We start from the raw sequence: 102161 nt of genomic DNA on the forward strand, positions 1-102161 counted from the left end.
TCAGGCTATACAGACAATTAAATTGATTGGCTTATAATTGCGCATCCCCACAGTGACATCATAAAATTATAAACTTGTTTTTTAAGATGATTCTTAAAGTGACAGTAACCCTTTAGGTGACAGGCCCCCTTTAAGTAAATGTACTTACCGGTAGTTAATTTCCAACAATGTGGATAGGAGTGGATTTATGATTGACTTGATGTTATTGCTGTGCTGATTTCAGCCGACCTTGATCATCTGTTCATGGACATGATGCAGTATTTCCGTGGGAGAGCCAGGGAAGATCTGAAGTCACAGATTGGAGGTATTATATCTTCATCTTTTGGAAACTTGTTCTATTATTTTATTGTTATTATAAGTAGTAGATACGACCAATTAAAGGAGTATTCTATTGATTACTCATGCCATGGAGACGTTCAATAATATTTTTTTGTATTGGTCCCATTCGACAAAACAATTAGAATAGTAAATTGGTCCCCATTGATTCCGGATGGGGACCCAAATGATTATTGTCTTAGGAATGTGACAAATACAAAAAAAAAAAAAAAAAAAAAACCCTAACCCAAAAAACATTATTGAACTAAAGTCTCCATGGCATGAGTAATCAATAGAGAAAAAAAAAGCCATTTTGGGGGTGAACTACTCCTTTAAGTGAATGAATACACAACTGTATACAGTGGGCGAAATGTGACATATATAGGCCTAAAGTAGCTAAGCTATAGCAATAGCTGCAAAGTACAGTACTTAAGTCTATCTGTAGAAACTGACTTGTTTGGGCACGTTGGCCTTCCTCAGTGTTTCAAACTAGTATATTATATCAAAATGAAGTGAAATAATGTAGAGCTAAACCATAGTAAACTCTCAGCTGTATCTCACTAGTGAATACAATTCACTCACAATCCATTACTCTGTCATTATTTACAACCAATGCATCATATAGTATTTGTATTTGAATTAAACATTCTACACATAATCTAATTTTCAAGTGTCCATGGGGTGAGAGAAAAAAAAAGTCCTTTTTGGGTGAAATATCCCTTGTTGGGTCATTTTATCATCTACTCAGGCTTTTGCGAACACCCCTGTTTTTAAGTTGCTTTATTCAGTGTTTAGATATCTGATATTCATTTTATCAGACACACCCCCTCCTATACAAACCAATCTTGACTTCGAACTGTAAACTGAAATGTTTTTAATATAATAAAATGTTTGTAAAATGAAGCTACTATTGTAATTAATTTAGATCTCAGTATTGGACTGCAATGGCCGTCAGTCTGTGGAGTCTGTGACAAAGTCGTCGAGGTCATCTACAGCTTCGTGGAAAAAGGGGTATGTTGTGTGTCATGATTTGAACACAGCATGCAATCATTAACTGATGTCATCTTTCTCTTCATATTAGATAATTTCTGAACCAACACCACAAATAAGTGATGTGTGTAGCTGTCATATATATATATATATATATATATATATATATATATATATATATATATATATATATGAATACCAGTAGAATCGCCAGAATGAAGCTCGACGGGAAACGGGGGGTGCGTTCGGAAATGCACACCGGGTGGGGCAACGGTGCGCTTTTTCAGTCTGAACTTTGAAGGTAAACTTTCTGAAAAGCAGAAGTTGCTAACGTAAGATTGCTATTGATGTGTATACACTAGGGTAAATTATAATAGAATATTAATTAATGTTGATACTGAAGAAGACATACTGTGATTGTTTGTACATGTTTGTTTCTAGCATTAACATCTGTGATACTGTGAGATTAAGACTATCGCCATAATTTACCCTAGTGTATAAACATCAATAGCAACGTTACTTTAGCAACTGCTGCTTTTCATAAAGTTTACCTTCAGAGTTCAGACTGAAAAAGCGCACCGCTGCCCCACCCGGTGCGCATTTCCGAACGCACCCGCCGTTTCCCGGCGGGCTTCATTCCGGCGACTCTACCGGTTACTATATATATATATATATGTTACAGTCATTTTGGGTAACTCAGGGAGACTGTGGTAAGAGCGCTCGTTTTGTAGTTCACCACACACTAATCACCACCAGATGGCGACGCAGCCATTCAATAGTGAAGGCGCTGACGTCACTCGTTTGCGACTCTCTTTCTTTATTTACTAGCCTAGCCTAGCCTAGCCTAGCTTAGCCATTAGCTCCATTGTAGTCACTTGGACAGGGCGTTTATCGTGGGCTTGCCCAGGCCTTACGGCCTGGGCATAAATATAACGATTGCATTCACCACGGCTTCGTAACTCGCGCCTGCGGCGCTCGGGGGCGAAGAGCAGGACCAAGGTCCGCTGGCCTTCGCGCCGCTTGCAATGTCGTGGACAATCGAGTGGCTCCGCCTGGAGGACGTTGTTGTGGCGACCGCTTGTTCCGCCCTGTGCGGCACGGCAAGTGCTCCGTTTCTCTAATTCTCTGAGACGCAAAAAAAACGTGACATATATATATATATATATATATATCAATCAAAATATCGACACTGTTGTAACTATTGGATTGTTTTATTTTCCAACTGTCTTGCAGCAAACAATAGAGGTTGCAGAGGGATTGGTGTGCAACCTGTTCCCCTTCCCTGTGAACGCAATGTGTCAAGGGGTCGTTAAGCAGTATGCGCCACAGATCATTGAACTAGTGGAACAGAAACTTCCTCCTACCACTGTCTGTACCAAGTTGATACTCTGCAGCAAACTCTCCTGTAAGCACTCAAACTGATTTCATGGCACCTTAAATTGATTAAAATGTAAAAGTATCAATACTGTGCTGTAGAAATACTATTACAAGTAAATTTCCAGAATTCAAAATGTAAAAGTACAAAGGAATTGGCATCAGAATGTACATAAAGTACTAAAAATAAGTACTCATTAGGCAGAATGTCCCATTTCAACTTTTAAATGTCAGCAAATCTTTTGAAAAATATCAGATCTACAAGCTCAGTATGAGTCACATTGTGATGAAATGTGAGCTTGTAGATTAGCTATTTACAAATGGCAATTTCTTTGTAATAATAATCAAAATCCAAGTATCAAAATAACTAGTTACTAAAGTTCTAGTGGAGTAAAAGTATTGGAAATTGGAAATACTCATGTAAATAGGCCTATAATTACTTCAAAATTGTACTAAAGTACAGTACTTAAGTAAATGTACTACCTTTCCAACAGTGTGTATAGGAGAGGTTGACCACTCAGAAGCATGTATGATTGACTTGATGTTATTGCTGTGCTGATTTCAGCTGACCTTGATCATCTGTTCATGGACATGATGCAGGCTTACCATGGGAAAGTTGGGGAGTGGAAGCCACCGATTGGAGGTATTATACTGTATCTTCATGTTTTGGAAACTTGTTCTATCTAACAACTAGGCTAGAGATGCAAGTGGTGTCATCCGTCACCAGTGCCACTAGAATTAATGTTAACGGGCTGACGAGACGCATTAGCCGCTTACATGAGGATCGATGCCTGCCCCACTAGTGAGGGAGCCCAAAAGCTCAAGGGTTGAACCTGTGATGTCATGCCGTACTTTTTATTTGTTTTATCTATTAGTTTGGTCATTAAGGTCCACAGAATGAGAGGCCTGCTCTGCTGGAAACATTGCGAAAAAAAAAGTTAGGGCCATTTGTATATTCACTGTCCCATTGACTCAACTATACAGGAAAAGAAAAATATTTTAAAAAGAAAATAAATGTGCTTTAAGTAGCATGTGAGGGGTCAAACTAGGGGTTCTTCGTGATTCTGAATCCATTGCAAGCATTTGTTTTGCATGAAAAACATTCCTTGGACATCATTTTGGCCCCCTAAAAGTAAAAAGTGATGAATCATCAAAAAATCATCACTTTTCACAGTTTTGGGGGGCTACAACACCCTACCCTACCCTAGCTAGGCTCACACTTTGAAGGGTGCAGCCTCTGAATTGGGAAGGGTCTAATCAATCATACTTTCATAGAGTTCAGTTCCATTTAATAACCTTATGTTTCTTAACCTGTTGTCCATCCACAGCCAAGGGGGGCAAGCCTTTGCCCAAGCCCTGATCAAGATGTTTGACCAGGCTTCACCAGCAGATGGATATGATCTGATGGCTCCAGAGTGACATACACCTGGTGGGATGATGGAGAGCCATCAAATGGTGGTGGTGAAGACTGTGCAGTTACAAACTGGCATGGAACTAAATGGAATGACATGTTATGTTCTCACTCTTCTCCCTAATCTTCTCCCTAACTCTTCTCCCTAATCGGTGGATTGTCTGATTCAACCCACTGACTTGTACTCTTATTATTCTCCATAATAAAAGCACATTAAATATATTCATGTGTTTACTGGTGCAGTCATTTCAGCGTGTCTCCAGTGTGAAGAAAATTCATAACTCTGTTAGCAACACTAAACAAATTGACCCTTGTAACTGTTATTATAATACAATATAATTGTATTACAACTATCCTAAATTATAATACACTATAATGGATTATAACTATGATTATAATACACTATAAAGTATTAATGTATTACTATGATAATTATAATACACTAGATTATAATAATGGTTATAACACAATAGAATATATTACCATGTATGTAAACTATATTCTAGTGGTCTAAATGAAAAGTCAGTGAGTGATCAGTCATTATGAAGTGTTTGGCCCTGTTTGGCCTAGCTCAGACCTACTCTAAATTGGATACCTTTTAGTACCACGTTTAGTACCACTTTCACACCACTCTAACCAGGTCCTTGTAGTGGAAAACCTGGCACAAGTGGGCGGTGTGGTGTGGAGTGGTGTGGTGTGGTGTGGTGTTGGGCCTGTGGAAAAGGGGCTTAAGTCACATACTTGAGTCAAAGTAATTGATATTCCTGGTCAAATATTACTCCATTAAAAGGTGAAGGTTCCTCAGTCAAATGTGCACTTGAGTTTGTCTTAAATAATACCAAAAGAAATGTAATTATGATATATACAATAAATACATATAATACTGATATATATTAAAGACGTGTTGGTGTGTTGGCGGATCTGAGTGAGCGAGTGGTAGGGTTGGGACAGATAATTTCTGAGATGTAGATAGGGGCTGGGCCATGAATTGCTCTGTAGGTAAACATGAGGACTTTGAAGTGGATCCTGTAGTGTACCAGGAGCCAGTGCAGAGAGGCTAGAATGGGAGTGATGTGACATGACTTTCTTGACCTAGTGAGTAACCTGGCAGCAGCATTATGAACGAGCTGCAATTTGTCAATGGATGTTTTATTGAGACAAAAAAAAAGTGAGTTACAGTAATCTAGCCTGGATGAGATGAATGCATGTACGGCCATTTCAAGTTCAGAGTGGGATATGATGGTCTGGAGTTTTAATATTTCTGAGGTGAAAGAAACAGGTGCGTGTGAGGGATTTGACATGATTGTCCAAGTGCATGGATTGGTCAAAACCACGCCCACATTTCTCAAATGGGGGCTGTGCGTACGTTACCTTTGAGGGCCCCCAGGTGTGTGGCTATTCTGGTGGCATTATTCTCAGCCGCTACGATCAGCACCTCGGCCAGATGGCCAAGACATGTCCCATATCCAGTGTTGGGTGTAACGGCGTTACGTTAGGTTTGGTGGTAACGGAGTAACCTAACAAGTTACTCTTAGCAATATAGCAGGATCGTTACCAGTTACATTTCCCAAAGAATAACGGCGTTAATTAGGTATTTAAGACCTATAATTGTCTCCACCAGCCGAAGGCAGGGGGAGAGTATGTTTTCGCCCCTGTCCGTGCGTCCGTCCGTCCATGCGTGCGTCCGTCCGTCCTCCAAGTTTGTTACCGGAGAGTATGTTTACCGATCACGCGAATCGGTAGACAGTATCTCTACAGTCATGTGATCGACATGGATCTGTCTGATTGTCCATATTCCATCCTGATTGGCTGAGATTGGCTTTCAAAGTTTGTAAGATTGGTCCGTTTTGGACAAAATGCCTCAAATCACAAACGCAGAGTGCACATGAAATCGCGCACACACGTTTCCACTAGGCTGAGGAAGAAATGCCACTTCAACTTTTTTAAATCAGCCTCATGGTGGCGCTATAACAGGCCGATTCGTGGTTTTACCTATAACTCCACCGATCAGTTTCAAACTTTGTAAGCGCACTCCCTGGATGCCAATTCAGAACCTCTGCCCCACATTTTTCACATGGGCCTGTTCTAGCGCCACCAGGAGGCTAATTTGTGCAAAACTACCTTTTGGCCAGTACTCCTACAGATTTTGTCCAAAAATCACGCAAATCGGTAGACAGTATGTATCTCTACAGTCATGTGATCGACATGGATCGGTCTGATTGTCCATATTCCATCCTGATTGGCTGAGATTGGCTTTCAAACTTTGTAAGATTGGTCCGTTTTGGACAAAATGCCTCAAATCACAAACGCAGAGTGCAATTAACATGAAATCGCGCACACACGTTTCCACTAGGCTGAGGAAGAAATGCCACTTCAACTTTTTGAAATCAGCCTCATGGTGGCGCTATAACAGGCCGATTCGTGGTTTTACCTATAACTCCACCGATCAGTTTCAAACTTTGTAAGCGCACTCCCTGGATGCCAATTCAGAACCTCTGCCCCACATTTTTTACATGGGCCTGTTCTAGCGCCACCAGGAGGCTAATTTGTGCAAAACTACCTTTTGGCCAGTACTCCTACAGATTTTGTCCAAAAATCACGCAAATCGGTAGACAGTATCTCTACAGTCATGTGATCGACATGGATCTGTCTGATTGTCCATATTCCATCCTGATTGGCTGAGATTGGCTTTCAAACTTTGTAAGATTGGTCCGTTTTGGACAAAATGCCTCAAATCACAAACGCAGAATGCAATTAACATGAAATCGCGCACACACGCTCCCACTAGGCTGAGGAAGAAATGCCACTTCAACTTTTTTAAATCAGCCTCATGGTGGCGCTATAACAGGCCGATTCGTGGTTTTACCTATAACTCCACCGATCAGTTTCAAACTTTGTAAGCGCACTCCCTGGATGCCAATTCAGAACCTCTGCCCCACATTTTTCACATGGGCCTGTTCTAGCGCCACCAGGAGGCTAATTTGTGCAAAACTACCTTTTGGCCAGTACTCCTACAGATTTTGTCCAAAAATCACGCGAATCGGTAGACAGTATCTCTACAGTCATTTGATCGACATGGATCTGTCTGATTGTCCCTATTCCATCCTGATTGGCTGAGATTGGCTTTTAAAGTTTGTAAGATTGGTCAGTTTTGGACAAAATGCCTCAAATCACAAACTGGTCTACTGCCTGTTCATCACCGCTACAGACCTACAGTACTTCATCATGTTCTGGACGGTAAGCAGGCTCTGATATTTTTCTCAGTAATTTCATGAATAGACTAGAAAGAAGAAGTGTGGTTGCCGTGATGCGAGTCACACTTGAATTCCGCCCTTGTCGTTTTATGCCCAAAAATGTCTTATTTTTTATTATTCCCAGTGTATTTTTCCACCCCAAAAAATACAATTCATTAACTTTAAGCCTTGGTTTTCATTTCTGTGATTTTCTGAGTGAGTGTGTCAGAACAGTTCTCTCCTGAAAAGGGGACTGGTGTGATGTCACACCAGGGCCATTTTCCTACTGGACCCCCTTGAGAAGGGGGCGGTACTTTTTGGGAGGCTATATTTTATTGAGACTAGGCCTATATGAGGTGGAGTAGAAAGGAGGAGGCTCGCACACCGTCTTAAGCTCCCAAAATTTCGACCCGCAGTGGGTCTCACTGCGGGTCGAAACGTTGCAATAAAATTACGATTTTGGGAGCTTAAGACGGTGTGCGAGCCTCCTCCTTTCTACTCGGTATGTTTTTTTAGCTCTGCACCCGGAAAGTTTTTTATAAGATGTGCGTGCTCATTTGACTTCCTATATGAGGTGGAACCATGAGGTAAAGTGGTACTAAAATTGGAACGATACAGAGAAGATAAGTATGGTGCCATGCTAAAATTGGAACGATACAGAAAAGATTAGCATGGCGCCATAGTATCATAGACAAATGTGGTCTAGAACCGCAAACCGTGAGCTTACAAACCACTGACATAGGTCTGATGCCACAGAAGCTTGGAAATGCTTTGTCATTAACCATCACCATAGTAGTTAGTCAGTACCATGGAAGAGCACACGGGTCTTGATAATATAACTGTTGATATGCCTTCTGTATAGCTTAATGTTAGGGTGCAATCTGTTAGAGAAATTTAACATTTGGCTAGTGTCGTTAAAAATCCTTGTGTTTTATTTTGTAGCATTATTTCAGTGTGTTCTAATGTTTTTTAGGTTTTACTTTATTCTTGTGTTCCTTTCATTCTGTAGGTATTATTGTTCCTATTTTTCCTGTTCTACTCTGTTACTGTCTTATCTCACCTCCCTCTGCTTGCTAGTTTTCTCCACCTGTGTCCTGTTAGTCTCTTAGCCAATCCCTGTGTTGATTGTCAGTTGTGTACACCTGTGTCTGGTTAACCCTGTGAGTATTTAAACCCTCAGTTTCTTGAGCTCTCTGCCAGTAGTTAAATGCTTACACAGTGTTCAGTAGCAGTAGCTATGATTTAGTGGTCTCAATATATGCCTATGTTTATTCTTGTGATCCTGTGTTTGGTGGAAAAAAACATTGTCTATTAGATCTGCTCTGCCTCTTGACTAACAGTAGTAGTAGTAGTAACAGTATTTTTCTTAAGGCTGAAATCCTTCTGAGAATAATGTTTGAATCCAATTCAATTTTATTAAGTACTTTTTATAGAGCTGAGTAGTTGACTCCACCCCTTTCCCTTGATTGGTCAAATAAGTTGGTTACCTGCTATACAAAGCATGCTGGGAAAAGCATGCTTCTATGTTTCCAGGGGCATTTTCTAAGCGTTCGTGAGATATAAATGCTAAATGTGTCATTTCCATTTGTATGCCTTGGCAAGCTGACTGACACACGTCGGAATTTGATTTGTCAGTATTTGAGCCTAAACCCTAACCCTAGCTGCTACGGTGCTAGGTTAGGGTTGAGCTCCCTCATGCAGGTTTTACTGAGAAGAGGAAAGTCTTGTCACTGTAATAAATTGATTATATTACATGTGTCAGAATTATCTCTAAGGATATGAACAGCTCCATTAAATATATTAAATTTGATTTTATCAATAAAGCTAAAATTGGAAGATTGCATATACTTTGGTCCACAAGTTGAAATGTGGACTTATGTTGATGAAACACAATATTAGAATATAAATTACTCACATTAAACGTGTTACATTAAATGAATTAACACGAGTTATAATTACAAGCCAATACTATTTCTCAATAATACTGATTGTAAATACTGGCCATAATTTTATTAAATAGCTTACGTGTAATGTTTTTAACTGTGTAATATTTAACTAAAAGTGCCAAATTTAACAGAACGTGATAAATTCAGTCCTTGCACATAGAGGGTTCTGAGTTCATATCCAGTGTCAACAGCTTCGACTGCTCTCTTCGCATTCAATCGGACTTTTTCACCATTTATCAGACGTTTGAATCCACGGGGTATCCTGTTTCCGTGCACTTTGATGTACGCATGCGCCGATATCTGTCGCCTCGAATATTATATTCCCCTCACGGGAATCGAACCCAAGCCGTGGGTTTGTTGCATCCGTGCTCTATTGACTGAGCAAATGAACGGATGATGTGACTCCTTTTTTGTGCATTTATCTTTGACGTGGATAGTGCTGGAGACGTGCAGTGGGGTAGACGTGGATAGTGAGGGACTGAATATTTACTATTCTGTCCATAACGGCACATATCTCGGTAACGCGGCTGAGTGGGATTGAGCGCCGTTCCCACCGCTCGTCGCGGCAACTCGGCTCGCTAGCGCTCGCCTCGGTGGCGACTCACGGGGGTCATCGGCGCTCAATACCGCGCAGCTCCGTCGCGGTCTGTGGCGTGGAGCGTTACACCAGGGAACAGAGAATCCATGGCACCTAGTTCGATGCTGGAATTCAGCTCAGTTTTTGTTATTGTGTACCTCTGTGGTTGACCACTAGATGTCGACATTTCACTACTAATCAAGCCACTGTTTCATTGTTTTGATCAACCGTCCACTGTGAGATACCGGGATACCCAGAATTGCGTATCCGAGATACCAGACCATTCAAACACTTGAAAACACTTGATAATTTCTCATTCAATGCACTGAAATCATTCGAAACAGGTGCCAGTGTCAACTCTTTAACATTTACCTGGCTTTTTTACCCTTATCTAATCTTACACTGAAGAGCACGCAAGAGAACACATGAAATACAAACTACAGGTGGTGCAGTGGTAAAGACATAGAATTAGCAAACCAGCGAGTTTTACCTGGCTCTTGTAAACCAATTTTTTGCTAAAATTACAAAGTAAAGTCATAACTTCAATGGTAGAGTGGTTAAAAACCAGTCCTTGAGTAAAGTAGGTTCTGAGTTCAAAAACGGTATTGAATTGTCTCTAATTTTTACCTGGAACTTTTACCATTATCTAATCTTATATTGCAGAACACGCAACAGAACCATGAGTACAAATCATGAGTATGAACTAGGCCTACAGTTGGTGCAGTGGTAAAGATCTAGAGCTTGCAATTCTGAAGACCTTGCATAGATAAAAACCATTCATTAACTCTAAGCCTTGCCTTTCATTTCTGTGATTTTCTAAATGGGTGTGTCTGAACAGTACTACTGAGACTATATGTGTGTGTGTGTGTGTGTGTGTGTGTGTGTGTGTGTGTGTGTGTGTGTGTGTGTGTGTGTGTGTGTGTGTGTGTGTGTGTGTGTGTGTGTGTGTGAGAGAGAGAGACGGAACCATGAGGTAAAGTGGTACTAAAATTGGCTTGAATGGATTGACTCTGTGTGATTCCCTTTGATGTACATTGCCAATCTCCTCTGTATTGTTCCAATTTTAGCCTAAAGACAGCACCCTGTTGCATCTGAAATGTCTTAGAATTAGAGACAGTTAGAACATGATGTTAAAATATCCGAGTGGTTGCTAAGGCTAAAACCTGTATGCTATTGTATTATGGACTAAAATTTATATAAGATATTTTGAAAAGCATGGTGGTGCCTGTTAAACATGTACAAGAGTAGTTTCAGTGATTTAACCTTGATGTAGTAGTGGTTATGATATCAGCCTTATTGCCAGGAGGTCCCCAGTTCTATCCCAGCAAGAGTGGTTCTAATAATTTTACAATAGTTTTATTTAACTCTTTTACCTTCATCTAATATCTGATATTTTAGTGAATATCATGCAAGAGACTAGAATTATCAGGAACCATGGTGGAGTAGTGGTTAAGAAGCAAGCCCTATATTTTGGTGATTCTGGGTTCAAATTCACAGAGCATGACCAGAATTATCAGGAACCATGGTGGAGTAGTTAAGAAGCAAGCCCTATATTTTGGTGATTCTGGGTTCAAATCCACAGAGCATGTTTTTCCAAGTTCAAACTGGAACTACTGTACCACAAGCAGAACTATTTGTTGATAACTTTTTTCTTTTCTTTTCTTCTAAAGCAGGGGTTAAGATACAGGGCTTGCGATCAGTATGTTGTTGGTTTGAAACCAGCAAGAACATTGTCCTGAGTTTTAGGTCACATGATAGAACAGAACGCTTTAAGACCACAGTGGAACAGTGGTAAAGATACAAGTCTTGTGCACTGAAGGTTCTAGGTTCAATACAGTCAGGGAAATCTTTCTCACTTTTTAGGGGCCCCACCATGAATCTTCCAGGTCTTCCCAGTGTCTCTTCCAGCCCCAAAAACCCCATTCATTAACTCTAAGGGCTCTATTATGATCCAGGTCTTATGCCTTATGCCTTAACTTCTTTGCCTTTTTTTTTATCATTTTGAAAAACATTTTTAAATACTTCAAATGCTGATCTACATCTGCACATTGTGAGCTTGCAGATCAGCTATTTGAAATATTTAAAAAGATGTGTATATATAGTAAAAAAAAAAAGGCAAAGAAGTTAAGGCATAAGGCATAAGACCTGGATCATAATAGAGCCCTAAGCCTTGCCTTTCATTTCAGTGATTTTCTGAATGGGCAGGTCTGAACGGTACTCTTTTGAAATCAAGCTCATTTCCTATTGGGCCCGCTCGAGAAGGGGCGGTACTTTTTGGGAGGCTATATTCTATTGACACGATATATATATAGGAGTTGGAACCATGAGGTAAAGTGGTACTAAAATTGAATTGAATTGGATTGACTCTACATGGTTCTCATTGTGGTACAATGCTAATCTTCTCTTTATCGTTCCAATTTTAGACTAAAGGCAGCACCCCGTTGCCAACAAAGGACATTTTGGTGCAGCATCTGAAATTGCTTGGAAATAGAGACAGCCAGAACATGACGTTTAAATATCTGAGTGGTTGTTTAGGCTAAAACCTGTATAAAATAAAATATAAATTCTGTAAAGCAAGGTGGGGCCCCTTTGACTAATCTTTCACTGGAAAGTATGCAAGATAACTGTTTAAATATAAGACATGGTGGTGCAGTGGTGAAGAAACGTGGCTGAGAAGCAGAAGGTTCCAGACATTTTCCCAAGTTTTAACTGGCGCTTGTAACCCAATCATTTACTAAAAGTAATAATAATAATAAATAAATAAAAATGTCATGTATTACAGCAAGTTAATGGTATAGTGGTTTAAATACAAATCTTCAATATAAAAGGTCCTGAGTTCAAAACTGGTATTGACTGTTTTCCAACTTTTACCTAGATATTTTACATTTATCTAATCGTACATTGAAGAACACACAAGAGACCAAATGAGACAAATAAAGTCCTTGGTTAAAACCCAGCATAGATATTCTCCACCTTTTACATTACTCATGCACCTTTTTCTGATCTTTTAGTAAAGATGTGCAAGAGACACAATTAGTAGTTAACCATCGTTGGAGGAGTGGTTATGATATGGGCTTTGCTGCCACAAGGTTGTTAGTTCACTCCTGGTAAAGATTCTTCTGTCACTTTTATCTGGCTCTGTTACCTTTATCTAATCTTTTAATGAACAACATGCGAGAAAGTTTACCAGGATGAGCCATGGTGGAGCTGTGGTTAAGGTACAGGTCTTACAATCTGAAGGTTCTGTGTTCAAAACCACTAGGTGTGCTTTTCAAGTTTGAACCGGCATTACCACAAGCAGAACCATTTGTTGTTTATATAATCTATCTTTCTTTATTTCTTCTTTTTATTTGGCTTTTTGATGCAGTGAATAATCAGGATGTTCTTGATTTGAAACTAGCAAGAACATTTCTCATGTTTTGCCTGGCTCGTGTGACTTATTAAAAACTGCAAAATTGGATAGACCAGATATTAAATTCAATAGTGTAGAGGTTAAGATGCAGCCCTTGCAAACAGGAGGTTTTGGGTTCAAAACCAGCATATAATTTTCCCTGTATTTCATCTAGTTCTTTTAGCTTTATGTAACCTTGAAATTAGTTATTTTATGGTTCCAGTGGTGCAGTGGTAAGATCCCTGACTGGCAATCCATAGGGTCCTAGTTCAAATCCAGCAATGAATCATTCAAATTTGTATCTCACTCTTGCACCTTTACCTAACCTTTTACTGAAAATGTGCAATAGAACCAGATTCAGGTAAACATTCATGGAGTAGTGGTTAAGGTGAAGGCCTTGTGACCAGAAAGTTGTCAGTTCAAACCTGGCAAGGAAAGTTTTTTCCTATACTTTTAACTAATCTTCACTTGAAATTGTGCAAGAGAAACTCAATAGTGGTTTTGGGTTCAAAACCAGCATAGAACTTTCTTTGTATTTCATCTAGTTCTTTTAGCTTTATGTAACCTTGAAATTAGATATATTCTATGGTTCCAGTGGTGCAGTGGTAAGATCCCTGATTGGCAATCCATAGGGTCCTAGTTCAAATCCAGCAATGAGTTGTTCAAGTTTTTATCTCACTCTTGCACCTTTACCTAACCTTTTAGTGAAAATGTGCAAGAGAGAACCAGAATTATGCAAACATGGAGTAGTGGTTAAGGTGAAGGCCTATTGACCAGAAGGTTATCAGTTCAAACCTGGTAAGGATGTTGCTCAAAGTTTTTTCCTGTACTTTTAACTAATCTTCACTTAATATTGTGCAAGAGAAACTCAATAGTGTAGAGGTTAATATGCAGCCCTTGTGATCAGGAGGTTTTGGGTTCAAAACCAGCATAGAATTTTCTCTGTATTTCATCTAGTTCTTTTAGCTTTATGTAACCTTGAAATTAGATATGTTATGGTTCCAGTGGTGCAGTGGTAAGATCCCTGCCTGGCAATCCATAGGGTCCTAGTTCAAATCCAGCAATGAGTTGTTCCAGTTTTTATCTCACTCTTGCACCTTTACCTAACCTTTTAGTGAAAATGTGCAAGAGAACCATAATTATGCAAACATTCATGGAGTAGTGGTTAAGGTGAAGGCCTATTGACCAGAAGGTTATCAGTTCAAACCTGGTAAGGATGTCGCTCAAAGTTTTTTCCTATTAACTAATCTTCACTTGAAATTGTGCAAGAGAAACTCAATAGTGTAGAGATTAATATGCAGCCCTTGTGGACAGGAGGTTTTGGGTTCAAAACCAGCATAGAATTTTCTCTGTATTTCATCTAGTTCTTTTAGCTTTATGTAACCTTGAAATTAGATATTTTATGGTTCCAGTGGTGCAGTGGTAAGATCCCTGCCTGGCAATCCATAGGGTCCTAGTTCAAATCCAGCAATGAGTTGTTCTAGTTTTTATCTCACTCTTGCACCTTTACCTAACCTTTTAGTGAAAATGTGCAAGAGAACTAGAATTATGCAAACATTCATAGAGTAGTGGTTAAGGTGAAGGCCTAATGACCAGAAGGTTATCAGTTCAAACCTAGTAAGGATGTTGCTCAAACTTTTTTCCTATACTTTTAACTAATCTTCACTTGAAATTGTGCAAGAGAACCTTTGCTTTAAGAGCCATGGTGGTGAAGTGGAGTAGATACAGTGCCAACAAGCAGCAGGTTCCTGGTTCAAACCTAGTATAGGGATTTTTCAAAGTTGTACCTGGCTTTTGTACCTTTACCTCTAATGTTTCACTGTTTCACAAGAGCATGCAAGAGAAGTGATTTAGTAAGAACTACAGTGGTGAAGTGGTTAAGAAAACTGCCTCAGAGTTCAAAGACTGTGAGTTCAAACCTCACCAATGGTGAAGGAAAAGTGCGAAAGATGGCACAAGGGAAAATCCTGAAAAAATGAAAATGCCCAAAATGCAAAACCGAAAGATGGAAAAAGACAGTAAACATCAACATGTAAGGTGTACTAAACTAACGAGATTCCGAAAGCAACGGCTTGAGATGGGCAGAAACGGCAACGGCTTGAGATGGGCGGCGACGACAACGCGTTGAGATGGGCAGGGACGGCAACGGCTCGAGATGCGCGGCGACGGCAACGCCTGGAGATGCGCGGCAACGGCAACGGCTTGAGAAGCGCGGAGACGACAACGGCTCAAGATGGGTGGCAACGGTCGAGGTGGCGGTGACGGCAACGCCTTGAGATGGGTGGTGACAGCAACGGCTTGAGGTGGGCGGAGAGCAAAGGGGAAAAGCAAACAAAACTTTTTTTTTAATTTTATTTACATTTTAAGCCCCTCCCCACCTGAGGGAGTCTTCTTATGGACAAAAGATGAAACTGCTATCGCCTGGATTCAAACCCCCAACCTTCTGCTTACAAGTCCTGTGCTTTACCTTTGCACCACCAGGTCATTCACACTTGAGAAAGGTTTTAGGTCATATTTAAAGTCGAAGCAACAGATGGCAGGTCAAAACATACAAATATTTAAATATTCGCATATTTAATGTATTTTTCAGTTTTTTCCATCATAAAGCATACATTTACATTTTGGTATTTACAGTAAAATAATTAATGGCTATAAAGTTTAAGGCGGTGTCGTACTACACCCAGTCATGGCATGCAGCATATCACATTAATAAACAATTATAAGCTGAGACACATAGTTATCAACTGCATTCAGTTTTTTTAACAGATTTTAGACAGCATCCTGTTTTTTAACTGATTCTAGACAGCATTCTGCCTGTTTGACTTGAAACCTACATAAAATAGATTCCAACCACTTGAATTCCATGTTTTTGTTACAACATAAAAACCTCGCCTCAACCATTAATAACCTCGCCTCAAACATTAATAAAGGCTATGCGCATGCATAAAGTGAATGGCAAATTGAGCGGCAAATCGAGTGTCAATGTGATTGTCTGGTTATTAAACCAGACCGAACACAACAACACCCCCTGGCGGTAGTGGTGTTGGCAAGTGAGTTTAACATTGTTTAACGTCATTTAATGCAATCAGATAGGACCTTTCTGTTTGGATGTATGGGCTGTCAAGGCCAGAAAGTAGTTTTTGCCACTCAATAGGTGTTCCCACATAACATCCGGGTATGATGATGTCACGCACATACCCTCTACAGTATATATAGTAAAGAAACTCATATCATAAGACACAACATATAGGCTATATCATAAGACAACATATAGGCTACTGTAATAATTCTATCAAAAACATGAACCTAACTAACCCTACTGTATGTCGTCAAAAAACACGACAAGGTGGGTTTTGATTTAATTTCTATTTACAAATGTATATTAATAAACACCTGTCAAAAGGATTTCCATTGAGTAGTGTGTGTGTGTGTGTGTGTGTGTGTGTGTGTGTGTGTATCTGTTGGGAGGAGAGCAGATATAATTATTACAGGAAAACAAAATCAACAATACATTAATTAATAACATTTCCAATTGACCATTTAATTAAAACTAGCCCTTACCCGTTCAAAGATATGAGCTCCAAAATGATGTGCAGTGTGTGGGTTATGGGATGTGCACTGTGCACACAGTATATGAGGGATGGAAAGTAACTTTAACTGGTGCTTGCATGATGTAGGAGCATCAATGTAAGAAACCCGTTTCGTTTAATGGCTACAGAGATACTGTAGCCAATGTGGCTAATGTGGCCCCCTTTGAAAAAGGAATGTGGCCCCCTTTGAAAAAGTTTTAGACACCCCTGATTTAGGAGGTCTAAATCTGCCTCAAATCTTAATGGGAGGAGAACGGCCCTGTGTAAGTGATTAAGATTGTAACTCTAATGTACGCCTGTGCTCAAAGAAGTTATAACTCACATTCACTTATAATCAGTGACCTACTGCCATTTGCTATACAGCATATACCCTAGAACACTCACAGCCATGTTTTTCCTTTGTTTTAGTAAAATAGTCTGATAACAACAAAATGATGCTCAATTTGGGGCAGAGGGTCTTCCTTGACCTACCGGGAGTGTGTGTGCAAAGTTTGAGCTGCACTCGTACATGCGCACACGTGCACACAGTGTGAAGTGCGCTGTGCTATTTATGAGCTAATTTTCATTAAGTGTCCCGCAAAGCTTGGCCAATGTGACCCTGGGCGTACAACACACATTGAGCGCTTTGAGCCAAGATGTAGGCCAGATGTAGGACACGCTTCAGAGCCTGGACAAAGCTAGATGTTGGAGCTTAGCTCATTCCAGGAGCACGCTTATAAACAACATCTGTCCCATCTGCACTGGGGCTGTAATGCTACACCACTGATAAATAACATCCCAATCAAACAATAGATTAAAACCTACATCAGTGACATTACAATAAAGGCTTTTAGCAGACGAGTGCATCTCTCCATTCTGACATGTCTCCTTTCCGACATGTCTCCATTCCAACACTAACCCTATCTCTTACCCTAACCCTAACCTCTATGGAAGTGTTGCCACACCGACAATAAGAAGTCACTGTCGGAGTGGCGACAATGGAGAGCGCCCCCCTTAGCAGACAATCCTCCATTCAGAGCGACTTACATTAAGCAAGGTAAACACATAGGCCTACAGTACATAGAATGCAGAGAGATAGTGAAGAGCCTCAGTAAACTATAGGATCACATAGAGACAGCGTTAGTACTTCAGTATATGATCACATACTGCTGAGGGGAGTCAAACAATATAGGAACCCGTTTTGTTTATTTTCTTTTTTACATTAACCACTTAATAACTTAACCAGCATCCCTATTCTAGTGCGAACATTTGCCAAAAATAGCCGATTTACATGCTCACAACACGTCGCAGTGATTTTGTGAAGAGGGGAAAACCAATGTCATAACCAATACAAGTAGCCAAAGGTCATGTTAAATGTCTGAAAATACACATGAACATGAATACAACACAACAATGATGATGACAGTGCTGTCAAACAAGTCTATGAAATCCATCAGAATGTTTGATCTGCACACTGAAACTATGGGATAGCAGGTAAACAACGAACCTAGCATCAGTCTGAATAACATGCTTTCTAAATGACAATTCTAATATTGTGGTCAAGAAAAACAAGCCTAAGTAACAAAAACACAAGAATGACCAGCATACAGTACATCTGCATGGTCGTGATATCTAGGTCAGTCACTAACATCAATCCAGCACAATGTGGAAGGGACACGCTCTCTTCTCCTCCAGGCTAGTTTGTTATTCTGGGGCGGAACATTTGCCAAACAATAGCCATCTACAAGCTCACAACGTGTCGCATTGTTGATAGAGTGAAAAAAAGACTGTATCAAGTACGTATATTATAAGTACCTTTTACCAATTATAGAGGGTTTAAGTGGTAGGCTACCGGATAAGCAGCTCTGCAAATAAAAGGTGAATTGATCCCAGTGCATGATGGAGGACGATATCACGATAAATTAAATCTCCACCATACGATTATCCTGAGTGTTTTTTATCACGATAAACGATAATATCGCTTATCGTCCCATCCCTACTCAACAGTAAACAAACCAACATACAAAGTGTATACAGTGGTATCAGCACATTACATAAGTTAACATGTAATGATTTTTAAGGCCTTTTAAATACCAAATTGGCCAAATATTACACATGAAAGAGGCAACCATCCACCACCACGGATGTTGTGGGGTTTGAATCCACAGCGGTGCATCCGGCTTTGCCGAGCGTCTGCATGAACACACCTGTCAGCGTGGAGTATTACACGGGAGGAGTAGGACGAAAGCTCTGCCTCTAGTTAGCTGGCATAATACAAGTGAGCTTGTAGATCGGCTATTTTCACAACATTTATCTGTGGAACCGAGTCAAACTAAATGTAATGCTTGCAATTCCAAGTGCTTGTCAGGGTGGTGGGGGCCCCAGTTGATTATTTGAGGTTTGCAGCCTGAAAAGTTAGGGAACCCTTGATATATAGAATCTGCGATGTGTGCCTTGAACGTTGTTGGAACCAAAGTCACCAATGATGGAAACAGAGAGATCCTGCATGGGGCAGGACTTACCTGGGAAGAAGAGAAGCTCAGTCTTGTCTGGGTTCAGCATGAGGTGGCGAGAAGAAAACGTCCACTGAGATGTCAGCCAGACATGCAGCGATGCCCTCTTCAACCTGAGTGACAGAGGAGTGGAGAGAGAAATTGCGACCATAGGTCACATTTAATTGTGACCGAAGGTCGCAGTTTACCATAAGAAATCTCGCAGCTTGTCTCTGTCTGTCAGTCAGTCAGTACACATTTTTACAGTCTATGGGTTGGTTCCCTTGTCACTGTGACATCACAGGTGATATCACAGGTGACATCACCTATGTAAAAGTCCTTATATGGGTATTCCCCAGAACCCTTGTATGCCCATATATGGAGATCCCTGATGTCATCGATATATATCACTGGCCAGAGGCCCATATCTGTGTAGCTGGTTCAGATACAATATATTGTATGTGTATGATACATATTTTTATTATTAACCAGTAAGACTCCCTAATTGGGAGATAAGCGACCGTAGGTCACATGTATACACAAAGATTTGTATTATTAATAAAGGATACAATTAAATAAAAAGTCCAAATATGGGCATTCCCAGAAACAAAATCCCTTTTATGCCCATATATGGATATTGCTGATGTCATCAATCCCAGGCTATAACTGGCCCAAGAGCCTGCTTTACTCTGATTTACACCCTACCTTCCCCGAAAACGTTAATATTAAGTCCATATATGTTTATGTATATATATTAACTAGACCTTACCCGTTCGAATATATGTGCTGCAAAATATGTGCAGAGTGTGGGTTATGGGGAAAGTAACTGTAACTGCATGGTGCGTGCGTGAGAATATGTGGGAGCATCATAATGTAAGGAGCAGCCCATGGAGGAGTGTATATTTATGATTGATACAAATAATTTAACAGCAACATTAGGTGAATAGAAGTATGAGGATGTATTTGCTCCACATAATTTTTCTATACCCGTTGGAAGATGAGACACACATCACCCGTTGCATGCGTGACCCATGCAGAGAGAGAGAGAGAGAGAGAGAGAGAGAGAGAGAGAGAGAGAGAGAGAGAGAGAGAGAGAGAGAGAGAGACTGCAACATTCCTAACTGTGAGAGAGGTGTGTGTGGGCCCGGGGCTACAGATCCCATGGCCTGGAGGAACGGACCGTAACCCTGACAACAGGCTGTAGAGTGAAGAAACGCTAACCAGTAAGACTCCCTAATCGGGAGATAAGCGACCGTTGGTCGCTTATCTCCACAAATATCACAACCTCCACCTCTCACGTCATACGGGTAGCCATAGTTACACCTGGAATGTTCAATCTCCATATATGGAGATAACCTACGCATCACACAAAGTCTGACCTCACCACGACTTATATCTCCATATACGGAGATGGCCATATATGGAGATACGATGACATCACAGAGTCCACAGCTGATGATGTGGCGTGATGTCATACAATACACAAACAAGCCCTATATAAAGGGGCAATTCTCACCAGGGAAGAGAGCATTGCCTGGAATGTTGAATCTCCATATATGGAGATAACCTACGCATCACACAAAGTCTGACCTCACCAGCCCATACTTGGGCATGGACGACTTATATGTCCATACGGAGATGGCCATATATGGAGATACGATGACATCACAGAGTCCACAGCTGATGATGTGGCGTGATGTCATACAATAAACAAACAAGCCCTATATACTGATGCGATACGATGACATCACAGAGTCCACAGCTGATGATGTGGCGTGATGTCATTGCGACCGTAAGGTCGCAGTTTAGTGATTAGGGAGTCTTACTGGTATGAAAACCTCCACCGGCCGTCCGTCGGTCACACGTGCGGTCGACCGCACGTCACACGTGCGGTCGACGTGTGATGAGGTCACGATGAGTCATCTATGCCCAAATATAGATTTCTAGGTCAGATGGCCCATAGAGTTTGTGATGTCAAACCTAGCAACCCAATATAAACAAACCTGATGTCAGACCTGAAGTATCCTTTTATACCCATATATGGAGATACAGAGATCTCCATATATGGGCATATTAGAAAGCCCATATATGGGCATATACGGATGACATCAGGGATATCCATATATGGGCATAAAAGGGACAAGGGCTTACAGTTAAGAGATCTCCATATATGGGCATATCAGAAAGCCCATATATGTTCATATACTGATGACATCAGGAATATCCATATATGGGCATAAAAGGGACAAGGACTTACAGTTAAGAGATCTCCATATATGGGCATAAAGGGACAAGGACTGTTACAGTAGATATAGAGATGTCCATATATGGGCATAAATGAACAAGGACTGACAAACACTGAGATCTCCATATAACCTATGGGAATATAAGGGATGAGGACAATGCGTAGCATTGTGAGCTTGTAGACCTATTTTCTAAATATTGTTGTACATTAAAAACTTGAAATGGGTCGTTCTGCATAGTACTTGGGATTTGTTGATGTAAATGTTCACATAGAGTGTAATAATTGGTAAAACATACTGGTACCAGTAAGACTCCCTAATCGGGAGATAAGCGACCGTTGGTCGCTTATCTCCTGTCACACTGCTGACATCAGTATGACATCACACCGTACACAAATGACCCTTATATAAGACCGGCATTATCTACCGACAGATTAGTAACAAGATGTCAAAATCATTGAAGGTTTACCCTACTAACCAACTGTTTACCATAGCAACCATGTTTTTTACCTTAGCAACCAACTGTTTACCCTAGCAACCAACTTTTTACCACAGCAACCATGTTTTTTTTACCCTAGCAACCAACTGTTTACCCTAGCAACCAATTGTTTACCATAGCAACCATGTTTTCTTACCCTAGCAACCAACTGTTTACCCTAGCAACCAACTGTTTACCATAGCAACCATGTTTTTTACAGGGCCTGGGATTGATGACATCAGAAATCTCCATATATGGGCATGAAAGGGATTTTGTTTCTGGAAATATGTCTGTGGGGTGCCACATTTGGAATAAAACACTTACATCACACATCTGGATATCCATACAGCCCATCTAGTTTGCCTGTGTCCATTTATGCCCATATATCTGATGACATTGGGACAATGATCTCCATATATGGGCATAAAACTTATGTTAATTAGTAAAGCCTGGGGATCTCCATATATGGGCATGAGGGGTATACCCTAAAAGGGCATCATCTGGGAATAGCAAATATAGTTATCCTAGAAAGTGAAAATCTTACATCAAAGGCCATAACTACCTACCTACCACCATACTGCATTCCTCATTAAACTACCTACCAGTAAGATGCCTAAGGGAGAAAAGCAAAGGGCGAGGTTGCACCATTTCTTGGTCTTCTGGCCAGTGATGTATATCGGACCATTTAACCATATATGGAGACATCTGGTACCCAAAGATATTCACAGATATGGGCTTAATATTGATGACATAAGGGATCTCCATATATGGGCGTAAAAGGGATTTGGTTCCCCTGGCATCACAGGGATCTCCATATATGGGCATAAAATGGATTTGGTTACCCTGGCAACACGGGGATCTCCATATCTCCATATATGGGCATAAAAGGGATTTGGTTCCCCTGGCATCACAGGGATCTCCATATATGGGCATAAAAGGGATTTGGTTCCCCTGACATTACAGTGATGTCAGTGGCTGGTTCTACAGAGGGGATCTCCATTTATGGGCATAAAAGGGAATGTATGTATGATGATGTCAGATATCATAGACGTCATAGGACTTTCACATAACGAATAACTGAGTAAGCATGTAAACCCGTAAAATCTATATTTGGGCATGGCTGATTTATGACCTCATCATGATGACACGAGCAAACACAGCTGAATTGTATAAATGATCAGTGCAGAAACCAACAGAAGTATTTGACCAAGACTCTTCGATTTAAACATCAACAAAGGTGTGACGTTTGTTGATGGTCACGTGTGACGTGTGACGGACGGACGGACGGACGGACGGACGGACGGCCGGTGGAGGTTTTCATAGTAAACTGCTCCCTGACGGTCGCAACAATAAACAAACAAGCCCTATATACTGATGCGGAGATATGAGCAGGGCAAAGGTGTGACGTGTGACGTGTGACCGACCGACGGACGGACGGCCGGTGGAGGTTTTCAGGGAGTCTTACTGGTAGTAAACTGCTCCCTGACGGTCGCAATAAATAGCTAGAATTTGGGACAAATGAAATTCAGGCTCCGTCACCGTGTGTATAATGCTAATGGCCAATGCCATGTTAAATTTGAGATCAGTCGCTGAAGCGAGTGAATAGATAATGCATTTTCTGACTGAACTCCTACTGACTGACTGCTCTCCCTAATTATAGTATGGATGGATGGATAAAGGGTAAAATAAATAAAATGTCCATATACAGTATGGGCATTCCCAGATGATGCCCTGTTAGGGTACCCCCTTATGCCCATATATGGAGATCTCCAGGCATCAAACCCAGACCCTGCTTGGCTTTACTAATTAACATACGTTTTATGCCCATATATGGAGATCCCTGTCCCAATGTCATCAATATTAAGGACATATCTGGGAATGCCCATATTTGGTAATGCCCATATATGGGCATGTTTTGACATAACATTGTTGACTATCATGCAGGGGTCTCCATATATGGGTAACTGGTCTGATATACATCACTGGCCAGATGGCCAAGAATTGGTGCGACCTTGAGGTCGCATGTCGCCCTGAGGCTTCTTAGTTGCGACCGTCAGGGAGCAGTTTACTATGAAAACCTCCACCGGCCGTCCGTCCGTCCGTCCGTCACACGTCACACGTCACAGCTTTGCCCTGCTCATATCTCCGCATCAGTATGACATCACACCACATGTGTACACAAACCTTTGTGTACGTTGCTGTGGCAACAGTCTGTTGTTGCTGGTTTGTTAGTGTACGTTAGCAACCACCTTAGCAACCATGGTTTTACCCTAGCAACCAACTGTTTACCCTAGCAACCAACTGTTTACCATAGCAACCAGATACGCAGAGCAGGGATCTCCATATATGGGCATAAACAGGTGACATCACACTGATGTCAGATACTCAGAGCAGGGATTTCTCCATAATATATGGGCATAAAAGGGATTCTGTTAGGGATCTCCATATATGGGCATAAAAGGGATTCTGTTAGGGATCTCCATATATGGGCATACAAGGGATTCTGTTAGGGATCTCCATATATGGGCATAAAAGGGATTCTGTTAGGGATCTCCATATATGGGCATAAAAGGGATTCTGTTAGGGATCTCCATATATGGGCATAAAAGGGATTCTGTTAGGGATCTCCATATATGGGCATAAAAGGGATTCTGTTAGGGATCTCCATATATGGGCATAAAAGGGATTCTGTTAGGGATCTCCATATATGGGCATAAAAGGGATTCTGTTAGCTGTTAGTGATCTCCATATATGGGCATAAAAGGGATGCTGTTAGGGATCTCCATATATGGGCATAAAAGGGATTCTGTTAGGGATCTCCATATATGGGCATGAAAGGGATTCTGTTAGGGATCTCCATATATGGGCATAAAAGGGATTGTATCCCAGATGATGCCCTGTTAGGAGATCCACACTAACAGAATCTATATATGGTCCTACCGACAGCTGCTATAAGCCAACCCTGGCGATAAGGTCTGAGTCGAAGAAATGCTTCTTTCCTGGCAAGAATTGCCCCTTTATACTGTAGGGCTCGTTTGTGTATTGTATGACATCACGCCACATCATCGGCTGAGGACTGTGTGATGTCATCATATCTCCATATATGGAGACATAAGTTGCTCATGCCCAAATATGGGCTGGTGAGGTCAGACTTAGTGTGATGCGTAGGTTATCTCCATATATGGAGATTCAACTTCAATGAGTAACCATGGCAAACTGTCAACTGCCCGTATGTCTTGATAATTGGTAAAACAAATTTTTTTTGGCCTATTTGTGGAGATAAGCGAACGGTCGCTTATCTCCCGATTAGGGAGTCTTACTGGTAGTATGAAAACCTGCAGATCATGTGAGTGCGTGCATGCGTCAGTCACGCTCCATATGTGGCCAAGACAGCCCCTTTTATGACCATAAATGGAGGTCCCTGATGCCATCAATATTAAGCCCATATCTGGGAATGCCGATGTATGGACATATTGTGTCAATCTCTGTTGTTTCAGCACAACCTCACTTCTCGCCCTTAGGGTGTCTCACTGGTAATAAGGAGTAAAATAAATATCAGATCCTAGATCAGTGTCACCATCATGACATTTCACTTGATGATTGATTGTCATACAAATAATTGCACAACAATTTAATTTAATTTGTCCTTTGAACATTGGAAGGAATACATCAATTATAGGCCATATTTAATAATGTTATAGTCAAAATTAAAAGTTGTGGAAATAGACGATCTACAAGCTCACAACGTGTCGCATTGCGATGCAGATATACATAGCTATATATATCTTTTGCAACATGGAGACGATTATAATGGCGATTATCATATCGTATTTGTGACATGCCTATCAGTGACATTTCAACCAACAAATAGTAACAAAACAATAACATCAAACTGACTGATTTACCTATCATTAAAGCAGCATCATACATGTAAGAGAAAGAAGTAGTGAATCACTTTGAGCACAGTGGTGCTCAAACTTTTTCATGTAAAGGACCTCCAAAATTATATGTATTTGGCCACAGACCCTAATCTCAAAATATTTAGTTCCAGGGACCCCCGAGAATCAACATTTCAGTTACACACATATATTCAAAGATTTGCGTCTTTGAATATTTTCACGACTTTTTGCAGAAAATTTGCAGATCTACAAGCTTGTAGATCTGCTATTTTTCAATAGCTAAAGCATAAAATAATTAAGGCCCCTCCACCTTGGGCCCTAGTAACTCAGTCCCACTCCCCCCTGTGACGCCCCTGCCTGGATCCCAGTCCTGATCACCTCTACTGCACAGCTTTGGTAGCAGGTCCTGAAGCACACTATCCAAATCACCACAACACTGTTAAAGGTCCCACTGATTCCTTTCATTTATGCATTTCATATACAGTATAAAGCCATAGATCACTCCTATGCCCTCCTGAAATGTAAGTGAAATCATCACAGCCATTCTAGAGCTAAAGTTGTCAGATAGCGTTCATACTCACTCAGAAACCTGTTGAAATGTCTCACACACTCTTCTCCTCCATGCTAGTGTGTTGACCAGCCACAGTCCATCTGGTAGTTATTAATGTCAGCTGGTTGTGGTAGAAATACTGAGTGACAACCCAGCTCCAAACACACAGACATGCTGATATATCCACACTGATATATATTATCCCTGGTTCTTCATTTGGTGACAACATTTAACAGATTATTAAAAACAACTCTGTTTTCACCTGTTTCTCTCACTCACAGACTGTTTCTCTTCCTGCTTCTTTCAGCCCCACCCCCTCTTATACCTGCTAGGACTAGGTTGTCTAGAGTTGATTGACACCTGGATACCAAATGACATTGCTTCCATGATCTTCGTATAAACACATATCTGACCAAGTAGCTGCATATCTGCCCCCTAGTGGACCTGGTGCTTTAGACAACTGGTTAGTGCAGCTGTCAGTGAAATGACAAACCTCTTGTCTTTGATGTTTGATGATCTCAAGGTTAAGAGATCAAACACTCTGACTACATTTAAAGTGTAATTAATATGAAAATAATAATACTAGTAGATTGGAATGTAACAGATAGGCTAAAATATCCTGTGCTCCATTTATGTTAAGTTAGTAAATCAATATGCTCATTTCCAATGCTAGCACTTTTGACTCACTGATGAAGCATATTAAAGTATAGTGTAAGTAGTGTATCAACATGACAGATATGCCACTTTAAAAAGGCCAAATTAAACACATGGGACACTTTATTAGAACACGCTACGGCCTCAGTACGGTGCCGATCACATGACTGTTGCGATACAGGCAATTTCATTACAAATTGCACGCTGTGTACATGATTTGAGGCATTTTGTTCGAAACAGATCAATCCGTTTTGGCCTCCAAAGTTTGGAGGCCAATCTTAGCCAATCAGGATGGAATATTTAATATGGGACAAATCCGTCTTGATCATATGACTGTAGAGATACTGTCTACTGAATTTGGTTAATTTTGGGTAAAATCTGAAGGAGTAATATCCAAAAATGTCTTACATAAGTCTGCCTCCTGGTGGCGCTATAAAAGGCTGATGTGAAAAATGCAAGGATTGAGGCGTTTTGAACAAAATGCCTCAAATCACAAATGCAAATTGCATTTTTCATGAAATCGCACATGTAAGGGTGGCCCAACTCACATTAACTGCCAGTATTTAAACTGGTACCCTTTTGTCATTACCTTGTTACTGAATTTGCCAATAAATAATTGTAAATACACCTTTTTGGTTTGATGTATATCATTAAGTATTACCATTAGCAGATTATATAATTATAAGTTTCCGACAACGCCACCTCGTTTAAAGAGGAAAGTAAGTGCACAAAAGGCACTACCTTTAAGGACACACAAGTTCGTTTACGGGATATCAGAGCAATATGAACATTGAGGAGAGACTGACCAGGACAACAGTTTAGAAAAAGTATAACAAATCTTTATTTCTAGTGACAGCGGCCTCTATAATGCCAAAAACACAATAATAAAATAAAAGGGAATCCTATAATCCTATGGCGCCACTAAGCTAAAACCTAAAACAATAAGAACACTTCCAACAATAAAACAATACTTCACCCCCCCCTTCTTATCGTATCGTTTCTTGGGACAGTTAAAGTGCACTTAGCGTGTAGTTCCAGGCCCGTTACGGCCCTCAAATCGTAATAATATAGTATTACGATAAATGGATATTATACAAGGAGCGCAAATTAGTGACTAATAATTATTACTATAAACTAAGCAGATATCAAATAATAAGCAGCGTATCGTTCAAACAGGTGGGAATAGTGACTTCTACAGCAGGTGGAATGGCACACACAGCGACACACAGCTCATCTCTGGTCGTCTACTTCTTTAGTCCACTCATCTGTGAATACAAAGAATACGCCAGTATCCTTGTCGCGACGACTATACAGCTCAATTCTAGGCCAGTGACTTTAGCGACAGTGGTGTACAGGATTGGATACTCACACGCAGGCAGCCTTGTGGGCTGCCGCTGCGAATAGTTCGCACGACACCACAGTAGTCACAACGACCCCTCTCGTTAGCCGGTTCGGCTCGTCGGGACCCTCTCGCTCGTCTCTGGATGGCCCGGACACTGCCTGGTAACGCTGGCACCCGGATCACCGTCTGGAATCCGCTGGGTTTGTAAGGTAAAGTGCTACTCGGTCCTAGCACTTTAGTTCAGTAAGGTTCAATAAGGTTCAGTTCAGTTACTGCCTGGCTCGGCCTGTGCCTGTCTCTCTGTTCATCACAGCCGGCCACCTGAGTCACTTCCCTCAGCCCGCTCCACACACACACGTCTGCACCCCTTGCTCGTCCCCTAGACTGAGCCTGGCGTTCCTCTTAAAGGGCCGCCTCCCACTCTGCCAGCCGCCCATTGGCTGGTCATGACGTTAGTCCCCCATACATTGGCCAGCACCGGCGTCTAGTTATCCTATCAGTTCGCATTCAGACTCACACATGGAAAGAGAGGAGGTTTTAAAGGGGGACAGCAATACAACATTATAACCAACGAAACATATTATACAAATTATACAAAACATGTTCAACAGAAGGAAATAATTGTAAAAACAACAATTATTAAAGGAAAGAAAAATAAAAAGAATAACGCTGCTTTCCACCCCCTCACACTCCCCCCTACTTGATCGTTAGCAGTCCCTGCGACTAACTCAACCGGGCTGTACCGCACAGACGGCTGCCCAAATTAACTCCAGCAGAACGTCGGGGCCCTGATACCTCCCTGAAAGCTTCTTCCAGTTAGGCTGTCGTCTTGGTTGAATGCATCCTCCCTTTCTCCGCCTCAATGGGACGGCCTGAGCCTCGTTCCCCCAGGTGACCTGCAACTGGGGTTCGTCCTGGAGCTTCTGAAGGGCCATCTCCTGTTCCTCAGACAGCTGCTGGTGTTCTCTCATCGGGGACACGCTCCGTCTGTTGGCTTCTTGCAACTCTGCGCTGAGGCCCGTTATGGTGATCTCCAGCTGGGCTTTCTCCTGGCTCAGCCTCTGACGCAGAGCACCACCTCCCTCCAGCTCCACCGCCTGTTGCCTTACCTGCAGCTCCAGAACACGCACCTTCTGGTCAGCTGCTTGTGCCTGGCTGTTATACTCACTCTCCATCTTGGCCCATCTGAGGTTGGTGTCCTCCAGCAGAGCCTGGGTGCTCTCTGTGTGTCTCCTTTGCAGCTCAAACTTCTCCTGCTCCTCCTTCAACGAGTTGGCGCTCTGAACCGCCACCTTCCTCAGCTCACCGATCTGCTTATTTTTGCACTCACGAATGACCTGGGTTTCCCGCCGTAGGCCTCGAACTGTCTCCTCTAGCTTGCGGACGCGCTCCTCAGAGTCCCGCTGCTTAGCTCTATACGCCTCAATTTCGCTGTTCTTTCTGTCCAAAAGGGCCCGCATATCCCGATCGTGTCTCTGCTGCATTAACCTAACTTGTAATCCTGCATCCGGTAAGCCACATAATGGAACTCTCTCCCTCGGTACCCCCATAACCTGACACTCCCCAACAAACGCCTCATTAGCCCTCCTTCCCATAGGTGGGGAAATAACCCCTGTCGCACGGGCTCCGGCAACAGGGCCCTTTAGTTTAACGACGGCTGATTATTAGTGCACCATCTAGCTATGTGTCCCGGTCGTTTGCATTGTCTGCATATTGGCCTCCCCTCCCCATCCCATTCATGTCTCTGAGGTGGCGCGTACCGGCGTGCAGGTGGCACATAAGGCGCCTCAGGCGGCGGTGGTTGGGGACGCACAGCAGGAGCGGCAGCTTGGATGAGCGGTCGGAGTTCACTCATCAACTCTTTCGTCATACCGTGCAACTGCGTCTTGACATCCTCCATTATTTCTCGCTTCAGTTCATCTCTCCACGCAGAGGTCTGTGGTGGCATAGGGACAGTTACAGGGTTAATAGCATGACAAGCGATTTCAGTAGCTGGCGTACCTCCATGTTCCATGTCCAACGTCAAGGCCTCCTGTCGCAGCGCGGCGAAGTCTTCGTCAGGGTGGCGTCGAGCATATATTCTCAGTGCTTGACCAAGTGGGCCCTCAGTTAACCCCATAAGAAACTGGTCTTTCAAGACGGCCTCGGAGGGGGCTGTAGTCGCATCATAACGCCGCAACCCACAAAATAATTCTCTAAGTCTCAGAACAAAGGCACTGACACTCTCTCCAGGGCGCTGTGCGCAACTATAAAATTGTGAGCGTACTTTTGCAACAGGGATTGTTTCCTTGTACACGTTATCTAGATGAGCAAAGATTTTTGCCACAGTATCTCGATCCCCCTCATCCAACACATTAACTTGCCGTCTAGCTTCATCAGTCAAGGTTTGTAATAGAATGGCAACCTTTTTAGCCTCATTAACATCTTGCGTCCCCAATAGCCCTTTAATCTGTACTTTCCATTCCCTGTACTTAAGTTCACCCTCTGTACCTCCAAACGTGGGCAGCCACGGGGCGCCCGGATACACCGGCATCATCATCATATTACAAGTTCACAATTACACACTTATTCAATCTCTCCTCTATATTGCTCTGTGTCCGATCCTGCCGCTACAAACGTCAATTATGTAAGGGTGGCCCAACTCACATTAACTGCCAGTATTTAAACTGGTACCCTTTTGTCATTACCTTGTTACTGAATTTGCCAATAAATAATTGTAAATACACCTTTTTGGTTTGATGTATATCATTAAGTATTACCATTAGCAGATTATATAATTATAAGTTTCCGACAACGCCACCTCGTTTAAAGAGGAAAGTAAGTGCACAAAAGGCACTACCTTTAAGGACACACAAGTTCGTTTACGGGATATCAGAGCAATATGAACATTGAGGAGAGACTGACCAGGACAACAGTTTAGAAAAAGTATAACAAATCTTTATTTCTAGTGACAGCGGCCTCTATAATGCCAAAAACACAATAATAAAATAAAAGGGAATCCTATAATCCTATGGCGCCACTAAGCTAAAACCTAAAACAATAAGAACACTTCCAACAATAAAACAATACTTCACCCCCCCCTTCTTATCGTATCGTTTCTTGGGACAGTTAAAGTGCACTTAGCGTGTAGTTCCAGGCCCGTTACGGCCCTCAAATCGTAATAATATAGTATTACGATAAATGGATATTATACAAGGAGCGCAAATTAGTGACTAATAATTATTACTATAAACTAAGCAGATATCAAATAATAAGCAGCGTATCGTTCAAACAGGTGGGAATAGTGACTTCTACAGCAGGTGGAATGGCACACACAGCGACACACAGCTCATCTCTGGTCGTCTACTTCTTTAGTCCACTCATCTGTGAATACAAAGAATACGCCAGTATCCTTGTCGCGACGACTATACAGCTCAATTCTAGGCCAGTGACTTTAGCGACAGTGGTGTACAGGATTGGATACTCACACGCAGGCAGCCTTGTGGGCTGCCGCTGCGAATAGTTCGCACGACACCACAGTAGTCACAACGACCCCTCTCGTTAGCCGGTTCGGCTCGTCGGGACCCTCTCGCTCGTCTCTGGATGGCCCGGACACTGCCTGGTAACGCTGGCACCCGGATCACCGTCTGGAATCCGCTGGGTTTGTAAGGTAAAGTGCTACTCGGTCCTAGCACTTTAGTTCAGTAAGGTTCAATAAGGTTCAGTTCAGTTACTGCCTGGCTCGGCCTGTGCCTGTCTCTCTGTTCATCACAGCCGGCCACCTGAGTCACTTCCCTCAGCCCGCTCCACACACACACGTCTGCACCCCTTGCTCGTCCCCTAGACTGAGCCTGGCGTTCCTCTTAAAGGGCCGCCTCCCACTCTGCCAGCCGCCCATTGGCTGGTCATGACGTTAGTCCCCCATACATTGGCCAGCACCGGCGTCTAGTTATCCTATCAGTTCGCATTCAGACTCACACATGGAAAGAGAGGAGGTTTTAAAGGGGGACAGCAATACAACATTATAACCAACGAAACATATTATACAAATTATACAAAACATGTTCAACAGAAGGAAATAATTGTAAAAACAACAATTATTAAAGGAAAGAAAAATAAAAAGAATAACGCTGCTTTCCACCCCCTCACACACACACACATTCCCACTAGGCTGAGGAAGAAATGCCACTTAATTATTTTTAAATCAGCCTCATGCTGGCGCTATAACAGGCCGATTTGTCATTTTACCTATAACTCCATCGATCAGTTTCAAACTTTGTAAGGGCACTCCCTAGAGGCCAAGGAAAAACCCTTTCCCTGCATTTTCAACCCATTCTCACCCCCTCTGCTTCACCCTCCCGACGCGTTCCCAAATCGCTTTCTGCTTCACCCATGCGACGCTTTGGGAGCGCCTCCTGCGTCTATGGTCAGACGCGAACAGAGATTTTTCAAACGAGAACGGAGTCTTAGTACGCATGCGCCAACATTTGTTAACTGGAATATTTTACGATGACGGCCGCCATGGGGAATCGAACCCCGGTCTCTGGATTTGCATAACCATGCTCTACCGACTGAGCTATCCAGATGACAGGAAAATACCCTTTTTTTTGTGCTTTTATCTTTGACAAGGTGGATGATAACGTAGTCCCTTCTTTGAGCCGTATTCGGACGCGGAAGCAGTCCCCTGGTCAAAATTTACTATTCTGTCCATAACGGCACATAATTCGGTAACACCGTTCGCCGCGGCGACTCGGTCACTACCGCTCCCTCGGCGGCGTCTCACGGAGTTCATTGGCGCCTGAGACGGTCCAGCTCCATCGTTTATAGTGGCGTGAGTGGTAGTGACGGGTGGCTGGTAAACCAGTAAGCCCATCAAAGCGGTATGGAATCCCGCTTCGGGAATTACTTTTTTTTTCTTTCTTCTTAGACCACCCAATGCGTCCAACCCGTGAAACAGTAGGCAATCCCAAAGCGTCTATCGTCCGACGCAGTACAGTACTTCACAACGCGTCGGTTGTATGACGCTTTAGGGGTGAGAATGTGTTGGCATTTTTCACATCAGCCTTTTATAGCGCCACCATGAGGCTGTTTTTTGACAAACACATTTTTGACACTTCACTGTCTCTGAAGCTAACTTGTCCACTCACCTTGGATTGCGTTTGACCCCGCTCATTCATAACCACCTAATTCAATACCACCCAATGCACCCCAATGCACACCCACAACCAACATACCACACCTGGTGGAGACCTGTGCTCGGAAGAGCACTGCTTCTTCTAGTTCCTTTTCTTTCTGTTGCCACAAAGGAAAAATAATCCATCTGACACTGCGCTGTTTCCTGAATGAGCTCCGTCCTTTCCTCTGTCAGAGGAGGAGCCTGAGGAGGCATGCATGCACGCAGCATGGCCTGCATTTTTACACGGAAAAATGTGACCGACCAGAAATGTGTTGCCAGCCTGTGGTGGTTGCGTAGTCATTCTACAGTTTACGACAGGTTATGAAATTTGGTGTAACTTGGGGTTACCCGCGGTCATCTGACTATTAGCAGCGACATAAGGAGAACTTTGTGCGCGTCTTGTTTACTTTAATTTACAGTCGTGCACGACATGGCAGGGCTTGAGTATAAGGCTGTCGAAGGATTCACACTATTTTTGGTTTTACTTGATGAAAGGAATAAAGGATAGATCAACGTCATTACATTATCCACGTTGAAGCTGCACGCAGACAGCCACGAACACAGCTGACAGCCACAACAATCGGCAGGCTGCACTCTTTTTTGTTTACCAAACTTCCTCGCAGTGGGTTTTAATGTCGGTAATGGGAAAAGTAGCTCGTTAAGTTACTTTTCTCATTGGGTAGCGGAGTAACGTAACAGATTATTTTTTCAAGTCAGTAACTAAAGTAACCTAACAAGTTACTTCAAAATGTAACGATACCAAACACTGCCCATATCTGTGTGGCTGGTTCAGATTAGCCTGATAAATCAGTCCGCACATTACCACCCCCTGTTGGTGGGTGGTGTGCAGTGTGGACTGACCCCGGAGATTAAATAATTTATTTCTTCTCGCCCGAAGAGCGGGCGAATTGAATGGGACAATCAGGGCTGTAGACTTGGGGCACGTGGTAGGCTGGTCCGGTCCCAGACCCCCCCCCCCCCCCCCCCAGCTCCCTCCCTTCAGAGCTCTTCTGCCCACGTGAGAGTCCCTAGTGGACTCTGATTGGTGCTCTTCTGCCCACGTGAGTCGCTAGTGGACTCTGATTGGTCCGTGAAAACTGTCATGGCGGAGTCAGACGGACGCCCGCTCGACTCAAATTATTTTAACAAACTATACAATAGTGCCGTTTCATTACGTTTTAATACCATTTTGCACTAACGTAAACATGCAATCATATAATATGTTATGAGAAATAACATATTTTTGCAATGTCACGCCACGTCGCCGTCGGGGGCTCTAAGCGTGTGTGTGTGTGTGTGTGTGTGTGTGTGTGTGTGTGTGTGTGTACGTGTGTGTGTGTGTGTGTGTGTGTGTGTGTGTGTGTGTGTGTGTGTGTGTGTGTGTGTGTGTGTGTGTGACGTCAATGGCTTTAGCCGGCCCCCCCAGAAGTAGAATGTCTCCTCGAAGGATCAGACTCTTTCCCAAAACGAAGTGAAACGTAGTGTGTGAAGAGTCTGACGCTTGCAGTCAGGCAAGGTTCAGATAGGGATAGGTATGGGCATAAAAGGAACTGTAGGTTGTGATGTCATGGGAACCACTCTAACAGAATAACATTTATGCCCAAATATGGAGATCCCTGATGTTATCAATATTAAGCCCATATCTAACAGGTCTTCATATGGGAATGCCCATATATGGAGGAAGACAGCCCATATCTGTGTGGCTGGTTCAGACAGGGATCTCCATGTATGGACATAAAAGGGATGTACCATATACAGTTCATGGATCTCCATATATGGGTACCAGGGGTCTCCAGAACTAGTAAGACGCCTCAGGATGACATGCGACCTCACCCTAAAGGGGCCAATTCTTGGCCATCTGGCCTGGTGGGGCATCATGCTGATGGGTTAGGATAGGGATAGGGTTAGGGTTAGGCCAGGTATGTGTACAGATTCGCTCTGGTGGGGCATCATGCTGATGGGTTAGGATAGGGATAGGGTTAGGGTTAGGCCAGGTATGTGTACAGATCAGCGCTGGTGGGGCAGCATGCTGATGGGTTAGGGTTAGGCCAGGTATGTGTACAGATCATTGCTGGTGGGGCAGCGCTCCATGTACTCCTTCTCCACCAGCGTCTCGATGCTCCTCTTGATGCTGCTGACGCTGGGTTTGAACCTGGCCTCTGATTGGACGAGGACCTCTTGGAGAAGGTGGTTGAAGGTCAGCTTCTTGCGGGCCTTCATGATTCTGACGACGACCGCCTGGAGGAAGTGTTTACGCTCCTCCTCCACGGCGCTCCTCGCCTGCTCCGCCTCCTCCCGCGCCGCCGCGTCTTTCTGCACCGCCGACGACGCCACCTTGAACTTGGTCCTCTTGCTGGAGAAGTGCATGTTCAGAGAGAAGGAGGAGGAGGACTCCGTCTCCATCTCCCTCTTCTCCTCGTGGACGAGGATCCCAGCGTCCAGCAGAGACTTCACGGTGCTCCGCAGCTTCTCAGGCTCCATGCGGGTCGCGTCCAGGAGCTCCTGGTCGGACAGCAGGGGGCGCTGGTTAAAGGCTAGCAGGACGGCCATGTGGTCCATGGAGGCCACGGCCACGCAGGGCTTGGCCAGGTGGGTCATCTGGAGCTCGGCCGTGCACGCGGGCAGCAGCCAGGTCAGCCTGCGACCGCTGTGGCGCCGGCCGTAGAACAACTCGAACATCTCCACGCTCCTCTCCAGCTCCGGAGGGAAGAAGGCCGATACCGATCTGGCGGCGGCGGCACCGTGCGCGCGGGGCCACGCCGCCGCGTGCAGCACGTGCACGTGGAACCTGAGGCCTAGCTCCACCGGCGGCGTCATCGCCCCGGGCGTCTTGAGGAAGTCGGCGAACTGGTGGTTGAGGTCGGCGCTGACGCAGAGGTCCGTGTTCATCTGGTGGAGCTTGCCGGTCAGCTCGTAGCCACACGCCTGCTTCAAGAGGTTGATGGTGACTTCCTCCGAGTCCAGCGCCAGGCCGTCGGCCAGCCGCCTCAGCAGCATCCTGGAGTAGAGCGTCACAAAGACGTCCTTGTCCTCCACGTACCTAAACACCGTGAGCAGGCCGCTCAGCTTGTCCTGCAGCTCCTCCCCCGTCTTCCCCTTGGTGGACCTCAGCACTCGGTCCCAGTGCCTGGCCAGGAGCTCGGGGGCCAGGCAGTAGGACCCGGGCTCCTTGTGGTTCATGGCAGACGTCAGAGCTTTGTTGAGTGCACTGTAGAAGCGCGCCTCCCTTTTCAGCACCGTGTCCACGAGCTGGGAGAACTTACCGTGCACCTCCAGGAGAGACTCCACAAACTGGGTGGAGGCTTTGGCCTGGCGGAGGTTGCTGGTGGCTCGAAGGCCCTCGTCATAGATGTGAGCCTGCAGCTTCTGGGCCATGTGGTCCACGGCGCGTTCCTCGCCCCGCAGCAGGGTGTACATGTTGGCCAGGTCGCCCGTCTTCTCCTGCCGGATCATGTTCTCACACTCCTCCAGGAGGAGGTCTGTGAGATCCGTTCCCATCTTCTGCTTGGCCAGACGAGAGACTTTGTCGTAGAGGCCGGCCGTGAGGTCCCTGGGGAACCGCGCCTCCTCGCCCCTAAGCCGCGCAGCGACCGTTTCCATGTATTGCAAAGGGTTCAACTCTTGCAGCAGAGCGGAGGCGTCCCGTTCATAAAGGGTTCTCATTTTTACCAGAAACTGCTGCTCGAAGGATTCCAGAAAACACCTGGTGAGCGGCTCTGCGTCACCGTCTACCGAAACCACTTCCTTTCCGGTCACTCTTAGGATCACCTTGTCGACGAGGGTATGCGTCATCACTTCTATCCATCTGTCCTTCGCCAGATCTCCAATCTTTGGGAGATCTTCTTCCAGACTCTTTCCTTCTCTGGTCAGAAAGCAGTGGCTGTTGTTGTTGAAATAGTGGAACAGGTTGTCCATGTAGCCACAGCTCTGGCAGAAGCTCTCCCAGTAGCTCTGGTACTTCACATAAGCATTCTCTGACTTATTTAGCTCCTCGCTCACAATCTTCTGGTGCAGCTGCTGGACATGTGTTTCCAGAAGCTCCCTGATCGCTCTGTATAAGCGATCAGGGAGAGCGTTAAACAGGTGATGAACGTCACCTTGGCCTTCGCACCACGCCGCCCTGCCAACAGACTGGTCCAGTCTCAGAGTGGCTTCCATCGTCGACGCAATCTTTTTCCACGTCTCAGCAAAATCCATCACCTTGTCCATCAACATCGTGGCTTCTTTCGTCGGAGACTCTGGGGGAAACAACTGATTATAGATTGGCTAGGAGACTCTGGGGGAAATAACTGATTATAGATTGGCTAGGAGACTCTGGGGGAAATAACTGATTATAGATTGGCCAGATCCACGTGCAGTCGCGGTGTCAGATCAGAACTTGAAGCAGCTGCCCTGGCTTGGTGGTGTCTACAGATATACTGAGTGGAGTTCCAGGCTTGGTGGTGTCTACAGATATACTGAGTGGAGTTCCAGAAGGACGCGTTTGGAGTCCATTATGATGTTTAACAGGAATGTGAAGATTTTATGAAGATTGGCTGCTTGGCCCTGTCACTGTGACATCATCACCATGAGGTGACTCATCGTGACATCATCACGATGAATCGCCCAAATATGGAGTTCCATGTCAGCCATGCCCACTGGAGAGTCTCAGAAACCGTCTGACCTCTTGACCTCTTGACACAACATCCCTTTTCTGAGCGTCTTTATTCTCCTTTTGCACAAAGTAGAATGCAAGTTAGAGGGCACCAGATCCCTTTGAGTCACACCCTACCATTACTTCCTGTTCATCCACAGAGCATTGATTCTAGCCGTTTTCTCCATTAGATTAAAGTGCTTTCTTTTCACTTTTATTACTTGTCATAATACATTTTATTTGTCTGCTTCAAGTGTGCCTGCAGCTCGCAGTGTGTGCAACCTTGTGTATCGTTCAGTATTAGAATTAGCTTTAACATTTTTAGCATTAGCATTAGCGGAAGTAACGGTTAGCATTAGCAGAAGTAGCTGTTAGCAACGAACGGTAAAAAGATGAAGCAGACAAATAAAATGTATTTTGACAAGTACTAAATGTGGGGAAAAAAATGAAAAGAAGACTAGAATCAATGCTCTGTGGATGAACAGGAAGTAATGGTAGGGTGTGACTCAAAGGGATCTGGCACCCTCTAACTTGCATTCTACTTTGTGCAAAAGGTCTATTGCGACCGTGGGTCGCAGTTAGTATGTGAACCGTAACAGCTTGACCGTAACAGCTTGACCGTATCTCTGTCTGTCTGTCTGTCTATAACGCCTGACACTGTGGTTCCCCTGACACATCACTGTGACGTCACAGGTGACATCACAGTGATGTCAGATACTCAGAGCAGGGATCTCCATATATGAGCATAAAAGGGATCAGCATATATGGCATGAAAGGGTTTGTACACAACATGTGGCAGCTCTGTTTACACAAAGCTGAACCTCCTCCAACTGTATATACTGTATGTTCCCCATTTTCAGCTGTTTTTTTATTATATTTTGACACTTGTAAACGTATGTTTTCCCATGCCATTAAAGCTCCTTTCAATTGAATTGAATTGAATTGAATTTGTCCAGAAACACTGATCCAACTAATATGCCCATATATGGAGATATATGGAGTTCTGGTAGTTCAGACCTTCAGATTTGACATCAGCATTGCCCATATATGGGCATACCCATGGAGGCCTGTCACTATGCCTCAGGAATAGGGGTGCAACAATACATGTATCAATATTGAACCATGATACGAGGGTGTAACTGAACCCAATGACCCTGTACCCAACAATACAATACAATACCAGTCCAAATCCACATTCCCCTGGAACCCCCTCAAGGAAACTTAGGGGTCCACAGAGCCCACTTAGAGAACCATTACCCTAGAGGTTGGGTACCGTATTGTTCAAAGTTAAAACATAAAAATATGTAGTTATAAAAATACATTTATAAATCATGGACATTTCTGTTTATTTTTTGTAGGCCTATCGAAAAAGTAGCAAAATGTGACACCAAAATATCGAACCGAACCAAACCGTGAATTTTGTAAACCGTTGCACCCTTACTCAGGACATGTGTCATACAGTATGGTCACATACTGATGGCATCATACAGTATGGTCACATACTGATGACATCATACAGTATGGTCATATACATACGGAGTTCTCCAAATGTGGACACAAAAGGAGACATGCTCATATGGGGATGGGGATCTCATTATCCATAAAAGGGCATATAAAGGGACAATACCAGACATATACAGAGATCTCAGTCCATATATGGGCATACACAGATGACAACAGGGAAGTACATGAACTTCAACTACAATTGACCGAATTCACGCTACGCAACTTCCTGGTGCTGAGCGTTGTAATTTACTTTACCATTCGAAATAATGATTTGTTGGCTTTAAGTCCAGCAATTTCTATGTTATTTTACCCTCCAAAGCTGACATCAGCACCAGGAAGTTGCTGAGAAATTCACTGAGTGCGCGTGCGTGGGCGGGCCGTGAATAGGGTCTGTTCCCAGAAGCCTGAAGCAGTGTTATCATTAGTGTGGTTCAGGGGTGTCAATTGGGTATGGCAGGGGTATGCAGCTGCCATACCCTGGGTCCAGGGGGGAACATAAAAGTTACTTTTAAATATAAATCCATGAATGTCTCTTTGTCTATCTGTGCTGGTTATTATGTTGTTAAATTACAGTAAAATAACTGCAAATGCAAAATTTAACAAAATGGTCTAACTAACATGCCAAGTTTAGCTGCACTTGAACAACCGTTCCAGGCTGCCATATCCAGCCCAAGAAACCATAGAAACGGGGGAAAAAATAGAATGTACTTCTTTAACTAAATGTATCATGCCTGTTGCTAAGGTATGACTGGAACATACTGGTGTCTTGCGCGTGCAAGACACCAGTCATGTTGCCAATGCCATACCTTAGCTTATGCTGTATGCAGTTGCCATACCCTGGGTCCAGAAGGGGAAAACAAAAGTTATGTTTAAATATAAATCCATGAATGTCTCTTTGTCTATCTGTTTTGGTTATTATGTTGTTAAATTACAGTAAAATAACTACAAATGCAAAGTTTTACAAAATGGTCACTTTAACAAGGTATTATAATTAGATTCTCCACACTTGTATTCTCCCCATCTTGACAAAATGGTATATTCCCAGGTTCTGCAGGTCAGCCGCACAGGTGCAATGCATTATTGAGCGTGCGTGTGTGCGCATGCGTGTATATATATATATATATATATATATATATATATATATATATATATATATATATATATATACTGTATATATACTGTATATATACTGTACATACATACAATAAAACAAATTAGGAAACAAAATATTAAGGGACCCATACAAATGGGTCCAGAGCCAGTGTTTGGGAAACAGTAATCTAAGGGCAAGTTCTAAAACACAGCACTGAGCATTGATTGATTGATTGATTGATTGATTGATTGATTGATTGATTGATTGATTGATTGAAGTATTTATTAGAAGGTTGCATAAGAAAAAGTACAGTTTCATGACAGTACAGTTCACTGGTACAAGGTCAACTAAAAGGTAGTAAGCTTTTCGGCTTATTTACACAGGAACCACTTCATGTATCTCATATAACATTGAAAGACAGACGGATAGAACACAGTGCTTTGCATAGGATAGTGTCAATAGCAAAAGGGGGGAAAAAAAGAGAAAAAAAAGAAAGAAAAATGTATAAAAGGTATTTACCGTGGAATAGGCGAGGTCAAGTATGGGCTTAGTCCAGGGGTCTTCAACGTTTTCAGGTCAAGGACCCCTTAGTTGAGAGAGAGATGAAGCAGGGAAGCACAACCTGTTCATAGATTCCATATACAGAAGTTTCATTGTTTGACAGCACAATCATCAGTGTAGGATTTTGGATTGATGCCAATTTGTGTTTTCAGATAGCATATTTAACCACTTGAACTGCCATTAACTAATAAACTTGACCTTTCACTCTGTACTTAGTCTGCTCTTTTACCCCCTCTACACCGAACCTCTTTGCCGAAAATAGACGATCTACAAGCTCACAGTGCCTCACAGAGCGAGGCGCCTTGTAGATCTGCTATTTTCGGCCAACGCTCTCAAAATACGACGCTAGGGTTCAAGTAGTTAATATAAAAAAAAAGGCGAAAAAAGGTTTCTACTACACAAAGATTTGGAGGACCTCCTGACCCTGTATTAACTCTGAGGACCCCCTAGGGGTGCCAGACCACCTGTTGAAGACCCTTGGCTTAGTCTATTTACAGCACACACTGGACATTAAAGGACTACTTCACCTCTGCGACAACCAGATCTTATTTTATTGTTGTTTGAGTTATTTTTTGTGTTCAATCTGTGCTTTTAGATATTTTAGTATTTCAGCATGCAACAACTGGTCATATGATGCATTTTGCATCATATGATGCATTAGATGATGCAATATCATGCTACAAAGCATCATATGATGCTTTGTAGCATGCTGAAATACTAAAATATCTAAAAACACAGATTGAACACAAAAGATAACTCAGGATTGTGTTGATCGTGTCCCAAACAACAATAAAATAAGATCTGGTTGTCACAGAGGTGAAGTGGCCACAGGCTGACCAAAACAGCGATTTAAACTCTGTATTTCAACACAACGCTTACGATTTTCTTCCACGCTTAAGAAGTAAACACCTGAGAGACCGGTATGGGACCATTCGTTTTTGGATAGGATGTTCACAAAAGGTAAGAATGTTCACAAAAGGTTCCCCGCAACTTTCAGATTGTGGATGACATCTCAGAGGAACATCATCTCTGAGCTGTATAGTGGAGGAGGTTCCGAAAGGAGCAAGTCAGTGTCGTAGAATGACAAAGTTACGGCACCTAACTTAGCCTACACCTGTTGTTGTTGTTGTTGTTGTTAGGTGGTCCGGAGGGAACAACTGAAGTAATAAATAGTTCCAAAAGAAGGTGATAATAATAACATCAAAGTGAATCTTTGGCAATATAGTATAATAGCTTTCTGAGTTCTCTCACTCCTCTCTCTGTCTCTGTTTCTCTCTCTCTCTCTCTCTCTCTCTCTGTTAATCATGGCTTCTGTCACCATGTAGCCATGGTGTGTGAGGGAGGGCGACACCTACTGGAGAGGGCAGGCTACTGATCTGGACAGCCTGCAATTCTTCTGCTAGTGCAGGCCAGGAGCCCTTAGGGTCGATTCATACTCCACTTTTAGAGCCTAATTTATTATCCTCTGAATGACGCCATATCATAGGGGACAGAGCCGAACCGAAATAAATTAGGCTCTAAAAGTGGAGTATGAATCGAGAGAGATGAAGCAGCGACCACAAGTATGAAGGTCTCTGTGTTAAACAAACTTTACACTTGAAGAAAACTCAAGGAAGGAACGTCCTGTTTGTTCAAAACAAAGCACTCTGTAGTTGGTGCCTTTAGAAACAACCAGACTCTCCTGTGAGCCAGTCTGCCAGACACCACTGGGGCCCGACCCACATCACTACCTATGTCTGCCCACGGGCATTGATCTTGGGCATAGGAGGAGCCAGCAGATCCGCATGGACGTCCACTTGGGATAAGCGGGACTATCCAGTGATCCAGACTGACATAGGGACCCCCCTGTCGGCCTTATGCATAGCCATGCGCCATATGGAGTTCCTTGAACCCCCTATTACCTCCGCACAGCATGATGTACGTACAGCAAATATGTCATAAAGTCATGGGATAAATTGGTTGGAAAACCGATTCACCAATAAATTAGAATTTACCCAATAGAAGCAATTTGATCTCAAATCAGAATGTATGTATTCCCCATACATTCAAAACATCAATATTTGAACTCCAGTTGATTCCACACACAGTATTGACTTGATATAGTAATACAAAAGTATACTACACAGCAATTTTGAGAAAATTAAGACAAGACACAAGATCATAATTCCGATTTTGACCATTTTGAAAATAGGACAAAAACAATATATTTTTTTCTATCTGATTTCTTGACACTCGAACATTTTTTTAGACCTTTATCTACAAATCGAAAGTAAAAAAAAAAAAAAGAAAAAAAAAAAAAGAAATTGGGGGGCCAACTAAAATAATCTTGCATAGGGCCACCTGAGTCCTAGAACCGGCACTGCAGATCCAACAACTGAACAGTCAGCCCAGCTCTGCTGTGACCACAGCCTACCCAACAATCTCCACAACTACTGCTGCAGGTAGATGTGTATAATAGAACAATAATGGGGGTTCCAGGAGGACCAGCTAGTTAGTGCACTAACCACATTCTCCTCGAGTTGCTAAGACCAGAGTTTGAATCCGACCCGTCTTTTATGCCCACCCTCTCTCTACACTCTTATCAAAATAAAGCATACAATGTATGCGTGAAAACCTTTAGGCCCCATACTGCCAGCCAAATCCAGCCTGAATCAGATCTGTCACATCCAGATTGGAATCTGATTTGTTCCATGTGAACATGTGACCATTTAAACCAATCGGATTCCATTCTGGATGTGGCACAGATCTGATTCAGGCTGGATTTGACTGCCAGTGTAAATGGGGCCTTAGACTGCGATATTAACTGATCACCCCAATTTGTATTCCAAAATGGATGTATGGCCTTACAGAGTATCATTTTCCTCATTTGCCTCCAGACCTACCAGAGCATGGAATCAGAGGAGGAGAGGGGGCTTTTGGCAGACCTCTTGTTGAAAGGTGGAGGAAAGGAGAGGCGGATCGGACCTGACATCTCAGCCAGAGTCTACCGCTGCCTCACAGCCCAGAACCCCCAGCTGGTTCTACCGTGGATTAACTTGTCCTGGGACCAAACCGGATGACCCCTGGAAGAACCTTGGCTAATAACGTGAAAATGCAGATGTTTATACGCCAATTATATCCCTGTAATTTGCTTGGCTATTACGTTCAGTCATCTTGATAATGAAACACTATATGCCCTTTGGAGACATTATATATTATGGTTTGTAAATAAATAAATACATTTTGTATTTGTACTTTTGACCACTACAGTTGAAATACATTACTGCATATGATGCATAAATGCAACTGGCTTGATTACATTTTTTGTCAATAATTTCTCATTAAAGTTATTATTTATGACTACAGTAAGGGTCGTTTCATACCGTTATAAGGAGCCTAACTAATTTCGGTTCGGGAGGACGCCCCGACCCGAAATTATTTAGGTTCGGGGGGAGTTCATCCATACTTTCTTAACGGCTAGTGCCCAAGTCGCTTGTAAATATTGGAGGTCCGTGGCATGACGACGTTTGTGGCCGATGAATGAGCGTTGCAGGGCGGATATACATATCTGACTTGCCCTCGCGCTGCACACTGAATGACTGGAGGTCCAGTGAGTAGCAGCTCGGCTGCTCTGTCAAAAACATTTAATCTACAAGCTCACATTATAGACGTGCCGCCTCCCTTGCTGCATGCATGTCATCACGCAGTCACACAACTCGTCGTGGAAAAAAAAACATATCAACACGGAACACTAGCAATTAGCAAAGTTGTGTTTAAGCTCTTCTTTTCTCTTTAAAACGGTCGGCGACGCGTTAGCAGCGATACACGCAGCAAAGGCGTGTGTGTGTGTGTGTGTGTGTGTGTGTGTGTGTGTGTGTCGCGCGCGCGCCTCCCAGTCCACCACTCTTCGTCTCCAGTATCCGCTCTCTGATGCCCAATACACGGCCACACAAGCATTTGGAAGTCGGCGTGTCTCCCACACAAACGACGGCTGTTTCCTTGGATTCACAGCCGAGAATATGAACGTGAAGCCGGGATGAATGAATGAGAAGACACCGCTGAGTACCGAAATTAAGTCGGGAGGTCACAACATTTCGTCAGCACCGTAGAGCCGAATTTAGTCGGTTGACGCCCCCCCCCGAACCGGGGGATGCGAACCATATTTGGGTTCGCCTACTGCCGAACCGAAATTAGTTAGGCTCCTTATAACGGTATGGATCGACCCTAAGTCATTGAGAGTCCAATTTCTGGGATACTAGTGTAAATTATTTTGAAATAAGTCAATTTGAAAGCCAGCAGGCTGGCTCTATTAGCTCAGAGGTAAAAATGTCAGTACTTATGTGAGGTACCCAAGTTCAAATCTAGGATAGAACAAGTTACATAGTGTAGCTTTAAGTTACAGGTCTTTCTATTACATTGGTCTTAGTGACAAGTGGCATTGAACATGTTGTATTTTACAGAATTGCTTCTGTAAGAAAGTAACAAGTGGCATTGAACATGTTGTATTTTACAGAATTGCTTCTGTAAGAAAGTAACAAGTGGCATTGAATATGTTGTATTTTACAGAATTGCTTCTGTAAGAAAGTTTACAAAATATGAAAGTATAACTACATTTAAATATGTACATCATGAGCAATTAACTCAAAATCATCCAAATTTAAATGTCTTCCTTATTAACAAACAGCATTTCCACAATATCAATAAGACAATATTTTTGTATAGTGTATAATATGTTTACACATCAACAAGATTTACAATCATGTGGTCGCCAGATTCTAATACATCACACTTGAATCGCACAATGTGTGCTGAGCCATTTTGTACTCTTTGGATAATGTCCTTCATATTACACAAGACAGTGAAAGTATAATCTCAAATTGTGTCAAAGAATCTTGCGTTAAGCACATTCTCTCCAACATACTCAGTAGAAGTAGGGCTGTCACGATTATGACATTTTACATGACGATACATTTTCACTCAAATAATTGCGACTAACGATTTAATTGTGTTTTTGTTGACAATTACATTTCTGTTTGGCTTGTAGGCTTTGACGTTGCGCATGGCAGATATGACACATAACCTAAATATACAAAGAAATGAAGGACATATTTGACAACTTTACACTTTAAAAAGAACATTGATAGTGGAAATAGCCGATCTACAAGCTCACAACGCGTCGCGATGCGAAGCGTTGTGAGCTTGTAGATCTGCTATTTCCACTATTTTTTTAATGTTTGAACATATATAAACATTTTTCAACATGTAAACGATGATGACGATTATCCCAAAATAATTGTGATGATGTCAAATAATTTGCGATTAGAAGATTATGTAATAATTGTGACAGCCCTGAGTAGAAGGTGATGGCAATGGTAGAAAAAACATAAATAAAGTGCCAAACACTGAATCGCACTCCGTTCTCCTCTTGGCCAGAAATGTTCAGGTCCAGCGACACTTTTTGTGCTGGTAATCCTCTGGCTCAGAACAGCAGCTCTCATAGTCACTACTGGAGGGAGAGGGAGTGCGGCGGCAGACGCAGGCCTGAGCCTCGGGTGAGAGCGCGCAGGGGCACTGAAATGGGACCGGGTTGGGGACTGGGCTGGTACAGGGGCTCGGGGAGGCCCAGGCACTGCGAGGGGATACAGGCCTGGAGATGGGACCCGGACTCATCTCCTCGTGCATAAGCTCCTCAGACGAGTCTCTGGGCTGCTCCGAGTGTTCCGAGTCGTCGCGGAGGGTGAACACCCAGCCGAGCCGCGCGCGCAGGACGTTGCTCAGGCCGGGCGGCACGTTCAGGGCGCCCAGGATGTCGGGGCAGTCGGGCAGCTGGCGCCGCAGCCGAGCACAGCAGAGGTACTGCAGGGAGGTGGGCGCGTGGCGAGCGCGGATGACCTTCATGCTGCTCTTGGCCGCCGTCGAGCAAACCATGGGGTAGAACTTCTTGTTCTGGAGTCTGGTGGCGACCACGCCTGGGGAGGTGGAGGGGATGAGGGGAGTCATGTTGGGATACTGGTTCAGGTTCAGGTTCAGTTTTATTGTCACACGTATCCATACAGGTACAGATACAATGAAATGCTTGTGCCAGGAGCACTCTCAGCCTTATTACACAAAGACATGGTCACAGTGACCGACAAGAGTGTGGACCCACATATCACACAAGACAAGTCCCAACAACGACAATACCATACAGTGTAACAGTGTACAGTTTAAAAATGCGTACAGTGCCCATGTTTACCTACGTTTCACTTTCATCCCTTCGTTGAGCAACCTGACTGCCTGGGCAAAAAAACGATTACTGAAACAAGTGGTGTGCGATTTGATGCTCTGGTAAAAAAATTTGGATGGGAGGAGTGAGAACAGGGAATGGGCAGGATGGCTGCTATCTTCCATGGTATGCTGAGTCTTTTTCTTGCAGCGTGTGGTACTGGAGGTAGGGGTGGGTCATATGATGATAAATATCGTTGAGACGATGTCTCCACGATATGCCCTTTCAGAGATATCGCATAGATCGTGATACAACGAGGAAGCCTTGTTGAATTGTTAATGCAGAGATTCATTGCCGAATTCATTTAAACCTGCATTTTGGTCTAAATCAGTAGTTCTCAAACTTTAAAATGTCAAGGTCTCGCCTTAACTCTGACAGTATACAAATAAAACCAAATGGAACCGTAAGGGTAAATTTGGTTTCATTAGTATACTGTCAGAGTTACATACTTGTAAGGGTCCATTTAGACCTCCCAAAAGGAACCCAGAGAGTCCCTGGACCCCACTTTGAGGACCACTGGTCTAAATGGTCTGTTACTCCTTTTTCATTTAGTTTGTGTTACCTTGTAGGTGGTTGTACTGTTAAGTAACTTGAAACATAAGCATAAAAACCAACATGAAAAATAATCGCGATAAGATCATGTATCGTGACACCACTTGGAAAAATATCATGATATTGTATTTTTCCATATCGCCCACCCCTAACTGGAGGTATTCAATGGAAACAGCCAGATGGCTAAATGTAGCTTTTACAATAATGACAAAAATTTAGTGTTGCTAATCAGGCCTCATGAAACGGCAGAGACACCTCATGAAACGGCAGGGACACTCACCTAGGCGGCAGCGATTCTTATAGAAGGTCAGGGTGTTGTTCCACGTGTCCAGGTGCAGCCCTATGATAGAGCCCTGTCCAAATCTTGACGAGAATTTCACCGTTTCCCCTTTGTGGTGGAGCAGACCTTAAAATGAGTGACATACAAGTAAGTTAAAGGGATATTCCACTTTCAAAAAAAACGTTTGGTCATTTTATCATCTAATCAGGCTTTTATGAACACCCTGGACAGTTTTTAATTTGCTTGATTCAATATTTAGATATTTGATGTAAATGCTATCAATCCTCCTCCTCCAGGGCTTCTCCCCATACACACCCATTGTAACTTCAAACTCCATTTTAACCATGATAGATTCATTAAAAACACCCATTAACTTTTCTGGTGACTCATACTACCCTCCTAATACGTGAGCGAGTTGGCTGTAGATGGAAAAAGAACTCATCAAGTACAGTGCAAATCAGGTCTGTTTTACTACTCTTGTTTTATTGAACTGAACTGTAAGAAACATCAAAATTCATACTGTTATGCTATGATGTTTTCTAATAAAACTTGAACTTGAACTAAGCATAGTGAAGTGATATTAATGTAGTGATATTGATGAATTCCAAATATTATCAGATTAGGCACCCCTTTTGGGAAACCCTGTCATAGAGTGTTTCTGAAACTCTGACCCTGCTCACCTGAGTAGGAGAGTCCCCAGCTAGCCTCGTCGTGGCCCAGCATGCTGCAGAAGCTATGCATGAACTTCTCCAGGTTCACCTCTGAGGTTCCAATGCCAACCATCTACAAAGTTAGATCAGAACCCACAGTGAAAACATTATACAACACTAGAGAGGTGGGCAAATCTGTACCGGGAGGCACACTCCAATAATAATACTTCAACATCAAACTGCCGGTAGCTTGCTCTCTCTCGGTCTCCCTCTCCCTCTGTGTCTGGTGTGCGTGCACACGCATCATGTGGAACAGACAGATGTAGCGATCTTTATCAACTTGACCAATGAGACCAATACTGCTTCGCAACAACAATGTTTTTACATGCACAGATGATCAGCTACAACCAATTTGTTAAATGGCTGCAGCCAAAGCGAAGAGCAAATCGGCATAGAGTAGATATACCTTGTGCCCAATTGGCTAGTAACCTGGAGTCTTTGAGTATTTTGACCCGATTCTATGAGTGTCTTCTAAATCCTAAGGTTTTTCTTTTTTTCTTTTTTGGGTTCTCAAACTTTTTCATGTGAAGGACCCCTAGAATTATATATTATATATATTTGGCCACCGACCCCTGTCTCCAAATATCAGGGACCCCCCAGAAGCAAATATTTGAGTTACAAATGTTCACTTTAAAAAAAGATATATTCAAAGGTTTGCTCACAGTGTGGCACTCGGTGCCGCACTGTGAGCTTGTATATCTGCTATTTTTCAATGGCTAAAGTATTAAATAATTCTAGGGTTAAGTGTTAAATGTGAACACTAGGGGGTGCCAATTGCCATCCCCTGATGACCCAAATGATTATAAATTCCCTAAAATAACAGTGGTTGATTTGAAAAATATTATGGAATTGACCTACTGGCAGAGTGCATATTCAATCTGCTGATTGGTGTAGTGGTTTGCGAGATAGATTAGTCCGCAGACAGGCACACACACACAATTTGATCAATAGTTTTGATCAATCCATAATTCCTTTCAATCATAATTCAAGTTGTAGGCATTAGTACACAGTAGCATTTAAAAGAGTAGGTCACCCCCAAAATGGCCATGCATTTGGGTCCCCATCCAGAATAAATGGGGGTAAATTTACTATAATACATATACATGTTTTGTCTTAGGAATGCAACGAATACAAACAAATATTATTGAACTCAAGTCTCTATGGCATGACTAATCAATAGAAAAAAAAATGTCATTTTGGGGGTGAACTACTCTTTTAAGCCCAATTTAGTTTAAGCACAGAGTATTCTAGTTAATACAGCACTCTGCTATAGACAGGCTCTGTTACATGTACAGTACTTAGTACTTACCATATCAGTTCCATAGACAGGAGAGGTCATCTTGATTTCCCAGAAGTGGTGACCATCACCCAATTCTTTGATGCCACGTATGGCTGCCGTGCCACAGCTGTAGTCTGAGTGAAAGCTCACCTTCCTGTTGTCCGAGCTCAGAGAGAGCCCAGGGAACAAGCAGCAATCTTCCCACACCCAGTCAAAATCTGAGGAAGCAGTGGACAACACTTTCTTACACTTAACTGTATGGGTATGAGGGTATCTACGTTTTAGCCGCTAACCCATTTAGAACGGGTACACATTATAGTGTATTATTATTTTATGCTTTAACTATTGAAAAATAGCAGATCTACAAGCTCACAGCGCAGCACTGAGTGCCGCGCTGCGAGCTTGTAGATTTGCTATTTTTGAAAAATCATGAAAATTAGAATTTTGAGTGTCTTTTGAATCCTTCTAAGGTTTTTTTGAAAAACCTATGTTTCTATGTCAGCAATCTGGCAAGCCATCGTCAAAGAAAAGGTCCTTTTCACTTAACTGGAGCTCAGTTAGTCTGTTCTTGAGAGACTACTATGTCAGTGGTGCTCAAACCTTTTCATGTGAAGGACCCCTAAAATGATATGTATTTGGCCACGGACCCCCATCTCAAAATATTTAGTTCCAGGGACCACCCAGAAGCAAAATTGTAGTTACAAATGTTCGCTTTAAAAATACATACTTCAAAGATTTGCACATATTTTCACAACTTTTTCAAAAATAGCAGATCTACAAGCTCGCAGTGCGGCACTCGGTGCCGCGCTGTGAGCTTGTATATCTGCTATTTTTCAATAGTTAAAGCACTCAATAATTCTAGGCCTTAACTTCATCTAAATTGTTAATTAAGCAGCAGTGGTCCATTTCACTGGGGCTATAGTCACCACCAATTCGGACAGTTGTATTGATGTTGCATTGATATTAGGGATGGGACGATATGAACATTTCATATCGCGATTATTGTGACAAAATAAATCGCGATTTACGATATTATTGCGATAATCAAAATCCATTATCCTGGGGCGGAACATTTGCCAAAAAATAGCAGATGTAGATCAGATTGTAGATCGGCAATTTTTTGGGCAGATTCATTTGATAGAAAGTGAAAAAAAGGTACTTATATCGTATATATAAGTACCTTTTAACAATTATAGAGGGTTTAAGTGGTACCAGATATGCAGCTCAGCGAATTAAAGGTGAATTGATTCCAGTGCATGACAGAGGATGATAAATTAAATCTCCACGATAAACGATAATATTGCTTATCGTCCCATCCCTAATTGATATTGATCAATATTTAGTTTACTGTCAATATTCCAGGATGACCTCCCACTTGGGTAATGACGCCCCCTGGCGATCATTCAGAGAAACTACTTCAGCTCCCGTACTAACGTAGGTAGGAAGGGCCTGTCACTCAAACCGGAGTGACCCGCCTCCAGGCTATATAAGCCCCCGGAGGCGGAAGTAACATCCTCTTTTCACTCTCTGCGATATCACATTCAGATAAGTTGAAACTCAGCCTTTGTATTATTATTCTTCGCGCATTAGCCTAAAGCGGTGGCATTAGGAGTCGCCCACTGGCGAGTGTTGAATTAACCCGTACTTAAGAATACTTATTCTTGTTCCGTCCTAAATCGACGGTTATTTCCTTTTATAACAAAGGATTATTACTGCTTGTTCAGGCCTCCGCCGAAGCAAGCGTGGCATAGCATTAGCCGTTAGCTTGTTAGCTCGTCTGCTATTGTTAACGTTAGCTACACTGCTCACCGCTTGTTCAGGCCCTGCCCGAATCAAGCGTGGCCTAGCCTTAGCCGTTAGCTTGTTAGCTCGTCTGCTTCTGGTTAACTCTATCTACAGTGCTTCGCCATGGATCCTCTGGCCTTCCTGCCGAGGCAATGTCCAGGCTGTCCAGGACTCATCGACGGACAGGATCTTCACCATCTCTGTGTCGGCTGCATGGGCGTTGCACACGCCTTCTCTGCACTGAGTCCTCAGGGGAGAGCAGGACCTTTCTGTGACTGCTGCGTGGCCTACGACCACGATGTACTGATACACCGGTTCTTCCTAGCCAGGGCAGGCCTCGGGGCCTGCGCTCCACCAGGTGGGTCCACTGCTCTCAACCCCACAGCCCAGTCTTTCCTTCCCCAGGCGGCCCGCACCGTTGGTCAAGGTGCGGCGCTGCCTTCCGGAGATCCGCTTGACAACCAGCGCGCCATTCCAAGTCAAGATGGCGCCGTGCTACATGAGACACCGCCTGCCGCGCAACCGACCGCAGCTAGCTCCACTGTCACTGGAGCTGGCGGGTCTGGTGAAGTCGCCGCTAAGAAGGCGACCAAGAAGGCTAACACCCAGACGAAATCTCCGGTAGCCTTTTCCCCTTCGGGCGCGGTGCCCAAAAAGAAACGCTTGGATGTGACCGTCGGGGACGTCCCCCTCGACGTGAGCATCACCAAAACAGTCCAGACCTTCAGGCGAGAGTCGGACCTGAGCTCCGGTCAGAGAGAGGGTTCTGGTTCTGAATACTCTGGATACACGGCCGAGGAGGAGGAGGACTCCGTCGAGGACGAGGGTTCTCGACTCACGGTCACTGTGAAAGGTAATGCCCCTGCGGCTCCAGCACGTCAACTGGACGCCGCAGGGAGCTCCCAGGCCTCCTCAGGCACCACTGCCCCTCCACCCGCCAGTCAAGCGAGTGAAGCGGGAGCAGAGGACGTCGATTCTGCAGCAGAAATGCTGGATCATCTCACAGTCTACATGAGAGCTCTGGCCAGAGTTGGAGAGGAGTTGCCACCTCCTCTCCCCTCTGAAGAGGCAGAGGATGATGATGAAATGCCCGGGCAGGAGCCTTCGGTTCCCGCCCCGTATGTCCTCTCCAGGCTGCCGCTGGTGAAAGGTTTCACCAAGGCCCTCCATTCCTCATGGAAGACACATAAAGACCCCAGGAAGCTGCCTTTCTCTGTGCTGGATTTGGTGGGCGGTGCGGAGGCAGGCATGTCCACCTGCCCTAACCTGGACCACCTGTTGGCACAATCTTTTCTGAGTTCCGTCAGACCCCAGTACAAAGATGTAGGCACGGCTAAAAACGGGCCGTTTGTTGGCCCCGTCGGCACCAACCCGCCGGGGTTCACTGTCCTGGAGGACAAGCTGCAGTCGGACAGGGCTCGTAACGCCTACCGGTCCGCTGCTCTGGCCGCTAAGGACCTAAATCTGATCCAGCTCTTGCTCGCTTCCACCAAGGACCTGGTCAAAGGTCTGCCCACGGGGGAGCACACAGCTGAACTGAACACTCTATTTGACATCATGCTGAAGGTCAATTGGCATGCGGTTAAGTGGATGGGCAGGTCCATGGACTACAACCTCCAGTCTGAGAGAGCCCGCTGGCTCGACTATGTCGACCTCGAGCCTAAGAGGGACGTGGGCGAGAAGCCTCTAGGTCCTCGCGGGGAGATGTACAAGTCTCTCATAAATATGGAGAACAGTCCCACCACCCTCATGGGTGGGGGCTTGGAGCTGCTGCAGGGTAGAGTTACCTTCTTCAAGGCGGCTAAGGACATCGTCGAGTCCACCACAGTGCCACAGGATGAACCGCAGCAAGCTAGGAGGACGTCCCGCTCCTCCCGCGCCAAGGAAAGGGGCCGCTCTGCTTCTTTTAAGAAGCACTCGTCTTCCTCCAGGGGAGCCTCTGCAGCCAGGGCGCCTGACAGGCCCCGCACCAAGGCTGTGGTTCCCGAGCGCGCTCAGCCGCGCCGCCCGTCCAAGGATGGCAGGCAGCAGTCTTCATACCGCGGTGGCCGCGGTAGGGGACAGCGCAAATGACACTCTGAAGAGGGGAATTGTGCTGGGGCGGGGGTCCGAGGTTTCTCTCGGTCCCCCTCCCCCCAAACGAGGGCGTTTTTCGGTACCCCGTGTCGGGGAAATGAAAATGTTAATTTTGATGCCTCCTGTGTCGGCAATAAACATGTTGAAAGAACAAAGTCTGTCTCTGTCCAACTCTCTCGCACTAGCACAGACGACCCCATCGTGCATGCCTCCTGTAGTAATGATGAAGTCCTGTCAGGACTCGATAATCAATCACAGGTTTTATCAGAAACCAGTAATGTTAATGTCAAACAATTATGTGGTTCCTCAAGCGCGCGAGTGGGATATCCCTCGCGTCGACAATATGAATCCTTTATGCATGCCTCCTGTAAGAATGATGGAGTCCCGTCAGGACTCTTTAATCAGTCAGAGGTTTTATCAACAACCAGTAATGTTAACGTCAAACAATTATATGGTTCCTCATGCGCGCGAGTGGATTTTCCCTCGCGTGAGCGATGCTATGAATTTAACCTTGAGTCAGAAATTCTGTCGGCCTACTATGAGCCCGGGTCAAGGGACAAGCATAAAGGCCTTAGAGCAGGTATTAAACGTAAAAGTTCCTCTCCTGTCAGGGGAGAATGCTTTAGTTGTGGGCGAGTCTGTTTATCAGTCGAATCGCTTTGCTCTTCCTGTCGCTCTATCGAGCCAAAACCGAACGCTTCCGGTTTCACCGGATACGGATTCGCTAGCTCCCCGCTTCCGGTCCGGCCGCAAAAGAGCTCCGCTAGTCAAGCGGTACAATCGGAAGGTGTTCCCACCTTGCGGCCTATTGAACCCCTGCGCTCCGCATCCGGGTGTTCCGGATACGGATACGCAGGTTCCCCACTTCCGGTCCCGCCGCAAAATAGCTCCGCTAGTCAAGCGGTACAACCAGAAGGTGTTTCCGCCATGCGGCCTATTGAACCCTTGCGCTCCGCATCCGGTCGTTCCGGATACGGATACGCAGGTTCCCCACTTCCGGTCCGGCCGCCAAAAAGCTCCGCCGTCACGGAAGCACAGTGGTGGGGTTTCTCTCGCTCAAAACACGCTAGCACGCTGTGCGCGCCAGTGGAAGTTATGCAACCCGAGCCATTGGGTATTTCGAACGATAACCAGGGGTTACAGGTTACAGTTCGCAGACATACCCCCGCTTTCGAGCAGGGTTATTCATACCAGAGCACGTGGTTTAAAAGCAAGTCTTTTGAGAGAAGAGATCAGCTCATTGCTAAGCAAGGGTGCTATAGTGGAGCTGGACAGGACCCAATCCCGCATGGGATTTTGGAGCCGTTATTTCCTGGTGCCCAAAAAGGGGGGGGGGCTACGTCCCATCCTGGACCTAAAGGCACTAAACGTGTACCTGAAGAAGTACGTTTTCAGGATGCTAACAGTACCCACCATGTTACGGTCGGTCAGGCAAGGGGATTTCCACTGTTCAGTGGATCTGAAGGATGCTTATCAGCACGTCCAGATTTATCCCCCACACAGGAAATTCCTTCGGTTCGCCTTCGAGGGTCGCCTGTACGAGTATACAGTACTCCCTTTCGGTCTGTCACTGAGCCCGAGGGTTTTCGTGAAAGTGACCGAAGCAGCCATCGCCCCGCTGAGACGGCAGGGCGTCAGGTTGGCGACGTACATCGACGATTGGATGATTTCAGCGAGCTCCGCCCACGAAGTGGCGCGTCACACACAAGTGGTTTTGGCTCACCTGAAGGCCTTAGGTTTCATAGTCAACCACGGCAAGAGCATGCTGACTCCAGCAAGTCGTCTTACATTCATTGGGGTCCTTCTGGACTCATCCGACATGTCGGCCCGTCTCTCAGAGGAGAGGGTGGACAGGTTTCGGGAATGTCTCGACTCCTTTCAAGTGGGCCAGGAGGTCACTTACAGGAGTTGCATGGTACTGACGGGAATGATGGCTTCCGCAGTACATCTGTTGCGTTTGGGCAGGTTTCATATGAGACCTTTTCAAAGATGGATGTTATCCCTCGGGATCCCGCCCTCCTTGAAGTACAAGAAGGTTACGGTTTCCCCTTCCTGCGCGATCGCCCTGTCTCCGTGGCTGGTGGAGGGGTTCCTCACCAGCGGAGTCTCGATTGGCGAGGTGGTTTCCCACAAGTCGATCACGACAGACGCCAGTCTCAGTGGATGGGGAGCCACTTTCGAGGGGCGCACAGCGCAGGGGCTTTGGCCTCTGGAGATGAGGGGTCGTCACATCAACTATTTGGAGTTGATGGCTATACTCCTGGCGCTCAAGCATTTCGAGCCTTGGATTTTGCATTGTCACGTCCTGGTCAGGACAGACAATACGACGGCCATGTTTTATGTCAACAAACAGGGGGGCCTGTCGTCGTTGCCACTGGACCGTCTGGCTCGAGAATTGACGGTTTGGTGCTTGTCGCGCCTCAAGTCGATCAGGGCCTCACACGTCCCAGGTCTCCTCAACAGCGGAGCAGATCTCCTGTCCAGGGGAGGTCCTCGCTACGAGGATTGGTCTCTCCACCCCAGGGTGGTGAGCCAGATTTTCGCAAGTTTGGTCAGCCAGTGGCGGACCTGTTTGCGTCAGCGGAGAATACGAAGTGTCCGTTGTTCTTCGCGGTGAAGGGCAGTCCTCCCTTGGGGTTGGACGCCTTAGCGCACACGTGGCCGAGAGGTCTACTGTACGCGTTTCCCCCCTTCGACTTAATCCGACCCACTCTGGAGAGAGTCAGGAGGTTCGGTCTGGAGATGCTCCTGGTGGCTCCCTACAAGGGCACGTGGAGATCGGCGATCGCCCCTCTCCTTTGCGAACCGGGTTGGCAGCTGCCTCAGTGCAGGGACCTGTTGAGTCAGGCCAGGGGGGAGATCTTCCACCAAGGCCTGCAGGTCCTAGACCTGTGGGTTTGGCACGTGAAAGGTTAAACCTGCTGGCAGCCGGTTTTTCTTCTGAAGTGGTTGATACCATTCAGAGTGCTAAGGCGCCCTCTACGAGGGCGTCTTATGATGGAAGGTGGAATGCCTTTGAGGACTGGTGCGAGTCGCGTGTTCCACCTGTGGTGGCTCATGTGGCGTCAGCCCAGGAAATTCTGGAATTTATGCAGAACCGCTTGAGAAGTGGTCTAGCATTTTCTACCCTTAGGGGGTATTTGGCGGCTATTAATGCCTGTCACCTGGGGGTGGCGGGCAAGGCACCTTCTAAAGTCCCGGAGGTCATCAAGTTCATGCAAGGAGTTGAACGTTTGAGGCCGGTGACTAGGTCTTTGTTCCCAGTTTGGGATCTGCAGGTGGTTCTAGGGGGCCTATGTCGGGCTCCCTTTGAGCCGCTTGTAGGGATGCCTTTGAAACTTTTGAGTTTCAAGACGGCTCTTTTGCTGGCTTTGGCCACGGCTAAAAGAGTTGGTGACCTGCAAGCTCTCTCGGTGTCTGCGGAGTGCATGCAGTTTATGAACAATGATCTCAAGGTGTTGCTCAAGCCTCATCTTAAGTTTGTTCCTAAGAACATGGTGGTCCCTAAGGAGCCTGTTGTTCTTCTGGCTTTTCATCCTCCTCCGTTTGTCTCGGCGGAGGATGAGCGGCTGAATTGCCTTTGTCCTGTCAGGGCATTGAAGGCCTACTGTGACAGGACTGCTGGTTCTAGAGCTTCTTCTCAGCTCTTTGTAGAAATGGGCAATGTTCTTGTCAGAAAGCCGGTGTCTAGACCCACTCTTTCGAGGTGGATTGTGGATGCTATTAGGCTGGCTTACTCTAGTGCGGGTGTGGAAGTGCCGGCGGCACTTAAAGCCCATAGCACTAGAGGTGTGGCTACTTCGTGGGCACTGGCAAAGGGAGTCTCCGTTCAGGAGATTTGTGTTTCGGCGAATTGGTCTTCGCCTTCTACCTTTGCAGCCTACTATCACCTGGATATCGAATCCTCTTCGCTAGCGCATTCGGTTCTGGGTGCAGTTGCCTCCTCTACGTCATAGAGGAGTCGGATCTTCCCCTCCCACAGGTGGGCATGTAGCCACCTGGGGTATTTTGGGGGGGACCCTGTGTTTTCCTTATATAGTGTGTCTTACTTATAAGGCGGACTTGTCCTTTTCATTTAGTTGAATGAGGCGGACTTCGGTCTGTCAGGGTCTCTCCTTATTTTCTCATGCCTTCACACCCAGGTCCGGTGGGCCTGGGACCTTCTGGGTGATGGGTCACGCCCGTTTGGGCTGTGCTCACCCGTATGAGGGGTGTGTGGGGGTATGAGAGTAGGTTGTGGCTTAGAGGGGAGTTTAAGAATCCCAAGTGGGAGGTCATCCTGGAATATTGACAGTAAACGGTAGGTTCCGTACGGAACCATTGTTTACTTAGATATGGAAGGATGACCTCCCACGTAATGCCCCTCTGTTTCACTGAATGTGGCAGAGAGTGGTATTAAGAGGATGTTACTTCCGCCTCCGGGGGCTTATATAGCCTGGAGGCGGGTCACTCCGGTTTGAGTGACAGGCCCTTCCTACCTACGTTAGTACGGGAGCTGAAGTAGTTTCTCTGAATGATCGCCAGGGGGCGTCATTACCCAAGTGGGAGGTCATCCTTCCATATCTAAGTAAACAATGGTTCCGTACGGAACCTACCGTTACCCTTCTATCATTATATTCTATCATTATATATGTTAATCGATACATAGGAATGGATATATTGATATTACAAAGGCATTTAATAGTCAAATGCCAAGATCCGTAAGTTAAGTATGAATAAGGAAAGCACTTGCAGTATAAAATGTATTGTGCCAATAAGTTGTGCCAAGCTATAGTTGCACCGTCAGGTCGCAAGTTACTATGAAAAGCTCCACTGGCTGGCCCCTGATTTCTCACATCCTCTTCTAGAGCCACCATCAGGCCGATAACACATTTTTGGACACGGTTCCTACAGATTTTGGCCTAAAATCACGCAAAGCGGTACACAGTATCGCTAAAGTCATGTCATCAACATGGATCTGACCCATTTCCCATATTCCTTCTTGATTGGCTACGACCGCCTTCTCAAGTTTGTGTATGCGACATGGTGGTCGCTTATCTCCCGATTAGGGAGTCTTACTGGTGTTACAATTTTTCAGCTGTGCTCACCAGTGTTGATTTCGTCGACTAAAACTATGACTAAAAATGTTTGTCGACTGTGTTTTTTTCACCGACGAAAACGAAATAAAAACGGAAATAAAAACTAAGCTGTGATGACTAAAACTAAGACTAATTATATTGACAATTTCGTCAACAAAATAAAAACTAGACTAAAACGTTAGGGAGGGACTAGTGTTACGCGTTGTGAGCTTGTAGATCGGCTATTTTCAGCACGCAACCAAGTGTAAAATCAGTCATTACGATGCCATCAAGGCCTGCCAAAATACATTTCAGTCCACTAAATCAACTGTAGATTCAGTCGCTTAAAAACTCATGATATTTAGTCGACTAAAACTAGACTAAAACTAAAACTTTTCAGGTGACTAAATTATGACTAACACTAAAAGACATTTTATTCAAAAGACTATGACTAAAACTAAATCAAAATCTGCTGTCAAAAACAACACTGGTGCTCACCCTGGTCCTCCTCCCCACAGAGGCACTCGTTGACAGGGTTGAAGCCCAGTTGCTGAGCCAAAGGGCTGGGCTCCTCTGGAAGGACACACTGGCAGAAGGATTCCCCCACCACCATCAGTTCAGGGACAGCGTAATCCACCTCAGAGTATTCAGGGTCCTCTACCTCCGAGTCCTCCGAGTCCAAATCGCCACACTGGTTGACAAACAGAACAGAATATATTAGTAAGACATCCCAATTCTTGGCCATCTGGCCAGTGATGTATATCGGACCAGTTACCCATATATGGAGACCCCTGCATGATAGTCAACACTGTGATGTCAGAACACGCCCATATATGGGTATTACCAAATATGGGCATTCCCAGATATGTGCTTAATATTGATGACATCAGGACAGGGATCTCCATATATGGGGAATAAAACGGACAAGGACGTAATTAATTTGCAAGTGTGACTCGTAATGACATCAGCGATCTTCATATATGGGCATAAAAGGGATATCAAGCCAGAGAGTGATGTCAGAGCAGCAAACACATTCTGTTAAGAGTGGTTCTGCTGACATCACAGTGACATCAGAGCATGATGTCAGAGCGACAAACCCATAGAACCACAGTGTCAGGCGTGAGTGACGTACAGACAGAAAGACAGAGATATGCGGACAAGATGTGCTGGTTTTCATAGTAAACTTGCGACCTACGGTCGCAAAAATACTACTCACAGGAAAGGTGACTGGTTGTGTAAGGCAGTGGTTCTCAACCTGTGGGCCGGGACCCCCAGATGATTAACTTAATGTGCAACATTGTGTTCTCACTCCACAGTAAACAAACCAACACAAAGTTTAAGTGTATAGAGGTTATCTGCACATTTCTAAAGGACAATTTAAGGACTTTTTAATACCTCTAGAATTGAAATTTAATCATTGGCCAAATTGTCAAATATTAGAGGTAGAAATTGTGAAAATAGCCGATCTACATACTCACAACGCCTTGCGTTGCGACGTGTTGTGAGCATGTAGATCTGCTATTTTCACAATAGTAGCCTACTGTGTTAGCCTATACAAAAATGTAATGCCTCAAATCTTAGTGCTTGTCAGGGTGGGGGGGTCCACAGTTATAATATGATTATGTTGGGGGTCACAGCCTGAAAAGGTTGAGAACCACTGGTCTAAGGGTACGACCTGCTGCATACCAGAAAATGATATTTTCTCTTTGCTTGAGATTAATACATTTTGTACACGTTCCCCTATACAAATATTAGTAATTGAAATCCAATAAGTGAAATTAGATGGTAAAGCACTACGAATGGATGGGAAGACTAGGGGCTGTATAACTTAAGTCCATTTACTTCTATTAAAAGGATTCCTGAATTTTCAAGTAGTTGCACATATTCTAGTTATTTATTTGAGAAGGTCATCATATCACGCATTATGCAAATATCTTTAAGAGCCTATGAGGCCTTTTCCCATAAAGTCCTCAGTGACTTGTGTGAAATGCCTTGTGTGCCAGGAAGTAAAAATAGATTTGGTCCAAAAATACAGACCCTCCCATGCCTTTGGGAGACCTCATATCTGACACACAGCCATTTTGAGAATGGAAAACTACTGGTAGCCTTGGGAATTGAGGTCACCTTCCAACTAGTGCTATATTTCTCTACGCAGGCTAGAGCAGGGTTTCCCAAAGTGGGTGCCACGATGTCAGTCCAGGGGTGCCGCAGAATAATTTGATGATATTTGGAATTCATCAATATCACTACATCAATATCACTTCACTATGCTTAGTAAAACAGACCTGATTTGCACCGTACTTGATGAGTTATCTTCGCTTCTACGGCCAACTCTTTCACAAAATAATTTATTTTGTGAAAGAGTTGGCTGATCTACAAGCTCACAACGCGTCACGTGAGCTTGTAGATCAGCTATTTTTGGTGAACCTTGCCTCCAGAATAGGGATGCTGGGGTTCAAGTGGTTAAACATCAAGTTATTTTCAGTCAGTTCTGATGGAAACGGATATTTCTCTGTGACACATATCGTATCTCAGGTGGAAAGATGTGCATATTTTTACATAGCGTAATATGATATAAGATTCTAAAAATGAACAGTATAATTCAGGGGTGCTGTGAATGTAAACGTTGTTTTCAGGGGTGCCCTGAGTCAAAAAAGTTTGAAAACCCCTGGTCTAGAAAACAAAAGCATTTATCGACTTAGGCCAGGGACGTGCAGAGAATGTTAGAGAGGCAGGGGCTGCCATTTCCAAAAGGGTCTTTTTATGAACATATTGAAATTAGCAGACCTCCAAGCTCAGTTGTGAGCTTGGAGGTCGGCTATTTTCGGTACTTGATAGCCTACCACACTAAACTAAGCATTAACACATTCAGTGCCACCTTTTCACCACTAGAGGGCGCCCAATGGCCATAGAATCCACCATAGACAAGCGTTGTATATGCACAAGCCGTGCGCAGCCATGACGTGCCTGAACACTTTCGTTTGTGTCATGAACAGGGACAGGATGAAGTTAGCTTGAAGTTAGCTATTGGCTACCAAGCATTTTAGAAGCCCTATTTTCGGCGATTTAGCCATGATTAAACCTTGCACACCTCATGGATATGCATGGAACAGAGAAAATGAGCTCTAAAGATCCTGGATTGCATTGGAGTGGATGGTAAATATCGGCGGCGCGACGCTCTCGCGGGCCGTGTAAACAGATGACGGCCGGCGGCCCGGCAAAAAAAAAAAAAAAAAAAAAAAACATTTTTTTTTTTTAAAGCCGAACTAGTTCGGGATCGGCACCCTGATAAGGTCCAAATAAAGCCGAACTAGTTCGGGATTGGCACAGTAAGAGTTAACAAGTGAATACTGGAGATGTGGAGTAATGGCATAGATTTCTACAGAGAGGGCAATTCTTTCAACATAAGAGTTCAGGAGAGTTTGGACAATTCTCTTGAATGCTGCCTTCAAAGAGGGCATTTACATTTCTTTAACCATAGTAAATTCTGCATTCATGGTCTGAAGAGGGCAGTTTTTTACAGATGGGTAAAAGGGCAGGGGCTCAAGCCCCCTTTGATGTCTATGTGTGCACGTGCCTGACTTAGGCGGCTATAGCTGCGTACCTCTTATAAAATTCCTCCCTTCTCACCTGTGTTATGTGATCCTGCCACTCAGATGATGCCGCGGCATCCGTCTCCCGCGTTGTCTCGGTCCACTCTTGGTGCATGAAGCGCCCATTCCTTACCCTCTCCACCATATCAGCCCTGTGGATGACAGGGAGGACGGGACAAGAGAACGTTAAAATCCTTAGTTTGAATGCATCACTTCTACGTATGGCAGCAGACAGCAGTCATCATTCTTTATTATGAGCAAATGCACAAGCAGCACATGGAATGGTGAGTTGAGAGATGAGCCATTTGCTAAATGTTTTTTTAACCATAGTGTAAATTAATATTTGTAAAATGAATTGCATTTCCAAATTATAAGAGGGCAGGGTAAATGCAATGTATGAATTAGAAATACAGCATAAGGATTGCTTTTCGAGAATACAAACCGCACACACACACACACGCGCGCATGCACACACACACACACACACACACACACGCACACGCACACGCACACGCACACACACACACACACACACACACACACAGGACTGGACAAATATCTCACTGTCTGTTCATGAGATATTTGAAAATGTACTATTATTTAGTATCATTAATGCTACATAGTTTTAATGATCATCAAACACTGTTCCACAAAATCAGCTTGATTCAAGTTGACTATGCTTTGTCATTGTTTTTCACCACGACCTAGTAAGAATATCCAGTCTCCCCAATCATCTTTACCTAGCAAGAAACTGCACAAACAGCCTTGAGAGGACAGCCACAGTCTGATCCTGGACCGCTAGCTTGCCTAGTGGCCCATATTCTATAGTTAGCAGCAGAAGGTGTACACGTGTTCACGTGCACTGACTCAACCTTTAAACCTGACCCTCTGCTTAGCCACTCTGGCAGGTGGCGCACTAGCTAGTAGCTAGCTACCTTACTGGGCTCGCAAATTAGCCTGAACAGCCTTGGCTATAAACCCTATACAATGCGACAGTTTTCATGTTTTTAATAAAAAAAAAAAAAAAAAAAAGTTTTGTTGTACTGTCCCTGTCAAATAAACTAGCTGGTCATATAGCAGTGTCAAATATGTCTGACAATGAATGGACCAATTGTCATGGCTTGGTGTGTGTGTGTGTGTGTGTGTGTGTGTGTGTGTGTGTGTGTGTGTGTGTGTGTGTGTGTGTGTGTGTGTGTGTGAGGGGGGGGGGGGGGCTACATGCAGGTGGGGGCATAAACATTAATTCTGGATGCTTTTCATTCAGGTGTTTCTTTGTGCCATTGTGAAGGCAGATATTAACACCTAAATGAAATGCACCCAGAATTAATGTTTTTACCTTCAGTTGCGTTCTTGCAAAACTTTTAATTTCCTTCCATTTTTCTCATACATTAATTGACACTGGGTGAAAGAAATGGGTTACAAAAATCGAAATATACGATCATTAGACTCACCCACCTGGCGGCTGGCACCTATCTCCCCGACTCCCAACCCAGTCAAAGTTCAGAATTTTAATTAATGTAGAACTATGTGCAGGATGTCATTTGCTGCAAATTAGGTGACTTAATTTAATTGCCCACGTTTAAAACAATATATGATTCTAAAACATAAATCTCCTCTCTCACACTTCTGCTAGTGTGCCAGTGATCACCCTCTCCTGTGCCAATGTTGGCACCTGTGCCTAAGGTTGTCTAACCCTGGTATACATGGATATACCCTTCACTTTCAAACAGCAAGTAAAAACATCAATCAAATGTTTAATACAATGGAAACCCTGACACTGAAATGGGAATCTATAAACTCATAGGGCTCTATTATGATCCAGGTCTTATGCCTTAACTTCTTTGCCTTTTCTTTACTATTTTGAAAAGCATTTTTAAATACTTCAAATGCTGATCTACATCTAGACGTTGTGAGCTTGCAGATCAGCTATTTGAAATATTAAAAATAATATGTCTATATAGTAAAAAAAAAAAAAAAGGCAAAAAAGTTAAGGCATAAGGCATAAGACCTGGATCATAATAGAGCCCATAGTGTCTGATGCAGAATTAGACTCTAAGCAAAGGTATTCATAATGTAGTGAAAGTATTGATAATGCTAATGTGGCAAACAGTTAATTTCCCACTGAGAAGTCATGCTGACCTGAGGGCGGAGTGGGTGCAGGTTATCGTTGCAAGTTTGCAGCCAAAGCCTGCACCACTCTAGGGATATGACGATATGAACATTTCATATCACGATTATTGTGACCAAAGAAATCACAATTTACGATAGTATCGCGATAATCAAAATATCCCCATATCCTGGGCGGAACATTTGCCAAAAAATAGCAGATCTACAAGCTCACAACGCGTCTCACTGCGGCGCGTTGTGAGCTTGTATATAGATCGGCTATTTTTTGGCAAAGAGATTTGGAGTGAATAAAAGAGTGTATCAAGTACGTATATTATAAGTACGTTTTACCAATAGAGCGTTCAAACGGTACCGGATAGGCCTATGCAGCTCGGAAAATAAAAGGTGAATTGATCCCAGTGCATGACGGAGGACGATTTCACAATAAATTAAATCTCCACGATATGATTATTGTGAGTGTTTTTTTTTAATCAAAATAAACGATAATATCACTTTGTTTGAGTTGATAGGCCTACTAAGTTAGTTCCACACAATCACGCTCCAGCTATAATATCGCAGCATACCACACAAGCCCAGCCTCGTGGTGGCATGTCTTTGTCAAGAGCCAAGCACCTTAGAAGCACCTGACTGCTTTACAAGCAGGTGCACCCGTCTCACTTTAATTGGTCTTTGGCCTACATGCAGGCTAAAGCAACAACATCACATGGGGAGCCAATGAGCCATAACAAACTATCCATGCAAATCAGTGCTCCAGTGCAGTGGTTCTCAAACTTGTTGGGCTTCGGTACCCCCTTTTCCTGATTGCTGAATTCAAGTACCCCCTTTAATCGACAACAACATTTTGATGAGGAAAATACTGACATCAAAAGTCAAATTTTTATGTCAATATGTTGAACTTAAAATTAAGTAGCAATTGTTTTCTATTCAGTAACGGCTGTGCTAGTAAAAAAAAGGACGTTCACATACATATGTCAATGTTTTATCATTAAACATAACAGTAAAATAAATGTTTCCACTTTCCATTTTCTCTCAAGTACCCCCTGTAGTGCCTCTGAGTACCTAGGGGTACACGTACCTCCATTTGAGAAACACTGCTCTAGTGCAGTGTTTCTCAAACCTCAAATGTCAAGGTATCCCCTTGACTCTGACAGTGTACAAATGGAACCAAATGTACCCGGTCCATTTCGTGCCATTTGTACTTGTACACTGTCAGAGTTGCAGGCTTGTAAGGGTCGATTTAGACCCTCCTAAAGGAACCCACAGTGTCCCTGGAATCCACTTTGAGAAACACTGCTCTAGTGCACAACAAGTTTTCAACCCTTTGCATAACAAGGTCCATTATTTGTTCGGCATTTGAGCCATTGACCACCATTTGATGACATTTAGCCTCTCAGACCTAAAACCTTTTGTTGTCATTGGACAGGATTTTGTCCACAATTCCATGCTGTATCGATGTTGGTACCATAGCCAAGGAGAGAGAACAGGCATACGTTGATCAAAATAACAATTCTCTAAATTGTGTGTAGACTTCTTGTAAATGAAGTAATGCAGATGTTTGACAATAATTTCACTCTTGAGAGCGTACAATGAAACCAAATGGACCCTTACTGGTCCATTTTGTTTCATTTTACACTATCAAAAGTTACAGATCTATAAGGGTCAATTTGGTTACCAACTATCCATCATTTAGCTGGGGACCACTTGGAACCCCCTCAAGGACCACTTGTGGTCCCTGGACCACTGGTGGTCCCCAGACCACCGGTGCTTTAATGTAAATGCAGTGCTGAAACATTGATGTGAATGTGTTCTTTGTGGTTTTGTCAAGGTGTATAAAACAAAATTAAGACAATATTCTGCTCCTGTCTCCGTTTATCATATATTGTTGTATGAACATTAGGCTTAAATATGATAATGCAAGGGAATGTTTGCACTAAAATATTTTACCCTAGTTCACAAAATTATCAATGAATGATATGACAGTGGTGGAATTAAGTAGCCTACATTTAAAGTACAATTTTGAGGTATTTGTACTTTACTTGAGTATTTCCAATTTCCAATACTTTTACTGCTACTCCACTATCTCGAATACAAATATTGTAGGCTACCTTTACATTTATTTGACAAGGCTACTATAGTCAGATTTAGATTTCTATTAGCCTACTAAACATGCATTAGTCCTATGTTTTGGCCATTTGAAAATAGCCGATCTACAAGCTCGTAGATCTGTTATTTTCAAAGGATTTGTATATAGCTTACATTTGAAAACGTGTGAAACAGGACATTCTGCATAAGGCCCATTCCCACTGGGCCAGATAACAGATAAAAAAAAATCTCTTTCTCCAGATATTTTTCCATTCAAAGTGGATGGTAGATACAGATAAAAAAAAGATGTGCCACAGATAAAAGTATCTGTGGCAAATATCTGTGGTAGATTATTTTTTTTTATCTGTATCTACCATCCACTTTGAAGGAAAAATATCTGGAGAAAGAGATTTTTTTTATCTGTTATCAGGCCCAGTGGGAATGGGCCTTTACTCTTTACTTTAAGTACATTTTGATACCGATACTTTTACTCAAGTACAATTTTTATTCCGGACTTCTGAAGAATGTATAGAATATTTCCTATATTGATAGCCTACTTTAATGTGAGTAGCCTACTTTTTCCACCATTGATAGCCTATTATGATATCAGTAAGCGTAGGCTATATTACAATGCAATAACTGTAGACCTATTTAGAGAAACAGTAGTGTAGTAGCCTATCTTCTTACCTTATGGCGGTCCGCTTAAAACCTGCCTTCAAATGGCTCATCTTGCATGTGATGTGAGCGTGTGTCAGAGTCAGACTGACTGGTCTGCATGGGACCTTGTGACAGGTGGAAGTGCGCTCCCTCTGGTCCAGATAGCTCTGCTCTGCTCTGCTCTGCTCTGCCTTTTGGTCAGCCAGACGGAAAGCCTGGTGAGGCGAGGTTAGCCCTAGAATGGAGAGTTGCGTCACTCCCGTTCACTTCATGGGGCCAGGTCTTCTACGCGCACATCTATTGGCGTATAGTGACAAACGGCCAACCGGAAGTTTACAAAATGCATTGAAGTCTATGAGGTGTAAAGTGACAATGAACCACGTGACCAGCGCTGTTTCTGACACCGCGGTGACACCACTCTCTGATTATACTGCTCTGAGCCAGACGTAAACAATACTCGTCCACGCCCTCATCTATCCCTGATTGGATGAAGAGACTAGTGGGCTACTCCGTGACCCAAATGGGAAATTGGTAGCCTGGTAGGCGAGGTTAGAAATTGGACGTTTGCCTTGGGACCCAACCAAACAAGTGAAAATAGCAGATCGACAAGCTTGTAGATCAGCTATTTTCACTACTTCTTAAACTTTGTAGATTTTCCCTTTATTAATGACAATTCTTCTTCTTTTTTATTATTATATCTTTTTTTATTATTGGAAATCTTAGCCTTTTGGGGAATGTTTTTTTTTTTTTTTTTTTATGTTTTGAAATATAATCATAATTAAAAACAAAATGTAGGAAACCAAAAATGAAAGGACCCATAAAAATGTGTCCGCGACCCACAAATCAAATGGGTCCCGACCCAGTGTTTGGGAACCACTGACCAGTGCCCCAGGCCCATACACGATTTACAAATGTACATAATAAATGTAATAGCCTAGTTAAACTGATATTATGCTATACACTCATTTATGCTGGGGACCCCTAGAACCTCCCCCTCTTTGCCCTATGAAAAAAGAAGGATGGGCTTATACCACCACACTCACTGTCTGATTGGCTGAGCGCTGGACATGTGACAGTGGTACGGAAGTAATTCACAACTGTAGCAGCGTGAGCTGAGTGATCCGATCAAGATCCAGCATTATGGCAGAAAACGGTATGTTTCAATACAAGTTGAGGCCAGTCAGTAACCAGCAAAACCCCGAACTGTTATACTCATACTTGCATTCTAAAACGGCATCTATTAAAATTGAATACAAGCAAATAATGTGTGTTTTTGTAGTAGTCACTCGTTTTGTAATCGTTAGCCACAGGCATTCTTTACCTAACCGTTTTCCTGTGTTATAACCGTTATATCATTTTCTCATGTAACTATCCATCAATAGCAGTGGTGGGTGGAAAAAAGCCAACGCGGCGTTGTGAGCTTGCAGATCGGCTATTTTCAAATAGCCTAGGTATAAAATAGGGCTAAAGAAGTGGATTAATGTATGTTTTATTTATGTCTGCAAAGCAACTAGTAACTAAAGTTTTCAAATGATGTTAGTGGAGTAAAAGTACAATATTTGGATCCGAGATGTAGTGGAGTAGAAGTAAAAATATTTGAGATTGGACATACTCAAGTAAAGTACAAATACCTCAAAATTGTACTTGTGCATTACTTATAAGTAAATGTAGGCCTACTGAGATACTTTACACCACTGATAGGAGGTGCTCTTATTGGGCCCCTCATTGATTACGGAGTCCTTGTCTGGTATCGCGACGCCCCAGCTGCCTTAAAGCTAAAGCTCCAAACAGCCCAAAACAAACTAATTAGGGTTGTGCTTGGTCTCCCTCCTCTGACCCACCTTACCGAGCATCACCACGAAAGCGTGGGGTGGCTCAAAGTAGCTGACAGAGTACAGCATCTTGCAATGGGCCTGGTGTACAAGATACACTACACCTCCAAGATTCCCATGTACCTGACAAACTACTTCTTAAAGGTCAAGGATGTTCACGATCATAACACCAGAGGCAGCTCCACTAATCATCATCAGCGTAGATTTAACACTAAACAAGGCGCTAACTCGTTCTCCTGCTATACCATCAACATGTGGAACGCCCTTCCACAAGCCCTAAAGGAGAGCAAATCCCTAGCCTCCTTCAAAATTGGTATGAAAAGTCACCTTCAGACAGCAGCTACCCGTGACTTGTAAATAGACTAAGCCCCCATGCTCTCCCCCCCCCCCTTTTTCTTTGTTTTCTGCCTCTTGTATTTGATGTTATGCTTTTGAAACTGATATTATCCTAGATAAAGTACTATGTTCTATCCGTCTGTCTTTCAATGTTATATGAGATACTTAAAGTGTGGTTCCTGTGGAAATAAGCCTCGGCTTTCTAGGATCTCCTTTTAGTTGACCTTGTACCAGTGATTTGTACTGTCATGAAACTGTACTTTTTTCTATTGCAAACTTCTAATAAATTCTTCAATCAAAAAAAAAACTGATCAATAGGCCTACTTGACTTGAGTTTTCCCTGGACACACTGCGTACATATATGTGTGTCACACTCACAGTTGTCATACAGTAATGACAGTATGACCTACTTAAAGATGAACTCATGAAACGTGACTGGCCTCTGACCCACTTTTCCATCTCGTTAAAGTGTTACATTTACTCCTGCCTTGGAGAGATAAATGACCGACGTGTCACTTGTCAGTTGTACTTGTAACCATAATCATATCACCACGGTGGAACTTCAAACCAGCTTCGGTGGTGGGGGCTTTACCAATGACATCAGCTGTCCTCAATCCTCCTGACCTTTTCTCCCATGTTCTCAGAGAGCAATATGGCTGGGGTCCAGCGTGTGGTGTTGGTGCTGTCAGGGAAAGGAGGGGTGGGCAAGAGTACCCTGACCACAGAACTTGCGCTGGCGCTCCGGCATGCGGGGAAGAGGGTGAGGTCACACTGTGTGTGTGTGTGTGTGTGTGAGAGTTGGAACAAGAGGATACCAGCACTCACGGAACTGTCATTTAAGGCCCTTTTATTAAAGTGTGTCAGTTGGCATGGCACGCCACAGAGCATAAAAGGGCCTTAAATGACAGTTCCGTGAGTGCTGGTATCCTCTTGTTATAAGTTATGTTCCCGAGTCGTGCTTGCTTCCTTGTTGTAAAGGTGTGTGAGAGTTGGCCCTAGAATGGTCATGATATTACATGCATTTCATATATTCCAGATACACAGCCATACGTCACTCCTAGCCATAAATAATACACCCCGCATGAGGACTTTTATTTTGAAGACGTTTTCACTCAGGGTACATGATTCTAGGGACGGCTGGTGAGCCCGTTTGATCCTAGTTTGATCCCCTTATTAAGCCCCTTTTCCACAGGCCCAAAACCACACCACTCCACACCACACCACACCGCCCACTTGTGCCAGGTTTTACACTACAAGGACCTGGGTAGAGTGGTGTGAAAGTGGTACTAAACGTGGTACTAAAAAGTATACAATCTAGAGTAGGTCTGAGCTAGGCCAAACAGGGCCAAACACTTCATAATGAATGAGCACTCACTGACTTTTCATTTAGACCACCAGGATATAGTTGTAATACATGATAATAGATTCTATTGTGTTATAACCACTATTATAATCTATTATAGTGTATTATAATTATCATAGTAATACATTAATACTTTATAGTGTATTATAATCAAAGTTATAAGCCATTATAGTTTATTATAATTTAGGATAGTTGTAATACAAATTTATATTGTATTATAATCACAGTTAAAAGGGTCAATTTGTTTCTTACCGATAGGGGTACTTTTGTGTAATGGAAAATGTAGATATTGTATGTGGTGCGTTGTGGTGTGGTGCTAAAGCTGCAGTCGAAAAGGGGCTTTATTGCTCCAAACATGTACAAATCCAAAATATAAGATGCTCGTGTTTTACTCAAGCTTGTCTCGGAATCTCACTGCGTTTCCTCCTTTCCCCAAATGAGTGCTACTGCGCAACGAGGAAACGGGGGAAACAAGGAAATGCATTGAGGTGCCGAGACAAGCTTAAAATGAGGTTATGTTATGTGTCATATCTGCCATGTGCAACTTAAAGCCTAAAAGCCAAACAGAAATGTAATTGTCAACGACAAAAACACAATTAAATTGTAAATCGCAATTATTTGAGTGACAATTAATCGTCATGTAAAATGTCCTAATCGTGACAGCCCCTATACACATGTGGCATGCAGTACGTTGCATGTATGTTATAATATTTAGCCTGCGTGGCCCTCTCAATGCCTAACAGGTTGGTATCCTGGATGTGGACCTGTGTGGACCCAGTATCCCTCGCATGCTGAATGTTGGCCGGCCTGAGGTGCACCAGTGTGACTCGGGATGGGTACCAATCTACACCGACGCTACGCAGACTCTGGCCCTCATGTCTATCGCCTTCCTACTGGAGGACCCCGACGACGCGGTGATATGGAGGGGGCCCAAGAAGACTGGTATGTTGGGAAATAGCAAGAGGTGGCAATTCCGGTTTACTTCCCGTATTGCATGACGTAGGTTGACACCTTTTTAGGAGGCAGAAAGAGGTAGGTTTGGAGTCTATTCATTTCCAATGGGAGAGTGAACGTGAACACTGCTAGTAGTGCTAGTACTAGGTGCTAGTAGACTGATTCTTCTTTGTTTTTCACTTCTGTTATCAGGAGTGTTCTTCAGTACTGTAGTACCATTTGGTATGGATGCTTGTCTGCAGCCCTAAAGTCACAACTGCTGCAACAACTGAACATTTGTTCAAAGATAGTTGGACAACCACTGCAGAGGCTATATACGACTACGTACGATAACAGCATTCTAAGGTTGGCAAGCAATATGACCTCTAACAGTAGCCACGTGTTGCATAGAGAATAGTTGCTGCCTTCAGGAAGGAGATACGGTGTTCCAGCTTACAATAAGGTCAGACTAAAAAGGTCCTTTGTCCATCAGTTGACTTTAAGGCTTAATCTGGAGTTTGGCCAGAGGTAGGCTAGGTGGTGGACATTGCTCTTTGTCTGTATTATCCTTATGTATGTAATCCTGTCTTTGTTCCTTTGTGTCATTGTGTTTGTATATATGTTGTCGCATACATGGCTGCTGTGTCGCAAGACACATTTCAGTGTGAACTGACAATAAAGTACTATATAATATCATATCATATCAACACAGCTTCTGAACTACTCTTTAGCCCCACGGTCACTGAACTAAATATTGGACCAGATCATCACAAGCAACATAATATTCCCAACATTATCATACTAAAATGGCTTTTTACAGAGACACAAATCAACTTTATTATTGACCTTTCTCTGTCTCAGCAACACACTCTCGCGGGATCTAAAACCAGTAAACAGGACGTTCACGAGATTTGCTGTCAGACACTGGAGCCAAGGAGGCTATTTGTAGGATTTGTGTACCATGTCGCCCTCTAGTGGCTCCAATCAGGTTGCACTATCTTGGTATTAAAAATCTTTGGTTATATTTACTCAGCCTGAAGCTGTCAACCACTAGTAAATTACAGTTTTGCCAAGGCTCAATCCTGACCTTGCCATTACCCTACATTTTAACATCCAAAAGTTAAATTATGTTCATGTTATTGGGCGACGTGTTCCACTATCGCCTGCTATCGCCGCCAGTAGTTGCCGGGTCCCATTGACAAATAATGCACTTTCAGAAAATATGGCCGACCGTCGCCCGTTGTTAAAATGCACCATTAGAGCAACCTTTACAATTTACTGTAGGCATTTTCGCAGACATGTCTCTACTTACTTACAATTTGTACAATCATAGTAAGCATTGTGATCTCTAGTCAGCCAACAAACGGGATAAGTTGTCTGCCGAGAAAACGAGTACAATACCGAGCAAACGTCCCTTGTAGCAGCTGAATAAATTCCTTCTATTTCAAAACGTTTACTTTTTTAATAAACATGGGCTAGTCAGTAGCTGCAGCTAAGTGTAGATATGAATGTCTTCGAAATAATCCTTCTTCGAAATCAGTGGTTCTCAACCTTTTCAGGCTGTGATCCCCAAAATAATCATATTTGAACTGGGGACCCCCCCACCCTGACAGTTGAGGCACTACATTTTATACAACACGGTTCTATTGTGAAAATAGCAGATCTACATGCTCACAACGCCTCGCAACGCGAGCCGTTGTGAGATCGGCTATTTTCACAATTTCTGCTTCTAATATTTGACAATTTGACAACTTTTTAATTTGTCATTTTAGAGGTATTAAAAAGTCCTTCAATTGTCACTTTAGAAATGTGCAGATACTCTATATACACTTAAACTTTATGTTGGTTTGTTTACTGTTGAGTGAGAAAACAATGTTGAACATTAAGTTGACTCCCCAATATAATTTGAGAACCACTGTTCTAAATCAGTGGTTCTCAAACTGTCATGTCAAGGAAATTACATGTATTTGGCTGCAGACCCCCATCTCAAAATAATTGTTCCAGGGACCCCCCCCCCCAGAAGCAAATACTTGAGTTACAAATGTTCGCTTTTCAAAAATAGCAGATCTACAAGCTCGCAGTGTGGCACTCTCGGTGACGCGCTGTGAGCTTGTAGATCTGCTATTTTTCAATAGTTAAAGCATTAAATGATTCTAGGCCTACACATAGGCTTTATCTCGAGCCCTTGTCTTCAACTTCTGTGATCGGTTCTCCATGTTGTGTTCTCCTCTTTAGCTCTCATCGGTCAGTTTGTGTCCGACGTGGCGTGGGGAGAGCTGGACGTGTTGCTGGTGGACACGCCCCCGGGGACATCCGACGAACACATCTCTGTCCTGGAGAACCTGAAGAAGCACCGAGTGGACGGTGCCATTCTGGTCACAACGCCTCAGGTACAAACGTGTGGATCTATAATTCTGCATCTAGCTACTCAAATCTTTGCTTCTGGGGGTCTTCAACGTTTTCAGGCCAAGGACCCCTTAGTTGAGAGAGAGGTGAAGCAGGGACCCCCACAACCTGTTCATAGAGTTAGGGTTAGGTTCATCTTTTGACAGCACAATCATCAGTGTATTTTGGATTCTGTGTTTTCAGATATTTAACCACTTTGAACCGTCAATACTTAATAAACTTGACCTTTCAGGCTTTCACTCTGCACTGAGTGTGCTCTTTTTTCCCCCTCTACACCAAACCTCTTTGCTGAAAATAGCTGATCTACAAGCTCACAACGCCTCGCACCGCAAGGCGTTGTGAGCTTGTAGATCTGCTATGTTTGGCTAAAGTTCTTAGAATATGAACACTAGGGTTTAAGTGGTTAATATAAAAAAAGGAGAAAAAGGTTTCTATCACACAAAGGATTTGGAGGACCCCCTGTAGTGACTCTGGGGACCCCCTAGGGGTCCAGGACCCCCTGTTGAATACCTCTGTATTAGGCTATTTATGCTCGATAGATCAACCTGCCGCCTTAGCAGCCGGCTGTACTACGCCAGAAGGTCCCATTCCAAGGACCCCCAAAATGATATGTATTTGGCTGCCCATCTCAAACTATTTAGTTCCACGGACCCCCAGAAGAAAAGATTTGAGCCGCCATCATAAACAATGTTATTTCCTACCTGTTTTTCGATGGCACCGTGTGCACGGAGCCACTCCCGTTTGCGAACGTTCAGCGTCTCGTCTCGTGTTAAGGGAGTTTTGGCAGCGGATGTGTTAAAAAAATGTTCACTCTGAATTTGGGTTTTGCCAAATGCTAGATACAGAATAGATACATGTGGTACAGACTACTGTAGCCTCAACAATCCATTCTATTGACAGAAACATGCATTTGACATGACATGGGGGCTATGTCAGTATTGTTCCTGACTCTAACAGTGGGCAGTTCCATGTCTTGTAAATTATTATTTGTGATTTTTGTAGGCACCAATATTTACATCCCAACGTGATAATGACGCCAATTAGGGGAATTCCATATTTTGAAACGTATGCTCTTGAAAAGAAAGTATGGATACATCTCTTGATGAGAAATGAATTTGCATGACACTGAACTGTCCACTTTTACTTTGACAGCCAGGAATGCTTCTCGTGTAACCTTCAGAAGGGTAGGCTAGGATAATACAAATGCTAAATTGATCTTTTAAACGTGATAATTCGAAACTAAATCCAAGTGATAGGACTACTTACTATATGTCAAAGCTAAAAGTAGGCATGCTTCATTGTTCATTTTGGTGTCCAGACTTTCGAGTATGGAAGTCTGTATATCAGGACAGCAAAAAAACGGTTGTACCTGTCCAAAATGTGAATTCATTTAACTAATTTAATCGTCTAATAGCACCATCGACCAATAATGTAAATGTTGTTCAATTTGTTGCTGCAAAGGCAAAACAGCAACTTGTGTAAAATGTAATGACATGCAATGGTGTTTTTGGGTCTTCAGGCGGTTTCAACAGGCGATGTGAGAAGAGAGATCACCTTCTGTAAGAAAACGGGCGTACGCATCCTGGGAATTGTGGAGAACATGAGTGGCTTTGCCTGCCCGCACTGTTCTGTGAGTAAACGTCTCATGTGAGCGCGCACACAATCAATCAAATTGGACAATCAATGAATACGTAGGGCTGTCACGATTATGACATTTTACATGACGATTAATTGTCATTCAAATAATTGCGATTAACGATTTATAATTGTGTTTTTGTCGTTGACAATTACATTTCTGTTTGGCTTTTAGGCTTTGAAGTTTCACATGGTAGATAATATGACACATAACCTAAATATACAAAGAAATTACTGACATATTTGACAATGACAACTTTATACTTAAAAAAGAACATTGATAGTGGAAATAGCCGATCTAAAAGCTGACTGCTTGTAGATAATATTTTTGACTTACTTTTTTTAAATATATGAACATTTTTCAACATGGAAACGATTATGACGATTATGTACAATAATTGCGATTATGTACAATAATCGCGATTGTGTCAAATGATGCGATTAGACGATTATGTAATAATTGTGACAGCCCTATGAATACGTATAATGACCAATAAAGAATAAGTATACATATGATGGCACATATGGGCTTTTAAACAAAGTTTTTGTCTGAGTGCCATAATATTTGGATGTCAAAAGAAGATTCATACATCGGTTCCATTATCAGAAACATTGAAAAAAAAAGAATATTAATAAAATGTCCCCCCCCAACCCAGTATCGATAATCTATGCATATGGATGCTCAATATTAACACATAATCAGTTGAACCAGTGCTGCTGTATTTTCTTTTTCTCTCATAAGCTTGTTTCAAGTCCAACTACTACATTAAATGGTTCATTGAAAACAAATGCCAAACAATTTCAGTGATCAATTGAAAGAGTAAATTTACAAATATTCTTTCCATACCCAAACTCAAGAAACATTCATCTTTAGATATACTGTAATATCTAACGGTATTCAAAGTATCAAAACGATACCTGTAAACTTGTGTTGTCACTTTCAGGAATGCAGCAATATATTCTCCAAGGGTGGCGGTGAAGAGCTGGCCACGTTGACAGGATGCCCGTTCCTAGGTGAGGATTAACCATGGAACAGCGGTTCTCAAAGCGGGTACCGAGTAGGGGTGGGCGATATGGAAAAATACAATATCACAATATTTTCCCAAGCTATTATCACGATACACAATCTTATCGCTATTCTTTTTCATGTTGGTTTTTATGGTTATTTTTCAAGTTACTTAAGGGGTGCCATGGATTAAAAAGTTAATTACAGGGTGTTACCTGAGCCAAAAGAATGTTTGAGAACCTCTGCCCTAGATTCCCTATTCCGGGGTGAATATTCAGCAAAAATAGATCTACAAGCTTACAGCATGTCACGCTGGGACACATGTGAGCTAGTAGATTGGCAAATTTCAGCAAAGAGATTCGTGTGGAGGGAAAAAAAGGATCCCTGGGACACAAACCGATCAACAAAGCATAATGGTTGTGTGGTTAAAAGGATTGAAGATACGGTAATGCCACGTTGAAGCCACAAGGTGTCGCTACACGTCCTGTGCATCACTCCTCCTCACTCACTAGTCATTAGGCATTTAATGTCACTACTTCACTGGTCAAATTGGTCAGCCTGCATTTCAGTTCAGAGGGTTGCTGATATTTGTGACAATATGTGACATTTTCTGACCAATGATTAGATCTTCACTAACCATTTTCACTCATTTACCACTTATCAGCCATATGAGCTTGTCAATTGGGTAATGAAGCTGCTAATGCAAAGTGATTCGCAATGAGAAGTAATCCTTGTCATATGCTATGGTTAAGCAACTGTGGGTACTATGAGAATCGAAGTCTGATGTATTATATATATAGTACACAATCCTTACCCAGCTATGTAAACTAGACGTGATAAGCTAGTCTTGTGAGAAGGGGTTGTTTCAGCCCAACTAATGCTACACTGTTAAATATACACTTCATACCAATTTCTCTTATCTACTGACCAGTAGTATCACTCTTAGAAGTTTTAATTTTAGTAGAGCCTGGTACTAGTTCATAGTGAATGATAACCTTAGTGCTAAGCCAATGATTACAAGCTCACAGCGTGGCACCGAGTGCCACACTTTCGTCGGAAAGGTCCGGTTCGACTACAAAATGACTTTCTGAAAAGCATTAGACCGAATTAGAGCACGTCGGAAAGTCAGAAGAAAAGTTTGGTTTCGTTTCGGAGAGACTATGGACAGGCCTTTAGGCATCTAGAACACTTTTATCCAGAATGAGAGCAAGTAACTTAAGATACCAGGCTAACACCAATCTTTGCTTGTGGGTATACACTATTTAGTGAAGTCTCATTAGTATTGTTGTGTGTTCTTTATCATTTTTTAGGTTCTGTGCCCTTGGATCCTCTGCTCAGTACAAGTATAGAGGAAGGCAAAGACTTCATTGAGGCATTTCCGGACACTGCCACCTTCAGGGCTCTCAATGGTATTTGTCAGACTCTACTGAAGAGCCTGGAAGCAGCTTGAACTGTGGAACTCGGCTCTGGAAATGATTCATAAAACATCAACATTGCTTTAGCTACGCTTCGCCTCACAGTTCATTCTCTACAGCAGGGGTTTTCAAAGTGGGTGCCGCAAGATCATTTGATAATATTTGTAATTTATTTGGACACTTGAAAAAAATATTATTTAGTATAATTTTAAACTTGGAAGTACAAAGTTATTTTCAGTCATTTCTAACCAGAATGGCTATTATCTCAACGTTTTCCTCGCAACATAATCACTAAAATATCATCACTGTCGGGCAGAAAACTCGTACTGTATCTCATGTCTTTTGCCCTGCCTCATCATACAAGACCGTCGCACAAAACTAGTGAAAACAGCCGATCTACAAGCACACAACACCTCGCGATGCGAGGCGTTGTGTGCTTGAAGATCTGCTGTTTTCACTAGTTTAGTACATTGTATAGATGATAAATACAAAACGAACTGTTTTGGACATACAAGGTTTCCACCTGACAACGACGGTATGCTATAAATATAAGGTGCGGGAAGTGAAAATTATAATGTAGGGGTGCCTCGGATTAAAAAGATATTTATGGGGTACCCTGAGACAAAAAGGTTTGGGAACCCCTGCTCTACAGTTTCTGCAACCACGGCCAATACAAGTCGGATGCCACATGAGGAACCTGTTATAACAACTTCAAAGTTGTTCTGATTCAGAAAATTAAACATTCCTAATGCAAAGCTTATTGCATATATTTTCATGTTCAATGGAGATTAATAAACCCAACTGGATCATTCTATTGGATCAGACAGCTGCCTATATTTTATGTAGTTTTTCTGAGACAATATTTACCATCCAGCCTTGTATGCACTTTTCATGAGAACAGTGTTGCTGACATCTGTTCTGAAAGAACAAAAAGGAGTCAGGTGTTATATACTTATGTAGATCTGCTATTTTTGGCTCAAAGTATATATACATCAGGCTTTAGTCACTGTGTGATGAACAGCAGCTTGCAGCTGCTTGGTGTCCCGGATGTCTTTTCTTTTCATAATGGATGATTGTGATGCATTGCTCCCTAAAAATGCATGTTTGTCCCATAATGTGCTAGAAATGTATCGTCATGGTGTGTACTGCTGAAAATACAATTAAAAACATTTTTATGTCCCATAATGTGCTAGAAATGTATCGTCATGGTGTGTACTGCTGAAAATACAATTAAAAACATTTTTAATGCTGAAAGGCAAGTCAAATCTAAGTTGGAATTTCCTTTAATTCAACTGTGAAAACATTATTCTCAACACTACAGCAGAATAATTTGAATACCAGTGGCAATACAGGCTTTTAGATTGGCGCTTTAGTGAATGCGTCGGCAGCAGTCCCATTTACAGAAATCATTCCAGATAAAAATTTACTATAATTTCCTCCAAGAGAAACTGGTCCAAAATAGAATCTCTGTACGTACAGGGCCATATGCTACAACTGATACCAGCCTGGCAGCATTTAAGCAAATGCATTGGTTTTTAAAGGGGAAGTGAAATCTTTGAAAACAATGCCATCATGGTGCTTTTTGATCTGGACTACAGCTTCTGAAAAGTGGGTCTGCTTCTTCAACTTCATACCAAACAGAAACACTTAACTCCATGCAGGTTTTAATGGTGGGAATGTGGTGGAAACTGACAGCCACAGATGAGGGGAGGAGGGGGATGAATAAGTTTGAGAAGAGATGAGATTGGAAATTACACCTGTGACACCCAACACTGGGCACACATACCTTTAATGCAATCAAACAGCAGTACTACAGGAAAACACACTGAAGTGTTTGAGAATGTTTTGCGTAATGATTAAAATACATTTACACACAAAAAGTCCCACTCCACCAGCCACATACTAAAGGCAATCTCAAATTTTAAACCAAGTAGTACATCCAAAGGAATTCCAACCACTTATCACAATTAACCCACAGTGCATTAAATCTATTTAGATATGTATAATATGCATGTCTGTATATATATATATATACCATGGGGAATTAAAGACTTTTGCTCTATTTGAACCATTTTTGAACAAGTCATAAATAAAATCAGTGGAAAACAACCCCCACCCCCCCAAAAAAGCTAAGTCCATACACATCTTGTTTTTTTCTCTTTACAAATAGATCCAACATAAACAGAAATCGTGTCAACTCTCGAATCGTTGCGAGAGGAGGAGAGAAGCAGTGGTGAGCTCTCTTAAGACCAGAAGCCAAGCTACCTCGGCTGGCCTGAAGGCCTTTAATAAGTGGAGGGGGGGAAAAATAAAACAAAGGAATCTTCATCATACAATTGTTTTTAAACACACACACGCACACACACAGGACAGACAAATCACTACATTGCGCATTTACAAGAAGATGACTATCAAATTGGGACGACTGTACACATTGTAGAGATAAGACCATATTTATGGAATCATTTTATATTTATTTATTTTCCCCCCCACCTTCACTTTTTGCCTCTTGTCTGTTTTTTTGTGTCACAATTCTTTTACAACCCCCCATTTTACACTTTCTCCAGCAGCAACACATAGGACAGGTTTTGGTAGTGGAGATGCTTGGGTTTACTTCGTGGAGAGGATGAGGGCCACAATGAGACCATAGAGACCCAGCACTTCAGCAAAGATCAAGATAAGAATCATGCCCACAAACAGCCTGGGCTGCTGAGCCGTGCCCCTTACGCCTGCGTCTCCCACGATGCCTATGGCGAAGCCTGCCGCCAGCCCACTCAAACCCACACTCAACCCTGCGCCCAGGTGGAGGAAACTCCTGCGAAACAAAAAACAAAAGGAAAGACTTGTTAAACTTCCGTCACAAGGATCAATAGTCATTAAACGTGGAAAATTGCACACATCCATTTTAGATGTGTGCAACGTATATAATGCGTAGCGTGACTGACATGAATTGCAAGATAAGAGGTGCAACACAATCATTACATACATAATCCAAATTCTCACATTTTCGTAGAAAACACTAGTGAAGGGGACTGCCCCATAGGTCGAACTCCCGTTGGGTCGAACACCGTCCGCAGGTTAGCTACTCACCAGCGTTGGCAGGTTAGCTACTCACCAGCGTTGGCAGGTTAGCTACTCACCAGTGTCGGCAGGTTAGCTAATCACCCGCATCACGGTTACTGAGGTTAGGTTTAGGCATAGTTTTACTGAGGTTAGAGTTAAGGTTAGGTTTTGGTGGTCGGACGGGTGTTCGACCTAAAGACATGTTTTACCCTGGGGAAAACCAAATTAGGAGCATACATTTTCAGGGTAAATTTGTTTTGTTTTATATGGAGGAGTTGTACATGTGTAGTTTCTAATAGAGGTTGGTCCATGTATTCTCATACTGTCTGGAATATTTCTCCATTCCCAATATTAAGAAAATGGCACTTTAAATAAATAAAAAGGAGAAAGGCAGAGGAATTTAGGTATTGGAGCAGTGAATACATCAGAATAGTCAGTACATATTACAAAATGACATTTAAAATGGGTTTGAATGACAGGTACATTGGCCCACATGGCCCATGGAGACTGGAGACAAATCAATTTAGATGTAATCATCATTGGACCATAAGGGCACATACTGCTTTCATTAAGTGAAATCACAAGCCACTTGATCCCACATAACTCCCTCAGGAATGACATTTGGATACAGTTCTGCTCTTAATGCCGTTTCATAGTGTTAAGTCTGTTTACACTTTTTTAGCTAGTCGCTTGGACGTTCTCCCCCACGCAGGTGCATGTTTACAGACATGTGCATGTCTGAGCAGCAAACCAACACACAGGAAGGCACAAGTGACAGGATTTCGGATAAGGAGGCAAAACTATTTACAAACTATTCAGATTTTGTTAATGTTACACTTTCACGTTAATATATTACGTTTGTAGTACTGGTGACAGGGGTGGTTGCTGGTTGGAAGGGTAAAGGGAACCGAACTCACTTGTAGAGGGTGATCTTATCTGAGATGCTGTTGGCGATCAGCACCGCTACTACCAAGCCGTAGATTGCTATGATACCCGCCATGACAACGGGGATGATGGACTTCATGATGAGTTCCGGCCTCATCACAGACATGGCGGCGATCCCCGTGCCGCTCTTGGCTGTGCCGTAGGCCGCTCCCAAGGCTGGAAGGTAAGCAGAAATGGATAATTGGTGAAAAAAAAAAAAAAAAGGGAAGTGCAGATAATAATAAACAATGACAGAAGCTACAACTACATGGGCAATGACAGGAAAGAACACAGTTCCCTTTGAAAAGCCAAGATGGTTCAAACGGGGATATTTTTGCCTTTTTTCAAAAGGGAAGCACAGTCACCACATTCTTCCCCATTAAATACTGTAACCATTCTAGCTAGTAGCTACACAGGTGATTCTACAAGATCTCCAGTCAGGGTTTGATGCTCCTCATTTCAATATGAAAAGTTAACCCCTTTTAGTCTCAATTAGGCAGAGTGTTCTCTTTATTTTTCAGTCTTAAATCAGAGGCAGACGGAAACTCAAGCTGTGCCAGCAGTGTTTTAAATCACTCCTGCTCCGAGTGAAACAGTCTCATTAGGTGCAGCACACAGAGGCAGAGTGTGACGTCACAAGTGATGCAGGACACCACATCTCTGGGACGGCAGCCATATCAGTACAGGATGGCAATCAGAGCCAGGAAAGGGGTATGCGTCATCGACAAGACTGGCTCACATGCAAAACGTCATTTCTGACAGTCACCACAGGCTGGCAGTTCTACATATTACATTTGGCGAATCCACATATCCAAAAATGTCAATGAAGGTCCCTAAAGTAACCAGAAACGCCAGACATTAACATAGTGAAGAGTATTAAACTCAGGCTGCCGTGTCCACGCTACAGAGGAAGAAGCAGTAGTTGGACTTCATATGCCATGTGCTAGGTGGACATGGTCTACTGAGCATTATGTTAACGTAAAAGAAGGGGAGGGAGAAGAGTGCTCCATCAGCAAGTCAGTGGCCAGCTTATGACGCTGGGGTAGCGGTAGCAGCACCTGCGTCACGTGCAGAACGATTCTAATTGGGGAACTAAAACCATGGCCCTCCCCCTACCAGTAATAGAACAAAAAGACACACTATCGCAATACTGGACAAGCTATTGGAGAAGCTTGTCATGAATCACAGCAGTTTTGACTGAGATTTCCCCGACGTCAGCTGCCAGCCTGGGCGTGTCAAGAAAGAAAAAAAGAGGGTCGAGGAAAGACTGCTCTGTCGCGTGTCCGCGAGCATACTTTGTTCCCTCACACAATGCAACATGACAGCTCATAGAAGGATACTGGCAAAAGCACTGCCTCGCTTCTATTGATCCACGACTGCTTGTGTGCACGTCTCCTGTAGCATTCACACAGCTCCTGCTCTTCCATCTTAGCCGCAGCACACTACTGTTAGCTACCACCGAGGAAACGCATCACTGCTTTTACAATTATTCCAAGCCCACATTTTTACATCTTCAATGAAAAGTGTGCAATCTTTGGAAAGCAGCATGCTGTGAAACAGCCCAACATATAACGCTTAAAACAAAAAGCCTCTGTTCTGGTTGAGTGACCAGAAAGCTTGCATTTCCTAATTTGTATACTTGCAATGAGGCGATTTATATAATAATTGTAACAGGCCTGGATAACGGCAGTGAAATTAAGGATCTTTGGCAATGTGGCAACAAATACACAAAAGAAAATGTGTTTCATTTGTTTGGTTACATCTGTCCATTTTAAATGAAGCAGAAGAAGAAAACTGCATCTCTACAATATATCACTCCAGCCATATGCTGTTCAAGCTTAATTTTTGCACACAGCCAAACAAATAGATATTTTTCCACCAAATACTGATCTGTCTATCTTAAATTAGAGATGTGCCGATTGATCAGTCAGTGATCTTTGTTTTGTAAGAAGAATCATTAAATATATAAATGCTGCTACAGTAACACAATAAATAGAATGTATGGATTTGACGCGGTGATTGGGAATATCGTTATCGGCAGATAACGATTCCAGTTGATCGGTGATCGGCCCCAAAAATCGCAATCGGAGCATCTATATTTTAAATGAAGCAGAAGATGAAAACTGCATTTCTACAATATATCACTCCAGCCATATGCTGCCGATCAAGCAAAACTTTTGCTAAGGAAAATGCCTTGTGTGCACAAAAAATATATGTTTTCCACCAAATACTTCTGACAGTCTACACCTCAAAAGAACCTGGTCTTTATATACACTACAGCTTGAAGCAGCCCGTCTCCTTTCCTGGTCACAATTCATTGTGCTAGTCAAGGTAATGCCTGTCAACCTCCAGCACTCTTCTGACAGATGGCTCAGTTCTAGAGGAGAAGGAGGCATCCCGGAGGATGTAGCAGGCCAATCCTCAAATGTACATATGGCAGCCAGCCACCTCCTCCCCAACTGCTACAGCCACCGGCACCTATTAATCAGAAGGACTGATGATGTATCAATATTACATCTTTACAGCTTTTTTGCAAAACTATATGAACCCAGAAATACAAGACAGGGAGCCATCCCATCTGCATAGTACATACATACCGTGTACATATGTACGTGTGAACTCTGTAAAATGCATCGGTATGAGCTGACCTTGCAGAACTGCAACTGTTTATAAGCCTTAAAAAAGGCTCACCTAGTCTGAAACAATGTATCCCGAGTCCAGACTATTCATACATCAAACAGGGTTTTGAAGCAAGACGACAACCCCATCTTATTTTATTGTTGTTTGGGACACGATCAACACAATCCTGAGTTATTTTCTGTGTTCAATCTGTTTTTTGAGATATTTAATTTTAGTATTTCAGCATGTACTAGTGATGTGTTTTGCATCATGCAAAACGCATCATTGATGATGCAAAATGCATCACTAGTCATGCTGAAATACTAAAATATCTAAAAACACAGATTGAACACAAAAAATAACTCAGGATTGTGTTGATCGTGTCCCAAACAACAATAAAATAAGATAGGGTTGTCCCAGAGGTGAAGTGGCCCTTTAACAACTGCAGTTGCAGAGCAATCCATAACATGTCTATGTCCACTCATTAGATAGGGAGTGGATGCCTGGATGGAGGGGGAGATGAAGGTGGATCAATATCATAGGGGTTTTACGCTGTACACTTTTAATCATTTGCCTGAAAAAACACCTTTTTGAGTGAACATATCATGAAGGAGCTTTAAAATTCCAGTCTACGGATACATTTTGTGAATACCCTTGTAATCCTACCACCTTTGACCGGCTAACAGGAAAACAACATTTATCTCATAATAGCTTCCTGTTTGCTCCCACTAGCATATTCCACTGACAAAATACCATTACCCTTTTCCATTTAGTTATCGCCATTCCTGTTGGTTAACGTTTGTTACCAACAGTAACGCCATCCTCTGCATCCCCCCCACTCCAACATCTCCACCCAGTGAGCGTGGCATCAGTGAGACAGCGAGTACATACGGGCTAGAGAAACGATTCCTCAAATGCAGCTGTGCTGTTCTGAAGATTAAAAGGTGTGATGGAGAAACTGCCACAACTGTGCAGCAGAGGAACCACCCCTGGCTTTAATCCTAATCTCCTATGCTAAGGTAAAGAGCTTTGACTCATTTTCCTACCATCATATGATCCCATACTCATTCGCTGTGAGAATGAATGCTGATGTGACGTCACAAACAAGACATCCCCCTAGCTTGCTAGGGATGATACAGCATGCACAACGCCCACACAGGACACCATGCTTGGTTAAATGTGAACTATGGGCCAATGGAACTAGTTTTCACACCACAAATGACAGTAAGTAAGGGACTAAAAGCCAAAAAGAATCCCAAGACTGACATTTATTTTCAGACCATGTCCCAATATGTGATTTTTGGAAAATTACACACGCAGTACACACTAATATTTGGAGTGTTTCCCTGAAGTTCTGAACTGCCTTCACTGAATGTGTGTGTGCCAATCCATGCTTCATTTTATAGAAGTATGAAGTTCTGTTGTGTTCTATTTCTAGTCTGGCCAATTCAAATACTCATATCTTGAAATTATAACTGCTTTTTAGTTTGGAGATCACTTGACTGGCATTTTGACGACTTTATCATTCACGCCGCGGCCATCGCTACACCTGACACCTCCCCCTTATTTATACATTTTTTTGCAGATCTGCACTGATTCCATAAATGGCCCCTATGGCCTATGGAATCCTCAAGACTGAAATCAGTCTCCAGGACTGAGAACTTTAACCCCTGGACTAAAGGGCTGTCCATACTGTCTCCAACCATCAGACTTTTTGTTGGAAAGGTCCGGGTCAACTACAAAATGACTTCACTCGCAACTTCTGAAAAGCATTACCCTGAATTTCTAAATGCTGCACTCCCAGATGTTGTGAACTTGTGACTCTCCGGCGAAAGGTTTGGAGGTCGGAGACAGTATGTACGGCCTTTTATTACTTCACAATGTTCTTCCATAGTAGCAGCTCTAATCTCCTGCGCCAGTGAATCAAGGAGGAAAAAGCGACAATATACATGGGCTGCTCTAAACGGTGCTGTGTCGTTGTTACGAGGTCCCGTTGTTCCGAGTCTGTGCCATTAGTCCAACTGTACCTAACCTCAGTAAAACCATAACTAAACCTAACCACCGTCAGAGTAATGAGATGTCAGACTTATGGGCAGTCCCCCTCTAAACAATTACAACTCTCTTTTCTAAGAGAAGACTATCGTGGGTGAAAATAAAATTCTAAAAAGGCCAAAGTCCAAAAAATTAAGTTTGAGCTCTCACTTCCCTTTTTCAGAAAGGTTATGGCAGGATTTGCTGCAGAACAAAGATCAACTTGAATTGCTAGGACTGTAGAAGTAGCCCAAAAGTTGTTATGCTGCTAAAGCCATTTTAAAACAAAAATAATGGCAGTAGTGATTCCTGACAGCAACACTTTCAGCAAATCCATCCTCAAAAGTACAATTGTAAGAATTATGGTTCCATCCTGTAGCAGTCTCCAAAACTACACCAGGTTTTAAACTGTCCACAACCCATGTGTGACCCCATGCAACAACAAGGTAAATCAGGCTATTTGTTTGGCTAATGTTGATGACGTCACGCAGCGCCACTATTGTACTAACTGTACCTACTGTCTGTCACCTGGAGGGAGAGCTGACGCAGTGAGAATGCAAAATGTTATAACAAATTAAAACTAGCAGTTGGCAGCTGTAAAAATGAAAGATTCCACAACTTCATGGCATATTTACCACTAAAAAGGTACGAGTTTTCAACAAACAAGCCGTCAAAGATTAGTATCCGGGGTCTCACTTTCCCCGCCCATGTTGTGGACTTTTTTTGCGGCTATGAGAACTTCTCCTCGTCTCCCCCCAAACACTAACGCGCGTGTGTTTGTTTGGGTGATGACAGAAAATAACCGTGCTTCAAGCTCACAACGCGTCGAGAACACAACGCGTTGTAAATCGTCTATTTTCTGTTCCGAAGTATACATTCACTACTAACTAGGCAGTCACTCTGTGACGAGGCTGATACGGTACTGCCCCCTTTACAAACTGTAGGGAGAAAGACCACATGACCTACTGTAACAATGATATTTTTTGTGGCGTGTCATAACATTGTGAGTTTGCACATGCTGCAGCATATTCATGAATCATTGGCATAGCAATTCCAACTTGTGCGTTTGTTTAACCTGAGGTGGATTTACCTACAGTATTTGAACAATGTCTTAAACTATTGAACTGCACCTTAAGGACAGTGTACCTGCTGCTTAAACTTCACCTCAGGGCAGCATGTTATTAATGTATAGTTAGACCTGATCCTAACGTTTCTAAAAGAAGATGTACACACAACACATGCATATGTTGCTAATGTTCTGAAAAACATAGTTGCTAGCATACGTGCTACTAATACGCTACACTATATAGATTAATTACCTAATGATGTTTTGACATCGAAATGTTATTAAAAAAGGCTTTGTCAGAGTTTGCTCCAGTTCCTTGCTTCACTGTTCACACCATCTATCTATGATCATAGTCGTTTTTATTTTTTTTTAAGCGACTTCGAGTATTTAAATGTATTTTTTCCCTCATCTCTCCTGTTCTGACTCTCCTCTCTTCTCACAGTACTACAATACGATGGGGCACGCACAAAGGAAATAAATCATTTCAACCACTTCTTTACCTGTAAACCTGTGATGACAATAAAGCTGATTAGACATTACATTTACACAATTAAAAGAAAATGTTGCAACTAGACTAGAGACAAACCTTTCAAGTATAGGCTAGGTGAGGTTTAGGCTCAAATCAGAGCCCGGAAAGAACCAGTAGTATTATGTTAACATTTCTATTAAAAAAATCAGGATTATAATTGTCCACAATTGTGTTGCTTGTACTGGCCGCACAAATTAAACATATAACTACAGAGCTTGACCTTTCTTGCCTGACAGGGGGGGAAATGGTAACAGCCTAATCAGAGCCATTACACTACCAATGAAAAGGCATCATTACTATCAAAGATAGCAATGTAAATACCGTACATTTCTACTTTATTATGTCATCCATGTCAAGACTGTCAAATAAAACCAACCAACTAAAAAAGAAAAAGCATCAGACCCACCATCAATCAACATAGCACAAACTCAAAAGATGGGATGTTCACTGCACTGTAGTAACAACCATTTATAGACTTGGGGATCAAGTTTAAACACTGGCAAGAGACCCATGATTAAGCTATGGCATCGACCATATGAACAGTTGCACAGTCTATAACAGTATAAGTCTATAATTGTACAAAGCAAAGAACCACGACACTATCCATGGCCATCATATTTTATACTCAAGTGTATATATTCCATATTCCAGTTTGTGATTATGATAGCATTCTAAATTGCTTAATAGCTGAGGTCTGATTCATCAAGTGGCTCTGTCAAGTCAACCCACCATCACATCCACACTCCTTCCGTGTCACTCACTGGGTATGAGGTCTGATTCATCAAGTGGCTCTGTCAAGTCAACCCACCATCACATCCATACTCCTTCCGTGTCACTCACTGGGTACAGGCAGACAGTCAGCGGCAAGGAGCATAACCCCCATCCATTCCCATGTTAGGGGAAAAAACAGGAAACAGTGTTTCGAAGATGACAGAAGTGTCAATTGAGTAGTGCTGATGCACGTCCACCAAGCTCGTATTCAACTCAGTTCAGCCCTGCGTAACTGTCACCCGGCAGTGATAGGCAATGGCGCCAACGTTTGGGACAAACCTAAACACCGGAAGAACGGCACTTTGACACTCATCAGCCGCTCAAGTGTCAAAGTTCAAAGAACGGCAGGAAATGTCGCTATAGGGTGTGCCAATTGTAGTCCTAGAGCGGCTGTATTTTGGGTCAAACACAGCCTTACACAGGTGTTCTGATTGGAGTAGACCATTAGTTCAATGCCAATCAAACAATGGAAACAAAAATATGGCCGCTCTAGGACTACAATTGTGTCACCGTTGGCACACCCAATCGGCAGCGTTATTCCGAGCTTGATATGTGACTGATCACACCGACTACCATTATTAGTTTCAGCCCTCCCATCCACTATCAGCTAATTCCCCAGCTGTCACTCCTTTATCATTGCAGATCACTCCTACTGCAACCTACTACTAGCCTGGTATAACCAGTCTAGATACTAATGCATCTAGCTAACTAACTGCAGTATCCAGTTCCCTCCTTGTTTTAACATGGGTGGATGATGGTATAGCTGCAGCTAGGCTAACTGCAACCCACAGGGCCACCACAGCACGAGCACACTGACTTTCTTACACTAACAAGACATGGGATTGCTCTAGCTTCCAGCCTGTAAAAAGCCTACAATATCTTGCCTTCCTTATGGAACCCTTTTCTTCCGGCTTCATCTTAACAGGGTCACTGACTGCCAAGCAAGGCAATAGGTTCCCTCATTATACCAAGTTTACTTGCCACAGAACTAAACTCTCCTTAAAAACCAAGTAATACATTGATGCAAACTAAAAATACATTAGCCTATAATTGCCAGCACCACTTTGTGTGTTTATGTGTGTGTGTGTGTGTGTGTGTGTGTGTGTGTGTGTGTGTGTGTGAGAAAGAAGCTGCAGACTGCATCAGGATCAACTTCCAAATTATCTACATGGGACACACAATGCTGCCATGTACTTTCTGAAACTAAAGCATCATACAGTATGTGCTCCATACGCTAGTACTCAAGAGATATGAATGGGTGGTAGTAAGGATACATTGGTGTAATTAATCTTGTATCCATTACTGTTCTATGGTGTCACAGAAAAGCCCCCTTTCCTCAGCTACCATACTGTAGCATAGAGCTGCCACCAGTGCCAAAATGCCAGTTTTGCTACATGACAGTTTGTCTAGTAGCTTGAGGCAAAATAAGCCTCAGCCACCCTCCTTGCATGCAACACATGCAGTGTTGATATACAGAGGAGAAGCAATTGCCACATCTGACATTAAACATTCCTGAACATCATGCAATGTCAGTCATTAGAACTAGCTAGATTAGGAGATAAAAAGGTTAAATAGGATATGAGCCAAATATAGTCCCTTCTTGCTAAAAGTGAAGGAAATCAGAAGGAAGTGTAGTAACAACCAAAGTAACATTAATTTCATTGGGTCACAATAGTCTGTTTTGCAGTTATTATTATTAATATATATATTTTAGTTACTTCCTGAGGACTGACTAATTGGTAATTGTGGTAAACCAGACATCGTAGTTGTAAATGTAATTCAAAGAAACATTAGCCACTTGGATCTTCCATGTCAGAAGTAGAGTCATGTGATGATCATGTGATCATGTGTCATTCCTTCTTTGCGCTATAAGGAAGTCTCCAGCTGACCTGAATGACTGTTAAATGATTAGTTCCATAAAGCAGCATTTAGTTCATGATATTAACCACTGATACGAATATGCAAATATGTTTGATCCACATGGGAAACCTAGGTACACACTTTTCTGCACACATTTCCGACAGGCGATGTGTGTCGATATCGGTTTGACTTCATCCATAAAACGAAGCACTTGGCCCCGTCGGAATATCCCGATGAGCATAATGTACAAAGAATATAATAATACATTTGCGAGTTGTCTCCTAACGGTACTCCAACCAGGTAAGCACTAAACAGCCGTGTCGCATCCTGCTATTCCTGCAGGAGAAAAAAACGGGTTTTGAGCTACGCAGCCCAGGTCCTAACACAGATGTAAACCCCATTCAGTGTAGACATAAGCATAACCCATTCATATGAATGGCTGATGACAGCATATTGCGAAACAACATATTTTCCACTGTTGAGACGGTCATCTTATTTCTTTATGATTAAGTTGGTACACCTTGCCGTTGTTAGCTTCCGTTGACGTTAGCTAGTTGTCTCTAGGGTTGTGGTGTAAGCTAGCAAACTCGCTTTTTGTCGGCAACATTGTCAATGAAAGCAGACAGACTAATGTGCTACTAGTGCATACACTAGCATTGAAAACATTAATTTGTCTGTGACAAAAAAGCAGGGGGCTTCCTTCCCAGCACGGACCCTGATAGAAGCATAACGAACTAGCATAGCTAGCTAGTTAGCAGCTGGCCTTTGCTACTACGCTGGTTTGGAAGAGACTATTACCACTGGGTTGACAAACGTACAAAGCAGCCCGTTGAGAATGACACACGAATGCAAACGGTTAGTTAGAGAAGCAAAGGAGCTCAACGTTTTAATTGACGGCCAAAACATTTGAAAGCGATTAAAAAAAAAGGGATAAACTGAATAATTACCGCTGAACACCATGGCCGCAGAGGCTCCCATCACTGCGAAGAACGGCGCGTATTCGGGGCTTTCGGACATTCTCACGCTATATTATCTATATCTATAAAAAATTAAATATTACAAAAGGACAGTTATTGCTGTTGAGTTGCCCTAAAAGCTACCGAAGGCCACTTGTAGTCTTGAGGTTTCAAACGAGCTTGACAGGGCAAACGTTAGAGCAACAGTGTGAACGCAGCCAGTCACGACTTGTGTGATAAATACCGACTGAAGGCAGCAAGCAGCACAAAATGGCGAGGCGGAAAATGTCACCTGACTTTCAGCCTGCTTTTTGTATATACCTCGCCGTACGACCGTGCCGCGCGCCAAGGAAAAAAAAAGCGTCGACCTACAAAAGCTCGAGGCCGGGCTCGCAGTAGAGGTGGGACGCTCGCGAACGAATCGAGTCTTGTGAACAGCTTTTTTGAAATGAATGAACGTTCCTTTCTAATGAACAGTGGTGGGAAAAGTACAAACATTCTAAAGTATCAATATTGCAATGTAGAAATACTCTGCCACAAGTAGAAGTTCGGAATTAAAATGTAGACTACTTGAGTAAAAGTACAAAAGAATTGGTATCAAAATGTACTTAAAGTACCAATAGTATACTCTATTCATTATGCAGAATGTCCAGTTTCACAGGTTTTCCAATGAATTAAATGTAGACAAATAATTTGAAAATAGCAGATCTACAAGCTCACAATGCGACGCATTGTGAGCTTGTAGATCGGCTATTTTCAAATGGCAGGTATTGTGGCCTAATAGTAACTAGAATGATCCATGTCTTTTGAACGGCTCTTTGAAAGGAACGGATCCCAGAGATCCGACTCACTTCAAAGAGCCATAAATCCCATCTCTACGCGGTTCTATCAGCGGAGGGCTTGTAGATCGGGTCTTTGGCGGCGCGCGACACGGTCTCACGACGGAGCGCAAATCAGCCATGACCGCGTTGGGCCAAACCATTCTCCGTGCTGTGTGCGGGGGTCCCGGGTCGCTCCGTGAATCATTTACCGCAGCGCGCAGTGCGCGTGTTAAACGAAAGCATTGCGGTAACAAATTTACACCGTTCTATCCGACACGCAAAAATCTTTTATCTCATCTCATTCGCCCATTCGTTTTCGTTTGAAGGTCATTCCTACTCATTTGGAATGCTCCGCTGCAGGCTTTCCCTTTGATATCGAAGGCTCCCTCCCTGAGGCGTCAATTGGGTATGGCAAGCTATGGCAGCTGTCATACCTTGGCTACAGGGGGGAAATAATAAAATGTACTGTAATCGTGCCTGTTGCTAAGGTATGAAAACGCGCGCGTGCAGGACACCAGTCATGTTGCCATACCATAGCTTTTTCTGAACTGACGCCACTGCTCCCTCCTTCAGCATCAGAGAGGATGAAATGAGGGGGCTGATTATAAAGGGTGTGGAATGTGGATGCAAATTTACTGCAATATAGTTAATCCCGCATATCATATTCGTGTTATCCAATAAGAAAAGGATATTATTATATTAATGCGAGGAATTTAAAACTTGCACAGTAAAAATCTAGGATGTATTGAGATTTTCCACATGATATCTCTCTGACTCTCCTGCCCAAATAATGAAATAGGCCTACTCAATGTTACCTATGTTGAAAAAGTATGTATTCTGGAACCTGAACAGTACCACAAAGTGGAGGGTATATAGTTTACAGTGAGCTGTGATATGCAGAAGTGATGTGGAACATGAGTGAGAGATTGCGAGGTTGCGTGTCCATGTGGCGGTGGGGGAGGGAGAAGAGAATCCCTCCAGCAAGCATGGAGAGAGAGAGAGAGAGAGAGAGAGAGAGAGAGAGAGAGAGAGAGAGAGAGAGATAGTGTGTGTGCTAAACACTGCATGAGAGTGACGGAGTGTGTGAGTCATAAAGAGGTTGTGCATGTGCGCAGCTCCCCTGCCTTTTCTTCCCCTCCAGGCAGGTGCACACATAGACATCAAAGGGGGTTGAGCCACCTGCCCTTTCATCGCCTAGGTAAAAAGTGCCCTCTCCAGACCATGAATGCAGAATTTTACTATGGTGAAAGAAGAAATGCAAACGCCCTCTTTCCGTGCCATACCTGAAGGCAGCGTTCAAGAGAATTGCCTCGTTCAAACTCTCCTGAACTTGAACTCAGCATCTTATGTTGAAAGAATTGCCCAGTCTGTGTAGAAATCCAATGCTATAAACCACATCTCCAGAATTGACTTGACAACGGTTAGTTCAGTGTGGTATCAAGCACCGAGAATAGCCGACCTCCCAGCTCACAACGCGTCGCAGCTTGGGGGTCGGTTATTTTCGATATTTTCACCAAAAGGCCCTTTTAGAAATGTCAGCCCCTGCCTCTCTAGCATTCTCTGCACGTCCCTGTTCCCCTCCCCATCTCCATCCTTCCATCCATCCGCCCCCTCTGCATCTTCTATTCAGTCAGTAGCAGCAGCAGCAATGCCATAAATGGACCCCTCCCCCCACCATGCCACTGTAAAACCCCATCACCCGTGATGTAATTTCTACACCACCATCACAGGCTTCCCTCCATGTACGTAGCCTACTGTACCGCGTAGGGCCTTATCCGTGACCGACAACATGCGACCGCCAATTCATGAGACTCAGCACTATGCGTCGGAAACAGACATTGTTTCTTGCATGTGAAATGAAATACGCAATTGGGGGGCATGCCATTTCATTTAATTTTCTTATTCTCTGCTGACCTCTTATATTGATCCTGGAATCTCATTACTCGGATCTCAAAGGGACATGATTTGGGTTGGGGGTGGCCTCTCCCATTATGGCCGGTGTGTTATGATGGCTTGTGTTGTCGTATACATAAGCTTCTGGCGTTTGCAACGGGCCCTGCTGTAACATGATACCCTGTGTATCCACTTAACTGTAAATACCCATTTGTTTTTCTAGACAGATGAACACAGGGATCAGACTGATGTCCTTCAGTGGTACCGTTTATCCCCTCCCATCACTCAGATTAAAGGGATTCCTTATCCGTTAAACTGCGTGATCATTGATGAGGGAATTGGGAGAATTCTTCACAAGGGCATGACTCAATCGAAGCACCATTCCGATACTGTATATACCTGCCAAGAGTATGGTCTTGGTTGTTTATGTGGGTGTCACTAGGCATGGTGGTTTGAATCGGACTGGAGGCTTTGGTATGGGGTTTGCACATTCTCCTGTTCATGTGGCTTTTCACTAGGGATGGGACGATATGAAAATGTCATATCACGATTATTGTGACCAAAGAAATCGCCATTTACGATATTATTGCGATAATCAAACTATCCCCAACATCCATTATCCTGGGGCGGAACATTTGCCACATTTGCGCTGTGAGCTTGTAGATCGGCTATTTTTTGGCAAAGAGATTTGGTGGAGAGTGAAAAAACACTGTATCAAGTACGTATATTATAAGTATGTGTATGTTTTACCAATAGAGGGTTTAAGTGGTACCGGATATGCAGCTCGGGCAAATAGAAGGTGAATTGATCCCAGTGCATGACGGAGGACGATTTTATCTCCACGATACGATTATCCTGAGTGTTTTTTATCACGATAAACGATAATATCGCTTATCGTCCCATCCCTAGTTTTCACCCACACCAAAAGATTTGCATGTTGGGTACATGTACTCCGGCCAGTGCCCTTGATACTGACCTTATAGAGCTGGAGCTGCTGGTCCCCAGGCAGTGCAGTGGCTGCCTATTGCTTCTGAAATAGTATAAGAGTACAACTTAACATCAGATGCATATAGACAGCATCATATATTGATAGAATTGACAGTCACCATCCTTTAAATCAGTGTTTCTCAACCTTTTTTCTGCATGGGCACACTTTTCATGTCCTAAGAATCCATGGGTAACACCAACATAACACAGGGGTGTAAATATCGTCACTGTCGGGAAGAAACCTTGTATCTCCAAGTTTCAAATGCTTACGTTTCTTCGCAAAGTAAAGCCCTGCTTCATCATACAAGGCTGTCGCACAACAGTAGTGAAAACAGCAGATCTACAAGCACACAACGCCTCGCACCGCAGATCGGCTGTTTTCACTAGTTTAAATCATTTTTAAAATGATAAATACAATACTGGCTTTCAAGCAGTTTCAAGGGGCACACTTGACCCTTCTCAGGGGCACACCAAAGGTCCCCAGGCACAGTGGTTGAGAAACACTGCTTTAAATAATTATAATAAATTAATCCTGCCGATGCAACAATAGCAAAACGCATGAGCCCTATACTCTTAAGATTGCCCAGGATCTAAAAAAAGGAAGTAATTGAGCAAAGCCACTTTGAAATTTGGCATTTGTCCCAGATAAGTTTGATTCAGTGCATAACCAACAAATAAATATAAATGATAATCTCTCTTCCTATTGGGCTGGACATATCAATCATTTTTACTCAAGATAATGTTCTCTCATGCCAGTGGAACAGATTTACTACTGTATGAATGGTGATTCTATTTCACACACAGATAATAAATCATGATCTTCTTTTGCAGCACATCTCGTCTAGTCTAGTGGAATGTGATTTTCTTCAACTAGAGTTTCGGGTCAGTATGCAGCCCTCACACTTACGTCACACCTCCGATCTGACCAATGTCTTAGTCATAGAGTCAGGGACTTTGTCAGAGTACCCGTTGTACACTTCTGTCTGTGTCCCATATATAGAAATCTCTGTATCTGTCAGTCTACTTTTATGCCCATATATGGAGATCCCTGGTGTCATTAGAATATGCCAATACCCTTTATATGGGCATATTTATTGGATCTGTGGATTTGATAGACTTGATAGAGGGCAATGCACACGCAGAGTTTGAAGTTGGATCTGTGGCTGTGGACAACTGGATCTGCATATATGTCTATGTATGGGCATATCGAGTATTTCTTTTCTTTGAAAGCAAGCATCCCACAAACACCCATCCCTGCAAGCCAAATTACATCATGATGACATTATGATAACATCCTCCAGTGACTCAAGAGACGTTCAGCATTAGGCCAGATCACAGCCCATATGGGGATGATCTTGACGTCATATGGACTATAGGATTATTGTTGTTTGTAATGTTAGTTGAAATATGAGCTGGTAAGGTTATATTCTGGGACATACAGTATCTGACTAGTTATGATATATTTATATGGCTTTGATCAGAAACGTCTCTGATTAATCCAGGACGTCGTGGGCAGGATTTATGTTGGTTGAAATCAGGTGATATTCTAGGCCAGATCTGTCATGGTTTGACTTGATCAGGCCCCAATCGAGATGTCACTGATTGGTCCAGGTCCTGACCATGCTTGCTGGTATATAACAGTAAATCTGAGCCAAAACTATTTGTCAGGCCTCTGACCTGTTTGTTAATCTCTGTTGATCTGTTGACATCGTATGATGGGGGGGGGGGGGGGGGGGGGGGAGGGGGGACGCGCGGTGGGGACAGGTTGTAATCTTAATCATCTTACATTGTTGTGGCTGGAAAACATAGTTCTCAGATGCACCTGACCAACACCCAGGGTAGATGCTAAAAATAGGCATGCACGTGTGAGAATCCTGAATGGACAGAAAAGAAAAGGGAAGTCAGTGCCACTTAAGAGAAGGACTTACACCACCACTTTGCTCTCTATTCCTCTGTACATTACTCCCACAGACACATTATAGGCTGCACCACCACACCCCCACTGCAAATTAATAGACCGCAATAGCATTGCATTTTTAATTGATTGAATGTGTTTGGTTTGAGTGCTTTCAGAGTGTGTTCCTGAATATAATCCATCTAAAGTTTGAGCAATGCATGCACAATGGCCGGTCTTAACTAATACTGTATATACATACCCTCATTACATGTCATTGTCAATAGCCAATTAATAAAGGCTTTTATTTGTTCCCCAGTAGACTTGGGTTTTTATGAGTTTGGATTCCACAGCTATATAATTAATGGATTCTGTGCATCTAACAAAGAAAACAAAGCAATGCATGCACAATGGCCGGTCTTAACTAATACTGTATACCCTCATTGCATGTCATTGTCAATAGAGGTTTTATTTGTTCCCCAGTAGACTTGGGTTCCACAGGCTATATAATTAATGGATTTTATGCATCTACACTCTGCCTTCAAATGAGCACATCCAGGGGACTGTCCATAAGTCCTACATCTCATTAGTTCTACCGGTACTTTGTTTAGGGTTAGGTTTGGGCATAGTTTTACTGAGGTTAGGGTTTGGGTTAGGTTTAAGCATAGTCTTACTGAGTTTAGGGTTAGGTTTAGGTTTAGGCATAGTATTTCTACCAGGTTAACATTCACCAGATTCTGACTAATAGGATGCAGGAACAATGAGATGTCGGACCAATACCATGGCACCCACATCCATTCTTTGACAGCTACAAAGACCAGCAGCAACAAGTATTTTTCTTTCACCCTGCTCAAGGTATTTCCATTTGTAGTGTAGAATACACTTGTCACAACATTCATGGGACGTGTGTTGTATAAATCTCTAAAGCAGCTGAAATGTAGCTATAATATAATTAACATTTTCCATTAGCTAAACCCTCAAGTTGAACTAATCTGTCTAAATTACAAGGATTTCCAAGTTAAATATATTTGACAACTAAATGACATTGCTGGCTAAAAATATTCCAGTCATGCACTTCAGAGTCACCCACTTCCATAGGACACCCAAACAAAAATACACATTGTGCCTCCAATCAAGAAGTAGTTTTTCCAATGACTAACCTATTAGTCAAAAGTGACTAGTCTTCTATAGTCCCCCGAACTATGTAAGATGTTTTAATTTCAAGTTTCTTACCATCTTTTCATACAGTAAAGTAAGCTTAAACACACTATGGCATTAAGATTAAAGTTACATCCTACAGTCTCATATACTGAAAGCTCCAAGTGTGCTTCTGTATTTAGGGCTTAATTCTATCATTATCCAATCCAACTACTGCTTTATGCCCATTACCATTAGATACATATTTAGTACAGTATCTGATGTGAATACTAGATACTTGTTCTCCCAATATTAGTCATTATGCTTTCTAGTCTCCTGTAATTGCCACTCCTAATCACGTCTCCTACAATGTGTGAGATGTCTTTTCACCTGACAGTGAGGACACGGCGCATAAGGAGTTCCACAGAATCCACACCCCAATTAGCCTCGGAAACCCAGGCTTATTTTGGCGATCGGAAAAGAAAAAGACACCCCAATTAACAGGCACCCTGACCAACCTGTAGAACAGGGGTTTTCAAAGTGGGTGACGGGGCACCCTGGGGTGCCGTGACGGCAGTCCAGGGGTGCCGCGAGATAATTTGATGATATATGGAATTTATTTGGACAGCATTTAATATTTAGTGTCATTTTAAACTTGAATAACAGAGTTATTTTCAGTCAGTTCTAACCAAAATGGCTATTATCTCAACGTTTTCCATGCAACATAATCGCTAAAATATCGTCACTGTTGGACAGAAACCTTGTATTTCCAAGTTTCAAATGTGTACGTCTTTTGGTAAAGCAAAGCCCTGCTTCATCATACAAGACTGTCGCACAAAACTAGTGAAAACAGCCGATCTACAAGCACACAACGCCTCGCATCGCGAGGCGAGGTGTTGTGTGCTTGTAGATCTGCTGTTTTCACTAGTTTAGTAAATTTTTTAGATGATAAATACAAAACGAACGGTTTTGGACATACAAGGTTTCCACCCGACAACGACGATATGCTATAAATATATAAGCTGCTGGGAGTGAAAATGATAATGTAGGGGTGCCTCGGATTAAAAAAATATTTATGGGGTGCCCTGAGACAAAAAAAAAACAGAAAAAAAAAGAAAAAAAAAAAACGTTTGGGAACCCCTGCTGTAGAAGATGCTTGTGTTAGGAACAGGGATCAACCTCCCCGCCGGGCTTATTCCCTCCCAAAAACACAGCTGATTGTGCTTCTATGGATGCCAGGTCATGCTGGAAACACCGCAGAGGAGCCACGAGTGCCCTACACACTCCTAATCTTTATGGACAACTTCAGGGTTTGGTTCAACATTATTCCATATTTTGAAAACTTTCAGGGGGGTGTTAAAATAAGTTTCTAAGTAGGGATGGGACGATAAGCGATTTTATCGATTATCACGATAAAAAACACTCACGATAATCGTATCGTGGAGATTTAATGTATCGCGATATCGTCCTCCGTCATGCACTGGGATCAATTCACCTTTTATTTGCCGAGCAGCATAACCGGTACCACTTAAACCCTCTATAATTGGTAAAAGGTACTTATAATATACTTGATACAGTCTTTTTTTCACTCATCAAATGTCTTTGCCAAAAAATAGCCGATCTACAAGCTCACAACGCGTCGCGTTGCGACGCGTTGTGAGCTTGTAGATCTTCTATTTTGTGGCAAATGTTTCGCTCCAGGATAATGGATTTTGATTATCGCGATAATATCGTAAATCGCGTTTTCTTTTGTCACATTAATCGTGATATGACATTTTCATATCATCCCATCCCTATTTCTAAGTAATACCTTTAGAAGTCAACTCATCAGCTCACTGGGAAACTAGTGTCTAGGTGGCCAAGCCACCTAGAGCAAGCTAAATGTGTAAGGCAGGGCAAGCAAACTTTGTAAGGCAGGATCTGAGAAATCAGACTCATACAGTGCATCTTAATCACATGACCCCAGAGATAAAGTGCCGGGATTTGTGTGAGCTTTGGACAACAGAGTGGAGTGGACCATCCAAGGGGCAGTTACTGTGCTTTAAACATGCAGTAAAATAAAAGAAGGCAGTGGCAAAGGGTTTGATTCTTCTCTAGGTCATGTGATTGCAAAAGGCATCTGACACATTTCTGTGACCAGAGTCCACAGAAATGCCACCTTCCCTTTCAAGCAGACAAGAGGTACAACATTGCAGTCAGCACAGGCAAAGAAACACAGAAAATAAAAACATAACAAGGAGTGATTTGCCATAAGTGTATTACTGTACTTTTCACATGTAAGAACAACTGTTATGACTTTCACTGGAACAGAACCTGAAACGTACACATGAACACGGTTATTTAGATGTTGCATAGCTCAGAGAGCATGTAGTTAACATTACAATGTTAGACTTCACTTGATATAGTCACATGACTGAGGGACGGATAGATCCAAGAGAAGATGACCACGCTGCATTTAACTTCACCACTGGTTGTAAATTAAAAAATATATATACTGTATATCCCACAACATATTCACCCCATCATGACCAAATATTCAAATACTAAACACGAAAAGATTATTTTAGGTGCAGTAGCACCCAGAACAACAGTTTAGGTAAGACTTTGTTTTACAATGGCTCCACTTACATTCAGCAACACTTCCATACATATTACGGTCAAAAAAGCACCACAATATATCCTACTTCATACTAATTATACTTCGCCGTTGTCACAATTCTTTAATGGAAATAAGCTATTTTTGGCGAGCAACGCCATCATAAAGTATAATTCAGACTCGTCATTTGATACATGTCCCACATATGTAAGTCTGTAATAGGGAAAATAAACA

The 102161-nt window shown here is 43.0% G+C and overlaps 4 protein-coding genes across 4 annotated transcripts; 1 reads left to right on the top strand and 3 right to left on the bottom strand.

The window, feature by feature from the left end:
* Positions 1-35662: 35662 nt before the first annotated feature.
* LOC308303147 (cullin-2-like) lies at positions 35663-37834 on the bottom strand (the record flags this gene model as incomplete). Its single annotated transcript, XM_080747470.1, has 1 exon — positions 35663-37834. The coding sequence occupies one exon, from the start codon at positions 37832-37834 to the stop codon at positions 35663-35665; it is 2172 nt and encodes a 723-aa protein (XP_080603596.1).
* Positions 37835-46791: 8957 nt separating this feature from the next.
* LOC308303370 (SPRY domain-containing SOCS box protein 3-like) lies at positions 46792-67954 on the bottom strand. The gene is made up of 7 exons (XM_080747724.1): positions 67885-67954; positions 63026-63140; positions 59894-60086; positions 50508-50695; positions 49169-49271; positions 48489-48614; positions 46792-47360 (listed from the first exon to the last, which is right to left on the bottom strand). The coding sequence occupies exons 1-7, from the start codon at positions 67923-67925 to the stop codon at positions 46831-46833; spliced, it is 1296 nt and encodes a 431-aa protein (XP_080603850.1). The 5' UTR covers positions 67926-67954; the 3' UTR covers positions 46792-46830.
* Positions 67955-68938: 984 nt separating this feature from the next.
* On the top strand, positions 68939-80045 carry LOC308303681 (cytosolic Fe-S cluster assembly factor nubp2-like). Its single transcript, XM_080748138.1, has 7 exons — positions 68939-69007; positions 70667-70782; positions 72129-72327; positions 74554-74708; positions 76244-76354; positions 77304-77373; positions 78676-80045. Exons 1-7 carry the CDS (start codon positions 68995-68997, stop codon positions 78813-78815), a joined length of 804 nt encoding a protein of 267 aa, XP_080604264.1. The 5' UTR covers positions 68939-68994; the 3' UTR covers positions 78816-80045.
* Positions 80046-80047: 2 nt separating this feature from the next.
* On the bottom strand, positions 80048-92853 carry atp6v0cb (ATPase H+ transporting V0 subunit cb). Its single transcript, XM_080748139.1, has 3 exons — positions 92591-92853; positions 82761-82944; positions 80048-81595 (listed from the first exon to the last, which is right to left on the bottom strand). The coding sequence occupies exons 1-3, from the start codon at positions 92658-92660 to the stop codon at positions 81391-81393; spliced, it is 459 nt and encodes a 152-aa protein (XP_080604265.1). The 5' UTR covers positions 92661-92853; the 3' UTR covers positions 80048-81390.
* Positions 92854-102161: the final 9308 nt, after the last annotated feature.

Source organism: Nannobrachium achirus (assembly GCF_963921795.1).
Source record: "Nannobrachium achirus genome assembly, chromosome: 18".
Taxonomy (NCBI): Eukaryota; Metazoa; Chordata; class Actinopteri; order Myctophiformes; family Myctophidae; genus Nannobrachium; species Nannobrachium achirus.

What these genes read in the sequence shown, in the direction of transcription:
- LOC308303370 (XM_080747724.1), bottom strand. Translation starts at nt 67,925, where the DNA reads ATGAGCCATTTGAAGGCAGGTTTTAAGCGGACCGCCATAAG. An exon ending in TTTAAGCGGACCGCCATAAG is followed by an intron (nt 63,141 to 67,884) that starts GTAAGAAGATAG and finishes TGTCATCCACAG; the next exon opens with GGCTGATATGGTGGAGAGGG. An exon ending in CTGTCTATGGAACTGATATG is followed by an intron (nt 49,272 to 50,507) that starts GTAAGTACTAAG and finishes CTAACTTTGTAG; the next exon opens with ATGGTTGGCATTGGAACCTC.
- atp6v0cb (XM_080748139.1), bottom strand. Translation starts at nt 92,660, where the DNA reads ATGTCCGAAAGCCCCGAATACGCGCCGTTCTTCGCAGTGATGGGAGCC. An exon ending in TGCGGCCATGGTGTTCAGCG is followed by an intron (nt 82,945 to 92,590) that starts GTAATTATTCAG and finishes CTTACCTTCCAG; the next exon opens with CCTTGGGAGCGGCCTACGGC. An exon ending in GATAAGATCACCCTCTACAA is followed by an intron (nt 81,596 to 82,760) that starts GTGAGTTCGGTT and finishes TTTGTTTCGCAG; the next exon opens with GAGTTTCCTCCACCTGGGCG.
- LOC308303681 (XM_080748138.1), top strand. An exon ending in TCCGGCATGCGGGGAAGAGG is followed by an intron (nt 70,783 to 72,128) that starts GTGAGGTCACAC and finishes AATGCCTAACAG; the next exon opens with GTTGGTATCCTGGATGTGGA. An exon ending in GACAGGATGCCCGTTCCTAG is followed by an intron (nt 77,374 to 78,675) that starts GTGAGGATTAAC and finishes ATCATTTTTTAG; the next exon opens with GTTCTGTGCCCTTGGATCCT.